Source organism: Achroia grisella, unplaced genomic scaffold (genome assembly GCF_030625045.1).
Source record: "Achroia grisella isolate CSIRO2021 unplaced genomic scaffold, CSIRO_AGI_Agris_v1 utg487, whole genome shotgun sequence".
NCBI lineage: Eukaryota > Metazoa > Arthropoda > Insecta > Lepidoptera > Pyralidae > Achroia > Achroia grisella.
The window spans coordinates 304914-409925 of NW_026712891.1; the positions used below are offsets into that span (position 1 = coordinate 304914).

Genomic DNA, 105012 nt, shown 5'->3' on the forward strand with positions numbered 1-105012 from the left:
TGTCATAATAACAGCTTTTTCATCTCATGGAAGATGAACAGACATGATACAGGAAGTGGCCAGTTAAATTTTTATTGTATCTACAGATATATTATACTATAAAGATAGATGTGCAATATTATTATTAGCAGTTGACATTTTCTTGATTTGTATAGTAGATAAGGAGAGAACGATGTTTGTTTTAATTCATTGCGTCGTGTCTTGAATTGGTTGATAAGTAGTATTATTAGTATGTATTGTCAATAATGCTAATGTAAATGAAATACCCATAATAAATACAAGTATTTAATGGAATAATATTATTTCAAATAAGCTTAACATTTTAAGATTAATAGGTACCTACTTATTTATTAATTCTAGTAGTATTACAATTACAGGGTCATAAAAATACAAACTTATGTAAAATTATCTGTCCCTATTGTTGCTTTTTAAGATCCGAACACAGCCATTTTATTAATACTTCCAATTGAAGCTACTTTACTAATACTAGACTTATAGTTAATTATAGTAATGAGTGCATATATTAATCTAATTAAAATAGCCATTAGAAACATTATTGTAATACATATTTGCCAAAACAAATTCGATGTATACTAGGTGTATAATAAACCAACACAATATACTTTTCTTTTAAATTGTCTTGAGTAACCTTATTTAAATTGTCTTCATCAAATATGAGATGATATTCATTTATCATAACAATTTGAAATTTGACCTACATTGTATATTTTAATTAATTAAGTCTTTAACAGGTATAAGCTATGTAGGTACGTACACATAACAAACATGTAACTTAAGTAAGACATTGTTTGGAAGATTAAAATTGCACTGGAAGCCTATATCTACAAGTGAGATGAATTTTTCTAAATTGGAAGATATTTTAATATTAAGATCTATTTTCCTCGATATATTTCTATTATCCGATCTTGGTCTACATATTCGAAGATATGCGGCGCGTCCATCAAAATACCGACGGTACCGGCAGTAGTTACAATGAAAAAGATGTACAGTTGTAATCTGTCAATCACCATCGCTACATATTTCCAGTCCTCACGAGTCTGTTGAATAAAAATAAAACTAACTTATTAAGTTAAATATTACATTTGAAGAACTTTATAGAGCCGTGGATTTTATGGAGAAGTTACATAATTTATCGCTTCATGACATTTTTTTTATACCACTTAGCTTCATGACATACGGGGCTTCTACAGAATATCTATGATAATAGAATCTCTACATTATTTATTTAAGTGAGTCTATATATCTGATCTAGACACATTAGCCGAGTGCTAATATCGATATGATCAGATGAGCTTTATAAATTTAATTCTACTCAATATTGTGTAACACAATGGAATCTATCACAGCTGTTACAATTCAAAGTCAGCTATGAGACTTTCAAATCGTCTTTTACATAATCTTGATACATTTCAATAATGCTTAATGTATATTACCTATTAGAATTTGGACATCATATAAAAGTATAATTTATATTTTTATTATAATCAAATAATCTACCTGAATGTACAAATCTTCGTTGCGCAAATGCTCAGCAATAAATTCAACTGCTTCCGTAGCTTTGGCAGCTTCAGGTGATAATAATAGCGAATCTGAACTTTCCGACTCTCGTCTCTCGCCTCCGAGACCAAGACCACCCAAAGCGCCAAGCCCACTTAGAGCACCCACTTCACCACCACCGCCTGCCGCGCGATTTATCTTACAATTTGGATGATGTAGGTCTGATAATTCCATTGCTTCCATTTTACTTTGTTTAGCTCCTATAGCGCTGTAAACAAATTTATTTCGTGGTCTCAGCTCAAAATGTCACACAAAAAACACAGCGAAATGTCAAGTGTTACGTTATGCCGTCGACAATTGCTAATTCCTATATAACTATGCGATCTGGGATATTAATTGTGATGTTATATTATTATTTATTATTACTTAAGTATATTATGATATGATTTTAAATTAGTGAAGGAAACCTTATATGCTTAGGCAAGTCGTGAGGAGCAGCAGCATGAGGAGGAGCGCCCATCCCGGGCATTTCCATCATCCATCGCAAACGGGTTTTACGAGGTCGCCGCATCAGTAACGCAGCCGGTAGGTAGTGTAGGAAGACACTCCGGATCCATAAGGGCATTCTAGGGAACATAAATATAAATATAGGTATTGAGTTTGGTGCAGCCAACAATAGTGAAATCATCCTTGGTTTCACAATTGTTATAAGTATCTACAATATTAAAATATTGCATTGAACTAATGAATACGATTTTAGGAATACAAGTATTATTTAGACAGTAGGATATAAAATGGACATTGTTTTTCATAGCAACTGGAATAACAGCTAAACCGCTTTTAACTATTAATTAATCAATTAGTCATCAAGGTTAAATGATACAGTATCAATATTTATTTAACTGTATATTATATACTGTATAAATGTATAATAATTACTTTTAATTACAATTTACCTGTGCGTTCTTGGTCCTCGGAAATTCCAGTTAATAATGATAACAGTGACAAGAATACTGACTGTGTTCATAATGAATGTAAAAAGAAGATATTTGGCAATAAGCGGCAACACCAAAGAAGTCGGCGGAAGAATCTTTGAAACCAATAACAAGAACACAACCAGTGACAGCAAAATGCTTATACCTAATGTAACCTGCAAATGAGATTGTACAAATATTACTTATAGGTTAAGAAAAAATACGATTCAAATTGTACGTGTCATATTGCATTCTATTCTTATCATAATTGAAATTTATTATGCTGTAAAATAGTAGGTACTTCGAAATAAACCAATTTGGATGCGAATTGAATTAATCTTTTTTCATCGCAAACCTAATATAATACTGGATTAATTAAAACCAAAGAAATTACACATGACACGTATTATTTTCACCAGGGACCTTGTTAGTTAAGTTTTTAAAATTATATTATTATGGTTATGCTTGCCTTTTCACCAGCTTCGGCGGGTAAATAAAATACCAGTACGCATAGAAACGAGATCAACACTGTAGGAAGGATCAAGTTAACTGTATAGAACAAGGTTTTCCGTCTTATTATTATGTAAAATGTGATATCGGTCTCCGTGGGGTGGTCTCCCTCATAAATATTCAAATACGCTGGTACTTCGATAATATCCCATGTTCCAGACTTCCAGTAATCAGAGAGGTCAACGAAATTTTTGTTATTATATAAAGCTAGCGATACTTGATCTCCGTTGAATGTCCAAGATCCAAATTTCATAATACATGTTTGTTGATCGAAGGGAAAATAAGTAACATCAATAGTGCAGGAACTCTGAAAAAGAAATATAAATTAATCCATATCACAATTTGTATGTTCTGTAGCATACATTTTAGTACTCAAATATACCTGATATATAGCTGGAGGAACCCAAAGTACTTCACCATTTGGATATATCAGAACGTTAGATTTATATCGCACCTCGTAATTTCCATCAGCACTGTAAAATTGTAATTGCTTACATAAGATGTAACTTCTATAAATACAATACAAAAAGAAAATACTTTGAAAGTACTATACTGACTTGTTGAAGAGTACAATATCTGGTTTCCACACTTTGTCGGGGGGTAACCGAAGAACGCCAATGCCGCCATAGTCTGCTTCATCCCACATTAACTGATAATCCATCCATACTAAACGTAGCCATACATTAGATTTCATGATTTGGTTCTTCTCGTTCTGTTTAAAATTAGATATGTGATTAATATGTTCGTAGATAGGTTAATTGCAATAAGTAGCGAAGAGTGGTATTATCAGGAAATTATCGTAGATACGATGACCCACCTGATGAAAAGGTAAGCTTGCATGTACCTATACATGATTGGACCATGGACATCATAATCCTTACTTCCTTACTAATATTATAAATGCGAAAGTAACTCTGTCTGTCTGTCTGTCTGTCTGTCTGTCTGTCTGTCTCGCTTTCACGCCAAAACTACTGAACTGATTTAAATGAAATTTGGTACCCATATAGTCTAGACGCCGAGGAAGGACATAGGCTACTTTTTAATGCGAAAAAAGGGTTGTAAGGGGTTGAAAATGGTAATGCAAGGTTATCTTTATGCGGTTGAATACACACTTATTATAATAATGGCTTAACTAAAAAATTAGATATTTTGGAAAGTCTACTTTATAATTGTGTTATTAAGTCTATTTTCAAAAATTTTTAATTTCTGAATTACACCAGTATTGTACTAGATATGCGACTTATTAACGCTCATATGTCATAAATAAACATATATGTCATTTGTATAAGCAGCGCGCATGCGCTCTGTTGCGCGCGCAACTGATTATTGTCAATCCGTTGTCTCTTTATGAATTTAAATGAATAAACGTTTGCTCTGCAATTTTATTTTATAAATACATAAATATAATCCAGGCTATACCAGGATTATATTTATGTATAACTGATGACGCTGCTCTTGGACAAGAGCGTAAGAACATATTATTAATATTTTTGAAGAATAAAACAACATATAATATTAAAAATGTTGTCAATACATATGAATACATTTCCTTGGAAGAAAGAACATCTACCGTTCCATCCGAGCTATTCAGGTTCGGAATACGCGTTTCTCCATTCTGGCCAGTATAGTCAGAGATATGGTTCGCGCAAGTAGAGGGATAGATTTAGAATATCACATCTATTATTTTGATTTAACAAAATTTTATTATGTTATTGGCCAACTGGACCACCAATTTTCAAAAGAATTTAAAGAAATGTTTAAACTGTTTATTAAATATAAATAAATATGACATTTAAATTTGTAAATATCACATTGTCACCATTCAAGGGGTAAAATAAAATAGCAGATAAAAGTTTTTATGGAAATTCGTCATATTTGAAGCTAGAACGATTAAGCTTTTTCTTACGCTTTTTTGGGTCAGTTTATTTAATAAATACCTTACTAATATTATGAAAGTGAAAGTGACTCTGTCTGTCTGTCTTAAAAGCCAAAACTTCTGAACTGATTTAAATGAAATTTAAAGTCTAGATCTTGAGATAGGACATAGGTTACTTTTTAATGCTAAAAAGGGTTATAAGAGACTGAAAGAGGATTTTTTAAAAGTTTCTTCAATCTTATTTTTTTGCGTATTGATTAAATATAATTAACGAAAATGGGTTGTAAGGGTCAAAAGGGGAGTTAAAATGTTGTATGCATGTATTGTCATTTTTTAAAGCTAGAAACTTGCAACCCATAATTTAGGCTGTTGAGAAAATATCAGTACCTACCGCCACAGGACTCAGCCATAAATGGTTACAGTATAGCGACATCTTATCATGGGTACATGATGACACTAATATAAGTAGCATTAAAAAAAACAAGAAAAAGGGTTATAAGGGGTTGAAAGGGGAGATGTAATGTATGTATGGTATGTATGGAAGTATCTTCATTTTAAAGATAGTAGTTTGAAACTTAGTTTTTGGCTGTTGATTGAATTGTATGGAAATGTATGGAAATTTCATTTTTGAAGCTAGAACGATGAAACTTTTTTATTGGGTTAGATTATTAATATATATTTTTTACTAATTGCTCAAGGTCACTATTTTGGACGAAGTCGCGGGTACAGCTAGTATGGCTATATATGTAACTCAAGTGGTATGACTAAGATTTAGGTGATAATTAATTTTGATTACTCACAACATTGATAAGTTGGACGAAAGCAAGTCCAAAACGAACATCGACTTTCTGTGTCATGTTTTGTACAGGCCGAATAAGTTTGTTGTAACCGCGGAACAGATCTCGGACAAGCCGCTCTTCGTCCTCTGAACACCATCCTGAAATATTGAAACATGTGAATTTTAGTACAAAGATAAGTAATATTTGTATTGTAATTTATGAGAATGTCAGCTACACTACACACACTATAGCTATACAAAGCAAAGACTGGATTTATTGTATATTTCTTTCCTATTTTGGTTGTAATGGATAAATGAAGTACTTATCATCATCTAACATAGACCAGCATCCAGGCGGAAGGCGCCTTTTATAGCCAGTATTAAATTGAAAATAAATGTAAAAATAGAGGCATCTCCAAATTCCTGAAAACATTTTTTTTTATTTAACCATTAACACATTGTATAAATTGTGGAACATCTAAAATACTAGATAATAAAATTATTATTTTTCATTGCACATCTAGTATCTAGAAAGTCAATGAAACAAGAAATTGCAAACAGCGAAAGGATATTAATTTGTGGCGAAGAACATAATCTAAATTCTGAATACAATATTGTATAACAATATTGTATTCAGAATTTAGAATTCAGAATTTAGTTGTAGGTGTAATGAACTACATTACACCTACAACACACTTTGTAAAGTATTGTAATTTCGTGTTAGATGTGACTCGCGATGCTGCGACGACAGATCAATAAGCAGCGTACCTATCGAGATAAAATGATATACTCTTATATTGAATTACCGATATCTCTTGCGATTCTTAAAATTAATTCCATTTGATGAATATTTAATATTGGTGAATAATAAAATCAAGGACGTAATATTATAATAGTTGTCGATATAATACACGTAATACATAAGTTTTAAGATAAATTGGGTACGTATTTATTATAAACAATGTATATTTTAGAGATATTTAAGAAATTCAATTGATTGATATTTTATCCAACATTAATTGAATTTACATTAATTTTGAGCATTCGATATGTAAATTCCTAAATAACTTTTATTAACTTTGGTTTTGGTAAGTAAATTTGAGTTGATTGTTATTTTTGGGAAAATTTACTGATTACTATTATGAAGCGATAAATTCATATAAGATTGATGGAAGTTTTAGTGATTAAGTACCTGAATATAGAAGGGTAAGTATTCCTGCTGCTAGGAGGCACACGCGCGACCCAGCCCTCATGGCGGCGCGCACTGCCGTACGCACCAGTCCGCCCTGCCGCTTTCCCCGCGTATTGCATTCCGCGCCCTGCACTTTCTTGCATGCCTTATCTATCCGCCCAAGCCTTATTTCTACTCTGATTGTTTTTATAGCTTCATATATACTGAGTTTGATTTTATAAAAGTACCTACTATCAAAAGTTCTCTTATATATTTTAAATTTTAATGTTATTACTACAAGATTAGGATTATTTTTTTGTTGTTATAAAGATATTATTTAGTATCAAAATTATTATATACATTTTAATGGTATTAGCTTTGTTATATGGTAGTTTGTATTTAGATAGTATGTATGTAATTTTTTTAATGCTCATAATCGACTTATAATTCAGTGAGTTATTCAGGTAATAAGGAAAATAATTATATTCATTATAGAGAGAAATTAACATATGAAATAAATTATATATAGAAATAAATTACAGTTTTCCATTATTATCTTTATAAAGTCTTATTTGTTCAAGGAGTGTATTCTCGTAGGCATTGCGCATGTGCAGTTATCCCATGGGATAGCATCGATTGTCGACAGGCACTCGGCAACGGTTCCAGGAAACTAAGCACATATATATATATAAATTTAGGTCAAGGTCTCACTCAAACGTTGACAGTCTAAATGTCGTTCCACTTGACTGTGAAATTGTATAAGTATCGATAACTTCTTACATTTTAGATACACTCGTAATTGTAATTTTATTTGTTCGCTGTATTCGTAAATATGATATGATTTCAATGACCACCTGCCTGGCCCTTTCTATTATTTTTGATCGGTATAAAATGTTTAATTGTGTGTTTTAATGATATTCTTTAATAAAAACGCTTTTCTGTACTTCCAGAAGCATTGATATATTCCTCCCTCAATCAGTATATTTCATTTGATACTTAGCTACAACACTAGTTATATATATATATAGAGAAAGTGAGCAAAGATTATGAGTTTGACACCTGTTTTGTGTTGTCTTGGTCTTGGTCTTCGATTTAAACTTTTGATAGTAATATCTATTAGAGACGTAATAATTTTGACTAGAAACTCTATTCTTTAAATGTAATTCTAATGTAGACCATTTTAGTAATTAGTATATTGTATAAATTTTAGTAAATACTTCCTAATGCAGATTATAATTTATTAGCTGTAATGAGTAGGAGAGTTTTTAGTAGTTGTATTATACACTTCTACTATGTTTTTAGATTTCAGTACCTATTTAAACTTTAAGTTTTGTAAGAAGTAATGTGTTAAAATAAATAAAATACAATATTCATTCGTTTATATTTAATAAACAAAATGCAATTCAGAGTATTAACCTTAACAATTGAACAAATTTCGGAGACAGCAAGTTGTCCCGATGCTGACAAAAAGACGTGGCGCATCATGGCGTCACCCGTAACAGAAGGTGCGGTACAAAATGCAGTACTGCATGCAGGTTCACACGGAGCGCGATGTCCTTTGTCCGGGTCATGAGTCGTCGCACAACCATTATCGAGTGGTTGATGAGACATATTAAACAACAATAAAAAATCAAATTTATTGAAAACATTTAAGCATAATTATAGTCGCTCCGCAACTTCCAAAGGACCGTCTACAATTATTGATAATATTATCTCAGAGGAGGAAAACATGGTAAGAGCTTTGCGTGGATACCGCTGTCGTTTGAGTATCAACGCAACCACTCGGTCGATTTGACGTTTTCCTCTTAAGAGATTTACAATGTTTTCTAAAAATAATCATAATTTTTCGTACAGATTTATAATTAGACAATCATTAGGTTTGCGTTATGTGGATGTGACAGGTCTGGTCAATCGAATCACAAACGAGTGAAAGCAGTTCAGATGGCATTACGAGCTCGTTAACTGAGAATTGTCAACAACATTCATATCTGTACTTTCAGCATAATATGTGATTGCTTTCTCATTATAATAGAATAATGAAATGAAAGTGTATGTAATATTTGAGTACATTCTGAAAAAATGTATGTGAATTAAATCTTACATGCGTATACCTCAAAGTAAGATTTTAGCCACAAACAAGATTTTGATAGGAAGAAAAATTGAATTAGAGCTAACATTATCACTGCATAACTGTAATTGTATGGATAGAAGTATAAACGTGAATATTTTTAAGTAATTTGTTTAATTATTTTGTATAAGTCGATCCGAAAATTCAGGTATGACTTTATTAAAATAATACTTTGTTTAACTATAACTTTTAACGAACGTTTTATGCTATAGCTATATGCCATGGATATTTTACCATTTATAACAATATCGACCCGTTCACAACGAGACATATCACAACCGTACCAATTGAATCAACATTGTTTGTAAAGTTCTATACTAGCTACTGACACAATACATCCGAAAATAAACTTAGGGATCATAACCACGATTCACGGAATCGAATAAGAAGGAAATAAAGGGCCTTTGCATTACCGCCCAAACCCTAAACTGTACAATAGATTTTAAGAATCAAACAAGTTTTAACAAAGTTAATTTTTTTATGCATTCAGGTTGTTCAATGGTATGAAGGAAGACGTTTTTGTGCTAAAATTTGCAGTTCCTGCCGTAGAGTTAGATAGCGACCTTTTAGCGAATACTCTAATATGATCTCTTAAAGCATTTTCGGAATTCCCGCCAATTCTTTACATAGTAGCCGTTGGACACGGAATACAACTGATTATAGTGCCAACTGACTTCATGTTAGTTGTAATACTGATGGTACTTTGTCGTTACTTAAGTTTAACGATGACCTTTCCTCTCATAATTTTATTTGAAAGGAATAGCGAAGTATTGAGTGGAATAAGTCAGACGATAAGAGAAGAGATTTCCTAAAGGCAGAATGTTAAACGTGGATATTGGCAGTTTGAGAACTTATATCTAGAGGGGGGCGCGGGCAGCGAGGCAGGCGGCGGCAACTTCGACGCCGCGGCGTCAGCGCCCGCGCCACATTGCACATCACAACTTAACAGTATTCCTGGTATCACAGTACGTTACGCATGCGCAGCCGCAAGCGGGCGGGTCGCTACGACACCATGATGTGGGGCGCGGACAGCAGCACGGCTAGCGTGGCGATGATTGTGAACAGGGTAAAGATAATAAGGCACAGTCTGTCCACGACCATGGCGGCGAACTTCCAGTCGCGCGAAATATCCGCATCTTCGTCATCTTTGCGCATCTGGAAGGTAATAATTTGATCAATGTTGTACTTAAGCGACTTTAAGTTTGTAATTTAATGTCGTTAGGCCATTGTTTTATATTGCAAGAATATTGTAACAGAATGATATAATTGCCTGATCTGTGATGACTCGAAGCTCTTTGAGTATCAGCGAAAGCTCGTAGTCGACACCAAAGCAACTATGTGCAGCCAATCCAGCGCCATTTTCTTCGCCCCCCCTATAATAAATAAGGCTCTGTAGCAGCCATTCACATTTATATTCTATCTACTGAGCTGTGGAACGAAGGAGACTACGGGAATTATGCTGAATAGAGATATGATTCTAATAGACCCAAGACCCAAGAAGCTTTTGATGATAACAAAATGAAAATGAATTTTATCAACTATTGTTATGAAAGCTGTTAGGGTCGGGTTTACTGCGGACCATTCAAGGCGGGGTTAAAGTACGTTAACCGTGCTATTTACGGCGAGTAGTGTTCGTGTAGATCGTCGAGGGACCTGTAGTATCGGCAGCAGGGAGGCTGCTGCGCGTGCGCGTGCCGGAAGTCGTCGTCGATGTCGAGAACATTTGCTAGCAGCGACTTAGAAGAGCGCTCGCGCAACTCTAAATCTGGCGGAGGAGGCGCTCGCGCCGGTGGTGGCGTCGCTGCCGAGCCCGGCCGGGACATGCGTAGGATCCATGGCAACCAATACAGGAATACACAGCGAATCTATGGACGTGAGTAATAAAAATAGTTATCTTAAATGTGATAGTTACTTATCTGGAGGTAATTCATTATATTCTTAATTATTGTTGCAAAGATTTTAACCAGCGTTAAAATCCATGATTAAGATATATAAAACTTTAACTTCAGATTTTTGTAATGTATTTTCAAAAATACTGTTCGTATTTATATAAGTTGAGTTTGCAATAAAATAAAATATTGTAAATACCAACCCAGTCGCTCATTTCATGTGTATCTGCATGTCGGTGGTGGTAATTGAGAATAAGGATAGTAGAGACGACAGAAGATGCCACCATAAACATGATGCAGTTAAAATACGTGCCCAGTAGAGGCACTGCATCAGAGGTCGCCGGCATTGTCTCAGCTACCATGTTCAGGAACACCGTCAGTGACAATAAAATTGTAACACCTGAATTTAAATAAATAAATGTCATATTGTTTATAATTTAAGCTGCATTCGTGGCGAACTAATTAATTGTACAATTATCACTGAATTATTGAGAAATATTTTTTTTTGATGTCATGTAATTAAAAATGTTAATTTGTTAAATAAGTATACAATATATGTCACTAACCTAAAGACAATTTTTCGCCGGAGTCTGGTGGTAATGTGAAACCAAGTAGAGCCATAGAGGCAATGAGGACACATGGTACAATCAGATTGAAGAAATAGTAGAGTGTTTTGCGGCGGATCACCACTGCGAATGTGATATCTATATATGGTTCCGGGCAGCAATTATAGTATATTTCGTTGCGTTTGCCTGGTACACCTATTAAAACAATGAGATTACTCATTATACCTTATCATGATTAGTAAAAAATATTAGAAAAATATTTTCGATTACCAATGTTCTTTTATATATCAATGTCCGCTATAAGAAATTTATTTTATTAATAATATAAATAACAAATCTATAATATTTATTTCATGGCGTCATAAACAATAAAATCGGCCCAATATTTTTGTAAAAAAGATTTACAAATAAAATATGTAAACGATATTCCTCTTTTTTTCATTGACATATTTGATTTATTGACCTAATACATCATGCTTTTAATATTTTAGCTTACAATATACTATATATTAAATAGATATAAAATTTCAATTATTTTATAATCTGGATTATTAATATAAGTAAAAGTTATACTAACCTATGAGTTCCCATTCGCCATTTGTAACAAAACTGCTTATATCTCCACCTCCTTCATCTTGTAATTGAAGATCCAACTATTAAAAAAAATAAACAGTTATATAATCATTGAAGTTAGTAAGAAACTATACATACTTATTGATTTTCTCTGCCAACCCTGTAAGAGTATTAGCGTAAAGATATATATAATATAAATTTGATAAATGGAATTGATTACTTGATATCCGTCATAAGTCCAACTGCCAAACTTCATTTCGCATCGTTGGTCATCAAATGGAAACCAGGTGATGTCGATCTTGCAAGTGCTTTTGAAAATGCCTGGCGGCACATACAGACACGAGCCGTTGTTCCGTACCACCACGTTCGTCGGATATGTGCTGTCGAATCCTTCATCCGCGCTTTAATCATAACATTCGATTAACGTTATATAACGCTAAATAACTAAACACGTTTATATAGTATTAAAGCAAATGAATATTTTGTAAATATTAATGAAGTTGCAGGGTATAAGGGCATACTCATGACTTGGGCTAGATTTTTATAGGGACACGACATCATAGTCCGCCGTAATTGTAATACATGAGTGGTAGTACTGGCGTCATATAATAATGTGATGCCGTGATGCTGTTCATGTTCATAGCCGTGATTACTTATTATGAAGTGGACTGTCAGCTGGTATGCCATTTCAGGTATAACAATAAATAAATTAAAAAAATAAATAAATGAAAATTCTTATAACGTTTGAAGAAATAAGTATATAATATCTCTGCGCATCTCGTAATTCATATAATATTACGTACAGCATCATTTCAAGAGGTGATGATTTAAATAAAACCTACTAATTTACTCTGAATAGAAAATACATATAACTATTTTAAAAATGTTTATTTACCTGTTGTACATAAGAACATCTGGTTTCCATAACCTGTGAGGTGGTACTCGTAAATCTTTGACTCCGCCGAAATCCGAAGTGTTCCACCTCAAGTTCATATCATTCCATTCCTGCGCGAAAAACAACAGTTATGTAGGTACTATGATATATTCAGAATTGAACAATTTCCTTCAGACAATATTGGAACAAGGTTTCATTTCTATTATATATAATAATAATTATGGTACTCAATAGTAAAAAAATTCCTACAAGTGAAATTTAAATCACATTGTATAGATGCCACTACCGATGACGACACTTGCTAATAATGTATGTGCTGTATTAAATAAACAAAGTGTTTATTTATACTTATGTTCTTGAAAAATTAAATTGGATTTTATAGTGACGGGCAATTAGTTATGACGGTAACTCACTTTGTTACGAACGGTGACTACGCCTTGACAAATTTTCAGAGCAAATATTTGTTAGAGAGGAACGTTATCGCCTTGATAATGGACGATATTAATTGAACAAAATGTAAAATTACTAATAGTAGAGCCGTCTTTGCGATGTTTATCTAATATGTGAGTAGTTTGGTTTTCCAATGAAAGTTTGCCGGACTAACTCAAATTCATGTTAAAATACTTTCTTACTGCATAACTTTTATCTACCGACCACATGTTAAACGATCTATATGCGGCAAAAAGAAACATCTTGAATGTTGGACGTTGTAGTTGTAATTGAAAGCCTGAAATTCGCTGGCTTTATGAAAGAATTAAATTAATTGTAGATTACAAAAGAAGTACATATCCTCCCAGTCTTCTCCTTTACTTTTGGTGTTGTGAGAGTAGTTATTGGGTATAATAGTTGAAACACACTACTATTTAAAGAGAGAACAATTATAATTCCCAGAAGTACATACCATATAACAAATTATATGATAGGTATAATTATATATATTGTTTGAATACAATAATTTTCTGCAAATATAAAATCATGAACTAGGTGATCCTTAGGAACTACACTCATAATATTACTAATTGTATCGGATGCAAAGGGATTATGATAAACTAATGTGGAGGACATACAAAATTAATAATATTTACTTACTAGTTTAAGCCAGATGTTTGTTATTAATAGCTGGTTCTTCTCGTCCTGTGAACAAATTTTTGATTTTATGCATTCCTTAGAGATTTCCTTACTTTTATGTATTTACGACTATAAATGTCTTATAATAAACTACACACTAAAAATTTAAATAATATATCACTTTTTAATCAACAATATAATACTTTTTGTACGGTCTTAACGGTTTTGTAAGATAAATGTTGTGAGGAAATATGACTTCTTCAGATTCGGATATAGAATGTTCCTTAATTATGTAGTAAAATATTAGTGTTTCACCAACCAATAATAAATGAGAATGTAGTGTGTAGAACACCATCTACACACATTACATTCTCATTTATTTTTAAATATCTTAAGGTTTCCCAATCTTGCTATATTTGTTTATGTGTATTACCTCAAACTATGTTAAAAGTGATTTTAAGATTTATTTTAAACTTGGTCCTTCTAGTGTGGTTTTAGATAAATTTTTGCTTTCTCTGAACTCGATATTATACTAAAAACAATGCTTACATAAATGTTCACCACTTACCACGTCAATGATCTGCATGAGCGTGAGGCCGAAGGAGAGCTGCAGCGGGTCGCTCTCGTTGACAACAGGCCGCTCTAGCACGTTGTAGTGGTCCAGCAGGTGATGCAGCAGCCGCTTCTCGTGGTAGCCGCCGCATACTTCTGTGTGTATGAACAATTTAATATTTGAGACGGTTGTTATTTTTCAGCAGATAAACCGTCAGTATATCATACTGTTATGTAAAAAATAATATGGAAATTCCAATATTTGGCGTAACGTATAATTTTGATAACTCCTAATTATGGGAGTGCTGTAGGGTAAATGTCGCCATCATCATTAAATAATAATTGGCTTTACATTGGTATATTTAGTTCAGTATTCATTAAATGTATTCACAAAATAAAGTATATTCAAGAACACTAGGTACAAATCATTTCCTTAGAAATAGTAGTGCTTAATGGGTAAAATTATATTTAGTATAGAAAAATAGGTTTAACGACTTTGCTTGGAAAGCTGCAATGCAGTCAAACAAAAATTTTCAAAGAATACACTATATCTATTTGGATTTATTTTATGTATTATCTGTTTTTTAGAATTCGTAGAAATATCGTCTTTTAGTAAACTAGTTTTTTAGTCTTTTAGTTTACTAAAAGACGATATTTCTACTATATGTCTATAAACTACGAATTCTAAAAAACACTCAAAGTTGCCTTTGTTAAAATAAATGGAAAATAGCCCGAATTTTTATTAAGATTCATATCATATAAAATAAGAGTAGGTCTTTCATTATTTTAAAATTATGTATGCATAAAAAATAATTATCTATAGGTACATGTATTAATAAAGAGAATATATGCATATTTATTATCACAGATATTACTCTTAATTTTGGATCTATACTATTAGATGCATAATGTTTTTGTAACAGCTCTGTCGTTGTCTGTTATATATACCTACCAACTGTCTCAAGTATACTTGTATCTTGATCGATAGAGTGCCAGTGTTAGGCAAGTGGAGTAGTCTATTGTGCTGCAATTTCTGCTTATTCTGACATTCTTAAACTCTTTGATGTTTGCTTGTGGCTAAGTACATCTCAGTCAATAGAAGATCCTCAATCTGTCATAGCTATAGAATTGTATTTTTTTAATTTATTTACATTATCAGAAAACAAAGTTATTTTCATTATGTTTATTCTATTGGCGTAATTTAAAACCAGTGAGAAGAAAATTAAGAATACCAGTACACAAACGTATAAAAAGTAATTTAGAAAGTTATACAATATTGAATCGTTTTTATGTTGACACTAGGTACAGATTTTACAAAATCTAATCGATTGCCAACTATTCTGATTCTGTCGTTCTTTGTCTCACTTAGCTCGTTCAATGCAACTGGGCGTTGCATAATTATGTACTTTGAACTTTATTATTCGTACGTACAATATAATAAACCTTCTTTTATATCTTTAACTAATAATATACAGATATTTTATTCATGCGCCATCTAATACCTTCTGTCTTCTCTTCTCTACCTAAAAGTGTCTAGAATCCCTTTTGTCCGCCTATTGTAGCTTATTACAATAATTTATGTTCTTTTGTAATACACTTCTAGTGCAATAAGGAGTAAATAAAATAACATAATTGAAAATAATTATTAGTATATATCTAACATAAATCAAGTAGATATATAGACAGATATCCCTCTCTAGAATAGGAATATACATATATATATATATATATATATATCATGGTAATAGATAGATATCAGAACTTAGAAAAAAAAAGTTTAAGTTTTATATTAAAATATATTCTAATCTATAAAATGGAATTGTTAACAGTTACAAAATACTCATAATTTCTACAAATAAAACCTGCAAAGACCTATTCAGTCTCTGCTAGGTGAAAGTTAAAAGTAGTTGAAAGTTACAAGAAACAGAATCTGTTTTAGATCTAGGTAAAGTCAGACTGTTTAAGTAGTTGTTATGGAGTAACTTGTGATTGCTTATTTTCGTGTCGCAGTAACTGTAGTGTGATGGTAGACTTATCGCTTACCCCTCGGCCACAGCAGGCCCAGAAGCAGCAGCAGGCCCGCGGGCGCCGCCAACAGCGAGCGGCGCGCCCGCCACCCCATGTCAGCGCCGCGACGCCGCCGCGCCGCGCGCCGCCGCCGCCGCCGCCGCCGCCCCGCCGCGCCGCGCCATCACCCGCCCCGACCCCCGCGACACCGACCCCCGCCTCCCTACGCCGCACTCCCGCCTATACGGATCTATCGAATATGATCGGTTTAAAATTCAATCCTTTAATGGTTTTCATAAATCGAACTTTCTTCACGACCGCTCGCCGACGGCCACGAGTGCCGTCCGATTCACGAGCATCGCCGGCAGCGCCGCGGGTATGTTGCTCGAGTTACGGCGTGTTTTTGAGCATTGTTGTTCAGCGGAGTGCGGCCGACCGTGGGGCAGCGGAGCCGCCGGTGTGCGGACTGGCGGAGGCACCGCGGTCGCGCAGCCGCGCCGCCGCCCATTCAAGCGCCGCCCGCCGCCGCGCGCCGCGCGTCCTCGACACCGTCGCCGGGCTGCTGCTGCATGATCCTCTCGTCGACCTTGTCGTCTCCCTCGCAGCCCTGCACGCGGCCCGTGCTCGGTGTCGCACCACGGCACCACCGCGCCCGCTGCCGCACCCGTTCACTATTATCATCTTTAATTATTTACTTAATTATTCGAACGATGTAACATACGAGAACAGACGAGAAAACGTAATTGTGTTTCATTTATCATCCGTCCTTATTTATTATTAACTAAATTATAGGAAAATTCATAATAATATCAGATTACAGCGACATTTTAATTCTGACAGTTTAATTGGAATTCAATTTTCTACTTTATTTGGAAGTCCATATATCAACATCATACGACTCATTTGGACTTTACACCACTTCGATATAGTAAAATAACTAAGTATCAATATTTCTGTTTAAGTAAGAAGTTAGATAGCGTAGTAAAATAAAATAAATCTGAGTTAATCAATCTATCGACTAAGAATATCACGGTGAGAAATGAAGTTAAAAAAATCTTGACAAATTATGACACTGGAAAGTGTAATTTGCCTTGAACTAGTCGCTCTCAATTCTATACATCGGTTATGATGGATATTCAAAATCTAGAGATTAGTGGTTCAAGTATTGTGGTTGTGTTCGGCGAAGCCTGCGGGACGCGGTGCGGTCCAGGCGCGGGGATGCTGCGCACGGTGCGATCAATGAGGGAGAGCTCGTCTCCCTGATGCCTCCCCTTATGCCCCCCGCCACCTCTCTCACCTCCGCTCCTACACAGAACCTACCCGACACCTACGAAATTTCGAACTCGAACATTAACTTAGGAGATATCAGCTGACGTGACAAGTGCAAAATTAAAGAGGAGACATTCGATAGATATTTCATGGTAAGATTCTGGTCCCGCCTTTGACAAGCATTGCGTGGCAGCCGTAAATTAAAATTAAATTGCCTTGTTTCTCAATTTTATATTTCCATCAATACTTTCCAATCGATAAGATCATGTGGGACCGAGCGAAGAAATATGTAAATTTGTTGAGATGATATCGATCCACTTTTAAGTGAACTTGTAAGTAGCAAATAAGCCCTAATGGAATATTTTCAACTGTTATGACTAGTATAAAACCTTAATTTCAGTAAAACTATTATATTATGAATTTTACCCAAATCTTTTTATACTTATTTGTTTCTCGGAATTAATGAATACAGTTACAGTTATTTTGGGGACTCTGTTTTATGACACTTTTCAAATACATATCATTATATTTCAGTGACGTTTTACGGTAATTATAATCAGTCCGTTTAATTGTTCAATTAACTAAGACCCTTTTATTTATAGCTACCACTCATAATAAACTTTACTTATATCTCAGGTTCCCCTCCACAGTTATGTTATAAAAATATATTATTTTTTAAATTGGTATAAATATATCAAGTACGTATACTGTTAGTATATTATACATATTACTTAGGTAAATAATTTTTTTAATTTAATTTGTTTATTATTTCTTTCACATTTTGATGAAAAATATCTACAATTACTGAATATACCCTTTGATTTCTAAGATTTTAATACATGTATATATAGTTCATATAACTATAGAATTATGATATCGTTATAATATGGTCGCTAACTTATAGTTTTGGAGAATATCACTTCAAAATCGATTCTATTGTAAATGTACTGAGATAGTAATTTCAAAACTGAAAACAGTTTCAGAACGGCGAACGAGAATCGCTGAAGCATGTCTACGCTTAATGTAGAACCTGATAATAATAGGTGTTTGGTTATTACCACACCCATTTTCAACGCCTGCTTTATAGTTAAACAGGTAATGACCAAAAATCTGATATAATTGACAATTACAACACACCAATTCTTCATTTATATAATTCATTGTCGTTTAATAAATCTATATTAATAATTAGAAACGTAAAAATATCAATTAAAATTATTATAATTATTAAAATTATGCTATCAATCTCTATTTTACAACACTCACAAAATTAACAAATAAAAAAGACAAGTTATAAGTAGGTAGTTTGAACCTGAGAACAAGGTAGAAAAAATAATATTTATATTGTATGTTGCATTAAATACTTTATTATAAAAAAAACATTTCACACTCGGTATATTGACAGAGATAGAAACTAATTTTCTTCAATATATCTTACATATATATTATTATTATCAGGTACAGTGATAATCGTAAGTGTAGCAATGACTTATAAATTTAATCGCTATGTAAGAAGAAACAATAGTAACAATTGCGTCGGAGTTCACGATCTAGTTTTGTCTTTATTAGGAACGGAATATGTATGGTAAATGGCAAATGTGTTCAGAACCAGGAAGTTTGCGAAACTCAGAGAAAGCGCCCAAGAAGTGCGCCGCTGAATAGAGCACTAAGAACAAAAGCGGTTCATTTACTAGAAACTAGGCGAAATAATGAACGTACTATACCAGAGTGAAATGTCAAAAGTAAAGGTTAAAAGTTACGAGTGCAGTTTCAATAGAACTCTACCTCCATTGCATTTGTATTGCTAACATAACAAAATGGCGACAAAATGTACAGAGGTCCACTAATAAATAATAATGGTTAAAAGATAAATTACTATTATGAATGGCTATTGTACAACATACAAGTCTAAGTAGGTAAGATCTTATGTAGTTAGCTCGGTAAAGCACTCTATTCTCATACTTAAATGTACAGTTTACAGAGATAATAAAATAATGGAACTATATTTTAAAACACTGATTAATAGGTACCTCCAACTGATACGGTAGAATAGATCCAGAATGGAGGTAGTCTTTATAAATTGGGAAGACAAGAATACGCCTTATTGTTACATAATAAGCCGTATTATGGAAGGTATTCGCGGTTTTCAATGCTAAGTAAATATTATTTAATATTTTTTAATAATAAATGAAGGAAGGCTAAAAAATTTCAATTTTTTTTAAATTCTAAAATAAGAGAGATATAGTATGTGTTAATGGTTATGGTAATGAATAGAACAGAATAGAATTTATTAACTCGTTTTATACAGTAATAACATAATGAGAAGTACAAGAATAATTTACACATTCAAAAACAGGGTCATTGTGGACCACAACTCGGCGTAATGCTGGAAACATACTTTCAAGCGCTGATTTTCAGTTGGGCCCACAGTACGGACGCACATATATTACAATTAAAATAAAAATATTAATAACTAAGAGAAAAAGTATATAAATAATAAAAATTATAATAATCGTAGAACATTATGTGCGTAATGGAGAAAAGAAAAAATAAACAATTATAAAAAAAAAATACCCACAGTGATGCCCACGGTGCATTTTATGTATTCTAATAACTGCATCGTAGTATTAAAATAAAAATATCCATAACACTTGCTCTCTGGTACCAGCAAATAGTTTGAGCCAAGGAAAAAGTCGAATGAATTCTTGTGAATCCTTTATCGTTAGTATCAATTACTTTTCTGAAAATGTAGCAGATGTTCTTTAAAATGCTTTCGGAAAGTATATGTTGTTTTCACTTCACGCATAGATGGTGGGAGAACGTTCCATGTTTTTAACGCCGCTATTTTAAATGATCCCCAGTAAAGAGTAGTTTTATGAATTGGCGTTACAAGAAGAAACGGCGAAAGCCTTGTATGATATCTATTATAACCACTAGCACATGTAATGGTGGTATATTAAATATAAATTTTACAATAATACATCAATGATTAATAATTAAAATACTGTTTATCTATTTTTTTTTACTACATAATTTTTTATTTATTACTACGGACATGAAACATTTATGTATTTATTTGAATAATAAAAAATAGATGTCATAATAGTAACATTGTTTGTGGAGAGGACATTATAAATGTATATAATACGTACGATGCGGGCAGCAAATGTGTTTACTTGGACACGAGGTAATAGCAAAAGCAGTCAGTTAAATGAAAATGAAATCTGTTTTTATTTTTTGTCTAATGATTCAAATGCTATCGTGGGGCTCTGGGGCGACGGCACGTCGCGTGATCACATGATGGCCGCTTGCAAATTGCACATTACACGGCGCGGTCTGCAACCGACCATTAATGCATTCCCGCCGATTACTTCATAACGAAACCGACCATGGAAACTGTTACAGTTTTTATGATATGTAGTGAAATTGTTTATTTTAATTTTACTAATTATATGGGGTTAGTGTTCATATTTAGGATATTATAAAATATCAAAAATATATAAATAATAAAGATATTATACGTTCTTAGTATAGGAGTACTTTAATAATGTATGCTAATAAGAAACGATATATAATTTATGTAGGGAGACTGTATTGTTAGTAGGTAATGGGGACTAGTAGACCCATTGTTAGCAATGTACGCTATTTATTAGGTCAACCTTCACGCGGTCCCTACTGGAAACTGTCATGATAAATTCCTAAGGAATTCGTCACGATTGGTTAACTGACCTAACTTCATCCCCGTTCTGTAAACTTCAACTAGTGTTTCAAATACCGTTACGGCAGATGGAAGCACCATTATTTCTTTTCTATTAAAAAAAAGTACATAATTTATGTGTGCAATATATGTTATAGTACTATGTAATAATATATTATTTGTACCATTAGCTATTCCCATATAGAAAGTCAGTAAATTTATTCGGTACTCATAATGCCCCGATTCCATTTAGCGTTATAGGAATTCAGGTAAAAGGTAACGACTTAGGGCTGAAACTTTAGTCTTAGGATGAAAAGGAGTAATTTAGGTATGTAGTATATAATAATATATTACATATTTTATGTTTTACCTAGTAGCAGATTTTTTATTAACTTTTAAAATATTCTATTTCTAGTAATGTTAATATTAAAAATAGTATTCCGGAAAATCACACACATTTATATTATGTGTGCAAAATTATTATTGCGTGTAATCCACTTCCATGATTAGGCTATAATCAAACTCTGAAAGTAGAAAGGTTTCAAAGCATAAATATTTGATAAGTAACGAAATTTGATATCAGCAAGTGAGTAATAAGTTCGTTTTTGGTACTGTTGGGGCGGGCGTGGCGGAGCGGCAGCGCGGGTCACACTGATTACTTATTGATGACTGCGGTCCGACCGACCCTCGACCGATGATAAATTTGGACGAAATTGTATCATTAATATTAGAAAACCGATGCACGATGTGAATCTTAATATCAATATCTATTATGATTAGAATATTGCATGCACTATTATATAGCTGAGTGATGGTGAGACCATCACTCAGAAATAATACTAATTATATAAATGTATAGAATATATATAATATATACCTATATATGTATACATATGTTATATATATATATATATATTATTGTTGGGTATATTAATGCGATTGATGGTGATATCGTCCGTAGCCATGGATTTAAAATAAACACCATCCCATTCACAAAGTCGGTACTTAACAATTAGTCTGATACCTTATTAGAAATCACTGGCATGTTGGTGTAAGTTTAAGTATACTTGAACAGCTGGATTTCAATTTAATTTTTTAGACAACATATTTCCTCTCGCTTTTCTGATTACATGAAAAGTGATGGAAGTGTACAATAGAAACAAGGAGAAGCGGGCGCTTTTCTATTTGACCATTGAACGCGAGCGGTTGGAAAATTCATTGGTACTATCTAACAGCTTCTAGATGTTAGTAGTACTATGTAATATTATGTTATCTGTGGTAGTACCAATGACTTTTCCGAGCGATTAATACTAAGATATTACTATTCCGCTCGTTTTTTTGTTTACCTATAAACGATTGCTTGAAAAGTAAACGGGGATAGCTTTACTGACTTTCATTTCATATTCATAAATATAATAATGTAATAATTTCATATGATTTCTGGGATGTCCTTACAATATTTTATAGTAGAACCAAAATTATTTTATTTTATTAGTCGTTTTATGAATTTCTGTCTACCATCACACAGGTGCGCATTTATTTGCTTTATAAATTGTACCTTACTTATTAAACACATATTACATAAGAAGATTAGGAAGTGTATCCAAAACTAGTTTTGGTTTTAATGAAACATGACTCAATGAAATCGTTTTAAACAATTCGTGGCTAGTGTAGATTGTTGATATGTCTATCTGTCTACTATATTGACGTATTTGACGGTAGGTTCCAATGCCAATTTCGAAGTGAAACTTTCCATTCACAATATGCATTTCTTCAGACCGATGGAGCCATAGATTAATAAAAAAAATGGGAAAATCTCTTTGTTATCATAATGCTAGTAATATTTCTTCAAAATTATATTTCATTCATTTAATTTATTTTTAATGAATAATAATCTCGAGAACTTAATAATCTTCGAAACTATTGTAAATAAATTTGTATTTAAGTAAGAATGTAAACCTAAATAGGATCGTTAACAAATTTACTTTCAGTAAAAATAAAAAAAAGAATCGCCCTTGTTACTCATAGGGAAAAGTACGGTTATAAAAGCGAATCGCGCCCTTTACAACCTATTACACAGATTTTAAAAACGTTTTACCTGCAATGTGTGTTTATCCGTATAAAATATTAAAGAGACGTAATACCCAGTGTATTACGTAGTCAGTACGTGTGGAGTGTCATTGTGTTCCGATATTGATGCATTAATTTATTAGTATAATTCACAAGAACGTCATTACTGCTAATTCAATAACGATCCTTTTTGTTATAATAACAAATTAGGTACGTTAGATATAAGTTAGATATTAGTGTTTCGCTATAGGTGTATGCTGTGAATATTTTTTTTTCTGTAAGTGGAATAGAAAATAAGCTTACAGTTCACCAGATAGTAGGGTATAATATTTAAAGCTTGGTGAATGAGAATCTTGAGACTTGAATCTAGAATTTTACAAACACATGCACTAATATTATTTGGAATTTTTATTTTATTTTATAACTACTCATATGATATTGATGCTTTTATCCATCTATTCTATTATTATTATTATAAAAATAAGTTTATATACTTTATTTGTAACAAAATATAAATGAACGAGGAATAACTTTGTTATACTTAATACTGTTAAATAAATAAGCTGATTTAGGTTATTATAGTTAGCGCCTAATATGACAGTTTAGCAATTACTCATTAAATCTTATTCTTGTGACAATACGTCCACAAATTTACACACTGAGTAAGGTTTACAATGAGATAATTTTTAATCTCAAATGCTTTGTAAACCAAAACCACTGTACCAATTTAATGTACTTGTTAACATTAAATTGGTATAGTGGTTGGTATTTCATATCTCTCATAGAATAATTCGACTAAAATTCGACTCCTAGGTCATAGATTAATTAATTGTTTACTTTGTTGCATGCTATGCGTGCAGATACCGCGAGACCATGCATGGCTTGTGCCATGGCGGCTGTCGCTATAAAGGGGCCCAACGAACTTTTATCCCATCCAAACGAGGATCGAAATTACGACGCCCTGAACCGAAATTCGAATATTCGAGTTATATCGCCAGACTGAAGTCGTATCAGTGACAAGTGGGGAGAAAGGGGATTTTTAGTAACATGAACTGATGATCTTATTACAAGCAATTTACTATCTCAGGTTGACCTCCACGCGGTTCCCCCTGGAAACCATCGTGACTGACCTGACCTCATGCTTATTCTTTTATCTTGCGCTGGTGCCCTACCAGCGTAAACCGTTAGCGCAGGCGAGTACACCATTCCAATATCATACATAAAACCGACGGAAGAATTTCCAGAATGGCTTGTACCTTCTACGCTTGCCCCCATTTTCGTCGAGTGAAACATTAAAAACTAGCTACGGTCATCAGCATTGCATAGTTTAAAAAAGAGCTGTGTAAGTTCTACACATTTTTAATTAGGTATACTTACAGTTTTCTTTATGTAATGTTATTATTTAAATAGATATTTTTAATGAAAATAAATAACGTACGATCTTCAGAAGTTGTCCATGTCTAAGATATACTGGCCATAATGAATTTATCTTACGGAAATATGTCTCCATACTTATATCATAAATGCAGTTATAGTTAAAAAATTTCAAAACTATTGGAAATGTTTTTTACAGTATCTACTGTATCTAGGGAATTATAAAATTATTGTTTTATGTGTGTCAGAAGATCCTGTATCCAGTTATTTGGATTTATTGTCCAAATAACTGGATCCAGGATCTTCTTTATAATATAATCACAATAAATATTCCGTTTGTATAGTATTTTATGTATGTCTTTATTTACAATATGAAAATACGAGAACATATGTTATTTATATATATATAACTTTGTTATGTATTTCCTGTTTAGCAAGATTCCTGTGGTTTCGTTAAACTATTAAGTGTTGGTAGTTCATAATTAGATGTTTGTTCGAACCTTAGTAAGAGTAATTGGGTAATGGGTATCTACTTTACCAGCCATAGAGGGAGATATCGATTTACATTAACCTGAAATGAGAAAAATGCTGACTGACTTTTCCATGTTTAGGGTACTTATATTACACTACTTATGTTTTAGCTACTAAATAAATGTTTAGATTACCTAAATCCAAAGAAGTGAATCTGGTGTTTTGTTATAACATTCATCAACGTTAACAATGAGCAAATATGTTAGAAATATTATTCCAGGAAAATAAAAATTTATACTAAACAACTATGTACCTTAGAACTGTAGCATTTGAATGCTTGTTCGGAAAAGTTGTAATTGAAAAATTGTATAATTTTATAAGTACAATAAAATAATAAATAAATAAATATACAGAATATTTATTTATTTATACAATTTGGCGCCCATAATGCCATATTCTCGCCCATATTCTCTATCAGTTAACCGTTAGAGAAACGAGAAAGGACAAATCTATTATTTTTCCTATAATTATATTATATGTATTATGTTATATAAATATATGATCAAAGAGTCTCATCAATCTGTAAAGTATAATTTATATTATATACATTACTTAACTGAGTTATACATACATCACAAACCTTACCTGATAAACATTTCTATTAGATCAAATCTAAACAATATCTACCCCCAAGTCTTAGCTCATACTTAATAACTAATTTTAATATCAATGTACATATGAGTATCTGAATCAATAACCTTGTAGCTCCTTTTAATAAATTTACGCGTACGGAAATGTATTGCACAGTTATATTTATATAGAAAAGGAGAGAAAATCTCTCCTAATGACAATATCTAAAAGTAACATATAACTGATAGCAAAAATCTTTCATAATGCACATCGGAAAGCGTGAATCGCATTAATCAGTTATTAATTCAGTTATCTCAAGAATAATGTGCTGATGAATAATCACTTATTGATCATGAAATGAAATTAAATGACATGTCGTTGTCCCGTTACAGAAACTCGGTTAATAAATCAAAAGTAGGTTTTGGTTTAACTGTTCTGTTTTCTGAGATGCTTCATAATACCGTAGATAGTTTCGCTGCACATCGTTTTAATTTGTAAATGATTCACTCCATAATTGAAATAGGTAGATATGTAATAGTATAGACTAAAATAATAAGATAAAAAAGTAGTTTTCAAAATTATCGGTTAGGTTAACTTTACAGGAAAGATTGATATTATTGTATCGTATTTGCTATAATTGAGCTAGCTAACCCCGTAAACATTGTTTTGCCATATAAACTACAATAACTACTTATTAGAAAATAGGCGCTGGTGATAGAAGGGTGAAAAATTAGGGTTGTATGTATTTTTTATTATCACATTGTAAAAATATTTGCCCAAAAAATAAAAAAATAATGTTAGGGGTGGACAACCCTTATCACTCAGGGGTATGAAAAAAGATAGGAGCCGATTCTCAGACCTACTGAATATGCATATAAAATTTCATAAAAATCGGTCAAGCCGTTTCAGAGGATGGTAACTAACATTGTGACACGAGAATTTTATATAAATACCATTTAAACTGTACAAGAACAGACGTCAAATAATAGTAATGATCTTACGTATGAAAAAATAATATATTGTAGTAATACTATTATTACTGTTTGTAATTTGGAATGTTCAGTAGTGTTATAAAGTACGCAAACAATGTTAAGGAATTGGCTAATTCAATTAGGATAGTCGAGTCGGCTTCGTTCTGCTGAAGGCTTCTATTATTTAGCCAGTAGCCGACGAGGTGCGACAGGGAACAACTGTTTCAGTAAGCGGATCTTAAGTGGTTAAAGATTTTTCTAGCATCGATGACATAGAAACGAGAAACTTTCTTGTCGATCGAACACTGTATGGTGTCAAGTGCGGTTATCAAGCAACATAGTGGCAGGGCGGCCAGCAGCGGCGCGGTGAGAGCGCGGCCTGGTTGCGACCGGTCGGCCCCACTGCCAGCGCGCGCGCACAATCCGATCTGCGCCGCCGACGTCGCGACGCTCGCTCGCGTTGCGCCCGTGCCGTGTGCGCCGTGATAACGCATAACTACAGTTGCACTCGCGCCTCTCTACATTCGAATTCCGCAAATGAAGGACTATGTTGTTGTGCCGTACGTTCATGAGATCGCTGACAGTGTTTTACCGACTTTGATCATACAAACGTGAAGGAGGTTGCATTTACTTTTTTTTTAATTTTGGGTAAGTGTAAATTTTTAGTTGTGTTTAGACTGAGGTTTGTGTTGCGAGGAAAGTAAACGAGGTGAGGCAAATAAGACACAATTATGCAAGTACCCTTGTCGGATAAGGTCAGCAAGGTAGGCGCGTGTTGGTGCCTAATGAGATTAGGGGCGGCCAAGCGAGGCTGTGTGCGATCCCGACCGTCCCTTTTGTAGTCCGCGCCGCCCGGTGCGTACCCGTTGATCGTCTCGGCGGTTGCGGCGCCCGACAGACTCTTCCTATACAATATTTTCCCGCCCGCCTTTACCGTGTCTCGGTGGGCCACAGAGTGTTAGTGCAGTAGGTTAAAAATAGGATTTTTTCACATCTTCTATTAATATAAAAAAATCTATTCCTTTTAATTGCTTCAGTAAACATTTAATAATAAGAATTTATTACCTTATTGAATTACAAATAGTTTTTTTTAGTTTAGTTTAGTTTTACATATTTATATATTAATGTAATACAAACAATCTAATAGTGTGCAATACACTTTAAGCACTCGGTCACAATGAACAGTTTATAAAGTGGTGCGAACGTACAATGAAATCACCACTTGTTTATTCACATCACTCTCGTTTGCTCGACCTCTGAACACTGTTTACTTATCAGGTCGTATCATCTTTAATTTTGTCGCAAGACCATCCCAGAACATTGACATTTCCCACACCTTCGTAACGTAAATATTATCGAGTGCAAGATCCTCATCTCTAAAGTGAAAGCAATTGGTCTCACGAATACCGACGTCAATCAGTCACTGCTTTGTTCCCTTAATTAGACGATTCGGATTAGATAATCATTGGATTCAAAGCAAGAAAGTTTAATAGTTTCTGTTTTGTAATCGATTAACGAATATTTACACGAAACAAAAAGATTTGGAATTCGCTTTCTCTCGGTGGCATCATGATATGGGACGATTAATATTCATCGATGTTTAAACATTAAAACTTCATATGTTATCTAATATTATTATGGTAAATACCAGTTGCATAAGAATTAATACCCTTTTATTTGTTTACGTTCTGTTTTATTTGTTAAAGTATGATAATTAGGAGTCAGCGAACATAGGTATTGTTTTGAAATAGTATTGTCCTATACTTTTTATTGATGTCGCACATAGTTTTAATATTTATAATTAATATCAACCTATCAACAGGTTGTACAGAGATAACAGGTATTTAGATACGTGAAAATACATAAAAATTGGTCAATAATTAAATAATCTGATCGATGTTTTCTTCGTTAATCAGGTTTAATTAATACAGCATAAACATTTGTCTATTTTTTCTCTGTATGTAAATACTTTGTATACGACATCTATTCAATACTCTTACATGAGATCTTTAGGCATCTGCCTAAAGATCTCATGTATTACTTAGTATTATTAAATGGCTATCTAGCCATTTAATAATACTAAGTAATAAGTACTTAATTTTATCTTTGTTTTTAATATAAGCACGCATAGGCTTTCATAGGCTATGTAAGTTGTAGGTAAATATTTGCACATTCCGTACAGTAGGTACGAGTTACAATATTGAAAGCTTACATCACATAGCATAGTAATAGAATTGAATACCTATTTTATTAATATCTTCTGTAGAGGTCCAAACAGTGATGCATTTTTTTATGGAACATGATGAAACGTTGGGCGCATAAGAGATACTGGTGTATGCTGGTACTAAGTGGATTATAGAATAATAACAATGGAGTTAAATCAGTTAACCCAATCGCATGTAGGAATTAACATTGCCAGAAATGGAGTGACTAGTATCCTCCCTTTCTTTAATAATTAACACACTTGGTAGTAGTTTTACTGTTCATTTATTTTTGTAAATTGTATTGTATGGTCAGGAACCTCCAGTGAAATTAATATAATATGGATGTGTATTGTACATACACTTCAAAAGCATTTGGATGTAGATACCAAAATAATTGTTTGGCATCGATTTCATTCATGAGATCAAATATTAGTTTGTAGCGGTCTCCGCGGACAGCCGACGCGTAAAACAGGCTTTTGATATTGATGGCATCGAAATTGAGCTCATTGGTTAAGCACGGACAGTCTGACGGTATAGGATGTTAACCTTTTGGCAGAGGACCGCGGACACAGCGGCTCTGATGTCATGGTAACGATGCCACCGCCTACAATTATCTACTATATGCTTATATGAAAGTAGGTACAGCAATTTTAATTAGATATATATAAAATGTGTAACTAGATACGTGGTCTGTTTTGCGAACGTTATTTTAGTTTTAGAATTAATTTATTATAGTTAGGTTCGTATATTATAATAAATTAGCTTTAGTCGCAACCTACCTAATCTACCTACGTAAGGCAATAAAATGAGAACAACGAACCCTCATTTTTAAATGTTTATACTTTTTTTAAGAGGGTCCAGAATGAGAGCTTTGTATTTAAAAGTAGGCCTGCTAGCTTAGGTGGAGTATTATATAAAAGGTTTTTATTAGGATATTCCATTTTTTATTACATTTGTTGCTTCAGAATTTCTGGGAAAAAGGGAGAATCCCTATACGTAGATAAAGGAGTGAAATAATTTTGATTGAATAGAATTGATATTCTAGATTACATAAAAATATGCAATCTAATTGCAAGGCTCCTCCTTGAGGTAATTTTAAAATGTTGAGATTTTTATATTTTTAATATATATATATATTGTTAATAGATAGTAAGTAATTAATTCAAAAGTTTGTATTGTGCGGGAATGAAACTTGCGACAGTATGTAAACGAAGCAGTACTGCTAAACAGTTGCGGTTATCAGAAACACAAACGCCATTTAAAAGTCCTAAATCTCAGTAATTAATAGTGGTTTACACTTATTTTATAATTTTGCTAAGTAGATATCAGTTACTTATCATTTTATTAAACTTTTTGTCAGGTTGATACATTTAGATACTTTTTAATAAACCGTTAAAATTCGTATAATCAAATTGTGATCGGACTTTCATTTATCATTGGAGAAAGATTCCACGACAGTTTTCGCAATTTAGAGCTGTGTTTTAATCGAACTTGAAAGTAAAATTCGATTTGCAGAAAATATTTTTTTTGTTCTTTGCGATGATATATCGCCTGTCAGAAAACTTTGGCCCGACATGAATCCCGAAGGTAATGTTGCTTTTATCTAGTTTATTATAATTTACATTGCGGATTCGTGGGCGATATTAGACCGATATTGCTCTGCGGGAGACCGTAGCTTAATAAGACTATGAAATTATCCATGCTATTTAGTCCTCAGTATTTCTAAAGAATATTTTGTGATGTCCGTGACGTCATTCATTTCCGTAGGGGAAAATTTACGCCTTCCTTAACTTGTTAACTATTTCAACCATTTTGTACAGAATTTAACAATTTTTACGAAGGGATAATTTGCCAAATGTTACAAATATTTATATAAGTACGTTCAGATAGAGTACGGGACTAAATTTTTAAAGTACATGTAAGTACCCACAATTTAATCATACAATGAAAAATATATTACAATACTCATCATTAAATTAATCAATAAATAATTAATATTATTAGATATATACATATGTTTGATGTTTTCATGAAAATTACTTCGAGATTTTCTGTTTGGCTATCTTTTGTAGACATCCAACATAATCTAATTCAGAACATAAATCTTCCAGAAGTATATAATTTGGGCTATCGGACCTTGTGATCCGCGACTATCGTTTGTAGTGTCCTCTGGCCGCTCTTTCGGCGACATATTATCTAGATAATGTCTGGACCACTCGCCTTTTGTGGCAGCGCCTCGCCAAAAGTGAAGATTTTATCCGGTTTATTTCAATTTCGTGTTAGACAACCATAAAGTCCAATGTTTGTTGTAATCTATTAAATTTGTATTTATGTATAGACACCTACAGCTATGTTTATAGCCGGCTTATTTGTGGTAGGTACCTAACTTACATCGATTTATCTGGCGATATGTAAATGTCGCGCGCCGATGGAGTCATAAGTTCGAAAGTCAAAGTAAAAATTGCAAAATCGTATAGAAAATGTTATTTTTACATAATGTTAAAATTAAACAAGTTTAGAAAAGGAAGGTCTAAAATACATAACAAGTTTTTTATAAACACAATGAATATTATATAGTATTTATGAATAATAATTTATTTACATTCGAGGTATCAAATAATACTACAATTTATAATATATACTTTTGTATATATTATTATAAAACATGCATAATAGGAGTAGTAAATAATAGTAACTCGTTACATGTTACAATTTAATTTTAATAATATAAAATTACTTACTGTCCTGTTATTTATTTAAATAAGTTTTTTAATTTCTTTAAATTAAATCATATAGAAATTATTCTTTAAATTAAAAAACTTATTTAAATAAATAACAGGACAGTAAGTAATTTTATATTATTAAAATTAAATTGTAACATGTAACGAGTTACTATTATTTACTACTCCTATTATGCCTGTTTTAAAATCATATTGTATTTATTAATAATAAAGTTGTTACAATACATATACAATACGTAATCATGTGTACGAAACGTTGATGTTCCTGATGTTCTTTTAAGACACAAAAGGATCTTCATAATAGCCAAATTTAGGTATATAGGCAAATAATTTAGCGACATATAGGAATACATACATATTTTTCTAAGTACATATCATATCTTATTAAAGTATAAACCCTGTGTTACTTATAGCTTTATAATATATATATACGACTGACTTTGTAAACAGTACATGCATTGTATCAGTATAAATAAATGGGAATATTTTGCTGGAACACGCGGAGGTACTCAACACAGGCTAGAGCCATAAATAAGCGAAGCAATCAGTCGACGGCGGCACGTACTGGGGTGCACGTTCAAATGCTGCCTGTTACCAGTTACCATATCTATACTAGCGTCTTACACAATTCCGAGGATCACCTAATTAGATGTGCTACTGCGATTCGCCGCTAGTCTAGTTACTGCTGAAATAGCATTGCAGGGTTGCCGATCTTAAATTATTTGGCCTCGTAAAAAGAAGTAAAACCATCTCATTTATTAATTTAATTGGCTTAATAAATATGTATTTCTCTTATCATTGTACTCTAAGCGACTTCTACAGGTGAAAAAATCACAAATTAATACATACTTTTACAACGATCAGAGAGTCCTCTTACCAAAGCGCAAAAATCTCAACGTGTACGTGAATTCTCTTACGATTGGCATCCCTGTAGCTCGATTATATGTTACTACAGTTTTAGTTTTTACTGCATGGATGCGAAACATGCAAGGTCGTTGCGTCTCTTTTTGCTGCACTATGATAATTCGCTACATAATATATATTTTATAAATGTCAAAAAAACAATAGACGGGTACTGATGTAGTGTAATTTTCTGTTTGAAAAAGAATATAAAGTTGCTCAATAGAGAAATGATAGTTCCGTAAATAAGACCGTTTTCTTTTCAGTAAAAGTCTTCTCAGTAGGTATAAGGTAATCGTGTCATACCGCCTATATATTGTATAAAAATGAGAACATTAAGTTTCAGAAATACCTTCATTTTGACATAGTTTAATTTGAGGTAAACCTATTTAGACTACACTGTTTTTAACACATTCATACAGTACAAACCTCTGAGTACATATATTGGATGCTAAAATATATTTTCACTTTTACTACAATATATTTTTTAGATGTATCTTGAGACAAGTGCGCTCAGTAGAGTAAGTGTACCCGTTAGTAGAACAACTATATTTATATATACGTTGTTTTCTTAAGTACTTTGGTTCTAATAGGCGTCTTCGTAAGATTGATTCAACAATTTACGATCAATAGGTCACCTGCCAAAATCTTGACGATCCGTCTATTGTTTGAGTTCAGCAACCTTTTACTTGATTCATTTGCATCGGAGAAATTCGTTATCATCTCAAATATGGTGCATGTAATTATATTTTTTATCTTGATCGTGTGATAACCAGATAGCAATGTTTAACATAGCAGATAGTTTACAGTTTTTTGTTATCAGACAACATTTTTGATAATGTAACTGATTTTATTTGGTCTTATAAGACCTAGTTATATGGCCAAATATTAGAGATAAGACTAATGATGAGTAACAAAAGGTAACAGTAAGAATTTGAAAATTCATAACGGTTACTACGTCCCGTAAATCTACATTCCTAAATAACATTTAGTCGTATTAAAAGAAAGTACAATGTTTGTTGTAATTCAAGTTATAATATAGTACTCTATAGGAATACCAAGAATAAGGTAAGATTGGAACTGTTTTGTGATGTTAAGTGTTTATGTTTAGATATAGGAGTCTTTTGCCACTTTCCATTATGTGGTTCAACATATTGTTTGCTATTCTAGCCACATTCGGGATAAACCCTCCCTATATTTCTACTGAGTCTCGTCTGTAGTCATGATTTATAGTAGCAAACATACTGAAAGCAACAAGCGGTAAGATCTGTCCTTTATCCTCTTCATTTAATCATTACTAAGACTATAAGAGGGCAAATAGTAAATCCAGTTGTTTATAAAATATTACATTCAAGGAACACTATAATTTAGAGCAAGTACATATATATTAACCATGTGGTTTTTTTGTTCTAACATATGTTAAAATAATGACATATATTTAGAGGTAACTGTTGCTCAATTTTCGGCATTTGCGTTTCTACGTATAATAGATTTACGAGTATAAGTATGATAGTTAAAACAAAGGCAAATATTACAGTTCACCCAAATGTGCACTAGCTGTATAATTGGCTGCAGGCACTTAAGGCGGGTTTTAAATAAAATATACGCCAGATTACCAATGATAATGAATATTCATGCCCTATTTATGTTATATTATGAATAAGAAGAATACGCTTACGATATTATAATAATAATATTATAAGATGCGGCGTCCAATAACGATAACGGTTTTGTATATTTGCATCATGTCTTTTGTTATATTTATATATGCATTTTTTATTATTATTATTTATTTTACAGTCGCTAGTTTTATTATACTCGCTGCTATTATAATTTAAATTTTTAATAAACAAATAGGTAATAATATTGACGAACTCGGCGGTCTAGTGGTTTAGCACACCGCCTTACTTCCGATGGTCGCGAGTTCGATCCCTCGCACGGCACAAAAATTTCTGATTATGATTGTTTGTATCGGTCTGGGTGTTTCTATGTATAATATAGTATTTAAGACAAAAAATGTATCTATGTATTTGTATCAATTATCTAGTACCCATAACACAAGCTATAGCTAGCTTAACTTGGGTCTAGATGGCGAATTGTCCTGAGATATAATTATTTATTTATAATATATTATTTTAAAAGACGAGAGTAAATGAATATATAAAATATAAGAACAACATCGCGGAATGTTACAATTGTCTTAAAATACTGTAGAGAAACTTTGATACCTAACATCGATTTCCTTTCTCAATAATCTATACGTAGATCTATTATTCGGCTTGACCAAAGTACCGATATACATACATTGTATGTAGCATTAAAAAAATAAAACAATTTTCGATTATTTACTTAATTGTTGTTATTAGGTATATAAATGGAGCTCATAAATAGTATTACTTTATATAATTAATAAGGTTAATTATATAAAGTAATACTATAGTAAATAAAGCCTAAACTCAGATATCTGTGTTAGGATCAGGATACTACAAGTATCATATGGCGACCATTCAAATTCATCCTACTATGTCTTTTTAGAAGAAATAGTTTTTCCAGATTTTCTTCTGACTAGTTTAATTTAATGTGAGTATTGTTAGTATTCAATCTAAAATATTATTTTTCATAGTACAGTAGCAATTATTAAATATTAAATACGTCGATAGCTTTTATAGTACCGGTATCGTCTTTAAATTAATAATGTGTATTCAATAAACATGACCTATTGTATTGTAGTGCGATACGGTGTAAAGATTCAATTACGAGATATCTTCAAACAATACCATATTTGTATGTGATGCAGCAACGTCTCTTTGTTTACGCACGAATATCCACAGACAGACTTGAAACAAAAATGCTGACAGTGTTTGCACTCATTTTGTTTTAATTGTATGCAACCGAGGTCATTCGTGAATGTCGTACAATCGTGATCAGGGATTCGAAAATATCATGCTTGGCTATGAATTCGTAAAGTTAAGCTTATATAATTTGCGGGCACGGCTATTATTTCGTTGAAATTTGATTTTTAGGTACAGGTGTTAACTTACGTACTTGTTGAACATCATGTAAATAGTTTACATTAGAAAATATTACATGTAACATGTACTATGTGCATGTTAAATAATTACAAGTATGATAAAATATTACGTGTATATAAATATTACGAGGATCAAAGGAAAAGAAATAATGTCAAAGAGGAAATTGGTCCAATAAATTATATTAATGTGCAAAGAGTATAATTTTTAAAAGCAAAATTATTTATTATTACCCATAAATTAAATAAACATTTGTATAGGGAAACTGTTGTTCTACTTTCAGTGAAAGTACCTAACAAACTCTTCCAAGTATTGTAGTACCATATTGTGAACTTTGGTTCAACAATTAACTTGGAAATGTCGAGAAACTGCGAGAATGACTGGCCCTTTTGAACGGGACCCAGGAATAACGGGCCGCAGCCCCAGGCGTTATGCTAATGCATCGGCTCTCCGCGAATACCGGCAACTCGACGCCTGCGCTGCCTCCGGTGCTACTAACCCACATCTCGGTCATACCATGATGCGACTGTTTGTGGTCAACACGTTCCCAAACACGCTCGTTATACTTTCATATTGATCGACGAAAGTTCAGAATGACCGTAAGTAGGAAGGCAAATAGGAAGTAGGCGTATGACCATTAGACAAGCTGTTGTTGAAATATTGGTCTTATTTGCGCCATTCCGTGTGCTGTTTCATATCTACCTAGGTTTTTTTAATAAGTATATATATTCAAATAATAGGTACGGTAATCAATAGAGAAAGAAAATGACCGATTAACTTAGATTGTAATGACTCATGCAATTTAAAACCCAACCTTTGACAGGTTAGGTTTTCAATTGTATGAGTTGGGGATAATTTAGTACATTCCGATTTTTATTACAAAATGTATAAATATTCCAAAACTAACATCCATCCATTTTTTTAAAAATATAATTTAATCACTAATAAAATAAACATTGCAATCCTATTATTCTTTATATAATTAAATTGTAAATAATAAATAATAAATACTGTTCATTATTGCGCTCAATTAACATTTCCATTAGCAGCAGGTTTAATAGATTCATATAAATATGGCAATACAGCTACGTGCACTGTTATATAAACACTTTAGTTTTTTGTCGTAGTGACATTATTGACAATTCCAAACTTCTTTTAATTTATGTTTATTTACATATTAGTGATTGTGGCCGGTACAGACCTGTTTAATTAGCGTTAATAAGAAGAGAATTGAACGTTTCCGATTTTGCTTAATCATACGCCTTCAAGAACACTGTAACAGTGAAAGAGAACGGACAGTTAAGCTCTTGTGTACCATCTATATTGTGTGCAATTTAATTATTACAGTCTTGCAGCTTAATTACGTCAACTTCATTGTTATTTTTTGTTTCAGAATCGTTAAGACTGAAAGCGCCGATATATACTGCGCGGGCGCGCGTTATACGCGGTATGGCGGCAGACGTGGCAGGTGAGGACTTCGTCACTATAGTTCCGGTAGGCGAAGGTCGGCCTCTTGTGAACGACTCTACTTTTGTGACTGTACTTACGGTTGGAGCAGCTGCTGGTGCTTCTGAGGTGATAGTACGCCGACCTAAAGGAGAGCGTCTTGGCCTCGGACTTAAATTTGAAGGTGGTTCCGCTGCAGTCGAGAAAGTAAGAAGGCTTCTTGTGCAGTCATGTGCTGATAATAGTCCTGCTGCAAATGCTGGTACTCCTTGGGGTAAACTTATACCCGGTGACGAAATTTTAGCTATAGATGGAATATCTGTTTCAGATCTTACAAGAATTGACTGTGTTCGTCGATTAAAAGACTCTGATGAATCTTTATCACTTTTAGTAAGGCATTTTGAATTAGATGAGCAAACTACCAATAACATGGAAGCAGATACTATTTTGATTAATTCAAAACCTACCATAGATATGACAAGGCCAACAACATTACCGCCACCGGTTCCACCTCGAAAACTCGGCAAGAAAAATTCTTTTAAAGATAAACAGATTCTTCAAACTGTTGGTGAACAAAATACAGTTAATAATGAAGGACAAAAACAAGGCGATAAAGATATAATAATAAATAGCCAACACAACGGATACAGTACTATGACTAAATTATCAAGGAAGTCCTCTTTTGATAGTCATATCCATCGACAAAGTAAAGAGAGTATTGCATATTTAAAAAAAGGGTCGCCTGAAGAGGCAAGACGTTTAGTACGACGCCTATCTGATGGTAAAGCTATGCCACCAGAAGCCGAAGTTTACATAGATTTATTATCTACAGAATGGGAAAGATGTCTAGTATTCGGAGATGCAGAATCAGATGATACGGGTAGTTCCATATCGACGGTAGTTGATAGATTAGGTTCTATGACGAGTTCTGTAGAAAACAGTATTCCTTCTACACCAACGATGCAACCTAAAACAATTGATATACAAAAAGTATTAAATTGCATCGAAAATATTGATTCTAATATTTTAAAAGACATTACAAGTAACAGATTTCTAGAAAAACAAACAGATATAAATAAAGATGCAATTGTATTAGAAAAGACGTCTAATATTAATGGTTATCATTCATATGAGAAAACGACACAAATATCAGAGGAAACTATAACAGTCTCTAACAAACCACAACAAAATGATAATAATAATAACACTGCTTTTCAAAATATTTTGAATTTAGAAAGCAATCAGTCTAATATTCATACTAAAAGTGACTTAAAAATGGAGTCTGTTCTCGAGAAACCAAAGCCAATGCCAAGAAATACGAAAATTGAACGATCTGCGAGTGAAAAGAAACCTAAATCGATTTCGGTTCCAGATTGCCCTCCACCACCAGTGCCCGAGTCTTTATTAACTCCGACTAAAAAGAATTGTATTGAATCGTGGTTACAGAGATCAGAAGCTGAAATGAATAATGTTGATAAATCAGAGGAGACTATTGCACCGGAAGTGCTACCTAGGTTGATCGATTTTGTGCCTAAGCCACAATTTAAAGAATGTAATAACAATGACGTGACTCTAGTACGCCCGACTGCACCACCTCCTCCACCGCCCGTTGAGACACGTGAAGATGGTTCCGGAGCCTCTTTAGATACTATTGGTGAATTGGACGAGTCAAGCGACGTCACTGATAATGTGTAAGTATAACACTCTGTTTCTTACTCGTTTGTTTATTTATATATTCTTTGTTTATATATATATATATATTTATTAATATTACTATAATAATTATTTTCATGTTGACGACCTGTTACTTATAAAAATGTTACTATGTATTCTACACGGACCGGATCTGCTACGTACTTTCGTTCGTAATTGTACTTGTAGAAAAACATGTACGATGATTTCAAGTAGATTTTCATCAAGTAGGACATTAGTACTCTAGGGCGTGATCTGCTTTTGACGTAAAACATTATCGTAGTAAGTAACTACTAATTCAAGAACATTTTCATGATAGGTTTGCGCAAATAATATAATGAACAAAACATCATATTGCGATGAGGATACAATTCGATAAACAATGTTACGATCGAGTACTTCTAGCTTTAAAATTTACGACATAATTATTGACAGTGAAAGATTTGAAATAACTACTCTCACACTATCTCGGATGAGGTAGTCAGAGATATTACTTATAATACAGTAAGAGGAACGCCACTTGAGTATAGTTGTAGTGAACTTAACATTCGACTCGCATACACTTCGATGAATATATTCGTAGGTATTAGTACTCAACATTCCAAGGTTCGGATTAATTTGGATAATTTTCTTTTATTGGAGACAAGTTTGTCTTTTATTGGAGAAATAAACCACATAGATGCAGACTTTTGTGCATGGCGAAAGCATTTTATAATACATATAGTACTGTAGTACTGTCAACCTTTGTATCTGAAAGTACAGTTCTCGTTTTTCGACCAATACTGTTTAATTTAAGGAATAAATATACTTCATTAAAATTTAAATAGATATAATATTTTCTACTTTTCACAAAATTACTTTATATTGAGATGATTAACGCATTAGAAGTATTTTAATTTGACAGTTTAAAGTGGGTCTATCGAGTTGGGAGTGCAGCTATGAGTAGAGTGTCAAGCAAATATTGCTTTTTGAATACCAATTACATTTGACATAGAAAAAAAGGTGTACCTATTAATCTGTAAATATTATCTATTTATATAGGTAATATGTTTATATATTTCATAATATAAATTGTCATTACTAATTTTCTATATATTTTCAAACAACCAGTTTTGTAACTTGTGTTTTGGCTGAAAGGTGAGAAAAGTCAGTGAAATTATAATATTTGGTACCTCAAAATTCTATTATTTCACTGACTTTTCTTGGTGCTCCGGGAGGGCAACACATGACTGGTATCACGGGCGTCACATGATAACGTAATGTCCGTAGTGTCAGTCATTTGCTATTCCAGTTAGGTATATTAAAAAGGATCTAATACATTTGTTACAAACTAGCTGTGCCCGCGGTTTCACCCGCGTTAAATTTCAATACAAATTATAGCCTATGTGTTATTCTTATGCCATATTACTGCAAAGTATCATCAAAATCTATTCAGTAGTTTTTGCGTGAAAGACTAACAAACATCCATACTTACAAACTTTCGCGTTTATAATATTATTAAGATATATTTTTAATAATTGTACTACAATTTCCTTCACATGTCCAATTTATACGGCTGCCGTGAATTATTATAATATCATTAAGTATTTACAGTGATGTTTGCACCGGTGTAACCGGTTGAAAGCTCTTGTTTGCCAATCTACTGGAAAAACGCTTGCGGCTGGCCACAACTAATTTCTTCACCCGTCACTCCCCTCCATTTTCCACTAATTATCCATACTATTGTGAGCAAAGCGTTTTGCAGGTCGGTGGCTTCTTTACGTATAACGCTCTAATTATTGGTATTTACTTAAAAACGTGATTCCGTTACGAAAGTTTCATTGAAGTTTTGAAAACTCATTTTTCTATTAGAGCAATAATGTTTCCAAAATTGTTTAATAACATGTTATGATATCATGTTGCTTTAATTGATACGAAAGATAATTGTATGGTAGTTAGTGTGTAATAAAAGAAGAAAGTAGCTTTTCACCCTAGGGAAATAATCGCTGGTTGCAATTGAGAACATCCATTTATAACTTGTCGACTGAGTGGTTAGAAAATTAACATTTGATTTCCATTGGAAATGCATTTCAATGTTATTTCCCGTATAAAATTACATCTTGTCAGGTAGTTTTCTCAGTTAAGTAATTAGAACATTTTTCTAAAGAAAACTATAGTCTCTATTACATATTGTAATTACTACATTTTCATATATGTATGTCATCTACAATTATAGTACAATTTCAACGAAAACTAAGTATACGATAATTACAGTAGCTTAATTTCAACATCAATTATCAAGACTATCTAGGTACATTTATTATTATTAGGTAACTGTAACAAAGTGCATTTAAATTAATGAAAAGCAAAACATGTAACATCATTAGTCACATTTCTTGACACTTTGAGATATTGTATATGAACCACATATGTATACGTAGGTTTGTAATGTCTGTTTCATGCACACATGATGTAGAGTCATTTACGATGTTGATTTGAGATGTTATTTACGCAGCGCCATCTAGTCCCAAACTAAACAGAGCTTCTGTTATGCGTAGTATACTGCTACTGTGTGTAAATATTTTCATCATGCGAGAAATCGAACCTGCGACTATCGGAAGCCAGGCATTCTAAATTCTTAGACCAACGAGGCCGTCAATACTGTTAAATTAGGCTCAAATAATCTGTATTATAATATATTTTATGTATTAAATATTAGTGAGTGTGTGAATATGAAGCCTACCTACTTATGTAGTAATTCCGCGCATCGGTGCCATCTAGCCTTACTTGGATATTCATTGCAAGGGGTTAACTTCCCATTCAAGTTTAATACGAATTACGTCTGTTTAGGAGAATACTTGTGAATATAGTATAGGATCCCTGTGGGACTTAAGTTATTATTGTGTTCAGAGTAGGTTTGAGACTGCTTAATATTATTATCATAATAAAAGTTAATTTTGATTGCTTCTAGAAATCTGATATCATCCCTTTAATTTAATCAGTACACATATTCATAAAACAGTCACATTTCAAACTTTTTTATTTACTGCCTAATATTTACAAAAAAAATAAAATCGATGCTCTTTTATTAATCGCTTCAGATTCCTGCGACACTTTTGTAAATGACAATGATTAAATTTTATCATTCTAAGAATATGTTGCCATATTGGATTTAAACATATGCAGAGATATGGCAAGTATTAGTTGATCACGATGTCTACGATTAACAATATCTTTTGGTCACAAAGCAATGAACTTTCGATCAGTTATTAAAATAATAAATATTATTTTAATAATTGATCGCATGTATAGTTATATATATATATATATATAAAGTTCATAAACGATTTTCGAGTGTACCAAAAACTAGGTTTGTTTGTGTACATACGTAATATGAAATGTCATTGTTTCTTCTGTACAATACTTTTAACAGTCACATAGGAACAACAACTGTAAACAATGAAAAGAATATTTTATTCGGAATGGTGACACACATGGAAAGTTTTCTTTCTCTATTTTCATACGAACTAACGGGTACAATGGTGGGGTGGCAGCGGGCGGGGCGCGCCAGCCATCTGTGCCCCAGTCAGGCAAAGACTATGTCTACCTATTTGTAGTTGGCTGAAAATGCTTATTACAGGGTCGCAATATAAACGATATTATTTAAACAATTTTTCATATAATATAATATTTCAGGACAATTCACGGCACATGACAAAGCAGAGCTTGTGTTATGGGTACTAGACAACTGATATAAATACATGGATACATTTTTTTTTGTAAATAAATACATATTATACATAAACACCCAGACCGATACAAACAAACATACTCATGAATACAGATGTGTGTACCGTGCGAGGAATCAAACTCACGACCATCGGATAGTAAAGCGTTGTGCTAAACCACTAGACCACCGAGGCTGTCGAAGATATAAGAAAGAGCGAATATATATTCGAATATAAGAAAAGCATATCATTAGACAAAGTAATAATGAATGTAATTTACTCGTATGTCGTTGCTAAATAGATGCCTCTGCCATAAGGGGCTAATTCTTTAGCGCATAAAGTTTGAATGTGAACATAACATTTCATTCATATGCATATTTTAAGTATGTAAGTAACCGTGGACCCGGCAGACGTCGTCCAATGTGTATATATGTAAAACAGGAAGGAATAAATAAATATATATACACAAATACAATTTCAACACAAAGACACGAATAACATGAATGATCTCGTTGAGTAAATAATTACACAAAAGTAACAAATTGAAAATGGAATTCAAAAATCATTCAACAAATTATAAAATTTTAAGTGTCAGAAATAATGTCATAACATGAAATAGAAAGTCCTCATCGCAAGCGCACACGCAGCTCATCTATCAATTGGAAAAAATATCGAAACACATCAATGTTACTCGTATATGTAATCTTTGTATTGCTCTCGGATATAATGAACTATTATAAAGATTCATGACTCCAAAATATTTGATAGCAGACGCAACATACATACGCCTAAAGTTCATTTAGCTCACGTGATTGATGGGTCTGTTTCTTTCATTCTTTTCTGGCGAAGTAGAAATAAAATATAACCTTATGTTCTGTTGGCTTGGGAACAATGATAAACTGCTTTAAAAAAATCTGTGGAATAAAAAAAGTTTAAGATTAATTCACTTGTTACATCACCACCTATGATTCAATTTTCACACCATAATATTACAACTAAAACATAAGTACATTTTCACCTGTCAATGTACTCCCCTAACATTAGTTTATTTAGTGATCACCTGACTGTTTAGTCTTCCAAACCCTGTAAATAGTTTTCCACAAACGCTACTCTAACAACATGTATAAGTTATGTCAATTTTAAATTATTTGCTTTTCAAAGAATGGTCGCCCAACAGTGGGACGGTGGAGAGTCGTGATAAGAAACAATATAAACGTATATAAGTTTATACGGGGACGCCAATTAAATATATAAATAACAATTTGCTAAAATATTTATGGTAATTTTATGCAATTAATGTTAGTAACAGTAAACTTTGGGTCATTAGTCTTTTATTTGAATATAGAAATTTAGTCGACAACAGTTCTAGTACTATAACTAGTTACACTCCTACATTGTACCTAACGGTTATTCATTAAGCATGGTTTATATAAATTTGTTCAGTGGCAATTTGCAATGTCTTGTAAACATGTAGGTAATGCAATTATAGACTGCGCCATTCTGATTTTCTAATTGCCACTGTGTTATGTCTGTGGCGTTTGTAGAAATGTAACATATGTACTATACGAACTACGTAGATAAATGGTGCAATTTTAGACGACCACAGAGTAAAATAAAGAATTAAGTTACGAAGTTAGTTTACTGTCATAGAAAGCTAATTTAGAGTGACGTATGCCACTCATCCACATATTTAAAAGATTTAAAAATACGTATCGCTATATACAAGTTTGCTGACAATGCACTTTACTTGTAATTATTAAGAACATTTTAATTATTCTTAATAAATAGTATAAACAATATTTTAAATACTTAAAAATAACACAGCTTTCGCAAAGTATATGACATATTTCTAAAATTCAATATAATTAATCTAAACATAGCTGCAGTCAATTCATGTATTTCTTTGAATGTTAATGTCATGAGTTTTCGTCAAATTAATTAGACAAATAATATTAAAATAGAGATTTCTCGTCATATTAACTGTTTGACAGCTATAAAGGCAGTTTTATATAGTTTTTTTCTAACTGCGCTTTTTTAGATTTAATTATAAAAAAATAATCTGAATGCTTCGTCTGGATTGGTTAGGAAAATAATTTCTGTAATTTGCAATATGACGTCATGTAATGCAAATATAATTTTGAAACAAAAATTAAGTATTAAGTTTTATTTTATAAGTTTCTTTTTTTTATTACCATCATAAAATATTGTACTACTTAGCAGTGTTCTTTTTCTCTAAAGTGTATAATTAATTAATTATAACAATATATACCTTCTTTACTATATTATATACTAGTTCCCGCGACTTCGTCTGCGTGGAAATTAACTTTCTTTTTTCTAAAATTAAAGTAGTCTAAGTTACTCCTTATTGCATCAGCTACCTGCCAATAAAAGTCCCGTCTAAATCGGTCCAGCCATTTCAGATATTAGCTGTAACAAACAGACAGACATACAGATAAAAATTGTAAAAAATATTATTTTGGTGTATGTACCGTATTTATATTCATATGCATGTAGTAAAAAATGGTTATTACAACATTACAAACAGACACTCCAATTTTATTTATATGTGTATAGATATAATACTTACGCAATAATGAGTGAGCTTCATGTTAAAAATAACGAAATAAGTATATTTAGCAACTAATAACGGTGATTCATTGTAACTTGACGTTCTGTGTAGTAGATCTTATTGACGCATATGACTTATGTAGTTCCGCTTAATATGACACATTTTGTGCCAATATTGTATAACACATTGATTTCAACTTATATGTACATATATTATTAGCTGAAGCGTAACTCAATCAACGTCTTATCTTCCCCGTTTTGGCAACATTTATCATTATAGCTCTGTTTCTAAAGGAAGTAGCGTGACGTTATTTTCATAACAAATGACCTATACAACACTAAAATAATTTTTAAAATCACATTCTTGAATTAGGAGTACTAGAGATTACCCGAAAAATTAAACTCGCAAATAATACTTAAAAAAATAATATGTATATCAGCCGCTATGCTTAATTTATTACTACTTATGTAAGTAGATATTTCCCGAACAGATTATAATGAATTCGAAATAAATGATGCTCAGTAATCAGTATTGTAATGTCTAGATTTTGTCATCTTCAGACGAAGATTTACATGAACTCATCTTAATATTCAATATAGTATGGATAAGTACATGAAATATTTATTGTTACGAACAGTCTTATAAAATACAATAGTCCCAAGCTAAGAAGATCTTGCGTTATAGGTACTAGACAAATGATATGAGATTCATGTACATATTTGTGTAATACGTACATAGAAATTATATTCATAAAAAACACCCCAGACCGATACAAACTATTTACTGCATCTGTACGTCCTTTGTGCCTAGTTCTGCTACTTAGGAGTGATTAATTATTACAGATAGTAAGGCATCTACAGTATTGCGGCTGCATTAATTACTGCACTGCGCCGCTCGTTATTTAAAGTTTAGTTAGGTATCTAGGTCCCTAGCTTTACAGTTTTCAGCTACTTAAAGTAACTATTCTTACTATATATGTATTATATGTTTTAAAACAAGGTTGATTCTTATATTTGTTCCGTTTTATAGTGTGTTTCGATGTTTCTTACTCAAAAATACTAAAACGGTTCTACGGACTAATTAAATATCTATATAATTGGAATCTACAGAATGTAATCTACATTAGATTATCTGTAGGCGGGCAGTGTCGTGGGGTACAGCTAGTGTATTATAAATTAATTGTAATTTTAATCTTCATATTAATCATATGTTAATAGTTTATATTTTATAAAATGCAATATTTCATGGATTTCGTCAGGAATATCTATTTAATATGCCACTAAAAGTAGAGACTAAATTTGTGTTCTTATATTAAAAAAACTTAAATTTTGCTGCTGGTCGTTTTGTAGGTACCATTCTCCATTCTATACATACCTTAATCGACAACAATTATTTCACATGTAATTTGTATAGCGGGTACCGTTTTACTTTTTGTAATATAGATAAGAAAGTTAATGTAAGAAGAATAATTACATTTCTATGTGATTTAACACTTTATATGTACTTACATACATATCTACTAATATTATATGTGCCACGTGTCCCATAAACATGAAAACAGTTGAAAATTTCGTGAAGTACTTCGAGATGTGTCAAACTGTCAAAAAGTTTAGAAATGTCAACGCGATGAACTGCACAAATGTAATATTATTTTACTCATATACTTGATAGGTATGAACAGGTTAGACATACATAATTATGTTATTAAAAATTATGTCTAATTGTGTAGTAAAAATTTATTCCGGTATATTTTTTATAATTTATTTTACATTTATTTATTAACATGCAAATTGAATGTACTTATTTATCTCTTTTGGAATTGTATTTAAACAGTTTTTATATAATCATTATTATTTATAAGACACATGTATGAAATGTGCATAGAACTTATAAAGAATAATGATTATATATAATAATTACTACCTTGTAATTATAATAATTTATACTTTCAGTCCATATAAATAATATTCTGTAGGTAGGTTAATAATGTGATTAAGATCTATAGGAAGGCTAAAATAATAGGTGAAGAATATTAAAAGCATTTAATAATGATATACATATCCATCCTACTTGTAAAATTAAATATTTGAAATACATACAAGATGTAGTAGATAATGTATATGAAGGCAAAATGTTAATAAAAGCCTATCCTGATTTTATAACTTTGTGTTTTGAATATGACGAAAAATACGGAATTCAGACACTAATGATATTCTAATATTTCGTTATAATTTACTTAAATACTGATATATATTTTTTAATAATTATTATAACCCTGCACATTTCACACGGCGCCATCTCTAGTCTTAGGCTGAGTTTTTGTGGTAGGTACTAGACAACTGATAGATATATTCTGTATACACATACATAATATATACATAGAAAACATGCAAACCAATACAATCATACTATGAACATATATATAATGAATACAAATGTTTTCACCGCTCGAGAAATCGATCTCGCGACCATCAGAAGTAAAGCGGTGTGCTGAACCGCAAAACCACCAATGTCAAAGTTAATCAAAATTATATTATAGTTACCTTTATATTTAATTCCAATTTTATAATTATGTAATTAGGATTTCTTAGGCCAAATTTAATATAAGATAGAAAATAATATAGTATGGGAATTAGTAAATCTTTTCAAAGAAATGTACTACCGAACCACTTAAGAAATTGGTGTACTGTAGATTAACTGCTCTAAAATGCTCTTGAATGCGATAATTGCATATAATCATATATATATATGTAGTATATGCAAGTCACTATGTATGACTATGATTTGTATTTTCAGGTCACATATTTGTGAACTCGGTTCTAAATATAACGGATCATCTTTTTAGTTTTACTTTTACGGACATTATGTACAGGTAGAGACGCCTCTAAATACGCTTGCGGTTTATTTGACTATAATTCCGTCAAGGTATTTATTTCATTGAAATGTTTTGTCGAAATTACAACAGAGTTTTTAAATATTTCGCAAACCGGAGTAAGCAATATTTTAATTACACTGTGCCTACATTGTAGAGGTTTCATTTTTTTGCTAACTGAGATTATGCCAGCTTGGAATTCTGTTTACAGAATCTAAATAGTTATTATATATTTAATTTTATAAGATAAGTCTGTAAGAGAAATAAGATGTATTAGTTATCATTGACATTAAATGGTCCGAAGTTGTGTTTATTGTAAGCAGTAGGTATGCTGTGGTCTGTAGCTAACGGTATTTTTGCGGCAGCCATTGGCCCTGCAGCGCTCTCAGACGATGTCTCTGTAATCTAATAGATCTAATACTGTTATTAAATTTATGTGTGTAATACATACTTTCACTCGTACCTATATGATCACAATAACTGACACCGATCACGACTTTACCATCGATTCTTTCTTATTCACTTACCTCATACTATTTACTCGACTTCACAATTGCTAGTGAATCTGAGTTGAACAAATTGCGATAACATTTTTAAATTGTAGATAATAATAGGTCCTAAAAAGTTTTGATTATTCTGCAAAGCAAATATGAATATGAAAGAAATAAGTACAGGTTAGAGAGTCATAAATAATATTTCGACAACTTTGTAGTATTGTATATTGCTTCTATATAGGTAAAAGACATTAAAGTAAAAGTCGTGTAGTATAATTGTAATGTAGATCTACTGTAACAATGCGGCTGTGAATAACAATGTTTACTCACTTTTTGTATAATTAACAATTATTAATTGAATGGAAGGAATTCTATGCTGGAGATACGGAAGACTAGAATCGGCACCTTGATCTTGTTTAACTAATTACCTGTATCAACTGCATAAATGAACATCTGAGTACGTTTTATACAACACATTACAAAGTGATATGACAATAGCCTTTGCGACCCTGTTCACACGCTCGTCCTACTCTCCATTTATCGACTTGTTTAGTACACCGAGCAACTATTCATTTATTAAACATTAATTGAAACGATTTGCATGAATCGTTTCAATTAATATCATAAATATCGTGGACAAAATGAAATTACACTAGCCATCTGAGTTTTTAACCATCCACAGATGTCATACGTAGCCTTTGTTTGTATACTTGTTTGTGTACATGTCTGTTATCAAGAACACGGTAACCTACAAATCTGGAATCTACATTTGAAGACTGTTTTGTAAGGGAGTAACCTAAAATGTACTTTTTCAAAATATAATATATTTATTTTATCAAAGTATGTACCATTGCTATTTTTGCACGTTACTCCCTTACAAAACGTCAATTTCATATGTTAGGACCTAATATAAAGTTTTTTAGTTAAACTGTTCATTGTGTCACGGCAATTGAATACTGCCAGAGCCACATAGAACTGTTCTATGGGTAGTCAAATTTACGAGACTTTTTCTAATAACTACAGTGTATAATTTCAAGTATATACTTATATATACATAATATTTTCATAAAGATAAATTCAAGGATAATTAATGACTTTAGAATATGAATAAGTATATATGTATATATAATTCGTAAAATAAAATTATTATAGTAAGTGAACGTCAGGCGGTACTTATGAAGGCTATGATCAACTAGATGGCCTTATTTGTGGTTAACATATGTATGTTGAGATAGACTGTGTGTAATGAAGGCTGATGCGGTGATTCCTCGAAATGTCGCGAGTCGCGACGTAACTTAACGGTATCTGGAACGAGATTCCCGCATCGATGGCCGCACCCAAACCGCATCGATACTCTGACCTCCTATCAGTTTAGAGGATCTCACGAAAATCTAGACAAGATGGCGACAGATTATTAATTAGGTACAATGAGTATATTCATTTAACTACAATAATGTGTGCCTAAAGAATGTGCAGACATAAGAATGTAGTAATACAAGACTATTGAAAGTATATTTGCCTTACATTATTTTTATCTTCATTTTTTTACTTATATGTTTAAGGTACTTGCTGCACCGATTGTTATAAAGACAAGTATGGTGATAATTTTAACCGTCACCCAAATAACTGCGTGGCAGTCGAAATAATTGTCGTAAAACTACGCTATAGATTTTATTTTTATTTAAAATTAAATGAATTTGCTTGGGCCCAACGACTGTATTTACCTAATAAAACATCTTCTCTTGTATATGCTAAAATTTACGTAAGAAGAGTAACAAAAAAAATTCTATCATATCGGATATAATAAGTAGTGTCGAATGAATGATGATAATGATGAATGAATGATGATGACTTGATATTGTTTCCCTTTTTATTATCAAAGAATACAATAAATTTAACTTTATTAAATTTTCTGCAACATTAAGTTGCTTATTAACTGTATTTAAGTATAACAGTTAATGTCCTCTCCATTCGAATATGATTCGATTTCAATGTGTAGAGGAATTGTTACAAGTTATAAAAACCTTTGAGAAAATAAGTATTTCTATAAAAACTAGACTGACATTAAAGTTACTCGTATTTCTCAAAACTAGTCTTTTATTTCTGTATAATCAATGTCTAAATACAATTCATTTTCTACGTGGGAAGCCAGTTTTGAGCAAAACCAGTTTTTTATTATGTAGCACCGTCTTCTTTATGTACGAGAGAATATTATTTTATGTTCGTTTTTTTCGATTTCCGTTTGGTTAATGACAAAAATAACTTATTGAAAGTTAATATGTTCCCATATAAAAGTGATATTTCGGCACGTCTTAAAAAATAATGTTTTAAGGAATTCATTTATTGAATTTTATTTTTTATCGATTACAAAATAATCTTTATCATTTTACAAATTTAAATTTTTAGACATAATTTAATAATTAGTGGGTCTAAATGTCTTTATATGTCAAATGTGTTTTACATAATTAAACTGATATTTATAGAAATCAATTCATTTGAGTTTCTTGCCAGTTCCTCTCATTTGAATCTGTATACTTAACTAGACAGTAGGGAAAAATATTAATACAAAAAAAATACTTTCATAAGCGACTAAAACATGAATCCTACCATCCATGGTCCTTGTATGAATAATTGATTTTTGATTTGATTTCAAATGTTAATGTCAAAGTTAGGATTTTTAAGATAATTCAGTTTTTTATTACCGCCCATTCAAAATACAAAAATATGGGCAATAACTTGGCTGTTGCTCTTTTAAACAAATGTTAAAATTTACCAAAATGCATAAATTCATAAAACTTAAGAGAGAAATAATGTCAAAAAGTACAAAATGGATAACGATTTTCTTACTACATATAATATAATAATATAATAGAGCCATGGATATTTTGAGTTAGTGCATCAATGATAAAAATTATATTAAATTTCAGTACTGACTGAAAGACAAACAAATATTAAACTGTGGTTTTGGCTTTTATTAGTATACCGATATTAGATTTTATAAATATCTCCGAAAAGACGAACATATTTTTTTCATATCGTATAGACTTAGCCGACGTTTACGCGTGTTACATTTTTCATACATACATTTCATACATAGATGATGTGATGCATGTTATTTATTATAAGGACTAGATTACCTACAAATTACAATACGGTGAATGTTTGACATTCGGCACACCTACTTTTTGCATAGTAAGATATGCGGTCGCGATGAATATAGGCAAGTGATCGTTAGAAGCATGTTTTTGCAACGAAATCATAAAATCTAAATTAGACACAAGTAGGTCATTTTACACACATACTTATCGGTGAATATTGTATACTCTACATTTTTGTTCATATATTTATCTACCTCCTAATTACTTTTAACCAGAATAACCTACTTGACATAACCCTACATATACGAACAAATCTTTAATCTACAGAATAATAATCCACGTTACAAACTTCGATAGTAATCACAAATATTTATACAGGTATGAAATAATAATATTTGTATTTGAGTATTACACATTTTGTTATTATATATATGTTTTAATATTACGAAAAAGCCTAAAGTTTTAATATACGAAATCTCTATAAATCACTACATATTGCCAGACATAATACTATAGTATCCCTACGAATAAATTTCAGAAATTGAACGCAAATATAAGGCGCTATTAAAATTATGCAATATTCCTATCAATATTTATATCTTTATAGACTTTACTATTAATAGGACAATTAAAGTAATATCCATAAATATAGATACTTACAAGTAGTACTTATACAGACGAATATATAAAGTTAAGAGGGAATTTAATTAAATTAATACCAGGTAAAGTGTAAATACAGTAAGTATTATACTTATAGATTTATTGGGTTATAAGAACAGGTTCCTGTAAAGGTGTGATCTAGTGGCACGATGTAACAAAATAGTTACGTGAAGGTTTTCCGGAAAGTGACGGGCGCAGGTTTGCATGGCGCCGCGCCTCTGGGCTGCTCGAGTCGAGGAAAGCGGACCGAGGCTCGGGGGGAGTCACGATGCGGTTAGCCTGCTCTAGGTTGCAACTTGCCTTTCGCGGGCCACAGTTTTTATGATCAGTACCTAGTATGTGTATGTGCAAGAGACAGCATTCTATCAATAAAATTTTAAAGACTGTTTGGATATTTTGTTTTCTTTACATAGTATAAAATAAAGTCGGTTTTGATATCTGTACGCTTAGTTATTTTATACTAAGCAACGGATTGTAATGCAGATTTTAACAATAGATAGAGTAACTAAAGAAAACGATTCGTATGTTTAATACATGGTAATTAGCTAGCACATTACAAATTATTAAAGTATATATACCAATATATTGTAATTTAGAGTAGGTTTAATCTACCATAAGGTACTCTTTCTTGACCGAGGCATTTAGTAATAAAGTAGTAGGTATAATATGAATTATATTTAATTTACATTTAACTAAATATAAAGGAATTATTCAGAAAATTTAAATGAAAATGATAACTTATCTTTTATTTAATCTGCACAGCATCTGCAGTAAAAACATTAAATAAAGTAATTTGTGTAGAAGGATTCTTTACTTGACAACATTTTCAACAATAATATTGACAAAATATAGATCTAGAGATCTAGGCCATCTGTTTCTAAGTTCCAAAAATGTCACTTATAGATAAGTGTTATAAGTCTGACGAATTAGGTATATAATTAGATTTCTTCTAAAATTCATCAAATCAGTTGATATTATGGTAATGCTTCAAGTAATATTTTACACATAATTATTTAAAATACTAATATAGAGTACAGCTCGATACATAAGACAGAGTCGCAGAATTAATACAATACAATAAAAATAATGTAAAATGTTAATTGTTTGGTTTAAAGCGCTAAATTCGGGCTTCGAATTGTTATTACTCATATTTTATATTTTTAAGTATGTTGTTAAGTAACCTACTAATACATAATACTGTCAATCATTTGTCAACATATATGACGAATTAATTGTTTAGTCTAGAACTACTATATATAGGGGTTGAATCCGCAGTGCAAATTAATAATATGGGATTAACATTTATAAAACTAAAATATATATTTGGTACTAGGCCCACAACGAAATTTTAACATAACAAAGGAAATAATATAAAACTATATTTTCTATTTTTCTAAATACGATGTCTGTCATTCTTTCACCACATAAAAATTTAATAACGAAGTTCCTATACTATCTGTTTGCTTTACGTTATGACTAATAATAATTTGACATTGCGTCAGTAGTTGGGAAAGCCGGGCATTCAGTTTGGAGCCTGGAATTGTTAGAAATTCTAAGCTGGTCTTGACCGTCAGGTAGCGGCGGAACCCTGACATTTTAATAACGATATTTATGCGAGAAATGTAAGGCATACGTTTAACACGAAATATATTAACAGATTATATTAAAAATAAACATAATCAATGAGTATACGTAAACGTATGAAAAAAAAATATACACGATAATTTCGTGTAGCTCTGTTTTGTACTACCTCTTCCAAAAAATCATGAAATAATAACATAGTGAACAATTTAAAGAAAAACATTATAGGTCAATTTTAAATGACAACATAACTAAACACTTTTTTGTAACAAAATAGAAAGGGCTTATAAACCTCTTTTAACTTAGGATTGTTGTTAGGTATTTTTTTTACTTGAAAGAAAGTCACTAAAATTGTCATGGTAAAAATGAGTTTTTGATTTCTTGTAAGAAAAAGGAAATTTTTAAAATCTTAACTGAATGGAACGTGCTTTAGGAACAGAGAACACAGTCACAAATTATATGTACTCACTTATAATAATTTATATATTAACATTTATTATGCTAATACCTATCTAATACCTATGAACATAATAGAAAATTATAAATTCTTAATTTTGTTTCATTTTATTTATTTATACTTGTCATATACAATTAAAACGGGCTATTTATATATAGTGCATTATTGCTATGATTTTGATATATTTATTATTAATATAAACAATGTGTCAGGTATACACATAATTGAATTTAGAAACAGTAGATAGACAAGTCAACCGTGTCTGTGATATAGGTAAATATACTGTAATATAGCACATATTATAGATTTTAGTGTCGTAGCCATTTGTTTGCATCAAATTACCCAGCAGTATTAAATTATGTATCACTTCTGCAATATTAGAGCCTTGTCAGATGTCCAAGGATGTCTTGTAAATCAATATTATTTTACTAATACAGACATGGACTAAAATTTGTAAATATTCCGCTGGGCCTTGGTCTAAGACCAAAGACCAGCTATATCAAGCAAATGGAGTCGTGTCGTCTCAAGGTTTAAAGAGTATACCTAATGGAAGACCGGATTTATTTTCATTCTTAGTTATTAAAGAAGTGTCGCTGACTAAAAATATGAATTTTATGTTTTTGATGGTTCAGGGGTTTTCAATATCTCTAGCAAAATAACAAAATATTTTTTGTTTATAACTATTATAAACAAAAAATATTTTGTTAGGCGAATTTTTAATCTTTGACCGTTAGTATTAAATTTCGCTTCTCTCAGCTCACATACAAATTAAGGTCATCGTCACAATGTGCTGTAGTATTGAATGCAACACTCCTAAGTATCTCTACAGTTTTCTCAGCTTGGTCTGAGGACTGCGGTTTTTAATGATTCGACAGTGGATGACATTTATAACAGTATTTTATTTTCCTAGACCATTTTTACTACTGCTGAGTACATTGTATTATTCAATAGCAGGAAAACTTCTCAATATTCAATAATTTCACTTTCATAGGTTAACTATGTATTTTCAAGTTAACAAGAACGCTAATATATAACGGTGTATATATACATTCCCATAATACAATTAATTACCCTGCATAAATAATAATATATCAATTTGTCTGTCTTTGGTTTACTCTGTGTTGATTGATTTTGTTTTAACTTTTAGTTCTTATCATCATTTATCTATTAGATAGGTTTGAATACTTTTTTACATGAAATTATTTTATTACAAGGAGATAAAAATATCATTATTTTCTTTATGTTACAGGAAACCAAACGTAATTGAAAACGAAACGAAAGATCGAAAATCACCATACGAAAGAAACTTTTGGGAGGGTAAGTAATCATGTAAATCCTACTAATAATAAAAACAAGAAGGTTACTTTTTAATTATCGCTTAAATCTAATATTTGCTTTTGGATGAAGAAATAAAAACTCTAAAGAAAACACTTATATTAGTTCTTCTTCTTTCTGGCTTGATTGATATTCGTAGTTCAGAATCTCATATACGAGGATCCTCGTATGATTGGTATCTCTTACCACGCGATGTGGCTTAGTTTAACTTATTAATTATAATGTTGTAATGAGTGTTTTAGAATATCGATCATTTGTGATATAAATGTATAAACGAGCACGTGTAACATGCGTCGTGCGAGCGCATGAGGGATATAAATTATAGAGCTCTACATATATAGTAAAAGCACTGCCATTTAATTTTTTATTAGCGCACGATATTTATTCGATTTTGTTGTCTGTACTATTACTTTTCTTATTGCAATATTACAATTATGTTGTTACACATTTTTACTGAAAATCTAGTAGGAACCAACAGGTCTTTTAAGAACAGGTAAACGTACTTTTAAGGGGAAACGTACGTAATCGTAACTATACTAAGTACTACTAACTGTACTAAGCGTACTAATAACTGGATAGATATTATATATGTGTAACAGAAAAAGTATTTTATAATCAAAATTTATATTTAATTTTAATTTCGTATTAAATGTGATGTCGAAAATCACAGATTTACCATTTATATATTGCACAGGAATGTGCGGGATATATTTAAGTTGAAAAACAGGTCAAGTGTTCATGAAACTGCACCACTTTCACCAAGAAGGAATGTGAAAGTGAAAATAAATTTCGAACTTTTCGTACTAAATCGATCACGAGACCTGGCGGTTCATGTGAAATATTAAAATTTATTAAATTAAATATAGTACATATTATAATATTGCAACTGTGCTAACTGTCTGCTATATTGGTTCGTTTTAGAATCTAAAGTATTAAGATAATCTTAATGAGTTTATGGTGTGACATAAAATTTTTGTAGAAGGACTTTGGCCATTTTATGTCGCAAAAATAAATTAGACGGGAAGGAAAAGTTTTTGTAATATATATATATATAATTATTTCACAAGCTAAAATATAGCCATATCAATATTTTTACTTAGACTTGTTATTATATTACAAGTATTTTAAACTTGTGTTTCATACTGTTAATATTAATTATTTACGTTAATTTTACAAGTTATTTATGTTAATCAGGATATTATATCTCAATTTAGTTGTTTTGAGCCTTACTTTGTACTTTAGCGGATGATGACAAAACCATGAATTAAATTAAGTAACTATTACTGTTTATAATCAAGTTAAAGTTATGTTAAGTTAATAACCTTAGTTATTAAGGTATTCAATATTTTATATAAACAGTAAATCTATTCCTACTCGCCATCACATTAGTACATACTGGATTTGAATAATACCTCCTTTCGATTCCTGTAAACTTTTCTTGATACATTCCATATATTGTTGTTCATGCTTCTGTAATTTTTATGCGAACAAATCTTTATATAAAATACTTTTCTATGGTGAGTGTTAACAAAATCATAAATAAAACTTTCGTTTTTTACTACTCACTTAAAAATTATCAAATTTTTAAAAATATGGCATTAATAAGTAACTAAATTCAATTTATTAATAAATGTATTATCTGGTTTCGTCCGGTTACACATAGCATATACTACGTTACATAATAGAGATGTACTTATAGACAAATAAATATACAAGCCTTCTAAAACAGAAAATAAAAAAGAGATCCAAAAAACTACATGAGATAAGTTGCTTTCTTTTCTAACTCATTGTCCAAGTAATATATAAAAGTTTAGCAATCATGTATAAAATTTGTATATTTCGAGACAAACTAACTAACACTACTCCTGCCACGCCTCTTAAAACTCGTTTCGCGAATGCCATTAGTAAAACATAATCGTTGCGAGATTATGTTTATGTAAATTTCTTAATAGTCGCAATGCTATTGAACCCACAGAGAAATTGTATATTTATCGGTATCCAGTTATTTTCATATTATATATGCATTTCTTGATAATGTTGAAACTCTTGAGTGTTTGAGTGAAGAAAGTGCCACTTGCGCGGCCGCTGCCCCGTTTATTTGCACCTGCTCATACTTTGCACATGGTGTAATGCAGTTTCGGTGCATGGCTTGAACTGCATTGCTGAAATACCAACGCTTTTTATGTTGCGAAGCCTCTCACATGAGCTATTAAACTTTTATGTTAAAAATGTTGGCAGTGTCCCAAATGGTGTTACATTAAGTAGAGTTATCTTGGTATTAATAAACTAAAGTATCCATAGTATTATTAGTTGTTTGTAGAGTAGTATTAGATCAAATGTTCTTAATCTACGTCTGAATAAAGTTGAGATAAAAATAATTCAGTATAAAAGTATATTGTGCGCTTATAAAACAAGTCTATATAAATTTTTGCATCTGGAATCATCAAATCACTATATCATACTTAAGTTTACACACTATATTGAATTTAGAGAGTGGAATTTCCCATGGCTTGAAATAAATTATTGCAATAATAAAATAAGTATTAATACGAATTCCCTCGAGGAAAGTAAGGCAGGCATCCCGGCGCGCGGTCATTAAGTCTCGGCGACCACGACCTGCCCATCGGCTTTCATTGTTCACCCACCATTTTGCATACGATTCCACCACAACGAACAATTCAAAACACTCGTTTTATGAATCAACGCAATTGCTGAATATTTATACATTCACGTATTTGAACAACTAATGCCTCTAAACAATTAATGTGTCTAGAGCATTTTTATGCAGATGTTGGTACTTTATCTCTCAATTTACTGCAATAACAGGCATACTCCTACAAGATTTACTGTCTTAACTAATATTATTAAGAGGAAATATTGGATTATTTGTTTGCAAAAAAAAAGTAAAAGTACTTTATTACTTTTTCTATACATTCATCTAATAAACTTCATTATTAGATGTAACAACATTTACATAGGTTGTGTTTTATGTAAAATAAAATATAAGGATACCTACTCGTAATTGCATCCATGTACAGCCGGGGTCAGATCCTATGGTTAGAATTACAGTAACTGAAATATTACTAAATGCATAACTATTACAAAGTGCAGATATTTTTATAGTAAATAATATTTGTTTGTAAAGTCTAGCTTTTCAGTTAATTGTATATTCATTATTACAGAATTTTATTATAAAATTGTATACATAGTAAGTATACTACTTTATATTTGGTTTTAGTGAACAGGTAAAATCATTTATGTTTCAAATTAAATGTAATTTCGCATCAAAGAAAAACCTTGAAATTATGTTGCTATTTGAAATTAAAAACACTTTGATGGGCTTTAACTTATCCGGTTGCCATTTAAGTTGGACGTCTTGGAATTTCCTTTGAGGACACTACAAAAAATATATTAAACAGGACGAGTATTATATGTTTAAAGGAGGAAGATATAAGGTTGTCCTTAATGGAACCGTTGAATGAAAGGAATTGTTGTAGCTACCTAATATTCCAGTTCTTTCATTTATCTCAGCACTCACTTTAGATATGAGATATCAAAAATACTGTTTATTAATACCATTCCGGCATGCTGCGGACGTTCACTGAATTTAAAACACGCTTTTGTTGATGTACCTTGTTCACACTCTCTAAGAAATCGCTTTTTAATGAATGAATTAGATATCATTAATTAAAATTTAGTTTCTATATTTCATTCTTATAGTAGTACGTACTGCACCCAAATAGTGGGAAGCCTATTGTGCTCGAAATTGGCAAGTGGTTCATTATGTAATAGCAAACATTGAAATGCTTTGAATATTATTAAAAGTTGCCCGACGACCTTTAGGAGGTACAAATGTTGCGGTTATGACTGTCTTGTCTTGTACAAATTACGTAAGACGTGTCACTGGAGAAAGTTAATTTAGTTTTGAAAGTGAAATCGATTGCACTTTCTTTCACTTATCTATTTTAAAGTTTCGCTATTGGAATCCAATTATAAAAGGAATCAAGGATGTACCTGTCTGATCGTTTTTTAGAAATCCTTGTGACTGATGATGAAGGAAAGAAAAAAAGTAATATACGCTTAGATTAGATTCACAGAGTATACAGCTCAAAAATCAACCAATATATATAGTAGGTATATAAATCGAGAAGTATTAGTTAAAACTTAACTATACAGAAGGCATGAAATAAAATACATAATTGAACAAGTAATCAATCATCTATCTAAATTTGGATCTAGTAGGTGATTAACCGCTGAAACGAGATATAAAGTAATTTAATGGAGTACATTCAGCAGTAAACAATGAATGACTAAAATGATGATAATGAACGTCATAATAATACACATCTAGGTACGTAGGCATTGCATTCCAGTTTCATAGTTGTAAAAATTTTATAAGACTATGGAATGTACATAATTTGTAGTTGGTACAGCTCTCTACCTATAATTATGACGCCGCAATAAAAGTACGGGAATGTAAAAAAATGTGCAAACAACTTTGCAAACACGTTGGAGCGGTTTAAAAGGCCGCGTCCGGATTGCGAGGGGCGGCGGAGGGCACAGACAGCATTCCAGCTTCCCGTGGCCGCGACGACGTCACATTGCTCCAACATGGCGCATTCCTCCATACCATTTAACTACTCATAGCAACAATCAAACAAAATATATGGAAAAATAATAACATACGTCCATCACGTTATTGGTTTTTAAGCAGTAAAAGTACTTTTTACGACGGAAGTAAAGCGCGATATGCAACCAAGGGGCGCAGCGACCCTGACATCTGTGGTGTGCGCGAGCGTCGTTTACTCTCCGCAAACGTTCACGGTCGCCGCCCTCTGACGAACGCCTCCTCGCTAAAAATAACTTAGATTTACTGATCGAAATTTTTAGTGATCAAAGTTATCGTAACGTTTTTTGTAGTAATGGCCGCTTGTGGTTATTGGTTCCGGAGCTAGGGTACTCTGCATAAAGTAGAAAATCATAAGGTACCCTAGGTTTATGTGGAGAGTTCGGATCGTATTTCGCGGAGGCTTTTCGATGGTGTGACGTGGAGGAGGGCGAGTGGGCCAGGGTGCTGTGCGGTGGGTTGCGGGGGAGCGTCGCGTGCGCAGCTCAGTGTCCGTCCCTGGCTCGGAGCAACGCCCCCGTCAAGGGCGGCGACGCTGCAAATTTCTGCAAGTCCACGGCGACTCAGTGCATCGCGCCCCGCCGCGGCGGCTCCGCGTCGCCGCTCGCCGCTTACCGCTCGCACGACGCCGTAGGCGCACGCCGGACGCACCGCCCTATGTTAAATAACTGTTATTTCAGTCGTTAATGGACACGTTCCGCATTCTCAACGCGATCCTCTTTCTTCCGATCGGGAGATCCGCGATATTGTTTGTCGTCGAATTAGCTCAGTGAAATCTTTTGTTCTCCCGAGGTACATTTTTTTTTCGTGTGCCGCGGTTGGTTTTTGAATTAAAGTGCTGTGATAATAACTAGTTATGAATTTTTCGAATGCTGTATAATATCCTTCAAAATGTTGGAAATAAGAAAAATGCCCCGACGATTGGTGTCTCATCATGGTTTGTACTAAAGTTTACCTACATTTGGCAAAACATCCTTATGTTCATTATAACATGTTCATTAAATATTAATATTAGGATGTGACACCACTTAGGTACATCTTATTTTGATAAGGTGACTGAGAAATAATCTAATTAATATATTTCTTCTAAATAATATTTTATTGCGTTGCGTTATTTATATAAATTAATGTACTTATAAGTGGCCGATATTTTCGTCAATATTTATTAGTGAAGGAAACTAATAAAATACTTAATTTTCTTCACTACTTTTTCGTACTATCAAGAACTTATATTTCTAGGATTATTTCTATTTCTATTTTACGCATATGGTCCATTTGAGGGTGAAATACCATTGCAAGTCATGAACTCTTGTATCATTCACTATTTGTCTTCTCTTGAGACAGTTCGAGTCATAAATTATTTGATATAATTTCATTGGCATATTGCTTTTTTTAAGTTGAAAGGAATATACAATCAAGCCAATTGATGGCAGAATTAATAGATAAATATCCATGGACGTATTAAAATTGCCCAACGACAAGTAGAGCTTGTACTGTGGGTAGTAAACAAAAGATTTGTTTATTTGTAAATACATATTTATAACACAGTGTACTTAAAAATGTACTAACTTAACTTTGTACTTAAAAAAAACAAAAAACCGAGAACTCATAAAGCGCTATTTGGTCCCAAACATAGCATAAGTACTAAACAACATTTTTTTTGCATACACATAGAAATTAATATCAAAATTAGTACAAACTTATTCCAAGAATACAAATGTATGTATTATGCGGTAGTTCAAGGCGCGTCTATAGGGAGATGTGACAAAAGTGCTATATTCCGGGTTCAAAATCCAGAAAACTTCTACTTGTTAATATTTTAAATAGTGAATATTCGCTTCCATAGAGCAGAAATCCACCCGCCTTCATATCGTTTCCCAGTCGGTAGGTAGGTATGTGGCCTCCATCTGAAAACCTGTTTGCAACGGTTGTCGGGTCTACACAAAATCAGTTGATATTTTTATACATACAAAAAAAATATAATTAGTATTTGTATTGATCTCATCAATAAAACAATTGAAATACAGTAATTTTTTAATGGAATTATTTGGATTTCGAATTATAATAATATTTTTTTAAATTGTAACTGCAATTGTTAGGCAATACCAATCATTGTGATAATTAATTTTGTAATTTGATATATTATATTTTATATTGGTATACCCACATAAATATTGTACGGGTTAGTAAACCAATATTTTGGAAACAGTATGGTATAGATATAATGCGTTGTTAATATACTGGTAGTGCATTAACAATACAACAACACGGTAATCTAATCACAATATTCACGTAACATACATAATGCATTTTTCATTAACATAAGTACCTTGTATTTTATATATCTAGAAGTTTAAATTGCAAATGTTATATCAATTGCATCGAAACCTTATGTAGTGTATATCTTGTTCCATAACACTTTAAATAATTAAGTGAATTTTACATTGTTCTGATGTGATTATAAATTTATGTACCTATATGCACACATAAAAATGTACTCACGTCATCTATATTGTGTAGCTAGTTGACGTGAAATATAACAACATATTTTTACACTTTTATAGGCCTATACGTCTGAATATAATATTATACACACGTAGTTGACAACTTATCAGATTGTGATAATTTCGATTTATTCTACGTGAAAAATGAATATCAATTATTATATTGCTGTATTTGTGTACCTAATTACGTAAATACTTATTAATATGTGTATGCCAAATTAATACGTTTAAAACATTGCCTTAAAGATGATTTCTATGAAATTAATAGTGTTTATTAAATTCGGTAATTTTAAATTGTACTATTTAATAGTATTATTTAAAATGTATCTTTTGTATCTATTCTAATGGATAGTAAAATTGCTTTTAAAATAGACGATTACTGAAATGCAAGAGCATTGCCATCAAAATGGCAAAAATAAAGGAATATTTGATGTGTGAAATTATATTTTCTACTTTGCCTCTAGGACTCATTCGTTTTTAGTACTAGTGCTTAACTGCAGTATAATAAAATATCGAATAAGGAAACGATTAAATTGATTCACTTCCTTTATTTTCTTTCGTCGATTGAAATTTTTGTTACTTATGAAATGCTCAATGTGTACAAGTAGGTATATGGGCTACGTACGAGTATGTGTAAGTATTTATATTACACAAGCATACTAGTGTAAGTACTTATCTGTAGGTATTTTCTACAGGCATCACAGTCTACGCAACTGAGTAAATCGATTCAATGTCTTTGTTCCAATTTAGTGACGAAATGGCCTTTGCAAAGCAATTATGTACTTCGACAATCTTAAAGACTGAATTTCAGTTACACTTGTTCAAATAAAACAGTTTGAAGCGTGCCTTGTCTAAATACAATACACATAATTGACGTTTACAAATGTCGATACCTACCTACATTATAATAAGTACATATGCATATTTAAAACTATTATTTTGTTAATAAAACAACAGTTGCTCTGCGAACCCCTTCCATTACACATAAAATAATTTAATATTATACATCGATTTTGTTCGGAAATATCACTGATGTATGTGCAGAAAGTGATAGTGTGTGATATGAAATCATATAGTGTTGTTAAAATATGGCATTCGAGATGTTTACATCCTATAGAAGAGGAAAGGGAAGGTAAAGAATATGGTGAATATAAATATTAAGAAGCCTATCATTGTTTAAATCCATGACATTATCTGTTATTAGTATCTGTCATTGAGACTAAACCACGAATCATGGACATGTCATGTGGCGGTTGCAGATTATAATATCACATTTATTTATAACTGAATAAAATAATATCTATAATAAAGGATTATTACCTATATATCGTAATCAAGTAAAAAATAATTCTTTATAGCTTATTTATTTCATGAATGAATTTTTAATGAAAGTTTGAACATCGTTATCAATATGGAAACTATCTGGTATTGAGAATAGTAACATTTAGGGAACTACTTTTTATACAGATCTTCCAGTCCTTTAGAAATAATACGTTTTTAATCTCATTTAAATACATACACAAATAATTTTTTTACGAATGAAAATGGCATAGTGCGTCCAGTTACGATAACGGTGCATACTGGTAGAGCATCAGTAAAGGATGATAGAATGAGATTGTTTGTCGGGTCAGTTCGTCCATCGTATCGAATTTATCGGGAATTAATATTGATAGTTTTCAGAGTGGACCGCGTGGATGTTCGTCTGATAATATACCATTACTAGTCATGTAGTCACTACTTTCTATTTATTAATAACGGAACGCTATTGCCGTAGGTGACATTAAAAGACATATTTTTTTTACAGTTTCCTTTATATTTCTTATCGGATAGTTGAACTAACATAAAGATGTGTAAAAAATAATAAGGATCTTATTCTTGCTATTTGGTTATGAAATGGCAATATGTCATGAAAAAAGGGTACATGATATTATTAAGTAGTTAAAACTATAAGAAATTCTGAGAATTAAGAACTATTTTCCTTACGTAATGATGCCCTAAATTTTTAGGACAAGGGAGGTACCTAGTGCCAAGTTAGGTAACTTGCGTTGGTTTTGTTCAAAAGCATTCTTTTCAAAAATATTTTATCCACAATTTACTTATATGTAAATATGTACTTAACGAGTGTAATGTTCCCTTCTGAAATTATTTGAAACCATAGAAATTCTATAACATTAATAGAACTATTATTATTCACTACGTGTAATCTAATATTCTGACTACCTAATATAATAAGGAATAATCTAATTTAACGGCAAATAACTATTAATAATTCCATACTCTCTTTGCATAAGGTGTCATAATATAATATTACCTTAAAATGGTTTGATAGTGTTTGAAAAATATCCTCGGTTTTCTTACCGTATGCTTGTATGATTCATAGAGCCGCCGTCATCTATATTTGTTATCTAAGACCAAGGATGTGGTCATTTAGTCATGGGATTACGTGTCATATGCGTAATATGAGCCACTTTTGATAGCTGACAATTTCGTAATTATTTATATAGTATTTATCGATGTAATTATAATATAATAATTAACCAACAGTGTCATATTAAGTGTATATGTAAATATATACTATATTTCAAATATGTTTTTGTTTCTTTATAGATCGTGTCATTAAAAGCGATACTGAAGACAAGAGTCTCTCAAACGATGAAACACCTCTTCCGTCTTGTCCTCGACAACCGCCTGATGGAGTAGAAACACCTTCTGATGTTATGGAGAAGATGCCTGAACCACAAACTCGAGTGCAACCACGAATTGGTTGGCCTTCAACGACTCGAACTCGATTTTCATATTCATCGAGAACTCAAGATGCCAGGAGTGAAGCCAGTGTTAAAGATAAAATTGCTATGTTTTCAAATGACCGCACAACATCTACGGATCATCTGGACAAATGTGGTACACTTCCAACTCGACATTCAACCACGAGGAAAAGTACTGCTTACGTAAACAATTACTCAGACGTATCTTCATTAGACAGGCGTTTAACTAGATCTCAAGATAATTTGGATGAATTACCACGCACCTTTAAACTATCCACAGATAGACGTGAAGTATTAGGAGCTTTGGAAACTGCACCAGCTGTTAATTCAATCACGACCAAAAATAATAGAATCCTTCAAACTGACAACAAGCCCATTTTTTATGGCAGTACTACAACCTTACCCGCAAATGGCGATTCCTCATTTACGCCACCTATTTATCATGCTCGTAGTATAAGTGATGACAATAGTAACAAGAATATTCATAAGTCAAACTTAGAGTATTTAATAGAACAAAGAAAAAAATCTATGTCAAAATTAAGAGGCTTAGTAATATCTGAAGCCCAATCTCCAATAGTTGATTTACCAGCGATAAAGGTACAAGATCCCCTTAAAACATATTCCAATGCTACATGTAATCAGAATACTATAAATCATAGAGATAATAAAATGAATAATGTAAAACCTATGGATCTAAATGACACCAAATGGAAAGCTGCTCTTTCATCTAACAATATACCGAAGTATTCTCCTGCGTTCAAAAGGAAGTCTTTACAAGTATATAGTCCTATTTCCTTATCAAAAGAATCTACCCCAGAACGTAAATTATATGGGAAAATGGATACATCAAATAAAAATAATATGTCACTAGTATCAAAGCCCCAAAAACCATATACAGATTTAAATAATGATTCAGTACGAACAACACTTTCTTTAACTTCTCAGTTTTCCATAAAATGTCAAGTTTCAAAGAAAGAATACAAAGATATTTTTAACCCTACTCAAGATTTCAAGGACATAGACATTAAAATAGCAACTGCTACTGATATTGTAGACAGTGATAATGATTCTGCTATGAGTTCCACTCAGTCAAGTTATAGGTCATCAGCATCCTCTCCTATGAATAACTTAGAGCCTGTTGAGTCAGATAGTTCACGTCTTTCACCAAGAATATCACACTACACACATTATTCACTTGTGAAGTCTGAAATTCCAACAAAGTCTGCTGTAATAGAAAAAAGCTGTGAGGAATATATCAAACGTAACGTTTGTCGTTCAGTGTCGTCTGACACGAACGTTTCTCTCAGTTCTTCGGCAGGTTCGGCAGCTACGTCTGGTTCACAAGCAAGTTGCAGTTCTCTCGAAAGTTCTGTTGCTGATTCAGAAAAACGAAAAGTTTCAAAAACATATAATATTGATACGATAAATAGAAGAAATATTTTAGCATCGGCAAAATGTAGAAGTGGTAGAGACGACAAACTTACGTCTCCTGTTATTGAAACAAAATTTTCACATGAATCAGTTGACAGCTCCCCGAGTCCTGTTTACAAAGCAACTGATCGTCTTTCTACACTCACGTCATCGGTGAGTGCTGTATCTAATAAAGGCGAAAGCAGACGTCGAAACAAAAAAATTGCATTGACATGTTGTTGTGAGACACCTGAATCTCTAAATCTTGTCAGTATAGCCCTAATGGAAATTGACGGTTTTGACTGAGAAGAGAAAGTAAGGGTCTGGGCCGTTCATTATCAGAAAGTCTATATCAACATGTCACCTGGTGCTTCATTGCCTAATATTTTAAATAAGGTGGTTAATGGTAGGTATGTTAACCAAAGCTTTATCACGGTTGAGATTAGTAACACCAAATAGTATATGTATATCACCAGCGGCTATCATTCACAGTTAAAGATATAAATTTTTATGGTAAAATAAAATGTGGAAACTGATTCAGATAGTGATAGTGATGTTAACATTCGGCAAAGAAAGGTTGATTACAAAAACACGAGACTAAAACGGAACTCAAGTTATTCAAATAAGATCAAGCAAACAGAGACTGCTTTAGAAAGCGCAAAAGTTGATGATGTACCTAAGAATATATCTGAGAAAATAATAAAGGAAATAAAAAAAGTTGGCCTTGATCATTTAAAAAATAAAGAAAACACACAAATTGTTAATAATACAATAAATTTAAAAAATAATGACTGCGTAGTAAACCCAGAAGGAAAAAATATTAAATATGCACATACAAAAAATGTAGCAAGTCCAGAAAAATCTACTAAACAAATAGTTATACAAACCAAAGTTAATGAAGCACCATATACGTCCACAAAAGAAATTGATTTTTATTTTTTTCGCTAAATTATTAATTAAAATTCCTTAGATAATGTTGTTTCTTGTCGGTTACAAACAGAAATTAGATGATAGTTCAAATAAACATATCAAAATTTCTACTTCTACTGTTAATTTGAAACGTGGAGCTGCTTCGGGTGTAGGACTCATTTTAGCTGGTGGTATTGATTGTGAAGCTAAGGATGTTACGGTACGTAAGATTTTTATGCAGTTTTATTTATTGCTATTGTCATAGGAAAGAAAATGATGGGATATGTTATTAATTTTATTTTTTTATACTATAATCAATATCTGTTAACATGGTAGTCACGGTTGAGATTAGTAACGCAAATAGTATATGTACGTACAATCACCAGCGGCTATCATTCACAGTTAAAGATATAAATTTTTATGGTAAAATAAAATGTGGAAATATCATTTCAGATCCATCGAGTGTTGGCAGATAGCGTGGCGGATAAAGCGGGGCTTAAAAGAGGCATAAAAGTTCGAAGTATTAACGGCTATGTAATGGCTGGATTGACACATGCACAGTCTGTTACTATACTCAAGGTACTTCATTAATTGAAATAGTAACTAAGCAAATTACTAAGAAATACTAGTATATAATTTTATCTCTTAGTGCAAAATATGTTTTTTTTGGCATAAAGGGGACAAACGTGCTTGTGTCTCACCTAAAGGTAAGTGATTACCGCCGCCCATGAACACCAGGGGAACACCAGGGGAATTGTAAATGCGTTGCCGGCCTTAAGAATGGCTCGAAGGAATAAACTTTTTTCTTTACGATATCAATAACGTAGATATGGGTTTGGGAATACCATTGCTGGAATGTGAGTTCACAATGCAATTCACGCGTAGCAAAAATTAATAAATAATTATAAAAAATATTTAATGATTTTCTTTAAAAATTTTCACCTCCATGTTTTTTTTCTTTTGTTCGTATATTCCTTGGTATCTGTATTAATTCTAAATTAAAGTAGTAAGTGATAACTTAGATATTAAATAGTACATAAGTGTTAATTTCATACAATGTTTGTTAAGATTCAAGTAAGATATTTTTATGAAACTCGATGTGCAATTATTAAATTGGCATATCTACAAAATGTAGAATTAATAACAGTTGTCTTTATGTTTTATCTTCAGGAACAACGATCAGAAGTTACAATCGAATTCGAGGATGAGTCCAGAAAAAATAATGTAGGAGAAGCAAGATGCGGCTCTGAAAGTGGTGAGTAGCCATAAAAAATTTTGTTGCATGGAGCTTTTTGTCAACCGTTATGATTGTTGTAAGTTTTAAATCGAACTTATTCAATGATATCAACCCCATAATGTGACACAATTAATTAGTTTTTAATTTCTGATGTCAGAACATTGTTATAAATCTGAAGTCTATGTATATGCGGGACACTACTATGCCTATATGAGATCGTGTCGTGTGATACTATATGAGATCGTGTCTCCGTGTCATAGTAGTGTCCAGCTGTAATCCACGTTGATAACTAGAATTGAGTGTAAATCGGAAATAGTGGGTAAGACTATATACTACATCTTTGTGCTTTGGGATCAAAGAAGAGTTTGATTAGGTGGAACATTTAACTCGCTGTTAGAATAATAACGAATTTTGCATTAACGGTTGCGTTAACGTATAGACCACTGGACTACAAATTCGCTTTACAGAGTTATTTGTGATAGGTATAAATAAGCCGAATATCAATTTTTGTTTAGCAGGTACACGGTCACGTAATGGATGTAAGATTAATGAAGTACTATATAATAAAAAATGTACCCTTATAACAATACTTTGTTGCAGATTAGTATCTTACCATTTTCATTGTAGATAACAGACTTTCAACAAGCAGGCTCTTGTACTGTGTCGTAAATTCTGTATATTTTATGTATTTATGGACTTGTACAATATTCAGAAAAAAATACCTAACTACCATTTGCGAATAAGTCTGTGTGTATTATTACTATAAGATTCTTACTACGATCTTTATGCAAAATTAGTGAAAAATATAGAAATGTGATTGTAGAAAAAAAGTCCCTTTATTTAGAATAGTTGTTGGAATGTTGGTCAGTGTTATGAATTTTATAGAGTTTTGTTTCAATATTATACTAAAAATTTAAAATAATGCCATCTATGCTAAAATAATAATATCTTGATGTATATTAAGAAATAACATTAAAGTTTTGTGGAGTTGTGGGTTGGATAAAATGGTAATTAATTTACTTATAATTACCATTTTATCCATCCTACTCCACAAAACTTTATATTAACTTAGTATTCCAATAACATGTTTAGAGACTAAAAATGATTTATATTTATATCAGCAGAGTCGAAAGTTCGATATGAAGCTATTGAAACAGAAACGGCAGGCGCTAAAGCTGGAGTTGTGGTGACCGTACTATTGGAAAAGGCAGGCGGCGGGGCGGGTCTTGGTTTTGGCTTGGACGGAGGACGAGATTCGCCACATGGAGATCGACCACTCACAATAAAAAAACTATTTGCAGGTTAGTAACAAGAAATTCAATTTCGTTATATATCCGAACGCTTACTGGGTATAAAGTGAGTAAGTAAGTAATAAATATTTTGTCTTAGACAATGACAAAATATTTATTATGTATGGGTATATAGTTTGTATGGGTACTTGCTGTTTTTGATCTAATTTTTATTTATTAAATATCTAAAATCAACCAATAAAATAAATTAATTTAATTAATACTTACTTATTAGTTGGTTGAATGTTTGGTACAATAACTGCAGAATTCAAGAATACAATAATGCAAAAATGTATGATGATTAGAGTAGCAGAAAATGAAACAATTATCTGATTATTTCCTTCAGGACAAATGATTAATTTAAAGTTTCGAACATATATCGTTTTGCTTGTAAATATTATTGTTGTTAAAAATCTATCGAATAACATATTTATTTATTTGTAGGCGGAGCTGCCGCTCAAAGTGGTCGAGTTCTAGTGGGAGCCGAGCTCCTATCGGCCGGAGGACAGTCTATGCATGGATTCACTCGCACGCAAGCATGGGCTGCGCTCAAGGCGCTACCATCTGGCACCGTTGCATTAGTTCTTAGAAACCCAAAGAACATATAGGTTGCTCCAAATAAATATATTCACAAGTAGTTCCCTACTACTTGTAAATATATACATAAATCCAGCAGTCGTTATCCGCTCACACAAGACGCCTTAGTTTAGCTGTTAGGCCATGCGTGAACTCCTCGCAGAATCCGGTTAGCAAGACTAACAAGAGTCATATATCTGTGAATATTCGCCCCAGGATACAGTAACAAGCTGATTACTGACATCTTTCAATTCAATGTGGCGCGCCGAGCGAAACTCAGCTCGTTTCACTGCTTCTATGAGATATACATACCTTCGATTTGCTTATACCTTTAGTCAATACTCTAGTAGATATATTGTAAATAATATAATCTATTCATTTATTATACAGAAAGTTATCGCTTAAGGTTTTCAAGACTGCATTACAATTTGTTCAAATTATTATTTATAAATTTGATTAAATTAATACTAGTCCGGACAGTAGAGACGATATTTACAGTCCTGTATTAGGCTTTGTACTTAAATTGTAATTTTCAAAATTTATTTGTATCGATATATTTTTGAGTGCCATCTAGAGACTGGAAATTTATGAGTCTTTAAAATGCACATATTTTGTAGAACACAATTGAACAGCGTTATACGAAGTCAAGTTCATTGCCATAAGAGTTATTGCACCGTTCTTGCGCAATGTAATTTGATCCAATTAATGAATGGTAATAGAAACCACTATATTAGCATAATAAGCGGCTGCGTTTTAATACGTTAGCACATAAGTCAGTCTGGTTATAATATTATTTTATTAATAATTACTGTGATTTATATAATATTATGTTTAGATATATTCTACATCCAACAATGATATTACTTATACGGATCTGTTCTAAATTTATCAAAAGCTATAAAGTTTAGATATTTTACAATAATGTTGTCTAAACAGCAGCTGCTTAATTTTATTTATCTGACATATAATTGGGTTTATAATAGTATGTTTTATGAAAAGCTACTAATATAATGCAATATTTTTGGAACACTGCGTGTATATTTTAAATTCAAAGTAAAAAAAGCAGTATTCTCTTACTATATTAGAATGCATATTTAACTCATTTACGTTACTACTAAAAATACAATATAATATGTACTTAATGATTTTGATTAAAATAATGTAGTTCACTATATACTTATTGTAACACTAAGATAAGATGTGAATGTCTATTTAAATTTTCATTCAGTTTTGTACAATATATTAATGCCTAATATAAACAAATAGTTTCTTGTCTTATATTTTTAGTTGCTTGCTTAACTGCCCCAATCTTACCAATAATATTAATTATTAAAGATCTAACATTAAGATTGTAAATAATTTGTTTTTATTATTAGTATTATTACTAATTCTCTCATTGTAAAATTATTTAGTAAAGGAAGAATCGAGAATAATCTTCGAATTATTTATGTTATTCCTCTTTTTTATATTCTCAGAGATAAAATATATATCACTGTGCTATTTATCATTGTTTCTTTTGTCACCCATACTGCATTTAAAATAGCTAGGACTAGGTTAGGATAGGCTAGGACAGAAATAGCTAATTTCTGATATTGGACACATAAAAGATTGTCTATATAAAATCACAGGTATAGTCAGCTACTTTTGTCACACTTCTTTTCACCAGGCAACTTGCATTATATCTATGGATTCATGTATAATAGGAAAACGACTGGGTTAATTAGAAATAGCCCCGACACGCATAACGGGCCAAATGTGAGGCTAAATAACGTAAAATAGAGCCTAACATACAATACAATAAATACATCAGAAGATATAGCTCAGTTTTCTTAATACTTATCTACCTAGATACATCTATACACATTTAACTCTGTGTTCCAAGCGTACAGTATAATCGTCTATTTTTTTCACACGTACTTACCTGAGTAAATTGTGTATGCGCCATATAGCAGTATTATCTAAATATTTTAGGGTTTTTTTCTTAATGTGACGAAAATATACAACAATACACGATTTACAAAATTTAGTTTACTTTACAACTAATATTGTGATAATGTACAAAATACAAAATATTTTTATAGTCTTAGTCAAAATTCTTAATATCTTGTCTAATTTATAAAGCTAGTTAGATGAATGTTAGTAATGCTTAATTTTTTAGTGACAACACGTGACTATTGTTTTGTATTTATGGCCTGTTAAATTACAGAAGGTTAGGCCGTTTAAGAATGCATGTGACCATACAACGACTGTCTCTGGAGATGGTGAACTTCTGCGATTCTTCAGAAAACCTCAAAACTTTATATTTTCTAATAGTGCAAAAGTACAGAAGAAAGCACTGTCTAATATGGATATATACTACTACGTAAAAACACAACGGAAGTTTTAATAGCAGATTCGGCGTTATTTACCTACTACAATCTTTATTTTAAGAAAATTGTTATAATGGATTTGAATTCATATTATAATTCTATTTGACAAACTTGTCAGTGTTTGAATTATAAATTGGACTTGTATATTTTCTGTTATGCTCTTTCTCGCATACCTAAGTCTCTTTTCCACACTAGAATAATTAGAAATCTACTAGTCTAGTTAACACCTTATAGAATTGCGTTTCACGTTGATCACACTTATAGACTTCATAAGCAATATTTGGTTAATTATTTTAATTGTACTATAATCATTACAAAAATATGAAATGCTTTTAGGTACAGTATACGTATTTGTCATACGATATTATATCATACATGTACATATAGTCACTATTGCATATATACATATAAATATTTATTACAGCAACTAAATCTAATTTATATAAAAATAAATTAGCTTCCTTACATAATAATTTTAATATATATTTAGCTTTCAATTACAATATCACAGATATATTTTATCGGAAACTATAATTATTTTCTGTGTACTTGTAAATTATTAAAAAAATATTTCTTGTAAAAACGTAATGTTTTATAATGCACCTGAACACAACTTTTTAAATATTATGTCCGATCAGATATCTTATTTATATCAAATTATTCACATAATGTCTAAAAACATTACATGTACAGAAAAACAGTCGAATTGTTACAATATTAGATGAAATAAAACTATGATATTAAACATATAATAAATGAAGCAAATATATATATAAGCGCACAAATCTTTTAACTTTTTAACTTTAACTTACGGAGATCGATTTTTTATCTCGGTCAGATGAAACTACTGTTTCACATCAAGCTATAAAATGAGAAACATTATTTAAGAGAAATTCATGCCTTCTGGATTTGCTATTTCTTCCTAATAATCAGATTTTCACACCTACAAGTATCCATTGATTTCTGTGTCTATGAAAGTGGTAGCATCTACGTTTATTACTAATATATTACTAATAAATAACGCATTTAGTTCACTGCCTGCATATATGTCAAATGTATTTTTGTTTTGATCAAGAAAAAATATATGAAAAAAGCGTTACATGGTAGAGTAGATATCGTGGGTGCGATATGTAGGCGCCTGCATCGGCTGAGAGTCGCCGCAGCAGGCGCAGGGCAGTCAGCGTGTTGGGGAACGCCGTGCAACACGAAGCAACACTGGTCCAGCGCGAACGTCTTTGAATAGCCTAATCGCTTCACCGTGTGTCAGCCCTGCCGTTCCACGTCCATTCACTGACACTATTTCGTCACCTGGAACATGATTAGATTCTAACTCAAATTCATTCCATTATAGATCAGGGTTATTACTAGTAACAAGCATATTCCCATTGCAATGTAGAATGTTAAGACGACACTGTGAATAATATTGTTGATTTCATCATGATGGGCTGACTGATTTAATGTTATATCCCCATATGTCATTAGTATCTCACCAGATTATAACCTTAACAAAGCAAGGAACCCCATTCCGTTATTACTCAGTAAATATTGCCTAAATAATAAGAGATGAGCGCTATTTTTCATCAGTATATGTACAAGACTGTTTAGCCGTTTGAGTTTAATTGAATTAATATTCAACAATGTAATGTTAACACTGCAAAGTATACTTCACATTTATCGTGAGTAAATAGTGTTCTTTAGTAAATTTATTACTGGCAACTTTTTTACAACAAGTTTAAATTGAAAGACACAAATGTCTACAATTACAAATAATTCGATTTTTCTAGAAAGCAAAGACAGGTGCACAATAGCCGTTATAAATGTAACGGGCAGGTGTTATCTCCGTTACTTTTATTATGGAACATGCACCTTGTAGCAAATAGCATGATATATAAACAGAGTTTCTTGTATAAATTAATTAACAACAGACATTTTAAAATATATTATCATACTGACCGTTTTTATTGCAATATTATCAAAAACTAAAACAATTTCAGAGATTGTACTACGAAGTTAATAACATGACATAATTTGAGTATATATTTTAAACATATTTAGGTTGAATATTCAAATATGTAATTGAATAATAAATTATTTAAAATAAATATATAAAAACCCTAAACCATTGTCATTCTTTTTTCTTCCAAATGATTCATCACTTACTTTTTCTAACCCACGAAATTGGTTTTATGTATTGCTTATAGTAATTGATTGAGCCAACCTTCTCGTAATAATCCAGATTCTGCCGCTTGTCCGTTATTAAATATAGTCTTGACAAATATTCCCATATCGCCTCTAGGAGAATCTCGACCACCTACTATACTGAACCCGAGACCCTTGCCACCCGCCGACTTCGTAAAGCGCACCTGAAATCACAAAATATAATATAAGCGTTAATAAATTATATAATAATACCTATATATTGATCTTAATTAATGGATTTTATATAATATATATTTATTGTGAATTTAATAGAAAATACGATGTTACTTTATACCATCTGGTATAAAGTAATAACCATCAACTACAATAGATACTTATATAAAGTTAATAAGGTCTTTTATGGGAATGAAAATTAAATTGTATAATATCATATTAAAACATATTTAAATAAATAAAAAATAGTATTAAGAAACACTTATTGAATAATTAGCCTATTAAATTGTGAAAGATTAATTTTGGCAGAGGACGTTATGGCGTATATGACGTTAGTTGTTCAGATAAGGAATTTTATAATTTAAGTATGTTAGATATATATACTACTTAAATGGTATTTGTTGTCAGTTCTTCTCAACTGAAGTAGCTAACCGAATTGGATGGTAGAGATAGTAATAAAAAATATGACGTGCACAAGAGGCCGAAAGGAATAATGATAATAAATAATTTTGAATTTGAGTTTGAATAACAACATGTAAAGCAACCTACTGCCCGCTGAAATAGAGAAGAGAGAGGTATATGCACAAGGATTTGTATAATCATAGCAAACTGGAAAATTAATGATACGATATATTATGTATGCATTGTATTAGTGTATATGTATATTACCTAAGTGTGTATTTATGCATAGGTAGTACTTAATTATCATTTGTCTAATTATTCATTCATTACATTTCATTAATACATTCATTGATTATTCATCGTAAGGTTCATGTCCCTCTATGTAACACAATAAACTAGCACATGTAAATCTCAATTTTTATAGAATTCATGACATCGTGTGTAACAATTTTATTCAGCTAATAACATAGGTACATATAGCAAATTTTATATAATTAATAAAATTTGCTCATTAGATATAATGAATAGGTTATGTGCTTAGTATCATTTTAACAACATAATTCAGTTATGTATCGGTTATAAATTGTATATATAATTAAATATGGATTGAATATCACAGTTACAGAATATTACACAGTAGTAACTTCAAGACAAGGTATATCTGCCTATAATTAATATTTGATTTCCAATTCTTGTTATATACTTGATCTATAACAAATATTTTACAATTTTGCATGTTGTTTTGGTTTTTCACTTTCAATCAGGTAGGTAGTAAATTAGTAGGTAGGGTAGATAGTAGAAAAAAATAAAAATGACAAATAGATACCTCAAATGTGTGCACATCCCTTGGCTCGGGTGCAGGTGGTCGTTTAGCTTGTTGTGACGATGGTGGAGCAGGTGGCGGGCGGGGTGTTCTAGGGGTCGCACTCACTCGTAATTCAGCGACACAATTACGCAGCTGCTGCAGAGGTTCTTGCCGTGCTTGAACACGAGGCAGCCGGTAAGGTTCTTCCCATAGATTCTGGGTATCAGGAGGCAGTCTATTATATCCATTTCTATATGGGGGCATGTCCAGTTCAACGTTTTCACTATAGGGACGACGGCTTCTACTTTCAGAATTATTTTTTCGTCTTTCTGGTAAATAGTTGTAATCGACTAAGTCTCGATTTTCGTCATCTTGATCTATCAATGGAGCACGATCTCTTGGTGCAGTTGTAGCTTTAGTTCTATAAACGTTCGGAGAGCTACACCTTCGTCGTAATGTGGCACTTTGTCTCGGTGGAGAGGGGGAAGATGGTTGTCTTATTGTACCAGTAGGACTAGGAACATAGAAAGTAGCTGGTTGTTGTGGAGGTGGTGCTAGAACATCGTGAGCAGATAGAGCTCGTCGACGCAAACCACCCCCTAACTTGCCAAGGGCACGTAGTAAGTCCGGTGCTCCGCTGGTGACCCGCAGTGACGCAGTGGTGTACACTTTGCCGCGATGTCGAAACGACAACTTGGACGGTGGCGCAGGGGAACAATGTGGCGGAGGTCTGGGAGGCGATGGTGAACATCTAACAGGACTCGCTTCCCGGTTTCCAGAACCAGGCCGTAGTCGCGAACAACGACGTCGTAGCTTACGCCATCTTTGTGACAAATTTGCGTTCCAGCTATCTTCTGTAATTTGAAAAGTATTCTGTGAGAAAACTTTCTAAACTAGCTACAAAATATGTGATAATGATTGAATATTGGAAACAAATGTTTGTATAAGGCAGTAGATAAACAGGAAATGAGAATAAAGTGTACACACATAGTTACCTTTCTTATTAGTGTCTACGTCGGAAGCGTAATCATGCGTGCGCGGAGGTGGCTGTGCTGGCGGCGATGCAGGCGCTGCGAAGCTGTGACGTAGTGGGGTCATGCGCAGGAGTCGCGGTCGGTCGCTGGCACCACGCGAGGCCCATGCTGGTGCCCCCATTACAAAGTCAACTGTGGAATTAACCAGAAAAATAACTCAGTTATGATTAATAACATTAATTTTTCTTTCAAAATTCTACTAGGTATAAACTGTATATATAAATAAAATTGGAGTTTCTGTTTGTAATATTTAAATAACCGTTTTTTACTATATGCATGTGAATAAATACGGTAAATATTTCAATACTTAGGATAATTGCAACTAATTATTATTAGTAGATGTGAACATTGCTACTACTGGGCTTAAAAACGATTATATTAAATTATATATATTATATATAATTTAAATATAATAACTTATATGTTACTACCTAATCGCCCCGTCTTCGCACGGCTGTACATATATTAGGTATATATATAAATCTTCCTCTTGAATCACTATATCTATTAAAAACTGCTTCAAAATCTGTTGAGTAGTTTTAAAGATTTAACCATACCTAGGGACGGACAGACAACGACAGCGACTTTGTTTTATACTATGTAATAATGATGATGATATATGACTTAGATAAAGTAATATGTAGTTACTGTTTCTCCTCATAAAGGCACAAGTGCAAAGTGGTGGCAAATGAAAATACTTTCTGAATTTACTGAACTGCTTCCTGATATAATTTTATTTGTTAAAATAACCGGAATACTTAATATAATGAAAATTCATTCCTGTTATGAACATGGGCTTGCACAAACAATGGCGGGAAACAAATATTTTTCAATTGAGCCTTGATTGAAATTTTAAATTGATCCTACCCATTAGCTATAAATCTATATATTATTATTTGAAATAAATATAAAAATGAAATTCGATATATCGAAGCATACAATATTCCGTAAACAGTTATATAGCACAACTGTTAAAATATTACTGTAAATAATTGATACCGTCAGATGTTAGACGGTACAGCACCAAGTAACCATCAGAAGATGCGCAGCTCGAGTGTAATAACCCAAATTATCACGCACCGCTAAATATAGGACCCACTTGTCATTACAAGGCAATGTTGTTATTATAGTTTAAGACCATTCAGAACTATATCCTCAAGATCAACCGCTTTATTAAATGGTAGCGGTCGGCAGTATAATTATTTAAGTATTCAGATACTTAAGGATAAATCTTGTATGATACATGCAGTCTCCATATTACTGACACCTACACAGCGTGGGATTAGTTCGGTAAATAGCCAACGTCCGGTGGTCATGGTGTTCTAAATTCAATAACTTGGGTCAAGTGATAAAATTTTAGAATTATTATAATAGTAGACAAGTAGTAGTGATCTATAATAGTATTGAACACACATTATTTTCTTTATTTAAGAATACGTATAATAATAGAAAGTTTGATGAGCATTTTTGAGAACAAGTATATGGCTATTAATACTGTTTAATAAAAAAAAGATTACTACTGGAGCAAAATTAATATGGTACAAGTATACCAGCAACGTCAGCAAAAGTTAAAGATTATAGACATATCATATACAAAGAACAAGAGTGTTATTGGAAATAAGATCGAAAATCACAATCTATTCCACCATGAGAATGCCATAAGTATATATTTAAAATCAAGTCTAATTACTTTTAATTTTACAACGATATCGAATAATTACTATCATCTGGAAAATAGAAAACCACAATTTTTGTTTCTAACAGAACGGTGTGTGAAGCCTAAATATTAGGATGTCATAGTAAAGTTAGTAATAACAGTATAGTAGATAGTTACACAAATTCCTGACTAGTGACAACAATGTTTAATTAGTGAGACTGGCGGTGTCAACAGACGATGCGTGTCGAAGTCCGCCAGCGCGGCCATCGCTGCTACTTGTACCGTTGCGGATATCCGTTCGGCAACTGCGCTCTCCATACTAAATACTTTTATTTTACCAACTGTTATCATAGATTTATGAGCCGCATAGCATGATTTTTCTGTGAACTGTGGAGAATCGTGAAGAACGTGCATGTACGGAAATTACATTTTATTGTTAATGTCGTAATCCAACCAATCCATTATTTCGTTCCACTTCTAAAGTTGATAAAGTTTATATATTCATGTTAAGGTAGTGTTAAATATCACAATACGCTATATAATAATGACCTATAGAATTAAGCCTAGAAATGGACTAGTCCAAAGTTGAATTAAAAACACGTTGATGTAAATATGTATACATAATAAAATATTACAAATGTAAAAATGTTATCTAAATATTCTTATCTTTTTACAGGAAATCTGAACTGACCTTAATTAAATTTGACATTATTATATAGGTACATACACATAAACCGTCTATAATAATATAACCTGGAATTAGATGTTTGCTAAGAGACAGCTAATTGTTAGTAGAAGTATATGCGAATGTTGAAATTATATGTGTTTATAGCAATTTGTACGTTTTTTAAACAAATATATTCTTGCTGAAGCGTCCTGATTATTATTTAAACTGATATTGTGATTGAAAAAATTTAAGAAATCAATATCTGTCATAATAATTTGCAACCTCAAAAGCAAATAGCAAAATGTGTAGTCTATTAGAAATTCGTGATTTCTAATTTATGATTGAATAGTAATAATATGAAAAATATACTAGATTATGATATTTAATTCTGCACATTAGTAATTATTTGTTAATCAGTTGCTTAGATAATACCCTATTTTTATGTGCTAGGAACTGTTAACGTTAACAATGTAAAAAGCCAATAAAGTTAAGTAATGGTTATTAATTCTTAGGGGGGCATGGATGTCGACCGCACAACGCACATTAATTTCCGAGGAAACAGGGATCTGTGGACATTGGCGTGTAATTAAATGCCGATGTTCTGTGAAAAGACGATCTTTATATTCGATAGATGCGTCGGATATCGATTGCACTGGGGGAAGTTTTCATCAATATTAACGGAAAAACTTACGTTGCAGGACCCTAACTGAAATAAAAATGTTCCTATCTGTGTTTATATACGTAAAGGTTATTTTTAGCAAGCCTAGGATATCAAATCAAAAATAGACAGAGCTATTATTTTATTATTATCGTACTCTGTTGGATATGGGTCTGAATATAAAATTTCTTTTTCTAGTATTGGTGATTGGTTGCTAAATTTGAGGATTAAAGGTAGTGTGTAATAGTGTAATAGTGTGTAGTAGTGAAAGGTAATATTTGTATCATTTAACTATTCTAGGAACAGGATTGAAGTCACAGTATGATTAGATTAGTTACTCAACAAAACTTTCAATAAATTTAAGTTACCTTGTAGACTGTTATTGTGAGACAAACTTATGACCCACATCAATTTCTTGTTGTTATTTGTTGTGTTTTTTTTTATTTCATATGTAGTTTTATTAGACACATGCATTATAAATCTTAACTTAAGTATTAATTGTAACTTAAACTCAAGCATACTATCAAAATTAGTTTGGTAGTTCAACAATTAAATTTCAGTACTGATCATAGAAGGTAAAAATGTTAAGATATAAAAAATCTATAACTCCACAATACTGCAATAAAGGCTGTACAATTTGCAATAACACACACATTTATGTTGGAAACTGACATTAATTTTCTGGTAGTCCCGTTGTGAGCTAAATTTGGCGGTATCGTGGCGCAGTGGTCAGTGCTCTTCCGGCGCCTCGTTTTGTCGTTAGCCTATCATTCCTATACCCTAAACAGCCTGGTTAAATGACAACACGTAACTAGCTAGCCAAGTCTGAGTTAGGTACCATACGAGCTCATCAATGGCTATATTGCTAATAAAACAAGTCATTTGCATGTACATAATTAGGTCACTGAGGATGTTTTGCTATGGTTTGAATATAAGACAATTATTGAATTCATACTATTATTATATATGCGAAACAGAGTATCTCTGTTTGAACTATAAATATCCGCTATAATCTATTTAATGAAATTTAACCTGAAAGACCAAGAATCCCAAACAAATATAGGCTGTCCTTCATCTCAAAAAAGTAGCCGAAGACTTGGGAAATCGTCGGTGATATTGTACTATCGACACCTAACTTGTGTCAAATCTATACTTTCTAGGCAAGCCATATGTCAGGTTATCACTTCATACCATAACAACATTGCTATAATCAATATTAATTTATTTAGTCTTATCTTTTAAGCCGTATAGCAAAATTGGTAGGTATGCAATTTATAAAAAGAAATCTTATTTCACTTTGTACATTTATATTTTAGTCGCAGTTGTGTGTTGTTGTGATGTTTAAGTCAGATCACAAAGATGTGATCTACACAATGGCGTTAATAAGCGATTTTCTCATTTTTTAGCAAAGCTACAACATCATTGTATCTATTGGGAGCAACAAGTCTACTCCTAACTCCCACGCAATGTACCTATACGTTGTACTCTGATCAGATTTTTCTGTTACAGATTGGAAAGTATGCGTTTAGACCGGAAGTGAAATAATAATACCGTAGTCTGGTCACAACAAAATAATTTCAATCGCATTATTAACACAAAAACTACTGGTCAGATCTAGATCAAATTTATATAGGACCACAAGAGAATTATCAGCTTTGTATAGCTAAAGGAACAGAGGTAATGTTTACCTAAAAACTCAGTCCCATTAAGTCCTTCCTCTTATTTTTAATTTAAGTAGAGTTGCAATTTTTTATTTAAATAATAAGCTACACCACGATACCATAAAATTTGTGTTTTATGGTAATATTTAGTTATAAAACTACTTACGCAAACCGGTTTAAATTATACGTATAATACTAATTGCTAGCATGCTCAAAATACAACCAAATATTCTACTGTCAGCATCCCCGGGGAATGAATCCCCTATCTAAAATATACGATAACATTGAAAGTACGAGTAGTATTCATAAAATTTGTTGAGAGGGTGCAACGACTGTTCGGGGCAGCTTTGAACTCAAGTGGTAGCTGTTGTTCATATTATGGATGTTCAAGTGGTCAGGACGGCACTCTATAGATATACATAAATAGAGTAAAATGGATAGACATAAACGTTTGAAATACTTACTAAATAAGTATTTCGAGTACACACACATAGTTTAAATAAGTAGGTACATACCTACTTATATATTTATCTTATAACTAGTCAAGTCTCTTTTTAATAAATTAATTTTCCCAATTTTGTTTAAGTGATTTGGAAAAATAACTATTTGACCACAGTGATCAGAAGGAAGGTTGTTTATTATTATTTTATCTAAATACTCACTGTTGCTAAATATGTTATATAGACGTGGTAGTGATCGAGTGGGAGATATATAGTGAATATTATAAAAAAGAACATTATTATTACATAATAATAATGTTCTTTTTTATAATATTCACTTATCAATAATATTCACTCATATCCATAAAAATTACGTCATAAAAATACTTTAATAAAATAAATGAGAATAGAAAAAATATTTATTATTATTATGTTATTTTGAACACTTCTGTTAACACTCTTGTAAAAAAATATTTTATTGCTCCACTAAATTGTGGTAGTATTATTACTACTTATACTTTGACGACCTGAGTGGTCTAGCAGTTTAACACACCGCTTTACTTCCAATGGTCGCAGGTTTAATTTCTCGTACGGTGAAAATATTTGTATTTATGATTATTTGTTTCAATGTGTATTAGGTACGTATAAATTTACAAAAAACTATATAAGTATTATATCTTGAAGCTCTGCTTACCGTGCGACTAGATGGCGCTGTGTTAATCGTCTAGGGTTATTTATTTATTAGCATGATCCTTACAACAAAATTGTCATTTGAAGTAAAGTTTGGAACATGTACTCGTATGTAAACTCTATGTAAATCGAGTAACGTATTATTATGGCGACATTAAAACAATAATCTATACATAAAATATAAAAGTTCCTGATTGCTGTCTATAAAGATATATGGGAAAAACTATTATTGGGGGATTTTATCAACTAAATAGACACTAAGTCAAAGATTGCTAGTATATTTATCTGTTTATCTGTTTGCGGTAATCTCTAAAATGCTTAAAGTGATTTACGTAGAATTTCACAAATTTATGATAGTGAAACTGCAATTGGTATTTAATAACTGGTAATTAATAGACTTTATTTAAAAATTTGTGTATTTATTTCAAATGGTTCCTATTGTTATTGCGAATAACATGGTGCCCTGGTAAGAAGTCGCAGGCTGAACTAGTCATAAGTTAGTTATTTCTATTCTGTATGTAAAATATTTAAAAAAATGAGGAACTATGTAAAATGTCTATCATAAAAATTCTATAGAATCCATATATACCGTTACGTAAGTACAGTTCCGTTCAGTCTTGCAAAGAAATGAATAGGGAATAAAAAGGAGTTGGTTGCATGGTGTTCGATATGGTCAGATAGGTAGGAGGCATCCATTAGATTTAATCATTACTACAGAAAAAAATATTTAAGTATACATTACATTTGCGGTATTGCTTATCATATCCTATGTAATTATACTACCATCATGGCAATCTTAGAGAAGTGGACGAAGTAGCAACTATGTGACGACATTAGGTTCTATCTATTTACCCCATATGACACGAAAATAGACAGACAGATCAATTATTCGACTACTATTAGAATAATAGAGTAAAAATGTTGTTTAAAGAAGTCGTATATTGTAAAATGTAAAATAAAAATGTGTATTGTGTGCCTAAAGGAATTTATAGTAAGTATATTTTGTAACGGGTCCGTGCCTGTGTTGCGCCCACACATATTAACGAAACTGAGATTTATGCATAACTACGAAAGCGACAGTGGCACAATAGGCCTAAGGAATGTGACCCGCGTCTCCTATATATAGACTGTTTGTGGCGCAAACACCTTGAACTGTGCGTTACTTTAAACAAATACTTCAACAAGAGTAGTGCTTCAAAATGAAATAGTCATTCTATTATACTATTTCATAAAGTACAGTATATGTTTTACGAAACTCGTAATCTATTATTTCTATTTCATACATTAGGCATTTTGCCTATATTAATTGTTTATTCACTAATATTATTAGAAAATATTGAAATTATATCCTAGGTTAGGTATTCGTACTTGACGACGAGTTTGATATTTTTATGATGTATATTTGAACTTACATTCACCAATGTTCTAATACTATTTCATATACATACATCTGCGTAATTTTTAAAATAAAAAATAAACCGAAACACCATTCTAAGTTGGTACAAAACTAACGTGATAATTTCAGTCAGTTAACTGATTCCTAGACGAATTTCTAATTATTTCGTCTCTATTCTATTCTATATTGCAGCTGCCAGCAGCGCTAAACCTGCCTGTTTAGTTCTGTAGGCAGCTGGTATGATGTAAGAAAAAACTACACTGCTTCTGTAACTAAAGAAATCATATATGAGTAAATAATACAGACATTAACGTTCTACATACCAAATAACAATTAATTTGTAATTATAAAGTTTCAAGACAACTAAGTCAATAAAAAGTCTTGCACAATTTGCAGATTTTGCCAAGCAGAAGAGTAAACGCCACTACACATCCTATGTGGTTTTAGCCTTCTCATGCTTAACCGAAATATCTCCTTTCGAAAGTATACACTATATCCTGAGAAGATAAAAACCATCGTTCCTAAGAATATCCTTCAATTCTTGTTCCTGAAGGACCTAAGTATCGAACTTTGAAAAAGGGCGACCATCTTTGAAATATATCTCTATAGGTTGTAGTGTTACAGGTCTTAACAACTGACAATAGACCAAAACCCTCAATAAAAAAAAGCCGACAAAGCTTTTGTCTTCGTCTTACTAACGCCCTCATATACCAATATTATTTAATTTATAATTATTTATTTTTCTTTACAACTTATAAGGCATAATTAAACAGCAATGATTTGTAATTGTCCATTATGCAACTTTATTTTACAGCAGAATTAAAATGCGCTGTTCTAGATTTGATCCCATCAAATGAATCTGGGAAATTACTTCTCGCTCTTACTATTATTATGTAGCGTGGCCTCATTTATTAAATTTCTTTCTTATGAGAAATTGTTTCTGTTCTGGTTTCATTATTTCATTAATACCTACTACTACCTACTATTACCTACTCATCGAACATATTTCGAAATTGTATTAAATTTAGTATGTAACTAGAACGATATATTAAATTTAGAAAAAATAAACCTAAAATAATGTTAAATAATAATCTTTATTTTATAATATATTATTTTAAATTCTAAACTAGAACTAACTGTAAGTATATACACACACTTTTAATACATACACGAATTTGACGCAAATTGATACATGATCTAATCATATTAATATGGTTTATGTTCGATGGTTTAGCCTCGCCCTGATGATATTGGACGTGCCGTTTATGGTTTTCGCGAAGATTTAGTTAAATGTCATATATTTCTGTAATTATTTGTATTCATTTCAAAACTAGAAACAATGGTATTAAGGATACATTTTAACATGATTTCTAATGTATCCTATTTCGATTATATAAAAAAAAATCCTCAGAATTTGGAAAAACAAAGTGACAGTTGCCTTATTTAAGCAGTAGTGTAAAAACATTTATTTTAATCGAAGGAACATATCTGTCATTTATTTAATTATTGAATTTTAGTGCATAATAGATGTAGTCAGAGAACTTGATAAGTAGGAACAAACGTAATTAAGTAAAGTAGAGAATAATAGAAAATACCTAGTCATACATATATACTGAGCATGACGTAAACGCAATATTTATTGAGGAACATCAATTATTAAGCTCTATTAAACGAAGTTCATACCATATAGAAATAAAAGACATGTAGCATTGTTACGAAAAGAACAGAAAAACAAGATGGATACTGATACAGCCGTAACTAAACTGTCTATTCATTATTGTGGACAAAAACTTCAATAAATGTTGACTGTTAAACTAAGATCTAATTTTAAATACAACTGTTTTCAGCTATTGTATTTAAATTTAAATACAATAGGTACGTGGTTTATAAAATTGTAATTTCATAAAATTATTTTATTACTCATTGTAGTGGATTAAACGTTAATTAGTAACGCGGAAAGTATAAAATATGGCCTTTTAAAATGTTGTACAGCGCTCTTTTTATTCGTCTTTCTAAGAATTTTGTTATGAATATGTATAGAATAATTAATTACTATGTAGTTAGTACTTTTTGCGGTCAAAATAGATGTTTGAAGGTCGGTATGGGTTCGAGTTTCTATTCTATAAAATTGATGAAACGTATTACACGTAAGCACTGACTTGCATAGAACTTTGTTCCAACAAATTCTCGACCTCAACGAAAGTTAAATATTACTTATTTGATAACAAAGACCCTTATAAGCTTTAGCAATGAAATTAAAAACTATACGTACTAAAAAAATATGTTTCTCGTGTGGTGCCGTTAAATAGATTTTTTTTTTCTGCGGGTGATACGTGAACAATACAAAGAATAATCAAAATAATTAGTATTTTTAGTGTAAGTCTTGTGTACTAAGTTGCCCGTCAGTTACCAAATCTTCCACGTGTAGGTTCCGCTGACGATGCGAAATGTACTTTATAAATGTATTGATTGATTTAATTTTCCATCGCAGAGGTAAATTTTCATAAATAAAGATTATCGGATTCGGATACGCGTACTTTAAGAATAAACCTGTATTCCAAAATTTATAAACCTTTGAAATTCTATCAAGAAAACGATTTTATAAGTATAGTCTGAGTGAAGATTATGGTAAGTACATATAATACGGTAGAAGACTAACAAGAGAGTGGGTCGAACCGATGCGGCTGATGGATGGATGGCTGACGATTAAGTTTCGCCGCGACGTCGTATGTGGGACACCATTCAAGGTTTCGCAACAGTAAAAGTACCTGCCTACATAGGTCATAACGAGACGATATGAAATGCTTCAGACAGAGTCGAATTCAGTTACAATATATGATAAAGACTTGAAGTGTGTAAAGAAATGGCATTTTTAAATGTCATGCATGTTTCATTCAAACTTGTATTATAGCTGGGTTCTTATAGCTATTTTGGTGTACTATGGTTTAAAAACTTTCACCGAAATTATCTCATTTATAAATATCATACAGACATATTCGTAGACGTACTAGTGAGACGTAGTTATTACAAAATTTCGCTAATAACCTTCCCTCAAGGTATAAATGACTAATTCTGTCTTTATGTGTTTATTTCATCTGATCTTACAATAGTAAAACTACTCTTCCAGTATAGAATGATTATTCTTAATACATAGAGAGAATTCAGATTATCATCAGATCATAGTTCATCTATTCAGCAATGTGATCTACAAGGGCTCTTCTCAGGCCGGTCCGTTACTCAAAGATGGCATTGTCCGTGGTCATTATCAGGCGTGGGAGACCCGGAATTATACCACTACATCATGTTTATGTCCATATATGTTTAACATTATTTCTGAGCATGTATAATGTTACAGTCATAGGAAGAAACTATATAATGTATAAGAAACTAGATTCTGTATACATTATGTTATTATTGTTTTGTCAGAGAATTTGTGAAAATATGAGAGGGTAAGGTCTTTTTGAGTGCCATTTTAAAATGACTCAACAAGATTTAAAAATTATATTATTATATGAATGAAAGTAATAATTAAGCAGCATCCGATGAGCCTGATGCTAAGTAGGCACTGACAATTAATTATTAATTTAATTTGCTTATCGTTACTAAACTAACTTCATTACATATAAAGCTCTACTACCAATATAAAAAACAAACAGGGTTTTTTATTATAAAGGATGTTATTAACAATGCATTGGTAATTTGTGAACATATTTGGAGTCCTTTATATATTGCATTATAATTCAACTGAAGAGCACAAAAGTTCGCGTGACTGCATAAATTAAACAACACCGTGAAAGGTGAACCTTATATTGAAAGGAAGCTAATACCAAAATACAGTCTCGCAATTGCTTATTATAATATTATAATCAAGGACTTTTAAATCACAATTCAATGTACAAATAGAATGCTATAATTCTCAAGCTCCATATAGATAAACACGTTTGATCATCATCGAATTGTTATGGAATGACATTTCTATAAAAAATGGTAACTCAATCCTAGATTATATAAATGATATATGTAGGTTCTTAACTACTTCATACGCTATAATTTATAAGTACATATATAGAAAGGACATAATCTCATATATAATTTTGATTTCTCAATTTTTACTATTTTTTTTATACTGCAGCGAACAGTGAGTTCATTCGCAAATTATATAGTTATTGTTGTAAAGACTAATGAAGTTTAAATTACATATATGCCATCCCAAAGATTTTATGCACCGGTATAATTTAATAAATAAATAAAAAAGGTAACAGTAGGACTGTTACCTTTTAATCACAAAATATTGACTTTTAGTGTAAGACCAATGCCTTAGAATTAACTAATCCTAACATATTGGTCTTGCACAGATAGGACTTTTGGTTTTATTGCCACCAAGTATTATTTCAATTAAGGATTTTAATTTAACGTTACTATATTGTATGCTACGTGATATTTACTAATTTTAACAGTTTTTACCTACACAGTTTGAATAGAAGTGCTTTATTTAGTTGGCCGAATAATGTTTTTACTAATTTGGACCAAATTTTTAATTATTTTTAGATGGCTTTTTACGAAGAAGCAATCTAAAATTATATATTTGGAACAATGAAATTAACACGGTCGATAGTATATATATACTATTTTAATATAGGTGATTTAGAGAATATTAATGGTAAAATATTGCAGATTTGTTCTTCTAATCCGAAGAACCCACTTTGTTAGTCCTTATTTAGACCGTTTCAATCTGAAATAATGATGCTACACTTGCCATCTTAGGAGAAGTGAGCGGCTACTTAAGTTTTTGGAAGCGATATTAGCAGGTCGAATAAAATGACTCAGAAAGTTCATCATACGTTATTATTCGAATCGTTCCAACCGTTTAATATAACGGTTATTATTTGAATTAGGCGTTGTTGTTTATTATGTTTTAAATGGCAAAGGTTACATTTGGGCCTAGATATGCATGCATTTATGTAAATAAGTGATAATTTTTGTGATCTTTACACATATTTTTATTTAAGTAGGTATTAAATTGTTTAACAGATGAAATTGTGGTTTGAATATCATATAACTGTATATTCTAGTATAGATATATTAACCAACTTGCGACCGATTATTTACATAACAATATGTTTGATAACAATGAGATGGTTTAATCGTCTAATGGATTGCGAGTCACAATAGTACCGCGGTGTGCATACGGTATACGTAATAAAAGAGGGATGTGGGATGAATGCACGGCGGCGGCGAATCTACAATTTTACTGGATCTATAATGCTAAGTCAATATAGCCTTTGTGTCGTTCAAGATAGAAGTTAATTGGACTGTTTATAAATTTTTGCAATTACGTCTGCCGGAGTGTGATAGGCGAGGGGTTTATAGTACGTGGGGAAGTAAACCCTCGGACGGTGCAACGTTGCAAACGTTCCGTTTTTATACATTTTGTTTATCACCTTTCCAGTTGATTTACTCAGAATATAGATTACATAGAAATTCATTTGGTAAATTTAAGAAATTACGCAACTGTACGATATTTCTGCTCAGTAACACTTTTCAGGCTGTCAGACTTTTCCGTTACTGGTATTTACATATTGATAAGTATATATTGTAGTTTATGTACGTATTATCCTAATTTCGATGTAAAAAGTACCTACAATTGGTAAGAAATTAAACTAAATAATTTGAATGACTTAATACACAATACCTATACCTATGTATACAACTATATTTATTATTATTTTATCATTTTATTTATTAATGTAAAGTATTTATATATGTTGTATTAAAAATAACAGAGTAATAGTAATAATAATAGTATTCTCTTAACTATTAACATATATAAATAAATTATGTAAACTTAATTGCAGGCTTAAATGTTTTACCATATTTATTTGCTTACCTTCACAAGGAGACTTAATTTATCCGGACAATAGGTGATGATTAGGCATAAATTAAATCTTGATCATTTTGGTTATTTTTTCAATAATTTATTTCTAAAAACAAAACCATTGTTCACTGCACTAAATACACGGAATATCGATCGCGATGTTTCAAATGCACTCTCGTCAAAACCAGACGCTGTATATTGTACCACGCTCGAGGTAGCGTTCGCTTCAAGCGAATGTCGACTTAATACTAAACTAACCTCAAACAAAATAACGCGCGCTGTGCTCAAGAATTGTTATTATGCTGCTCATACACCGTATGTAGGGTTCAGTAGGAAATATAAATTAGTTATATACTGAACCCTTCGAATAAACGGAGCCAAAGGTATCACAGAGGGGAGCTTAGCACCGATCACTATCGATTATTTTTTGTGATACAGATGTGGTTTAAAAGAAATAGAATTAGTTACAGTTTTTATTATTGAAAGAAATTATTATTTTTTAAATTGAATATGTTTTATAAATATTAGAACTAGATCGTTTTGTAAAACATTAATGTTAATATACTAAAAAAGACGTTTCCTGTAAGCAGCGCACCTAAATTGATAAGAATTTGTATACCTACCTACATTAGTTCTTAAATGTGGAAACGCAGAACTTGGACAAATTTCTTATCAGTCCGATAAGCAACAATACTTTTGCTGTATTAACAGAGTTAACGTAAGTCCATAAACGCTCCAATTATTTTTTTATTTTATCAATCGCTTGTCTGTTACTGTGAAGAAAAGGAAAAAAATATGTTTTTTAATTAAGTAAGCAGGTAGATAACAGAAACATGTTTAAAAAAACGTTTTAAGAATTGTTGAAGAATGGCGACAATTCGGATGATACTTTGGTAGAAAAAAAGAGCTGTTAAGGCGACTATTTGTGTAAGTACCTGCGCCGGAGCGTCTCCTTGAGAGCCCATGCTATCCCATTGAAAGCATTCAAGCGTGTGAAATGAATGGTTTTAAACAGTCATGGTATAAAACCTGCCCAAAATTCTTACTGTTGATCATTAAGGTATCCATAGGCAAACTATACTGCAATGCTTTTGATACGCGTAGGTACCTAATTGTATAATATTGATAAACTAATAATAATTTACCTTCACGACTATTTTCCTAGATAGGGTGGTCGGAGGCATTATGAACTGTCGACCTTTCGGTGAACGCAACACAGTCACGCCCACATTTCTTTTGGTTATATCATGTTTGACTCCAACCTGGCAGGAGGCGAGCCGATCTCAGTCTCTCGAATAGTTGTTGGTGTTTCTATGATTAGTTCGAATTGAACTCATGACATTTGAGGACTAAAAAAGTCGTGGCCAAGTGTTTGAACATTGATTATATAAGTGTTATAGTAGTGATAGTTAAGTATGATAGAGACAATAGATATAACTTAATAGCTTAAAATTTCGTAGAGGTCATAATTCTGAAACCAACAACAATGACATGTATTAAGAACAAAATGCTCATTCAATATTGGTTTTCTAATATATTTAGCAGTTGGTAATAAATAATAAACTCAGCGAAGGTCTATACAGGAGTGGGAAGAGAACCCACGATCGTTAATATCTTATTTATCAAGTGTGGCGTCTGCAAGGCTATGCTCTCCGTTTATGAACAATGGATTTGGTTAACAAAGAAAGGTAACTTAAGTCCTTATAAAATGTTATGTTACGGAGAACTGACTTTTTGGATACTTTCTAATTTTGAACCCCACAATATATTTTAAATTTAATTTTATAAATTAGATATGTACTTTACATTGCATTATGGGGAATAATAAAGAGGTCATTAAATCTTTAAAGTAGTGATAATAAAAATAACTAATTTGTTCATTTCATGAAGATAGTGATGCAATTTTTTATCGAACTAATCTAATTCTGTAAGCCGCAGCTGACCTTTATAGCGTTACCATATGTCTCCTCCCGCGGGTTTGCATCTGCACTCGCCACCTTACGATAGGTGGCGAGTGCAGGACTTATGGAGCGGCTGAAGGCCAACTTCTGCCTGACGGATACGACTTTAGTCTGAGGGTATCGCTAGGCTCTACCTCGGCTGAGATCGTCGTGTGATCCCCGTTTGAATTGGCCGGGGGATCGATCGGCGATATATAGAGACTTACATAGATCTTAAAAGTGCACTAAGTACGTAGTACTAACTAGTAAAAGTACTTTTAAGATCTATGTAAGTATTATATATATATATGTATATATATAAATATTTTTTTTATGTACATATCGGTCGTAGAGTAATATTATATAACCTTTACCTTTTTTATTCAAACTAGTAGTTCCTAAGATTATCCCGTTCAACCAAATAAAAGAAATAAACTCTTCAGCTTTATTATTTTAGTATATATAGATGTATAGTGCTTTTCTATGACCTCTGTGATTTATAAAATAGTCGTTAACTTTTTCTAGGTATGAGCACGATATTCGTGGTTCGGGTAGCGGCGCGTGTTTCCTGCTCGCGCGCACCTCGTTCGGGCACGTGCACGACTCCTAACATGCGTGCTGATGGCGATGAAGCCTGCATCTACCAAACATTGTTACAGCATGATCAAAACTGTTAATATACTTTGGCGGATTAACACAATTAAATAAAGCACAACTAACTCCCATATATCACTAAATTAAAAAAAGTCACAGAATTTATGGTTCGTAATTCGCCCGGTATCTACAGACTCTACATTTCTATTCTTTTTAACTTTACCATGATATTATACAAACCCACTAACCTCTCACTGTACAGTGTGAGTCTATCCTTAGACATATATAATAATCTATTAACACCATGCTACCGGGCACGAGTCTTTCCTTATAACCTATCATTACCTTTACTGCACATGCGAATTAATACAATATGTTTATATCTCTAGTTTTCCTTTAATTGCATTAGTGTATAGTATTTATTGAGAATTTAGCAATGTAGCATTCAGATCGATCTACTGGTAGTTCATCTATTAATTACCAATGAATTTCAGGAAGCGGTTGCACCACAAAATTTTTTGCAATTAAAATATGTTGAATAAAACTTACTATAATAAATAAATAAATTTCATTAAGAACAAAACAACTTTTCTTCTTCGTTATAAGAATGAGCTAATATTTCAGTACAGTAATAAAATAATAGCTATTCAGCTCTACTAAATTTAATTTATGGATGTTTTATATAAACTCTGTACAGTGTGTTCGTGCCGATTAGATTATATCAGACTGTATAATGTTTTGGTTTAAAGCACGATTGGTAGGTGGTGTGGGCAGGCCGTTTATTTTGTATGAACCCTTTTGAACAAGCTCAAACGTTTTGACGGTGTAATGAAAGCTTTTAATAATCTTAATGATTATAAATTTCATCATAAGTATTAATTTATGATTACGTTCCGGAAAACACTTAACAAGTATTTGGACAAATTTTGTAAGGCTATAGGAGATAGTCTTTTGATTAAAAAGAATATATCCGAATCGGAATTAGAGGTAATAGAAAAATATATGCATACATTTATATAATCCTCATGCATAATTGGAATAACCTATTATTAACCCAATGTTGATCAAGGGTCTAAAAGTTTTTATAAGAGGTGGTTTTAGTCTACTATCAGTATGAAGGCGAGGCAGCTTGGTACAATATTAGGCAACATTGTAAGTTTTCCTTCAAACGACGCATTTGTTCTTTGTTCCACTACTCGCTAATTACGACATCCTTGGGATGACAACCAACGGTGACACATTGTTTCTCCGTGACACGGAGAATACCTATCCACCTTATACCAATTATTACCGCTGCTGAAATATTTGCCTCCCCTCCGTTTTGCACTGATGCTTTTAGTTCTCACGAGTTTTTGTCGCCTTTGTATTGCAGAAAGCGGCTCACGAAGTAGGTACCGTCTCGCCACAGAGCCGGAGTAATGATCGCACCAACACTCCATAATGTTAAAACCCGGCTTTGTTTTAATTCACAGTTGGCTTGTGTTATTGTTCCGGCCGAGTGCATTGTACGCCAGTCGTAGCTACCACGGCAATCAAAATAGGAGCACGTGCCCTCAAAACAACAGGGGCGAGAAATAAAAATCAACCCAAAGGTTATAATAAAATCTATTTTTGTATATTATTTGTTTATCTTTACGGGATTCTTCGTCTGATAAAGTTAAATCCATAGAATTTCTCAGAATATCAATATTATGGTTTATTTTTTATACCGTGAGGGTGGTAATAATGGAAATAAGCATACGTGCTAATAGTCTATAGCAGTGAAGTATAACAAGAATTACAAACTTGCCATTAAAAAAAAATTATGACCAAAGTAAAGAGTGTTCGTTCGTGGATTGTTGTTTAAATAAATAACAGTGACAAGGAAAAATGGTTTGAACACTTTGAACTCTTTGTAATATTGGTTCTTACGCCCACAGGTCATTGTAGTTATACAAAAGACATTTCAAATAAACATCTTCCACATCAAGGAGTTCTTAGAAAGTTTTTACCACTCCAGGGTAGATGTTGGAACGCAATTTAAAAATCACAGCATGCGATACAATGACAATAGTACAATATACTATAATATTTATACTCTTGACATAAAACTGTATCCTAACCACTGGGCATTAATGCAATAATTTATTAATGCATTATTTACTCAAAATCACATTAAATAATTATAATTATAATTGTTAAGTACCAAATTAGGATGTTCCCAGTTCGATCGTATGATTGTATTTGTGTGTTGTTCACGATTTTTTCAAGTATGATGCAATAATACATTTTTATTATGATCATTAGTCTGATTTATGTTTGCATGAATTAATTTATTGAATTGAATGTCAAGATTAACTTTATTTCAAAAAGCAAAGCTGGACTGCATTATAAAATACTATCGCTACCCGCGGTTTGAATGAAAGTATAACCTATGTGTTATTCTGATGTATAAGCTATATTACTGCAAAATTTCATCAAAATCGGTTCAGTAGTTTTTGCGTAAATGTGTAACAAACATCCATCCATACTCACAAACTTTCGCGGTTATAATATTAATAGATATTTTTAATAATGCATTTCTTTATTTTTTATGTAATGTTGTATAATCGTCGTGATCTTAAGAGAAAAATACATTTTAGATAAGCAAAATGCATTCTTATTAGGTACTTTTATATGTACCTACCTACAATCGTCAAAGTGTGGAGGAGTTGCTTAAGGACATCCTTAGAATCAGGAAGCCCGAGTATAATAATGTTAACTGAGAGATTCATACATGTTAAATATGTATTGTAATACTATTTACCACTGATAAATTCAAAATTATCGATACCTATCTATACATATAAATAAAATTGGAGTGTCTGTTTGTAATATTGAAATAACCATTTTTACCACATGCATATGAATATAAATACAGTACATACACCAAAATATTTTTTTTACAATTTTTGTCTGTCTGTTTGTTCCGGCTAATCTCTGAAATGGCTGGACCGATTTTAGGTGACTTTTTTGACAGGTAGCTGATGTAATAAGGTGTAAGTATTCCATGCGGACGAAGTCGCGTGTACAGCTAGTATACAATATAATAGATAATTAGTGAGAAAAAACATATGTATATACTTTTACTATACTTCATAAAATACTTTTTTATTCGTAAATACATTAATTAATTCTCCTACCAGTACTTCTTGAGAGTCCTTGACCTAGAAATCTTCAATATAATGAATATACACAGGATAGAAACTTAATTAAAAACTACAAAAAAGTAACAGATAGCATATACATAGATTTTACTTTTTAAATGAATTTAAACTTCTTACAGATATATAGGTACACTTTTCTTATACTTTTGACTTGGTGACACTCATTTAAACAATATTAGATAAGTTACATGACTTGCAAATTAATATCTTTTTAAAAAGCGACTTATTAGTTCAACGGTTCTAACTACTAACTGTCAATGATTTTTTAATAAGAAACGGTGTCTTTATTACTAGGGCAATGAAACAAAAACTAACTTCGTATTTTTCCTAATATTACTCCATAACAATCATATGAGTAGGTACATGCGTTTTTATTTGCGTCATTATTAATTTGTCTATTTCAATTTGTAATTGTATCACACACGGATCACTGGTTAGGCACGGCTCAAGGTCGGCCATATTATATTATTACAATTGTGTGACCTTTTTAATGAAATTGACTATAGTAATAACTACATTATTCTGTACATACTCGGATTATGTGTTATATTATAATATTTTTTTATTAATGCGTAAAATATGTCACGACTGAAACGCGTATACTGATATCGTAAAGTAGCGATGGTAATAAAATTAATTCATGGGATTATACTTTTTAAGCGTTTATTACTAGGGATGGTAAAACAGCTATTTAATTTAGACCGTTGTAGTCTTACATTGCCATTTAAGAGGACTACCATATGATACATCCTGTAATTTCACTGTCTATTTCTACCGAACATCCGAAACACAGCTTTCGAAGCACATCCGAAGCACGCGAAATTGCTACCATCTACCTCTGGTAATATATAACCAATTTGTTCAAAATTACTTACTATAAGCTTAATTTAAATGCGGTGTATTTTTATTTTTATACCTCAATAACACTTACAAATAAGGTGAAGTTAAGGCAATAAAATCATTTGCTATATATTTGTAAGGCAAGTTCGTAGATTTCATCACTTTTGAATACATTTAAATATAAAGAACACATAAAGATTTCTAGTTTTTTATTTTAGGTATACATCTACTTAAAAATAATTTATCAAATCTAAAGCTAGCTAAATTTATTGTGTCTAATTAACTAAAAACAATTTACGACCGGCGTTTTTAATTAAAACTGCTACAATATTTTAAATTAGACTCTGTGAGTAATATAACGTCTCGAATATGTCTTTATTTAATAAACATATTAAAGCAAAGAAAAGCGGGGTCCCACGGCCGCAACCATTCGTTGTAATCAGTAGACCATATCTATCTGGATGATATTATGGCGGTTGATCCGGGTTGGTTTCATAACTATATTGAATATCGAATATCTTCAATAACATGCACAAACATATTGTACATATAACACGAGGTCACTCCCTCGACTTCGTCTACTATTTTAGGACAAAATATAGTCTATGTGCATTTTCATGATATATTCTGTACGGATCATAATGTTTCGAAAAGATAAATAAAACAGACATTTTTGTCATTTATAGTACATACTTCTAGAAGTTTATATTATTTCTAGTATTTTTTTTTATTATTTTTGGTATTTATTTTACGATCTACATATCTTTCACTGTCTTTTACTATTGGTTGTGATGCATATAATGAAATAAAATTAATGCCTTTTTATATATTATCGATTTTTTCAATTGAACTTGTCATAGGCAGTTACAAGTTGAGTAAGATACGGTAAGCGTATGCCGCGTAATTGAGTTGGAAATGTTGCATGTATTTTTGTTTTTTTTTAAATTGATTAGCTTCGATCGATCAGCTTTTGATATTATACGGAATCACATTCGTGTATGTGTTAGACGCAATATATAGACGCTGGTTTTTTATTTTAAGTTACCTTGGAGAATATTGATTGGGCTATGTTTTTTTTATTGTTGGTATTACGATTATGGTAAAAAGTAATCATTATATTAGGTATTATATATAGGTATATCATATATTTTTGTGTTGTATTACAACCTTTTAAATCATCGTAATTTTATAATATGCATGAATAGTTTATATACGAACTAGAAAGAACTAAGCCGTACAGATTCAATTATTGTATGAGAATATCGATATTTTAGATTAGTCTGGTGTAGAAATTCATTACTATCCATATTTTGTTTTCATTCATTCATTCATTCATAATTTAAGAGCTACGCTCTTGTCGGCGGAGCTCTTGCCACTTTCCGCGATCTTCCATCATGCTCTTTAATTCTTGATACGACACGACTCCCATTTTGTCCTCAATTTGTTTGATGTAGCTATTCCTTGGTCTTCCCCTCCCCCTCTTTCCTTCTATTTTCCCCTCAATAATAATTTTCATGTTTTATATGTTATAAAATCCGTCTATTAGTTTAGGCATTTTTTTTATGTTGCCGATATTCGAGCGTCTCTATAGTTTGAAAAGAGTAACCATTTTGGTGTATCTACAGACACAAACTATAACCATCAGATTCAGAACCTTCATTATTTAGTCGGTTGAAACCCTACTGCACCTTCTACGAATTTAACAATATGAATATATTATGTATAAGTAGCCAATACTTACCTAATGCAGTACTTAGTTATAACCTTTGTTACAGTAATGAAGGTATGTCAAATATATTTAACAACAAGACTTTTCCATTACTGTTTCATTACTGTTAAAACATATGGCGCGTTACGGTAAATAGCTTCGTGTGAAAGAGGACGACTGTTTCATTCTATGTTTCACGAACGTTTTCCGCTTTGTTCTCAAACTAGGTAAATTCGCATAAGTGTTAACGGATTAGTGAAAATGTAGGCCTAGGTGTAGTGCACAATATGTCGTTAAAAAATTAAATACCCCGATTGTTAGTACCTATCCAAATGTAGCTTTTATTCCGCGCAAATTTGTATAATGTTTTATAGTCGAAATAATTTTTATAGTAAATGTTCGAGAGTTAAAATTTGCAGTAGGAATACTTAATCTTCTCCAATTAGTCATTTATAATTTTGTACACCTTTTATAGAGTTTATAAATAGATAATTTCAAAAATACGCATCTATAAAAACGTCTGAAATCTTACATGTCTACTTATTGAAAATTTGAACACCCGTATGCTACAAAAATAATAATCAGACAAGTTGATTCGTCTTGAAATGGATATTGTATTGTATGTTGAACACTATTTTCCGTATCAATATCTCTATGTAATCTCCTTTGGGCCGTTCAAATGAATACTTAGATGATAATAATCTTTTTCTATGACAACTAAACTGAAAAGTTAGTGCAAAAGGCATCATAAATTTATTATGGAACTAATACAAGGATAAATCTTTCAGACATGTCCCTCTGACTACGAATGTCCTTTTTCATAAAATCAAACTTCTATGTATACTTTTGCATATTCTTTATTAGTCTTTTTGTGTGATTTCACATGCAATAACGGCAGCAATCAGCCGCAACAATAATATACGGTTTCAGCATGGGGAACCACCCGTGTCATGCTCGACTGGAAGCAACGAGATACAATTGTCAGAATACCGCTATATGATATGACTTTCAATATATGTAAATTACATGTGTATTGATACATTGTAATAGTAACATTTTGAGTGATGATTGTACTCGTAACTGCGCAAATAGTAGCTATATGTAAATACAGATCAGCAAATAAGAAATTCACCTAGTACTGCAGGTGTACATAGGCCATAGTCAGTAGTCATTTAACTTGCTAATTATTTCGGTGATTAGAACTATAGAACAATATATGTAAAGCTAAATAAAAAAATAACCCTTTAAAGCTTCAATAATACAAACAATGTTTCAATAAATTATGATGAGCTGAACAGACATTTTAGCAAAAATAAATCTATAAATTGTAAATTAGTGTACTAAATGTGTGTAGTAAAAAATGCAGTATTTATCATTATCATTGACTAGTCTACCACTACCATTGATGCTCTGACTAATTATACAAAGAATAAATAGAATTTAATTATTGAATAAAAAACATGGTATAGTGTCTGGAATGGCAACGCATGAGTAGTATTGTGGGGTCACATGTTATCGCGTGTTATTCGAAGTGTATTTTGCATATTCGTAGATAAATGTACATACATATGTATCTATGTAGGGGACGGTTACCGCTTACTATAGGTAGGTCTGCTTGTTTATAATTTCAATTACATAAAGAATATAATGAATATATTATATAGACATAAAAGTATAATACTATAATAAAAATTACATAATAAATAAAAAGTATAATAATTTTGTGATTAGTTATGTAGCTGTCTACTCGATATTCATACAAAAGTTAATGCCTGCAATTGTTTTTTTTATATGTAGGCATGTACGGAACATTAACGATAATTGTTTTTTAGCATTTACGTAATGTACCTACGTCTAGCCCAATATAGACAACATCTGTACAACAATAGACAGCTTTCACTATTAGCTTGGAGTACGCACATCTAGGGCGGATGCAATTTCTGGACCAGAAAGGATGGTAACATACTCGTACTTACCTACACATTGTTCTCAAACGCTTTCGTCTTCAACTACCTCGTTACACAATATTAACGTATTATATGATGTAATTTTGTATCTATTTATAACTCCATCCTCTTTTCTTCTAAAAGCAACTGCTAATGAGTGGAGTTTTAATAGAAATTTCCTGAAAAATTATATTTTTGTGTATGAATATCTATACTTTTATTATATCTATAAGGTACTCACAATTTCATTTTAATCAAACTTTGATAAAATTATATATTTTATGTTATGTTTTATCTCCGTCTACGATTTTCTTTGCCACATTTTATGCAGGTAGGTCTAGTATTTTAACTCTGACAATTCTCCTTTACAGGTGTACTATTACTGTCCTCATTGGTGATTTTTTTTATTATTAATGGGATTGCGCTTAGTCTGAACTGAACTTAAACACGCTAAAGGCTCACTTCATAGACCATTGCATGATATTATGTAAATTATAATATATAGATAAGTATCTAAGAACACATCGATGAACCTTTTAGATAGCTCTTCTCAGGAGTGGTTGACTTGGCTGTTAATTTAGTCCGTGAGCGTCACATATTATATCATAGAAAATTTTAGTATTATTCAATGGCAAATAATGCTAAAATATTTATAAAATGCAAAACGGAAAAGAATAGTTTAGATTTGCAATGGCTATATTTGATTAACCAATTTATTGCACTTGATATTTATATGCACATATATATAATGTCATGAGTTTGAAAACGTATGAAAAAGAATTAAATATTTTGCAATACGGTATGCATTGCAAAATTTTTAATTCTTTTTCATATAGCAAACCTTAACTACTTAATAGTTATTATTTCAACTTTATTTAACAATGAGCCTGTAGGTACTTATAGTTAATAAAAGTGCCTAAATTTGAAATTACCAAATAAAACTTCCTTAGCTTCGTTGCATATACATTTCGATAGTTATATTTAAGAAAAGAAGATATCTTACCTACTACCTATGTACTAGTTTTATAGATACTTTTGAACGAGAAATAAAGTCTAGAGAATTACTATTACTGCTACCAAGCACCTTTGCAAATTATGTTCCCTTTTGAAAAGTGTCAGTGAAATTATAGGGTATGAGCATAATACTTTAATAGTCATAAACTACATACGAGGGGAAGGTATGACTCACAATGGATTTTGTAGTACCACATGTCTATTGATGACGATTGCTACATCCAATAGGTTTATTTATTAGCATAATTAAAAAAAGGGAATGCAATGATAATAGTAATAATAATAATCTCAGAACAATTCACACAGCGCCATCTTATCCCAAGTTAAGCTAGCTATAGCCGGTGTACTAGATAACTGATACAAATACCCAGACCGATACTCATGAAAATAAATATTTGTGCCGTGCAAGGAATCGAACCCGCGACCATCGGAAGTAAGCCCTAGACCACCGAGGCCGTCATGATGCGTTAAAATATTTTTTTATTTTTAATGGCCTGTTTCCGTTTTATTGTACAACTTTGTTACGATATAAATATTCGATCAATAAACGTAATATAACATGCCAGTTACACATTACATTGGAATCGATTGGACACAGAGTTGGCATTTTTTAAACAAGTTAATATAAAAAATGCATTACAATATGTAGTGACAAAATCTATTCCATTGTTATTTCATTATAACCCAATCAAATGTGTTTGTACTTTTTTATTATCTTTAAAACTGACTAATTTTGGTTTTAAAATATTAGAATAAGTTCAAGGAAAGTTCAATGTTAATATGAAATATAAAAAAGAAGACAAGACTTTTATACTACATACAAACTGTTCGTACCTGTCAAATGAATGGATCGGGAAGGCATTGCACTGGTGTTATTATTTTTACCACTAATCGTCTAATCATATACTTTTTTACTCTGCTCTACGGAACTAAGAAGACTAATTTCCAATAAAATAAAATTGGTAGCCATTCAAGTTTTACAAATCATACAATAGGTATGATGAGTGTCATTGATTATTATGTACTCGTATTTGTCATAGTATTAATGAGCAGTTATAATGTGGTTTTGAATAGAAATCTATTCTATTCTATATCTCAGAAACCACTCTTTTAAGTAACAATAATTTTATGTAATAAACAATGTAATGTACCTATAGTTAATTAATATAATAATTTATGCACCTAGTTATTTACCTAATAAAGTTCATATTAATAACAGTTAGTATAGTTTAATACAAAATATTTTATTATAATGATAAATAAATGCGAAATAATATAATTAAATTATAACACATTAATGTTGTGAATTAAATTTTTAACAAAGCACTTGCTAAAAAATTAATTAATCATTTGTAATTTTTTGCGCTTCTATTGATAAAAGATTGTATTTAAAATTGCTGATCAGGATAGCCAAAATCAAATGCAACCAAGGGAAACAGAGCAATGTGTTCCTTGTACAGTTTTTTTACTATATTTTGACCCATATTTAACAACTACTTGAAATCATAACACACAAACAGACAAACATACAGTTTACGTTTAGGCATGATTTTTTCAGAACATACGTAAAAAAATCCATAGTTGGGTTCAGGCCAATTACCTAATACTTGTGTTGGGATATTATCTCAGTTTACTGGTTATTGTAATGAATACTAAGCAATTATTATTTTTAACATCATTCCTAGTGAGTCACAGGGCGACACGATACTCCCAGTTAAGGTTTGTCGTTGATTGAATACGAATAAGTGTTTAATATACCTTAGTGTTTCATATGAGTCATGCCCTATTGTATTTACTGGATATTTATTATAAAATATTAGTCATGCATAAGTCATTTACTATGGAAATTAATAGCTGTTTAACTATAATATTAATATTAAATTATAAATTAGCCATTCATTTATTTCACTTTTTTAACATAATATATTCATGTCATGTCATTTTATTTAGACATTATAATAGCGAAGAACAATAAATAAAATAATCACATTAAAATATTGTATTATCTATGAAATTCGGATGAAACCAATGTCAGATACAGGAATTTGTACTGGCTATTGGGTAGAAATTCTCAATAGAGAATTGGTTTATAAAATGGTTATCGAACCTATTTGTACCTATTTACATACCTATATACATACGGAATACAACTGTGAAGAAGTGCTGTCAGTATCAAAATACAAGACTAGTGTGAGTATTTCTAAATCCGAACCAAGAAGCCCCTGTAAGACACGGACATTCCCCCATATAACGCAGGCTATATAATAATATTGAGTTGTCTAAAATAAGTAAATAAATAAAATGTATCCTAAATACGCCTTACAGTCAAACATAACATTTAAATATGCATAAAGAACGAGTAAATTCAATCAATTATAACGCCCTAAAGATAACAGTTGTAAAAGGAAATACACTACATCGCCCCCAAACAATAGAAAACGACAAGGCAATGATGATTATTACTGTAAGGCCTTTAGTCAATCATATATTTGTTCAATCATAATGCATCCATCTTTCTTTGCCTCGTTTATGGAGTATACTTGACCCGTGATACTGTTCATCTGTTTGTAACTGCTTTATTACTTAATAGTATATAGCAGAACTCTACTAGATAATATATTGTATTGTATATGCATATTTGTTTTACACAATGAATTTTTATGTTTTGT

The 105012-nt window shown here is 31.7% G+C and overlaps 4 protein-coding genes across 5 annotated transcripts; 1 reads left to right on the plus strand and 3 right to left on the minus strand.

Annotated features, from left to right (window-relative positions):
• Positions 1 to 319: 319 nt before the first annotated feature.
• On the minus strand, positions 320 to 7046 carry LOC131845901 (acetylcholine receptor subunit beta-like 1). Its single transcript, XM_059195053.1, has 9 exons — positions 6849 to 7046; positions 5679 to 5815; positions 3560 to 3714; positions 3385 to 3475; positions 2962 to 3309; positions 2475 to 2668; positions 1986 to 2144; positions 1519 to 1786; positions 320 to 1058 (listed from the first exon to the last, which is right to left on the minus strand). The coding sequence occupies exons 1-9, from the start codon at positions 6907 to 6909 to the stop codon at positions 894 to 896; spliced, it is 1578 nt and encodes a 525-aa protein (XP_059051036.1). The 5' UTR covers positions 6910 to 7046; the 3' UTR covers positions 320 to 893.
• Positions 7047 to 8229: 1183 nt separating this feature from the next.
• On the minus strand, positions 8230 to 16624 carry LOC131845900 (neuronal acetylcholine receptor subunit alpha-7). 2 transcript variants are annotated; one of them, XM_059195052.1, is made up of 11 exons: positions 16542 to 16624; positions 14515 to 14654; positions 13968 to 14012; positions 12879 to 12988; positions 12204 to 12384; positions 11988 to 12063; positions 11411 to 11605; positions 11048 to 11244; positions 10609 to 10820; positions 10226 to 10328; positions 8230 to 10110 (listed from the first exon to the last, which is right to left on the minus strand). In XM_059195052.1, the coding sequence occupies exons 1-11, from the start codon at positions 16618 to 16620 to the stop codon at positions 9958 to 9960; spliced, it is 1491 nt and encodes a 496-aa protein (XP_059051035.1). In that variant the 5' UTR covers positions 16621 to 16624; the 3' UTR covers positions 8230 to 9957. The 2 variants fall into 2 exon arrangements, with proteins under 2 accessions (XP_059051035.1, XP_059051034.1); XM_059195051.1 differs by having other exon boundaries at positions 10576 to 10820.
• Positions 16625 to 37295: 20671 nt separating this feature from the next.
• Positions 37296 to 72591, plus strand: LOC131845852 (uncharacterized). The gene is made up of 9 exons (XM_059194991.1): positions 37296 to 38998; positions 55687 to 55754; positions 65511 to 67311; positions 67612 to 67983; positions 68072 to 68207; positions 68441 to 68566; positions 69158 to 69242; positions 70346 to 70525; positions 70958 to 72591. Exons 1-9 carry the CDS (start codon positions 37311 to 37313, stop codon positions 71119 to 71121), a joined length of 4620 nt encoding a protein of 1539 aa, XP_059050974.1. The 5' UTR covers positions 37296 to 37310; the 3' UTR covers positions 71122 to 72591.
• An 804-nt stretch (positions 72592 to 73395) lies between these two features.
• Positions 73396 to 91346, minus strand: LOC131845902 (serine/arginine repetitive matrix protein 1-like). Its single transcript, XM_059195054.1, has 5 exons — positions 91129 to 91346; positions 78034 to 78204; positions 77060 to 77892; positions 75677 to 75821; positions 73396 to 74766 (listed from the first exon to the last, which is right to left on the minus strand). Exons 2-5 carry the CDS (start codon positions 78191 to 78193, stop codon positions 74636 to 74638), a joined length of 1269 nt encoding a protein of 422 aa, XP_059051037.1. The 5' UTR covers positions 78194 to 78204; positions 91129 to 91346; the 3' UTR covers positions 73396 to 74635.
• Between the last annotated feature and the right edge of the window lie 13666 nt (positions 91347 to 105012).

Coding starts and splice junctions, on each gene's coding strand:
- LOC131845901 (XM_059195053.1), bottom strand. CDS start 6,909: ATGAGGGCTGGGTCGCGCGTGTGCCTCCTAGCAGCAGGAATACTTACC. Junction 2,669..2,961: donor CCGCCGAAGCTGGTGAAAAG/GCAAGCATAACC, acceptor TCTCATTTGCAG/GTTACATTAGGTATAAGCAT. Junction 1,059..1,518: donor ACGAAGATTTGTACATTCAG/GTAGATTATTTG, acceptor TTTATTCAACAG/ACTCGTGAGGACTGGAAATA.
- LOC131845902 (XM_059195054.1), bottom strand. CDS start 78,193: ATGGGGGCACCAGCATGGGCCTCGCGTGGTGCCAGCGACCGACCGCGA. Junction 77,893..78,033: donor CGTAGACACTAATAAGAAAG/GTAACTATGTGT, acceptor TTCAAATTACAG/AAGATAGCTGGAACGCAAAT. Junction 75,822..77,059: donor GGGATGTGCACACATTTGAG/GTATCTATTTGT, acceptor TTGTGATTTCAG/GTGCGCTTTACGAAGTCGGC.
- LOC131845900 (XM_059195051.1), bottom strand. CDS start 16,620: ATGGGGTGGCGGGCGCGCCGCTCGCTGTTGGCGGCGCCCGCGGGCCTG. Junction 14,655..16,541: donor GGGCCTGCTGTGGCCGAGGG/GTAAGCGATAAG, acceptor TCATACACACAG/AAGTATGCGGCGGCTACCAC. Junction 12,989..13,967: donor CAAACATCTGGCTTAAACTA/GTAAGTAAATAT, acceptor TTTTTCGCGCAG/GAATGGAATGATATGAACTT.
- LOC131845852 (XM_059194991.1), top strand. CDS start 37,311: ATGGCGGCAGACGTGGCAGGTGAGGACTTCGTCACTATAGTTCCGGTA. Junction 67,984..68,071: donor ACCAAAGTTAATGAAGCACC/ATATACGTCCAC, acceptor TCTTGTCGGTTA/CAAACAGAAATTAGATGATA. Junction 70,526..70,957: donor AATAAAAAAACTATTTGCAG/GTTAGTAACAAG, acceptor ATTTATTTGTAG/GCGGAGCTGCCGCTCAAAGT.